Genomic DNA, 144,179 nt, shown 5'->3' with positions numbered 1-144,179 from the left:
TATATCCGCGTTCGTTACTGGCAATCGTTCAATTATTGATGAATAAAATATCTCGATAGGGTCCACTGCTGGTGCTTCCTCCACAGTAGGCAGTGGCAGGCGTGATAGCTCATCAGCGTTTCCATGCTGTTTCATGCCTTTATATTCTATTTCATATTGATTCGCCCCTAGAAACAGGGACCATCTTTGTAATCGTTGTGCAGTCATCACTGGAACGCCCTTCTCAGGATTAAAGATGGAGACAAGTGGTTGGTGGTCAGTCAGCAAGGTGAATTTCTGCCCATGCAGATAATGGTTGAATTTTTTTACTCCCCATACTAGGCTGAGGGCCTCCCTGTCAATCTGGGCGTAGTTGCGCTCGGCTGAGGTTAGTGACCGAGACGCAAAGGCTACTGGCCTCTCCAACCCGTCTGGGAATTTGTGCGACAGCACCGCTCCAATACCATAGGGTGATGCATCACATGCCAAACGAATTGGTAGTGCTGGGTTGAAATGGGCCAACACCTCTTTTGATGTGATCAATTCTTTACATTTCTGGAAAGCTCGTCTACGTTCGTCATTCCACTTCTATGGTACCCCTGTTTGCAGTAGGGTGTTCAGTGGGTGTAATACCGTGGGCAAATTTGGTAAGAACTTATGGTAGTAGTTAACCAGCCCGAGGAACGACCTCAGTTGTGACACATTTTCCGGTGCTGGAGCTTTGACTACTGCCTCAATCTTTTCACGGGACGTATGTAACCCCTCTTCATCGATGACGTGGCCACAATACGAGATCTGTTTCTGGAAAAACTCGCACTTGTGGCGATTAGCTCGTAGCCCATATTCCTTTAATCTGGTGAGCACCTCCTCCAAGTTGGCGAGGTGATCACTGTCATTTTCGCCCGTGACCAGGGTGTCGTCCAAATAACACTGGGTCCCTGGAATCCCTTGCAGGACTTGATCCATCGCCCTTTGCCAAATAGCCGGAGCCGATGCTACCCCGAACACCAGCCGGTTGTATTGATAGAGACCTTTATGAGTGTTGATCGTGAGGTATTGTTTCGAGGCTTCTTCTACCTCCATTTGCAAGTACGCCTGGGCTAGATCAATTTTGGTGAAGCATTTACCTCGAGATAGCGAGGCAAAAATATCCTCAATTCGTGGAAGCGGATATTGTACCGTGTGTGGTAAACCACTGTATTGTATATTGCCACCTCTGGGTGGCGCTGTGTATGGAGGCATGCCTCAGCTGACTCCACCCACCACTGTGTGGGTTTCGTTCAGACTTGTTCAGTCACTCACGAAGAAGCATGGTCTCTTCTTAGCTAATAAAAGCCTTATTCATCTCTTCTTTCGACTCATCATCTCTTCTTCGACTCATCACCTTTTATGAAGTAATTGATAAGCGTATCAATTTTATTAGCTAAAAGTTAAATGGCGACACCTGAGGAGCAACAACAGCAATGGATACAGCAGACATTGCTGAGAGCCCTCAGACCACCACGCCTGGACCTCGACCCTCAAGATGTGGGTGCATCAGCCAAGTTTGAACACTGGCTGAGCTGCTTTGAATCCTTCCTCGCAATCTCACAGGTTACAGAGGAGGATCACAAACTGAAAATTTTGACCGCCCAGGTGAGCCATCAAGTATATATGCTAATCCGGGACTCTAATACGTACGTGGCGGCCCTCGAGCTACTAAAAGGGCAATATACGCGCCCAGTGAACACAATTTACGCCCGACACCTCTTGGGATCCCGCAGGCAGCAACCGGGAGAATCGGTAGGGGCATTTGCACGGGCGCTACTGGCACTCTGCAGAGACTGCGATTGTAAAGCGGTAACGGCTGTGGAGCACGCGCAGGGACTCGCCTGTGATGCCTTCGTCAGGGGCCTCCAGTCAGACCACACCCGGCAGAGACTGCTAGAAAGCAAGGAACCCGACCTGAAGACGGCCATTGCCCTTGCGCTCTCGTTAGAGGAGGCCCACCGAAACCTCGAGGCATACCCCCGTAACGGCGCCGAGACATGGCAATCGAAACCGTGGGACACGGGACCGCCGCCCCCGGCACCAACCGCTGCAGCGACCCAACCGAGACAGCAGCCTCCGGTAAGAACTGCTTCGATGCCCAGTAACCAGGCCCAAAAATGCTATTTCTGTGGCCAGTTAAAACATCCCAGAGCGCACTGCCCAGCTAAGACAGCTACCTGCTCGGGCTGCGGGAAGAAAGGCCATTACGCTAACGCCTGCAAGGGGAAGCCAGCCAGCAGCGCAGCGTGCGGGCCGTGGGAGCAGCCATCTTATCCGCCATTTTGTGTACCCCCGGCCGCATGGCATCCGCCGCCATCGTATCCAACGCACTCAACCGCCATTTCGTCACCGGAACCGACCACCGTCTCGGCGGATGACTATAGTGACTCACTAAGCCACATACTGGCCTCCGTGACGCTGGATCAAGGCCACCCTCACCATCTATCCAGCTCCATGATGGATATCGCGGTAAACGGCCGCGCCACCAGTTGCCTGATCGACAGCGGGAGCACAGAGAGTTTCGTCCACCCGACACGGTACGTAGCCACTCCCTCACGATTCTGCCAACGCACCATCGCATTTCTATGGCGTCCAAGTCCCAGTCAATGGACATCAGCGGCTACTGTGTGGTGACCCTGTCAGTAGGGGGCACTGAATATCAAAAATTTAAACTGCTAGTCCTGCCCCGTCTTTGCGCTGCCGTCCTGCTAGGGTTGGATTTTCAGTGCCACCTTAAGAGTGTCACACTAGCATACGGTGGACCCCTCCCCCCACTCACAGTCTGCAACCAACAACTTTTAAATCGCCCGCTGCAAACCACCTGCAGCCTTTCCACATTAAAAGTCCCCCCCCCTCCCCTGTTCGCTAACCTCACCCGCGACTGTAAACCCATCGCTACCAAAAGCAGGCGGTACAGTGCCGGGGACAGAGCTTTTATCAGCTCTGAGGTGGAGCGGCTCTTGAAGGAGGGCATTATCGAAGGTAGCACTAGCCCCTGGCGAGCCCAGGTTGTAGTCGTTAAAACCACTGCAAAACGCCGCATGGTAATCGACTATAGCCAAACCATAAACCGGTACACCCAGCTGGACGCGTACCCCCTCCCTCGCATATCTGATATGGTCAATCAGATTGCGCAATACAAAGTATTCTCCACCACCGACCTTAAGTCAGTGTACCACCAGCTGCCCATCCGCCATGAGGACCGCCAGTATACTGCCTTCGAGGCAAACGGCCGCCTCTACCACTTCCTTAGGGTCCCCTTCGGCGTCACCAACGGGGTTTCGGTCTTCCAAAGGGAGATGGACCGAATGGTTGACCAGAACGCGCTGCGGGCAACCTTCCCCTATTTGGATAACGTCACCATCTGCGGCCACGACCAGCAGGACCACGACGTTAATCTAGCAAATTTCCTCCGTACGGCCCAACGGCTGAACCTAACGTACAATAAGGAAAAATGTATGTTTCACACCAAGCGCCTGGCCATCCTCGGCTGCGTGGTGGAGAACGGAGTCATCGGGCCCGACCCCGACAGAATGCGCCCCCTAATGGAGCTACCCCTTCCCCACTGCCAAAAAGCACTGAAGAGATGCCTGGGGTTTTTCTCCTACTACGCCCAGTGGGTGCCCCTCTATGCAGACAAAGCCAGGCCCCTCATCAAAGCCACCTCCTTCCCCCTGACACCAGAGGCGTGTGCAGCCTTCACTCTTATCAAGAACGATATCGCGAAGGCCGCAATGCACGCGGTGGATGAGTCCATCCCCTTCCAAGTGGAGAGCGATGCCTCCGACTTCGCCCTAGCCGCGACCCTTAACCAGGCGGGCAGACCCGTGGCCTTTTTCTCAAGGACCCTCCAGGGCCCCGAGACGAGACACTCCTCCGTCGAAAAGGAGGCCCAGGCTATTGTAGAAGCGGTGCGTCACTGGAGGCATTACCTGGCCGGGAAACGATTTACCCTGCTCACTGACCAGCGTTCAGTAGCTTTTATGTTTAATAATAAGCAGAGGGGTAAAATCAAGAACGACAAGATCTTGAGGTGGAGAATCGAACTCTCCACCTACAATTATGATATCTTGTATCGGCCAGGGAAACTCAATGAGCCCCCAGATGCCCTATCACGTGGTACATGCGCCAACGCGCAGAGTGATAGGCTGCAGTCCCTCCACAATGACCTCTGCCACCCGGGGGTCACCAGGTTTTTCCATTTTATCAAATCCCGTAACCTGCCCTACTCCATCGAGGAGGTCAGGACCATGACCAAGAGCTGCCAAATCTGCGCCGAGTGCAAACCGCACTTCTATAGGCCGGACAGAGCAAGCCTGATCAAGGCCACCCGCCCCTTCGAACGCCTGAGCGTCGATTTTAAAGGGCCCCTCCCCTCCGCTGACCGCAATGTGTACTTCCTCAACATAGTTGATGAGTACTCCCGTTTCCCCTTTGCCATCCCTTGCCCAGACATGACCAGTACCACGGTCATCAAGTGTCTGAATGACATCTTCGCTCTGTTCGGGTTCCCCAGCTATATACATAGCGACAGGGGCTCATCGTTCATGAGCGACGAACTTCGGCAGTACCTGCTAACAAGAGGTATCGCCACGAGCAGGACCACCAGTTACAACCCCCGGGGGAACGGCCAGGTGGAAAGGGAGAACGCGACGGTTTGGAAGGCAGTCCTCTTAGCACTAAAATCTAAGGGCCTTCCGACCTCCCGCTGGCAGGAGGTCCTCCCTGCAGCGCTTCACTCCATTCGGTCACTGCTTTGTACTGCCACTAATGCGACCCCTCATGAGAAAATGTTCGTTTTCCCCCGGAAGTCTACATCGGGAACCTCGCTACCGGCATGGTTGACTTCTCCTGGGCCCGTCCTACTGCGGAGGCACGTGAGGACGCATAAAACGGACCCCCTGGTCGAGCGGGTGCACCTCCTACACGCCAACCCCCAGTATGCCTGGGTGACATACCCAGACGGGCGGGAGGACACGGTCTCCATACGAGATCTCGCACCCTCGGGTACCCCTGAATTACCACCGTTATCCCCCTTACCACCGTTATCCCCCTTACCACTGTTATCCCCCACCACCCCTCCCAACCCAACCCCTGCAGACGGCATGCCAAAGCCCCAGGAATCTTCGCCAACCACCCAGACACCAGACCCGACGTCGGATGCTGCAACACCACCGCCGCCACCACGACGATCAGGACGTCAGACAAGGCCTCCTGATAGACTTAACTTGTAGTACCCTTCACCCCGCCGGACTTCACATTAAACAAGGGGTGAATGTGGTAAACCACTGTATTGTATATTGCCACCTCTGGGTGGCGCTGTGTATGGAGGCATGCCTCAGCTGACTCCACCCACCACTGTGTGGGTTTCGTTCAGACTTGTTCAGTCACTCACGAAGAAGCATGGTCTCTTCTTAGCTAATAAAAGCCTTATTCATCTCTTCTTTCGACTCATCATCTCTTCTTCGACTCATCACCTTTTATGAAGTAATTGATAAGCGTATCACCGTGTGAAGGACTGGGTTCACTGTCACCTTAAAATCCCCACAGATGCGGACCTTCTTTGGTTCCCCAGGCGTATTACTCAACGAGCTCTTCATTACAGGAACAATGGGTGTAGCCCACTCGCTCCAGTCTACTTTGGACAGTACTCCTGAACGTTCCAACCCTTCCAGCTCTGCTTCGATGGCTGGTCTGATCGCATAAGGCACTGGTCTGGCCTTAAGAAACTTTGGGCTTGCATTTTCCTCTATTTTAATCATTGCTGTTATGCCTTTTAGCGTTCCTAGTCCCTCCTGGAACACTTCCTTTGCGTCAGTTAGCATTTTTGACAGTCGTCCAGGTGTGACATCGTCATCCTTTTTGGCCTCAACCTTCAGTGCCTGTATGGAATGCCAATCTAATTGTATCTTCCGGATCCATTCACATCCTAGCAGTGGTGGTCCTCCATCTGGCAATACATATAAGTCCATTTTAGGTATTTCCTGGCCTTTGTATATCACTTTTGTTAAGTCTGTGGGTTGTATTATAAATAATCACAGACTCCACTGTTAACAAAATAAAACACGTCTTTACTATTCAGAGGCTCGGGCGATTCTGCCCTAGTTAACGTATCACAACCCTTATATACTGGTGTGGTCACTATCGGTATTACAGTATACATGAGCCAATAGATAGTGCCACCCTAAAGTAGTGCTCTTAAAGGCGAACGGTTACATTCTATAGTTCCCTTAAAGGTAAACGGTTACATACACAACACTCCTCCCTTCCTAGCTTATTACTTACAGAATCCCGTTAAACATACAATCTTCAACTTTATATAAACAGTTTGCAGATATACTCTCGATGGAGTCAACGTCATATAACAATTTACAGATATACTCTCAATGGAGTCAACGTCATATAACAGTTTACAAACATACTCTCAGTGGAATCAGTTTACAGGTTCAGTCTCTGTGGGAACAGTTCATAAATTCAGTCTCTGGTATTAATTCGTTCCAGACAGCATCCTCCATAGCCTTTTTTTTTTTTTTTTTAACAGCTTGTACTTTCGTCCTGTTGAACCAGCAGTGCGGACTTATACAACCCACTGGCTGTCTTGATAATGTCCCTGGATTTTTTTTTACAAATTTAGCACCTTTCGTAGTGTTCGGACTGAGGTAGTAGAAGTAATAATATTTTAAACAGTTATTATTTTCTGCTTCTTCTTTTTCTTTTCTGCCTTTTTGAAACTCTCCGAGCTCTTTTCCCGGCTGCCATCTGTAGCGCCACCAACTCTCTATGTTCCTTAGACCTTAAGTGCTTCCTCAGGATTTCAGCACTTTGGGAGTTCCCATCACAATTTGGGCAGACCACATCCTCATAACATTCGGTGTCACTCAACAGGTCAAAACCCTTCTTCAAGCAATCATATTCATCCTGCTCTTCCTCGGATGTCTGCCCTTCCTTCCCTCCTGGCCTCATTTGTGCGTTCAATCCTTTCCCTTCCTTTAGGGATTTCGTTATCAGGCTATTTAATCCTTCTACTGAAGTAGCTGTTTCCCCATTCTCCTGTTCCCCTGGACGTAATTCAGCGTACTCCTCCATTTCATCCATCATTTTCTCCAATGCTTTCATCTTCTCTTCCTCTTGTACTTTGGCTTCCAGTGCTTGGAGAAGTTGCGCCTCGATGCTCTCTAGCTCATGTTCAGGGCCCATTCCCAGTTGAAACTGTTCTTCAAGTCGGTCAACCTCGGTAATTGCCGCCTCATATTTGTCTTGGGCTTCCTTCCATATTTTTATGAGTTCTGCCATGTCTTTCACCTCTACATCCTCATCTATGTATGGAACTTCTACCGATGAGTCTGTCTTGGCCCTGAGCTCCTCAAGAATTTCCTGCAGCCTTTGGACTTCTTGCTCATGTTCAACCTTTAGTTGCTCATATACTTCCAACGAAACTAGCTTTTCGGAGGTTGCTGAGTTAACCCCCTCCAGAATTGTAGTCTGGGCCTGTTCATACTGTTTTTTCAACTTCTCGCACTCTGCTTGTAAGGAGTCGTAGAGAAGAACTGGAATAAAATCCTGGCTTCCTGAAGATTCCTCTTCATTTGTTTCTTTCGCAATTTCCTGTTGGAGTTCAGCCAAGGCTGCTATGCTATCTGCCTCTCGAAGTCTCACTGCCATCAACTCTTTATTCTTGCAGTCCATCTCAGCCATTTCCCGTTTACTTTCATTTAACTGAGTGAGTAGTCCCTTATTTTGGGCTGAGAGATATTGCACCTTCTCATGTAGACCCTTGCACTCCTTCTCTGCTTGACATAGCTGATTACCGCTGATTTGGTTCTGCGTTTCAAGTTCCAACATCCTTTGCTTAGCTTCTTTCAGTTTCGCCCCTATAAGCTCCTCTTGCAACATGGCCACATTATTCTCATCAGGTAAAGAAGCGTTTCTCTTTTCCATGTCCAAGATTTGTTTCTGCCTCTCCTTAAGAGCACCCTGTGATTCAACTTCTCTTAACTTTGCCTGCACTAGCTCCGTCTCTAATTGCAGAACAAAATCCTCAGTGCAGCGTGATTTGCCCTTCTGCTGTATCTCTAGATCATGCAAATATTCTAACCCCTGAACATCATCAGGGAGATGTGATCGGTAATTGGTCACGATGGCTCTATGGTCGCTCTCTGCTTGAGCCAGTAGGTTCTGTTGTCTTTCCAGACTCTCCCATTCGGTGTCATAGAACTTTTTCATTGTTTTCATCTCTTGTACGAGGCGGTAACTTAATTGTTCTAATTGTTGTTGTACTTTGAAATAGCGTTGAGTTCGAGCCCGGTGTTCCTCCGTAATGCATATGTCTGTAGCTTGAACAGACTCAGAATTCTCTGTCTTTATGCACGCCATCGATTTTCCAACCTTAGTCTGTGAGTTAATGTTAACCTTGTTTTTCATACATAAGCTGGACTTATCGTCTTCCGGCTCAGAGTCTGAGCTGCTTGTCTGCACCGAGTCCTCACTCGTCATTGCTTGTCGGTAGTGCCATTCCATGTCTATTTTCTTGATCCACTCCCGTCCTAGAAGTGGTGGTCCTCCCTCAGGTAGTACGTACAAATTCATTCTTGGGTGTACTTTACCCCTATCTCTCACCTTGACTCTTATTTTCCCCATGGGGTATACGCGATGCCCCGTGTATGTCTGTAATACGAACTTGGTATTTCTTAAGGGTATGTGAGAGAATAGTCGGTGGTAGTCCTTTTGGTTGATGACTGATACAGCTGATCCCGTGTCCAGCTCCATTCGTACTTGGACTCCAGCTATTTTTAGTGTGACCCAGATCGTCTGTAGATCAGTTACTTTACCCACATTGTGGATTCTCAGACTATCCAACTCCTGGCTGTTTGGGTCTGAGTCTGAATTTTGTTCGTCTGAACTCTTTTCAGCCACCTGATGCACCTTGTTGTACTTTTCTTGTGGTGGTGGCTTCCTTTGTTTGTTGGTCTTCTTTCTGGACCTGCATACCTTCGCGATGTGACCCAGTTTGCCACATTTCCTGCACTCTTGATTCTTAAACCAGCACTGATTCTGGTCGTGCGTTGTCTTTCCACAACGGTAGCATTTGGAAATGCTTGCAGTCATTTGGTCCACCCCGAGTGCCGCCGCCTTTAGCTGCATTTCCGCCGTTCCTTTCACTGCGGCTTCGTGCGATGAAGCTATGAGGACAGCCCTGTCCAGTGTGAGGTCGTTTTCCTCCAGGAGTTGCTTCTGTGTTCCTTCTTTGGCCAAGCCGCATACGAACTTGTCCCGCAGCACCTCTGTCAAATTCCCTCCAAGCTGGCAGTATTTCGCTAGCTTACGCAGTTCGACTAAGTATTCCGCATTGCTTTCATCTTGCCTCTGGGTTCTGGCGTAAAATTTAAATCGTTCAGCCAGTATCAACGGTGTGGGGTTCAAGTGATCCTTCAGCACTGCTACGATCTCTTCGAAGGTCTGGTCCACTGGTTTAACTGGTGCTATTAGATGTTTCAAAAGCCCGTATGTTTTTGCTCCCATCGAATTTAACAAGTTATTGCCTTGTCGTATATGGCTACGCAATATATTCCTATGCGTTCCCCATACGTGGCCCTGTCTTCTATTTCAGCATTAAAATCATTAATATTTCCTCGCTTAGGCATCTTCTTCTCTTTTCGAGTACAGTACAAGTATTACTTTACTTATTATTAATTTTCTTCTCTCTTCTTGAGAACACCACAAGTATTGCTGTACTTATACTTATTTTCCCTCTCTTCTTGAGAACACACCAGCCTTTCTGAAAAATCTTATTACTTTCCTGAAATTCTTAATAATTTCCAAGATGGCGGTTTCCCGCTTCTTCCTTCTTCTTCAGCGGTTTCCCCGCGAAAAATGGCGGCTTTCCCGCGCTTCTCGCTCTCCCCGCCCACTTCGATGGCGGTTTTCCCGCGCTTCTCGGCGCTCTCCGCCCACTTCAATGGCGGTTATCACCCGTTCCCCGACGCTGACTTTCAGGCCGAGTGCGGGCCTTATCAGCGGATGCGATCGATGGCCCGGCTGCGCCTCGCACTTGAAAGCGGCCCCCAGCCTCTGGCTCACCCGCTCGCGCGGCTCTTGCTCGCTCCCTCCCGGGCTCTGGCTTACCCGCTCGCGCGTTTCACCGCGGCTCTTATCAGGGATTGCGATCGCCCTGTCTTTGCAGCCAACGCTGCGGCTTACCCACGAGGTTATGGAGGCTTCAGGGTCCTAATGCCTGTCGCTTCCAGCCTGTCGGTTCCAGACTGGTGAGGATTGAAACCTCTCTTCAACGTCCTGTCTTCGGACGAAGCCGCCGTGGAACAACTGCCGCAGGGTTCGAATCCTGACTCGTCGCCAATGTTAAGTCTGTGGGTTGTATTATAAATAATCACAGACTCCACTGTTAACAAAATAAAACACGTCTTTACTATTCAGAGGCTCGGGCGATTCTGCCCCAGTTAACGTATCACAACCCTTATATACTGGTGTGGTCACTATCGGTATTACAGTATACATGAGCCAATAGATAGTGCCACCCTAAAGTAGTGCTCTTAAAGGCGAACGGTTACATTCTATAGTTCCCTTAAAGGTAAACGGTTACATACACAACAACTTTCACCCTTATTTTTCCTTTGGGGTAGACTTTTTGCCCCGTGTACGTCTTCAAGACAATCTCTGTAGCTTTCAAGGGTATGTGTGAAAATAGCCGCTTGTAGTCCCTTTGGTTTATGACTGTTAGGGCTGATCCTGTGTCCAATTCCATTTTCACTTGGACTCCGTTTATCTTGAGAGTAACCCAGATAGTCTGGTGATCCTCCATTTTGGTTACCTTATGTAGTTTCAGACAACCCAGCTCCTTGCTTCCGGAGTCTGTGTCACTTTTCTGTTCGCCTGAACTACTGTCCATCACCTTGTGTACCTTTTGTTACTTCTCCTGTGGAGATTTCTTGCTGTTGGTTTTCTTCCCAGACCTGCAGACGCTTGCTATGTGTCCTGCTTTTCCACACTGTCTGCACACTTGGTCCTTGACCCAACAATCCTTCTGGTCGTGTGTTGTTCTGCCGCAGCGATAACACTTCCCTGTTCCATAGGACATTTCATTGGTGCCATATTCTTGCGGTCTCCGTTGTATCTCTGCAGCGCCCCTTGCGGCTGCTTCATGTGATATTGCCATACTGAAAGCCTTGTCCAGCGTAAGATCCTTTTCTGATAGAAGCTGTTTCTGGGTTCCTTCACTTTGAAGCCCACACACAAACTTGTCCCTTAACGTATCTGCTAGTCCCACTCCAAACTGGCAGTGTTTCAATAGCTTGCGCAGTTCCGTTAAGTACTCAGCACTGCTTTCGTCTTTGTGTTGGTTCCTTTTATGGAACTTAAATCGTTCTGCTATCAGCAGCAGTGTGGGGTTTAAGTGGTCCTGTAGGATTTCTACTATGCTTTCGAAATTCTTATTCACAGGCTTCTCTGGGGTTATTCGGTTTTGCAGTAACCCATAAGTTTTTGCACCCATGGAATTTAACAAAACCAGTGCTTTCCTAGCATCTGGCACTTCATTCGCCCTGCAATACACCTCAATACGTTCCACATATGTTGCCCAATCTTCGACTTCATTTTCGAACGTAGAGATACTGCCACTCTTCGGCATCCCTGGGTGTGATTAAACTGTCAAAAATGGCGTCTCCCATGCTTTCCCTTCTTCTCCGCTGGCACAAAATGGCATCTCCCGCGCTTTCCTTTCTTCCCGCGCTTGCCCTTCTTCTCCGCTGTGGCTTCTAAAAATGAGGTCTCCCGCGCTCTTCCTTCTTCTCCGCGGCTCAATGGCGTCTCCCGCACTCTCCCTTCTTCTCCCCGCGGACACTGTTCAGCCCTTGAGCCCTGGCTGCGCTCTGCGCGTTTTCTTTTTCTGTGCGCCTTTCCCGTTTCCGCCGCTCGGTCCTGAACCCAGCTGCTGCTTTACCCTCTCTCTCTCCGTTTTGTTTTCCCTCGACACCGCTCAGTTTTCAACCCCCGGCTGCGCCCTGTGCGCTTCACCCTCTATCTTACCCCATCGACGCTGCTCGGCTTTTTCTCTGCCGTCGGTCGGCTCCAGCCGTCGCTGTCCGGGAAGGTTCTGCGCTGTACCTGGTACCTGTCGTCAGTCTGTTGCTGATCGTCGTGGCTGGGGAACCAAGCCCGGCTCTCCACAGCCTCCCCTGCGATGTTCACTCTCTGCCGGACGACTGGGCGGTTGCTCGTGGTCGACGCCCGTGTTTCTGGCCTCGACTTTCTTCCACCGCCCTCCCGGAGCGAATCCTCAAAGGGAAATGCAGAGCTGCAGGTAGATTCGAATCGCCACTTGTCGCCACTGTTAGATCCGTGATTCTGAGAGTATGATGTTTTTCAATAACCACACGGATGCTGTAACTTAACAATCAACAGGTATTTACTGGAGTAGGGTAGTCTCAAGACTGGGGGTACAGAGGCATGCTCAAGGCTTATATACAGGTGTGGTCACTGCCGGTACTACAGTGTACAGGAACTGTAAAAGTAGTTCTCTCTTAAAGGTACATCCACTACAGTCACCACTTTCTCCTAATCATTCTTTCGCTGTGTCTCAGTACGACCTCTTCAAGTTCATTATCTAATTGTTCCCGAGTGTGTGTGTGTGTAAGTACTCTGGTGTTTGTCAATGGCGGTGTGAGTGACACAAGACACTGTGAGCTTCTTGCTTACTCGGTGGCATTGGCATAGTGTCACTCTAGGGTGGATTCTACAATCCAGGCATGAACTGCAGCTCGAGTTGGTCAGTAAATCGTGAGCCCACAATGCCCGATTTTCTGTCCGTTTAATTTCAATAAATGTATGGAAAATCAGGCATTGGGAGCAAATGATTTCCCCAACAGTGCTCCCCATGAGTGCTCCGTTGCTCCTGGAGCACACAACCATGGAATGAGCCTTGATGTTCTTCCATGGCCTGTAAAAATGGAAGAGGAATATATGTCAAAACACTGCCTCAAAGAAGCACCTTCAAGCAATACTGCTCTGCACTACGCTGATATTATTGAAGTTGAGAACATGCCTGCACATCAAAGACTGAATCGGTGAGTATGACATTAAAAAAAGACATGTGATGATGATACTAGCCTATGCTTGGGCAAGGCTATTCCCTCATCCCACAGTGCTCTCGAGATGATGTCCAGGAGGGCCTCCTCGGAAGGAGCCACGAGATTGTAGAGCTTGGAACTTCCTCCTGTTCTATTTTGCTCCTTTTTATTATGAAACAGTTGATCTGCCTTGTTATTATTTCTGTTGCTCTAAGCCCACTGTGCACGCTTCACTACTGCCAGTAAAAGCATAATTTATTACTATTACCAAAAGCAGCAATTCAGGAGTTATCCAGTGGGACTTATTCCTGTCAAGAAGGAGGCGATTTTCTGACGTTGGAGGAGGCGGGTTTGGAGGCGGGAAAGGCAGGAAAATCAGAATTGAAGAGATCATGTACGGAAACTGCCTCCAACCCGCCTCCGCAGGATTTTGCCGGTGCTGGTTTTCGAGGTCGGGGAACGCTCCTGCCTCCAGCTGGCCATTGCACTATCAAAGATCATTAAATGCACATTAAGGGCCTCTCTAAGCATATTTTGAGAGGCCCTCGTGATTTTTCCAGCTTTTCGGTGTGATCCACGCACCTCCTAAACCACGCCAGGTAAACCTGGCGGGTTGACTGGTGGGTGGCCTCCTCACTGCTGCAGGTCTAACAAGATATCATTTATTGCAGCAAGGATTACTTGCAGGTGCCAGACCTTGGCTTTAAAAGGTCTCTGAGCACTTTTAGAAGGCCTTCTGAAGTCGGGGGTGCTGCAGCTTGACTCCATCAACTGTGGGAACTCCTTGGAAGACCCTCTCCCCGCTTGCAATGAGCGCTTCCCCAAAGAAGGTATCTACAAGCAGCATGGGAACCATTTGTTTTCTTTCTGCATGGACCTCAGATGAGGATGAGGAGGAGGAGGAGGATCTGGAGGAGGAGGAGGAGGAGAAGGAGGTGAGAGTGCCGATGTATCGACCAGTGGCAGCAGCAGCACACGAGCACATGGCTGCCCGGGATGCAAGGGATGACCTTATCATGGCCAGATTTGCATAGGTTGCCCAAGTTGGCACATGTCCGTGGCTCCATCCTAGGACACCATTGACAATGGACATGACTCTCTGGCCTCCTTTCACTCAGGCCACCAACCTGACAACGCAAGTGTGGCGGTGCCCGCAATGTGGAGCTGCATGAGGCAAAAGAACAGATGCCATAACGCCAACATTTTGGCTTCAAATCATGTTAATGCTTTCCAACAGGGATGGCATTTCATCAATACACAGAAACAGTCTCCCAATCTGCACACAAATCTGGAGGTTATATCCCTTGCCTGTTGTTCCCACACAGCCTTGGTTTCTTTGGCAGGCCTCTTCCTCCGAGATGAGTGGAAGAGCACATCCATGCTAGCTGTCACCCCCTCAAACAACATTTGCAGCGCCTCATCCAAAAGCCTCGGGGAGGTTCTTGCCTTGGAATTGGACATAGTGGTTTCTCAAAAGATGTTGGAGGTGGTGCAGGAGATGCAGAAATGCTGTGGAATGAGCCAAGGGAGCAAGAAGCCATAAAATCAGACTGGAAAAGTGCTGTCAACAGAGGCGAGTTTCAGTCCCAAAACACTAATTGAGCAAGGCATCCCACACCTCTGAAATCAAGTGGCCAATCAGGGGAAAATCACAAATTTTTGAAACCTATCAATGGAGGTGAGTTTCAAACTCACCCAAACTGAAACCCGCCTCCATCTCGCCTCCAGTGGGAAAATGGCCCCCGAAGTTTTAGTAACCTCTAGTGCAGCAACAGCAATTTCCAGGTCAATATTTGGACAGAACAGGGTCTGCTCACTAGGCAAATCTGCCTTATTCATTTGGAAAATGTTGGGGAAAGAATGTAAATTTGAGCATTGGTTTCTCTGATTGTCTAGTCTTCTAGGATGGAGGAAATTATTGTACCCAAGTCCTTGGCAAAATAAGGGAAAATGGAGATGTAAATAAAAAAGGGTAAAGAAAAAGGTAAATAAAATTGAATTTTTTTTGTGAGTGAAAAATCGTTTAAATTCTAGGTACCAAAATCTGGATTTTCCAACTAGGGGCCATCTCCAGCCTTGGAGTAATTTGACTGCAGGAGGCGGAATTCCCAGCCTCCACCAGAGAGTTGCATCAGTTTGGGGAGATGGGTTGCAGCAGGCCAAAGAGTGGAGGAAGCAGGGAGCCTGAAAAAAAAAACATTTTAATTAAATTTTAATCGTTTTGCTGCTGCGGGGTGGGCCTGTGCACAGCTGGACTTTGAGGGGACTAGCACAGGCCTTTTTGATAATTATTCCTCTGAAGCCCCATCCACCGATAAGCAGCCATCGTGTGCAACAGTCAATCGGCACAAGTGGTGGGAATGGCAGAGCAGGACGTAGTTCTCTTATTTAACATCATTTCCACACACACATGGACAAGCACATCTGAGGCCACCTGAAGGCCTGTCAGGAAATTGGGGGGAGGGCTGGGAGAGCAGCCAGAGAAAGTTTCTTCCAAGATTTGCTTCAGATTCACCAAAATGAATGAGTTGTAAGCAGGTGGACAGAAAATCTACCCCTGCTTTAGGGTTGCCAACTCAGGGTGGAGGCATTCCTGGAGGTTACACGTGATGTTCTCACCATGTGACATCTGGCCATGTGACATTAGATCATGTGATGTCGGATTACATGTCATCTGATCACATGGCTTTTATAAATATTATTGGATTTATCTTATAATGGTTGGTTCCCCTGTAGTTGAGAATCTTTACACATGGTTTAATGCCAGCAGCTGTTGTGTCAAAAGTTCCAAGAACCAGGAAGCCACCCATGAACAGCCAAAGAAGGGAAACGGAGGGCAGAGAAGAGGGGCATGATTTCTCTCCATCTCTTCCTCCAAACCACATTCCTCAGTCTCCATCTCTCTTCCTCAGCCCACATTCCCCAGTCTCCAACTCACCCCTCAGCCCCATTCCCCATCTATCCTCAGTCCCCATTCCCCAGTCTCCATCTCTTCCCCCAAGCCCCCATTCCCCAGTTTCCATCTCTTCCCCCAAGCCCCAATTCCCCAGTCTCCATCTCTCTCCCTCAGCCCACATTCCCCAGTCTCCTACTCACCCCTCAACTCCATTCCCCATCTATCCCCAGCCCCCATTCCCCAGTCTCCATCTCTCTCCCTCAGCCCTCATTCCCCAGTCTCCAACTCACCCCTCAGCCCCATTCCCCATCTATCCCCAGCCCCGATATCCCAGTCTCCATCTCTTCCCCAAGCCCCCATTCCCCAGTCTCCATCTCTCTCCCTCAGCCCTCATTCCCCAGTCTCCATCTCTCTCCCTCAGCCCTCATTCCCCAGTCTCCATCTCTCTCCCTCAGCCCTCATTCCCCAGTCTCCATCTCGCCTCGCCCAGCCCCCATTCCCCAGTCTCCATCTCTCTCCCTCAGCCCTCATTACCCAGCCTCCATCTCTCTCCCTCAGCCCTCATTCCCCAGTCTCCATCTCTCTCCCTCAGCCCTCATTCCCCAGTCTCCAACTTACCCCTCAGCCCCATTCCACCATCTATCCCCAGCCTCCATTCCCAAGTCTCCATCTCATCCCCCAAGCCGCCATTCCCCAGTCTCCAACTCACCCCACAGCTCCCATTCCCCATCTCTCCTATAGTCCCCCTCCAGCCCCCATTCCCCAATTTTGTTCTCTCCCCACAGCCTTTATTCATTAGTTCCCATCTTTCCCCATTTCCCCCCTGAGCCACCAGTCACCCTCTCCCCCAACTCGCGAGCTTCCCCCTGATTTCAGAGGCCTCCCTTCACCACCACCACCCTGCCACCGGCCGATGGCAGCTCTCTGCGAATGACATCACTCACCGGTGGCTCCACTGAGCAGCAGCCAGTGAAGAGCTCCGTGAAAAAGACTGGGAAATTATTCTATTAAAATGAATGCAGTTTAACCTCGTTCTGACTCCTGATGCCAAGCTAACAGTTAGAGCTGGATTTTGCTGGCGCTCAGAGGGCGGGTTCAGAGGCGGGTCAGCTGTCAAAATAGCAAAGATTGACAGCGGGTAGGGAACCCTCCTCCACGCGTGTCTCCCAGGTGTCGGGTCTGTCTGCACGGAACTGATCCGACACCAAGCGGTGGGGGAGACAATTTAGATCATTAAATGGCTTGTTAACAGCAAATTTAATGCTATTTTGAGCCTATCTTTTATTTTTACGTGATTCCCCCATGGGTTACTCACTGCTCGGGGAACACGCCAGCTCACCCTGTCATGAGTTGAGTCTGCTTGGATTTATCTGATAACCTGAAAGCTGCAGAAGTGGTGCAAAGGATACCATGTTGCAGCTGTTCAGTTTCAGAGCTCAGAAACTGTTGGTTACTGCATTTGTAAGACATAGAGATTTCTTTAGCTTGCAAGTGTTTTGGAGCCAACTGTATATCCAGTAGCACCTCATTGAGAGATTCTCTTTCACCATTGACAGATCACTTCTGTCATCCCACCTGCAGCTGCCATCTATTCCAGCAACATCGGTGCCCTTGACAAACTCAGGCCTTGTTCCTCTGAATCCTTCCACGATCAGTCCCAACAGCAACATCACCAGGCACACCAACATCACCAACAACATCACCAGCAACATCACCAGGCACACCAACATCACCAACAACATCACCAGCAACATCACCAACAACATCACCAACAACATCATCAGGCACACCAACATCACCAGCAACATCACCAACAACATCACCAGCAACATCACCAACAACATCGCCAACAACATCACCAGCAACATCACCAACAACATCACCAGCAACATCACCAACAACAACACCAACAACAACACCAACCTTCTCCATGATCACCTGATGCAGGGCATCAGCACCTGACAACATTGCTGCCCGGGACGCCAGGGATGGCCTCACCATGGCCAGATGGCCAGATTTACTGCACTTAACATTGTAAACCCTGGCTGCCACATGATGCACCAGGTTGACACCATCCCACACCAGCACCATAAAGCATCCCTATAATGTCCAAGCCATTCCTTTCACACCCATCACAATAGTGGGTGGGGGGTGGAGTTATGTCTCAACATTCACTGGAACTCACTAAGACACTTCTCAAGGTGCGCACACAACTCTCCAATAAGGTGAAGTGTTGAAAATATAGATTTCAATGGATGACAACACATTAACAGGAACTTCACATGAACATTGGCTAAACCTCTCAAGTGCCTACCCTTGTGTGTTGTTAGTTGGTATGCTTGCAGTAGGATGAGGGTGAGTGTGAGGGATGGTTAGTGAGATGGGGAAGTGATAATGTAGTTAGAGCGGGATGGGTGGAGGTGCAAGGTAAGTTGGTGTGAGTAAGGTTGTGCAGAAGTAGGGTAGGGAAGGCAAAGTGATGGGGATGTGATGAGTGGCACAGCAGTGTGAGTTTGACTGTGGCTTTGCAGTAACGTTTCGTGATCTACTGAGATCATTAAAAGGTTGGTGCCACTGCAGCCTGGTCCACCTGATGACATTCCTGCTTCTGCCCTCCTGTGCAATGCGCAACCAGGCTGCGTTGATCTCCTGGGGAGGTCTATTCCGCCCATGGGAAGGGATGAGAATCTCCCTGCGTGCTGTGGCTCCCTCCATAAGCATATGGAGGGAGTCAAATGTGAGTCTGGGTGTAGACGTGCACCTTTGTGCAGTGCTTGTCAGTGTTTGCATCACCTCAATGCTGCAGAACACTGACAGCACAACTATCAAAATCAATGTGGCCGTGGTCCCTTTAAGGAAAGCGGCTGATGATGCATCATCAAATGATATCATCAGACCCGCTTCCTGTTAATTGGCCAGGAACTCCGCAGGGTGGGCTTAATAAGGCCAATCTACGGAAAATCTTTTTCAGAGAGCGGCTGCAGACAGGAGTGGGACCGGATACCACCAACCAGCTCTCCCGCTGCCATCCCGCCTCCGCAGGGAAAATCCAGCCCTTAGTAATTATTTACAGTACCTCACATAAGTGAATGTTGTTCATGTGGGCACGCTTGGGGTAGGAATCTCCAATTCCGGGAAACTCCAGGTCATCCTGGTAGGATAGGGAACCATAGAATCATAGAATTGTACAGCACAGCAGGAGGCTATTCAGCCCATCGAGTCTGCGCCAGCTCTTTCAAACAGTAATCCAGTTAGTCCCACTCCCCTGCTCTTTCTCCATATCCCTGCAATTTTTTCTCCTTCAAGTATTTATCCAATTCCCTTTTGAAGGCTACTATTGAATCTCTATCCACCACCCTAACAAGCAGTGCATTCCAAATCCTAACCATAACCCTACCCCGTGTCTAAAGTCACTGGGGGAGAAATTCATTGTAGTCCCGTTGGGGGCGCTAACTTTTAAAAGTTGATAAAATTAGCGCCAGGTGTTAATGTTGCTAAATTTTTAAAAAATTCGGTTTTGCGCTCCAGGAAGGAAGTGGAGCATTAAATCAAGCATTCCACTTCCCTCTTGGAGTGCAATCGGCAACAGGTGGGGCGGAGACTTCAGCAGTGCTGCACACTGGGCCGTGCAGCACTGCCGCGTTCAAAGGCTCCTTCCCTCCCTTAAATGGAAGGGCCATCGCTGCAGGCTCTGCAATATAAAAAATACCTACCTGGACCACCAAGGCCACCCTGATCCCATGCGATCAGCCCGACACTCAAGCAGAGTGCCGGGCTGATCGATCGCGGGCAGGAAGCCGTGTAAAAAACTGCAACAGGAAAGGTAAGTTTTTTTTTTACTTACCTTGGCCACCTCGCCTTTAATCATCGCCCCTGAAGTGGCCGGCCGCCCGATGCACGCCTCCTGCAGCTGTCGGTGTTTTCAACTGGCACTGCTGCAGGGGTCAGAAGTCAATTTCGGGTCTTGGGAGCTACCGGGGCAATGCACACAGCGACATCACGATCTCCGGGTGAAGGAGATCGGGACATAACACCGCAGCGCCGCCGCAAAACTCCTGCCGGATATGGCAAGAGTTGATGTCAGCGCCACGCCCGGGGGCACTAACGGGAGGTGCAAAGGCATCCAATTTCGCCCCCAATGATGTAAGTGGGTAGTACAATGAGCCCAGATACTGTCCTTTATAGCTAAATCCTGAGGTGTAATCCAACCCAGCCTGAGAGGATGAAAATCTCTCTACTACTATAGATATCCTAAGGATGCATTCACATTGCATTTGTAGCATTGGTACAAAATTGGTACAAAAATAAGTGAGACTCTCTGGAGGATTGAGGTTCTGATTAGCTTTGGAGTCAGTTCAGGCCTTCACAGCCAATTTAAATTCCATGTTTAACTTTGGTCCAATCTGTTTTGGCTTTACAACTATACTATCAGTTTGGGTTCGGCTAAGATCACTCGGCTTCAGGCCTCATTACAGTCTTGGTCCAAACATGAACACCAGAGCTGAATTCCAAAGCTGAGTTGAGTGTGGCATTAAACCGAGTGTGGCATCAAGTAGCTCTAGTAAAACTGAAATCAACGGCGATCAGGGAGAAACTCTCCAATGTCGGGAGTCATACCTGGCAAAAACAAAACTGGTTGTGGTTGTTAGTAGCCAATCACCTCAACCCCATGACATAGCTGCAGGAGTTCCTCAGGGCAGCGTTCTCAGCCAACTATCTTCAGCAGCTTCATCAATTACTTCTCTTCCATCATAATGTCAGAAGTGGGGATGTTTGTTGATGATTACACACTGTTCAGCTCTATTTGCAATACCTCAGATAATGAAGCAGCTCATACCCACATGCAGCAAGACCTGGACAACATCTAGGCTTGGGCAGATAAGTTACAAGTGACATTTGTGCCACACAAGTGCCAGATAATGCCCATCTTCAACAGTAGAGAGCCTAACCATCTCCCTTTGACATTCAATGGCATTACCATCGCCATGTCCCCCACCACCAACATCTTGGTCATTGACCAGAAATGCAACTGAACCAGCCACATAAAAGCCATTGCAACAGAACAGGTCAGAGGCTGGGTATTCTGTGGCAAGTGGCTCACCTCCTAACTCATCAAAGCCTCTCCAACAACAACTAAAACTTCCGAGCCACAAAAGGAGGTATCAGGTCAGATGACCAATAGCTTGTTCAAAGTGGTAGGTTTTAAGGAGTGTCTTAAAGGAGGTGAGAGAAGTAGAGTGGCAAAGAAGTTTAGGGAGGGAATTCTGGAGCTTAGGTTTAGGCAGCTGCAAGCATGGCAACCAATGGTGGTGCAATTAAAATCGGGGGTCCACAAGATGCTAACATTGGAGGAGTGCAGAGATCTCGCAGGCTTGTAAGGCTGGAGGAGGTTAGAGAGATAGGAAGGGGTGAGGCCAGGAAGGGATTTGAAAACAAGGATGAGAATTTTATAATTGTGGCATTGCTGGACCGGGAGCCAATGTAGGTCAGCCCCTGATCTGCTCTGGTAGTGTGTGAGTGGGAGTTAGTGCAAGTTAAGATACGGGCAGCAGAATTTAGAATGAGCACAAGTTTATGTAGGGTGGAAGATGGGAGGCCGGCCAGGAGAGCGTTGGAATAGTCAAGTCTCGAGGTAACAAAGGCATGAATGAGGGTTTCAGCAGCAGATGAGCTGACCACCTACAAGGACCAAATCAGGAATATGATGAAATATTCTCCACTTGTCTGGATGGGTGCAGCTGCAACAATACTCAAGAAACTCCACATCATCCAAGAAAAAACAATCCACTGGATCCACACTTCATCCACTAGTCTGTACATCCACCTTTTCCACCATCAATGTTCTGTGGCTGCAGTGTGTACTATCTACAGGATGCACTGCAGCAACTCACCAAAGCTTCTTCAGCAGCACCTTCCAAACCTAAAACCTCCACGATCTATAAGGACAAGGGCAGCAGGTGCATATGGACACCATCATCTCGATGTCCCGGTCCAATTCACACACCATCCCAACTTGGACATAAATTGGTATTCCTTCATCATCGCTGAGTCAAAATCCTGTAACTTCCTACCTAACAGCATTGTGGGAGCACCTTCACCTCGCAGACTACATTATTTATTGCACATCCTAGAGGGCATTTAAAGCCAGCCACACACTGTGGGACTGGAGTCACATGTAGGCCAGACTGCTTAGGAGTAGCAGGTCTCTTCCTTGAAGGATATTATTGAACCCATTTGCTTTTTACAACAAGCTTTCAGGGCCATTTTTGCTGGTGCCAACCCAAAAGTTATCAGCTTTATTGATGCAGGGCTAGATTTTCTATCCACCAACATGACATGGTGGGATTTGAATTCACAATCTCTAGCTTACCATAAGCACTAGATTATCCAGGTTGTTATAAGTCTCCTATCTCTCTACTAGCTATAGCTACCCTAAGGGTGCTTTTACATTACATTGATAGTATTGGTGCAAAGTCAAGTAAGACACTCTGGTGAATTTTCGTACATCACCATGATCTGTATTGACTCACAAGTTGCAGCTGCTAAACATACAAAACATGCATGATCCCATTTAGAAGGCTTGGAATCTATTGGTTTACTATAGCAGCAGTACAGAAACCAGTGGTGCTATGTAAATTCACTCTAGATAGTGTGAAGCTAGTTAACATTAGGGCATTCAAATTGAGCAGTGGAAATATTAGGGTATGAAAGCTGTGCGAATATTCATGTAGCTGGGATAATAACGCCGATAAAATAGCAAAGAAATAACTGGGCACCAGTATTCATTCACTTGAGTACATTAATTTTATTTTGCACTCAGGTCAATTAATTACTCTGTTGTGCAGTAAATATAAAATCCACTTCCACAGAATAAATAAGTGCTGTGAGTCACAATTTATTATGCTGCAGTTAATAATTTTTATCATCAAGGGTGTAACTCCACCTAAGGTTTCTCTCTGGCAATATTTGTAGGGCAGCACTTCTTTATTAATTATTGCCTAAGTTGAAAGATAAATAGCTTTATTCAGCCCTTTTGGGAAAGTTCTGCTGACTTTGTTGTCTTAATTATTTTTCTTCCTCCCCCTCTCAAATTTGCCTGACTTCTATCTTTTTTTTATATTAAGTACATAAGAAATAGGAGCTGGAATAGACCATATGGATTTTATTTTCTGGATAAATCTGAACTTAAAGGGTTTCATTCCACTTAAATTTTGGAGGGCATTGCTTTTCTTTTCTTTTCTAACTTAAGCTTACACCACAGATGCAAAATTAGGTTGAAAATCACATTAAATATGATTGCCCACAGTTAGGCTTGAATGGAGTGGCTCTGAAACTGCCCGTGGCCATGATCCCAGCAGTAATGTTGGGATTATGTCTGCCAGTGCCCACCAGCACTGACCCCTCCAGAGTAAGAGGGGTCAAGGGAAGGGTACCTAATTAATGTGGGCCCAGCAGACACCTGTGTCATTACGAGCACATCTCAGATGCTCGCCAGCCTACAAAGTTGGAAACTTTAGCATCTGCCGTTGTCCAGGGAGGGCTAACCCAGTTTCCCACTCCCCCAGAGAAATGATTTACAATGCCAACTGTTACTCAAAAAAAAAAATGAATACGTACTTATTCTTTCATTGCTTGTCTAGCCTCGGACCCACTTGTGCCATTCAGGGTGCCTGTATACTTCATCTCACTGGCCATACAAGCCTCCACCCTTATACCAGCTCCCACTGAAGCCAGAGAAGTGGGAACTCCCAGAGCAGGGAGTCCTCATATCTGACCCAACCCCTCTGATGGAAGGGACCATGTTTGAGGTGGATGGATGCTCCCAGAAACTGCCAATGAAGGGCAGGACCCTGGTGCATCCAAGTCCCAGTCTATTTCCCAGGCTTTCCACTAGATTCTTGCTAGAGTTACGTTGGGAGTGCCCCAGAAGACCAATGCATTTTCAGGGCAAATCCACTTTCTCATTACTAACATTAAATATCTATCTAAAACTGACATAATTCTGTTGTGGTTGCCGAAAACACTTGCATTTTTTTTAGTTTGCATTTAAACTTTTTTGCATGTTCTTTTATGCTAAATAATCTCTTCCCCGACAGCATTCATTAAAAAACAAGACCCTGAAATCTCATGCTATAATAAAATGTACTATAGATAATAATGAAAGCAATGCTTATTGGCTCCTTGTATAGGCATACTTTTTTCCCACTAAATATCATCCCTGTGCCACAGCCTGCAAGCAACAATTGGTAAATATAAGGTAGGCAGGCAAATGAGCTCTCAATTCTCATCAAACGGTAGTTTGTAATTAAACTATGATAGCTTTCTGGTCAGGAAGCATCTGTGGAGAGAAAGAGAGTTAACGTTTCAGGTCGATCATCTTTCATCAGAAAGTTCTGACACAAGTTCATCGGTCTGAAACGTTAACTCTCCTCTCCACAGATGCTGCCTGACCTGCTGAGTATTTCTGCATTTTCTGTTTTTATTTCAGATTTCCAGCATCCGCAGTAATTTGCTTTTGGGGTATGATAGTTTTCTGTTGGCCGTAAAGTCACAGGGGGAGAAATTCGGTATCGCCCCATTTGGGGCGCAATTATCGGCCGGGCGCAAAGTTTAGCGCCTGGTGCTAATTATTGCCTCCGACTGCAAAATTGGCTTTTATCGCCCCTGGAGGTGATTGGAGCACTAAATCAGGCGCTACACACCTCTCTTAAGGCGCTAAGGTCGAGGAGCGAGGCGTTACCTCACAGCGCTGGCGAAGCTCATGTGATGTCAGTCAGCAATGGAACACAGACACATTGACACCGTCCAATTCTTAAAGGGGAGTTCTGATGAATGGTCATCGACCTGAAACATTAACTCTGTTTCTCTCTTCACAGATGCTGCTTGCTCTGCTGAGTTTTTCCTGCATTTTCTGTTTTTCTCTTAAAGGGGAGGGTTGATCTTGCTCTCCACATGCTGCTCATTGCAGCCTTGAATCTCGGCCTGACTCTCAGCCTGGAGAGACCTGTACATCAAATTTGCTGGAAAGAACAATGGAGAGAACCAGGAAAAGAGCTCAGAGTGCAGACCCCATAGTCTCTTCTAAATCGATACAAGGAAGGGCAAATCAAAAACAACCTGCAAAGTGCTGCTCAGTACCCAATACTCCTTCACACAGCGTTGAATCTCCCCAGAAGTCTCTCTCTCTCAGAATGCGTGGTGCAAAAATGTCACCGACAAAAAATGGCAGGAAGAGGTCGCCTTTAAATAGCGCTCCCCTTGTCGCTTTCTGACAGCATAACGCTCCCCTCAACCTGTTGCTGCCAGCGGCAGGCGGTAAGGCTGGGGGCGCCACTCAATTTCCGGTCTGGGGCGTTGCACACTCAACTGACGTCATGATCTGCCGGCGCAGGAGATTGTGGCGGTAGTGTTTAGCGCTGCCACAAAATGTCTAGTTAATTTTGCGAGCGGCGCAAACATCGCTGCGCCCGGGCGCGAGTTGCTTTGCACCCCACCTGGCACCCTCTTAAGGCGCTAACGGGAGGTGCAAACAACTGAATTTTTCCCCCACAATCTCTTTTGGGCTTTTAAATCTAACAGGGACTCTAGACTGGAAATTTCAGTTACGGGTTGGAGGAACACAGGCCTAGAATTTCAGTATAGCCAGTTTTGGGGCGCTAACGTTAGTGCCCGCCCGGAGTTAGCGCCTGCCCCAAAGTTGCGCCCCGTTGCCGGAAATTCAGTGGCTTCGCCCTAAGAGGTTGGTGGAGCGCTAAAAGAGGCGTTCCACTACTATCTTTAGGCGCTAAGCTGGCGGTGCAGAGGGATAGCGCCGAGGCGGGGCGCAGCGCGGGTGCGGTCATTTTTTGACTGACAGCAGACCCCGTGGCGCCGACCAGCTCTTAAAGGGGGAAGGGACGATTTGGTCTGCTGCCACGCCCTGCACACTGCAGCTTGGAAAATAGGCCTCAACACTGCTGCTCAGCCCCAGGGAGTCATGGCAACGCCAGAGAAGGCCCGTGAGCGTGCCCTGCGCTTCTCAGAGGGTGATCTGGAAATAATGGTCACAGCTCTGGAGCAGAGGCGCAGGATCTTGTTCCCAGAGAGTGGGAGGAATCCGAACCACCACGATTACACCAGAGCCTGGAAGCAGATCGCCCACAGGGTGACGTTCACCGGCGATGCCCCCAGGACCCACAAACAATGTCGTAAAAAATACAACGACCTGACCAGGATTGTCAGGGTGAGTACCCTTTCCAGTCTCCTCCTCACTCTTGCATGTACACCTGACATGATGGGCAAAGGGAGCTGAAAGTCCTAATGGCCAGCCCTCAGCCAGCAGCATTGGGACAGTCATGAGCATCAATTGCCCATTCTGCACTCTACACTCTGGCCAAGCTATTCCACCATGGGAGGCAGTGCACACTACATCAGGGCTACACTCTGGCCAAGCTATTCCACCATGGGAGGCAGTGCACACTACATCAGGGCTACACTCTGGCCAAGCTATTCCACCATGGGAGGCAGTGCACAGTACATCAGGGCTACACTGCGCACTTACAGCCCGCCCTTTCTCTTGCAGGCTAAAGTTGCCTATAATCGCCAGGCCCGTGCCAGGATCAGGGGAGGCCGCGCCAAGCTGCAGAAGCTCACTTGCCTGGAGGAGCGCGTGTGTGTGCTCATGGGAGCCCGGCTGATCGTGCACACAGCGTGCGGAGTAGCCGACCCTCCACTGCCCGGCAATGGTAAGGACCTCGCCTTTTGGCCCTCTAGCGTCGCACTTGCGCATCCGAGCTACCTCCTTTGCCACTGTCCCACCAATGCACTGAATGCCACCAGTCCTAACTCCCTCGCTGACGCCGTCTCCTCACTCTGAAGCTACTCTTGTGCATTCCTGCTTTCAGCTGGTGACGCCCAGGACCCTGAAGCTGCCAGTGACAGCCCCTCCGAGCAGGAGGAGGAGGAGGAGGAGGAGGAAGAGCAAGCCAGACCATCGGGGGAACACTCAGGTCCCGCAGGAGAGGACGAAATGCTTGACACGTCCTCACTGGACGAGTGCCTGGACGAACTGTCGCAGGGGAATGCAGCAACGTGGCAAGGTTCCCCTCGTTCGGTCCCCTCCTCCCCAGCGGGAGAGTCGCGACTCCAGTCCGGACACCTTCACGTCGGAGGAGGCGCGGAAGCTCGATAAGATGGCCGAGGATTCGGACCGGCGCCACACGGAGCTCATGAGCGTGGTGGGGCGCATGCCTGAGGCCATCGAGTCGCTGGCGACCAGTGTGCGCGAGTTCGGGGCATCAACTGCCGCGAGTGGCCGCATGCTGACTGATGCCGTCAAGACGCTGGCGGGTGTGATGCGGGCGCACACCAGGACAACAGGGGCACTCACTGCTGCCACACGCGCTGTCTCAGGCAGGCATCGCCAGGGCAGACGCTGCGCTGGAGCATCCCAGCGAGCCGCCCCTCGGCTGATTGTTGCGGATCCTGCAGTGCGGGCCCGGCCGAGTGCCAGCGTGCCACAGCACCAGCCAGCGCATCCCAGACGCCAGCTGGCCCACATTGCGCCATCCGTCGCCGCCATTCCCCCACTGGGGCGTCAAGGGCAAGCAGCTGGAGCTGATGTTGGCCAGGCTCAGGTGCGCCACTCAGCAGACGGCCCCTCGAGGCCCAAAGGCCGTGTAGGCCGCCCCCCAGCGGCATCTGGCGGAAGGACATCTGAGCCTCAGGCGCCTTCCCCCAGCCTCGCAGCAGCCACTGGGCAGAGCTTGCGAAGGAGCAGCAGGCCGGGCAGGGGAGGCAAAAGGATGGGCAAGGTCTCGCCCTCATGGGCCACTCAGTAGAGGGTGTGGCCAGCTTTCGTTTTATATGGCGGTGGCCATCTTTCTTTTGCCCATGGTTGTTTGGTTCGAGGGCTTTTTTTTTGCGTTAGGCCGAGGTTGAGGCCCGGTTTGAACAAATGTGGAGTGACTCCTCCCCAGTTTGTGGGAGTGAGTCGTTTGTTGGCCTTTTTGTGGGGCCCGTTTATTGTTTTTGGGGATTCATGTGGGAAGGGGTTTTCATTTTTGTGTAATAAAAATTATCTTTATTCATGCAGTCTCCATGGTTGTTCTTCTTAGTGTTTGTTGGCTTCGCCGGCTGAGGGCTTGCGGAGCGGCTGCATTCATCTTCCCTCATGGCCCCAAGGCATTCCCTGACAGGGGGCTTAGAAGTACCGTGTAATAAGGTGGCGTCGCGCGGCCCTTGGCCCTGGTCGCTCCCTCCTGGGAACGTACTCCTGCTTCTCCTCCTCCTCCTCATGCTCCTCCTGCTCCTCCTCCTGAGGTGCTGGTCCAACGTCAGGTGGCAGTGCCTGAGTCCTGCGGATAGCCAGGTTGTGTAGCATGCAGCAAACTACCACAAATTGGGAGACCCGGTCCGGCGAATACTGCAGAGCTCCTCCGGAGCGATCAAGGCAGCGGAACCGCTGCTTGAGGACCCCAATAGTTTGCTCGATGATGTTGCGGGTGGTTTGATGGCTCTCGTTGTAGGCCTCTTCAGCAGCGGTCCTGGGCGCGCGGAGCGGGGTCATGAGCCTGGTACACAAAGGATAGCCTTTGTCCCCGAGTAGCCATCCTCTTGGGGGAGTCTGTGCCTCGCACATGTCATGCACAGTACTCTGCCGCAGGATAAAGGCATCGTGGCTGCTGCCTGGGAAGCTGGCATTGACAGCCATGATGCGATGCTTGTGGTCACACACCAGCTGCACATTCAGAGAATGGTAGCCCTTCCTGTTGCGATACTGCTCGCCATGCTCCAGAGGGGCCCGCAAAGCCACATGCGTACAGTCAATGGCGCCCTGCACCAAGGGGAAGTCCCCGAGTCTGGCAAATCCCAATGCGCGCTGATGCTGGCTCTCCAGGGCCATGGGGAAGAAGATGAATTGGCTTCTCCTTCTGAACAGTGCTTCGGTCACCTGGCGGATGCAGCGATGCGCGCCGTACTGGGAGATGTTTGCTATGTCCCCAGCAGCGGATTGGAAGGAGCCGGTGGCATAGAAGTTCAATGCCACCGTCACCTTCACTTCCACCGACAGAGACGTCCTGCACCTGAGCTTTGGCTGCAGATCTCTGCGAGGCAGGTAGCAGATCTCTGCAATCACCTCCTTTCGGAATCGGAGCCTTCTAACACATCGCAAGGCACTCATGTTTAGGTAGGAGCGCTGCTGACGGTATAGCCTGACTGGGTAAGGCCTACGTGGCCGACGCCTGTAGCCCCCTCTGCCTCTAGCCAGGGCTGCCCCTCTCACAATGCGTCTGCGAGCCCTACGGACATGGCGCTGCAGCTCCGCGTTGGCACCCCATGCAACCCCCATCAAATCCTGGCAAACACTCAAATTTGCAAAAGGCCACTTGCAGCGCTCTGGCCTGAGTCCAAAAATACCTGAGCTGTTGCTGCTTGAAACCAGTTAGCTATCCTCCTTGTTGTGTGTCCAGAAATGCATTGCACAAGAGTGTTTGCTGCAAAATGGCTGGGCTTTATACTGGAGGGTACGTCCCCTTTAATTTGCGCCCCCCGGGGCCCGCGCTAGTTGTGTTGCGTTCCTTTTTTCAAACGCTCCGGCCGCCAGCCGCACAATGGGGCGGACCGACTGAAGTTTGGAATCGGGGCGGCCAAAGGGCGTTGCACGAGGATGTGACGTCATTTTCAGCGCGCGCATCCGGGCGGGCGCTAAAGTTTGCGCCGGCGCTAACGGCCAACTTAATTTGGGGCGAGGCGCAACCTGCTGGCGCAAAAATCACTTCTCTTAAGGCGCTAACTGCTGGCGCAAGCAACTGAAATTCTAGGCCACAGAGTTCCTGTTAGGTTTTAGGGCTGGAGGAGGTTACAGAGATGGGGAGAGGCGAAGCCTGAGAATTTAAAAATGAGGACTGGAAGCCAATGTAGGTCAGCAAGCACGGGTGATGGGTGAGCGTGCTTTGATGCTGGTTAGAATATGGCAGCAGAGTTTTGGATAAGCTCAATTTTATGAAGGGTGGAAGCTGGGAGACCGGCCAGGGCAGCATTGGAATAGTCAAGTCTTGTGGTAACAAAAGCTAAGACTTTCAGGTCCCTGTAACTTTTATATTATTATTAGGAAGACCTTTACTTTTCCAATGGACCCTGAAATTGTTTAATGTATTTGAATGGAATTCTTCTTTCCCTATTTTAATGAAGGCATTAAGTCATTTATATGAACAGCCATAACAGCAGGTACTGGAAACTATAAGATATTAAATTTGGCCCAGAAATTCGGGTCTCCACGGGTGAGTACGCACGGGGTACTCACCCGTAAGCCCAATGGAAGTGCCGGTTTCCTGCATGCACTGCGCATGTGCGGGAAACCGGCACTTCCATTTCCCTGAAAGCAGGGGTTCAGAGGTCAAACGCGTGCGTGGGAGAGGCTGCGCGTGAGCATTGAACTTCGTTTTTTTTTGCAGGTTTTCCCGGAAGCGTAAGTCTCCAGAAGTTAGACATGTAAAAAGCAGGTGTAAGGCCCGCTTTTTACAAGGTAAGTGGTGAATTAATTAAAATTAAAACATTTTTTCCACAGGTTTATTACTTTTAAATACTTTAAAGAAAGGTAAGTTTATTTTTAGCCCCGTTAGAAAATAAAATTATATTTTTCAAAAATTAAAATTATTGTTTAAAAGTTATTTCATGTAATTTATAGTTTATTTTAAAAATGTGATTTTTAAAAAATTTATTTGAAGATTTAGTGATGTTATAGGGAACGTAGTATTTCTAAGTTTTGACAGGTCTTCCTGTCAGACTTATGAATGGAGCATTCCCTGCTCCAATTGGCTCCCCATGGCCCACATGATCCCAGGGGAGGCATCGAACTAACTGGGCCCCTGGGATACACAAGCACTGCGCGCCGGCAGCTGGAGCAGGCCCCGGATCAGAATTCCACGGGGGCCCACAGCTCAACGGCCGGCACGCAAGGTAAGTGCAGGTTGGGGGCTTGCACCCGCGGGAAGCCCCCGACCCGAATTTCTGGGCCATTATTGTTGTGGACACTTCACTACTGCAATATTTAGCATCACCCAATCACTACTTTCAAAATGACCCAGCCTCTTTTAATTTTGTACTACTCGACTCTTGGTGTGGAGTCCCGTTAGATGGGAGCACAGATCAGACTCTGCCCTGTAGTGTTACAGCTCTATTTCCAAACCAGAATCACCTTTTGTAGTGGGAGAACAATAAAAATTAGTGGTATATCTGTAAAATCAGCTGAGCTTTACATTTTTGATTCATTCAAGTCCAGATTTTTTTATGAAATAAGGAAAAATACCAATTTAAGTCAAATAATCCTTTTGGTTTAAATGCCTCACTCAGCAATGTCAATATTAGAAAAAAACCTCTAAAACATGATCTGGAAAGGCTGTAATAATATATAATTGTCAGGGCATGACTATTTAACCTATAAAGTATAACTGTAATGAATCCCGCATCCTTAAATGACCTTTATCATGGTGATTAAAGAAAATGCTATTACTTTTCACTTTAACTTAATTTAGGATTCACCAGTTTCCAAACATGGATTTTAATTACTGGGGCATTTATTATACATAAGTTAATCCTCAACTAAATCTCTCCCAAATCTTTAATATTTTCTTTAATCAAAAGAATAAGAATGAACAGAGTTAGAGCAAAAACAGTAACACTTTTTTGTCAACTATAGTTACACATGATGAAAAAACAATATAATCAATAATAAGTAATATATTCCTGTATTTGTTCATTTTAGCAAAATAATTAAACATAATTATGTGGAGAATACCTCGGGGACAGAATTATTCTGGTCTCTAGGTGTGGCCATACTATAAGCACATTATTTTTAAACATCTACAAGAGAAATGTATTCTCATTGTCCACTTTTAACCTTATCAATATAAGTTTGGCAGGAAATGCAGACTTATATGCAGGAGCTTCCTGTCAAATAACACTTAATTACTTCCTCCTGTTACACTATTCCCATTGTGCTTGTGTGTCACAATGAAACTTTACTGGTTTTATTTCTCTCAAGCTTAATCTCTAAGGTAGGTGGTGCAGTTGCATGCTTACATTTGAGACATCCCAGCTGTGTCTCTAAGATAGGCAATGCTGAAGTGCTGGTCTCTTTAAGAGCTGCTCCCTTGCTGGATTTTCTCATATCCAGCCAAGTGTGCTACAGGACGGGGTCAATTTTAACTCAGGTGCGGGGAATTGGCGGGTTCCCCGAATTTAGTGATTCCCACACGATTCTAAATGGGTCTGTGAGATTGATGCAATTTTAACTCAATTGGCCAATTGATTTCCAGCGTGTGGGAACCCTTGGCAATTGAATATTTCCAGTCAGAAAGTCATAGAATATGATGTCATCATTGCTGCTGCTTTTAAGGTCCACAGCAAGCCTTGCTTCCTCTGCAGGCTCCCAAACTTCACCATTAAGATGGCACAGGAGCCTACAGGAGCAACGGCCAGCGGGAAGACCAGATCTGCCCCCAAATTTGATGAGGCTTCACTCCAGGCATTACTGGATGGTGTTAGGGCCCACAGGGAGGTCCTGTTCCCTTCTTCAGGGAGGAAGAGGCCTCCCAGCCAGACCAAGGCTGTGTGGCTACAGGTGGCAGGTCAAGTCAACTCCTTGGGGCTCACACGAAGAACATGGTTGCAGTGCAGGAAAAGATTCTATGACCTTCTTCGCAGATGGAATATAATATTGGAAAGTGTGAGGTTATGCACTTTGGCAGAAAAAATCAAAGAGCAAGTTATTATCTAAATGGAGAGAAACTGCAAAGTGCTACAGTACAAAGGGATCTGGGGGTCCTGGTGCATGAAACACAAAGGCCTAGAAATTCAGTTGTTTGCGCCAGCCGCTAGCGCCTTAGGAGGAGGAGATGTGGGGCGCTAGGCGGCTAGCGGCCGGGCGCAGCGCGATCTGCGCCTCTCCCCAACTTCAGTAAAGATTTAGCGGCGGCGCAAAGCCTTTGCGCGCGCTCAGCTGCGCGCGCAGATCCGGACGTCATTTCATCGTGCAATGCCCTTTGTGCGCCCCGAACCGGAAATTCAGTGGCGCCGCCCTTCTTTGCGCCTGGCGCCCCCAGCGACTGGTAGAGGGGAACGGTTCCCAGTCGCTGCGGGGCGCGGGGGGCGCTATTTAAAGGGGACTCCTCCTGCAGTATAAGTGGCAGCCATTTTGTGCCAATCCCTCTGTGTGAGAGACGGATATTTGGAGAGAGACAAAGGCAGAGAGCTTTCTGCTTTGACTCAGCGCTTGCACAGGTACTTGTGGCTCCAGGCCAGAGCTTTGCACTTGGATTTCACTTTCAGTGCCATAGCCTTGAGTCGCCACATATAATGGGGGCTGCAATGGGTGGAAACATTGGCTTTCTGCATTGCATTCAAAGGGATCAGAGACGCCGTGAGAGAGTGCCAGTCATGGCCAGATGGAGATTGGCCAACAGGCGTCGGCAAAGGAGGCCTTACCCACCCAGGGTATACCGCCAGCAGTTCTCATATCTGAACATGTCTGAGGAGCAGTGTGTTCGGAGGATGCGATTCAGAAGGGAGGTGGTCACTGATATCTGCCACCTGCTTCGCAGAGATCTGCAGCCACAGCTGAGGAGCAGGACGTCTCTGTCAGTGGCAGTGAAGGTGACGGTGGCTCTCAACTTCGATGCCACTGGCTCCTTCCAATCCGCTACTGGGGACATTGCCAACATCTCCCAGTTCGCGGTACATTGCTGCATCCGCCAGGTGAACAATGCCCTTTTCAGAAGGAGACGTCAGTACACCTCCTTCCCCATGACCCTGGACAAGCAGCAAGAGCGTGCAATCGGCTTTGGAAGAATAGCGGGCTTCCCCATGGTTGAGGGCGTAGAACTGATGAACCAGCAATGGCCAGGCCTTGCTTCAGGGCTGCAGTGTGCAGGGCATGGCAGCCAAACAAGTCGACCCTTCCCCTTTAAGAGCTGACCGGCGCCAGCATGTCTGCCTTCATTGAGCAACTCGCCGCACCTGCGCTGCGCCCATCCTCGGTGTTAGCGCCCCGGATCGCTGGCTTAGCGCCTAATGATAGTCGTGCATCGCCTGCTTTAGCGCAGCAGCAACCTCTTGGGATGATGCCACTGAATATCGGCGAAGGCGGCGCGAAGTTGCGCTGGGCGCATACTTTAGTGGCCGCCCGGCTGTAGCGCCCCAAACGTGGCTATACTGAATTTCTAGGCCAAAAAGTTAGTATGCAGGTGCAGCAGGTGATCAGGAAGGCCAATGGAATCTTGGCTTTTATTGCAAGGGGGATGGAGTATAAAAACAGGGAAGTCTTGCTGCAGTTATACAGGGTATTGGTGAGGCCACACCTGGAATACTGCGTGCAGTTTTGGTTTTCATATTTAAGAAAAGATATACTTGCTCTCGAGGCGGTTCAGAGAAGGTTCACTCGGTTGATTCCGGAGATGAGGGGGTTGACGTATGACGAAAGGTTGAGTAGGTTGGGCCTCTACTCATTGGAGTTCAGAAGAATGAGAGGCGATCTTATCGAAACATATAAGATTGTGAAGGGGCTTGATCGGGTAGATGCGGGGAGGATGTTTCCACTGATGGGTGAGACTAGAACTAAGGGGCATAATCTTAGAATAAGGGGCTGCCGTTTCAAAACTGAGATGAGGAGAAACTTCTTCACTCAGAGTGTAGTAAATCTATGGAATTTGCTACCCCAGAGAGCTGTGGAAGCTGCAACATTAAATAAATTTATAAGGGAGATAGACAGTTTCCTAGCAGATAAGGGAATTAGGGGTTATGGGGAGAGGGCAGGGAAGTGGACGTGAGTCTAGATTCGGATCAGCCATGATCCTATTGAATGGCGGAGCAGGCCCGAGGGGCCGTATGGCCTACTCCTGCTCCTACTTCTTATGTTCTTATGTACGTGTACTGTTGCCCTTTAAACGTAAAGGCAAACTTGTACTGATCCTCCCTCCTTAAAGGGATGGACCAAACCCCATTGGAAATATCCAGCACCGTGAAAGTGGTCGCGGATGCTGGAATACTTCCTATCAGGTCGGCAACTGCTGCTACTGTGGGTGCACAGGCTGGGATGTTACTATTGAGCACTCGGTAGTCCACCGTGGCCCTCCAGGAATTGTCCGGCTTTCTGACCGACCATAATGGAGAATTCACATGGGTGGCTATCAGTCTCAGAACTCCCTGCTGTACTAAGGAGGACATGGCTGCTTTTATGTCTGGCTCTGCTCCCTGGGGAAGTTATACTGTTTCTGTGGCTGGGCCATGGGGTCCCCATCTACGCTGACCTCAAACCCGTTGACCCTTCCGTAGTCGTGTTTGTGAGTGGCAAATGTGGCCAGGTGGGCCTGCACAAATGCCTGGAGCTCCTGTGGGGTGTTACTGGCCATAAGCGCGAGGTTATAATGCTCTTTGGGCTTCATGGTGCATAGGGTCCCCTTCCCTTCCTTTCCTGGGATTACTATGATCTCACCGTTCTTTACTTTCCCTGCCCCCCATAAGCAATGATTCATCAAATCCACTAGGATCCTGTGGCCTACAATAAAGTCGGCCCCCAGGACCCCTCTTCCACCCTCCACTTCCCATTTCATCAGGACACAGGTCCACTTGGAGCGGAGCGGTCCTAACCGAATGGCAAGTGGGATGGAAAACGTGCCAGCCTGTTCTTTACCTGTGAACCCTGACAGACTGTATGGGGCTCCGTTAGAGAGAGGCGAGGTGGTGGGGTTAGCTGAGTAGACCACGGTGCATGATGCCCCCGTGTCTAACAGATAGGTCCCCGTCACCTTTTCTACCTCCATCTCCAAAAGGGGTCTCTTCCATTCATCATACCGGAGAGAACACAGGTAAACAGGCTGTGCTGGCTCTAGTCACGGCTGTGGGTTGGATGAGGCTGATGGGGTCAGAGCACCGGAGGTGGCTGCTACTCTCCCGTGGCCAGTCAATAAGGGCCCCATGGTGTCCAAAAGTGACTTGACCTCTGCGGAAGGGATCCCTGCCCCTGCCTTTTGGGCTGGGGCTGTGGGATGATTTCCCTTGTTATCTTTCCAAGGATTTTTGCACTCATTCTGCCAGTGAACATCCTTTCTACACCCGTAACAATTCGTCTTGGTGTTGGGGGGGTTATTCCTTTCCTGGTGCCATTCTTTCCTTACCGGTCCGGTTTTACCTCATGCACCTTTCCCTTGGGTGGGTGTGCATCTGCTCCCCTACCGTTTTTGTAGGCCAGAGTTAGCTGCCTAATCACCGTAAGCTCGGTGGTCTGGGGATTTTTGGGGTCGAACCAGACTTCTGCCTTGGCCCGGACCTGCAGAAAGCTGTTCGCCACCAGGCAACGGAGCCAATGTGCCAGGAGATCCCCGTTCAGGAACCCCCGGCCTGGCGTCCCCGGACAGGCCCTCCGGTACATTGGCCACAGCCAGTCCGCAAAAGCCTGCGGGGTTTCCCCTGGGAGCTGGACCATCTTCTCCACACGGGAGAAAGGACTTCCCTCATTCATCCCCATGGCCTCCGGAACTGCATCTCTGCCCCCTCTTACACTCGTCAGAGAGGGATTGGAGGAGACTACTCTCTAGGGAGAATAGCAGCATCTTGGCCTGCTCAGCGTCATCACAATCGTTGATGCTGGCTGCCTGCTCTACTTCCCTGAATTGGATCGAGGGGTCTCCCTGTTGCGTCCGTGTATAATAAGACACAGACTGCGGAGAACGGTACAACAGGTGTTTACTCAGCGTGGCTCACACTGCAACTGATCTGTACAGATTACGACTCAGGGCTATATACAGGTGTGGTCACTGACGGTACTGCAGTATACATGAGCTGTAAAAGATAGTTCCCCACTTAAAGGTATATACATTACAATTCCTCCCCTTATAGATTAACAGTACCATAACACTCATTTAACATTTAAATATCAAACTAATTACAATTAACACTTTTAACATGCAACATTTGCTGAAAATAGTCTATTTATATATTCAGTCTTTGGGGGGGCTTCCTGATCCTTTCTGGATAGCGCCTTTCCCGAGTGTCTTGCTCTTGGTGCGGAGGCGATTCTGGCCCCCTGTCGTCGGTTGGTTCATCAGCTTCCGATGCTACTGTTTCTGGGGTAGATGCGACCTATACGTCGGGTTCATCACCAGGTACGTATGGGCGAGGCATGGGGTTGACTTGTTGTTGTGACTCTAGGATCTGGTCAGCATGGCGTCTCACGATGCTCTCCCCAACGTCCACTGTGTACATTAGTAGGCCCTGCCGTGTGCATATCGTTCCTGGCTGCCATTATTCTGTTCGGTAGTCGCGGGCCAAGACTGGTTGCCCTACATTGAAGCTCCTTGTTGGCTTCTCATGGATGTGCTGGAATTGCTTACTCTCAACATCTCTTCGTACGTTTGGTCTGAGCAAATCCAGGTGAGATCTTAACCTTCGGTTAAAGAACATCATGGCTGGGGCCTGGTTGGTGACTGCATGTGTCGCATTCTGGTAGGCGAACAGGAAATTGTCCACCTTGTGCTGCAGCGGAATGTTGTCATTGTACATAGCCTTTATTGCCTTCTTAAAGGTTTGTACGAACCTCTCAGCCAATCCATTTGTGGCTGGATGATACGGGGCGGATGTGTAATGCCTTACCCCATTCTTTTTCAAGAACCTCCGGAATTCTTTGGACACAAACTGTGGTCTGTTGTCGGAGCAAATCTGTTCTGGCAAGCCATTCCTGGCAAAAATGGTCCGTAGGACTGCAATAGTTTTATCCGTGGTGGTGGAGGACATTTTGATGACCTCAGGCCATTTCGAGTGCACATCCACAGCTATTAAATACATTGAGTCCATGAATGGACCAGCAAAATCAATATGCACCCGTTGCCATGGAGATGAGGGCCACTCCCATGTGTGTAGAGGGGCCTGTGGTGGTGCATTTTGGACTTTCTGGCATCCTGAGCAGCTCTTGGTCAGGTCCTCGAGTTGTTTATCGATTCCCGGCCACCACACATAAGCCCTGGCTAGGCTTTTCATTTTTACCCCTCCCAGATGACCCTCATGAAGCTCATTGATCCACACATCAAGGTCCCCCGGCACACTGACAGCTGTTCTCTCTTTGTTGAGAATGCTGGCAACAGTGAGTCGCCATGTGCTGGCCATCCCTTCACCGTCAAATCATATACCCGAGGCAGTGTCGGGTCATTTCGGGTTTCCTTTTCGATACAAGCGTTAATTACCGGTAGGTATTCAACTATAGTCGAATGGAATATTTCGACAGGATCCACTGCTGGTGCTTCCTCCGCAGTAGGCAGTGGCAGGCGTGATAGCCCATCAGCATTTCCATGCTGTTTCGTGCCCTTATATTCAATCTCATAGTGGTGCGCCCCTAGAAAAAGTGACCATCTTTGTAGTCGTTGCGCAGTCATCACCAGAACGCCCTTCTTTGGATTAAAAATGGAGACAAGAGGCTGGTGATCATTCAGCAAGGTGAATTTCTGCCCGTGCAGATAGTGATTGAACTTTTTCACTCCCCACACTAGGCTGAGGGCCTCCCTGTCAATCTGGGCGTAGTTACGATCGGCTGAGGTTAGTGATCGTGATGCAAAGGCTATTGGCCTCTCTGAGCCGTCTGAGAATTTGTGCGACAGCACCGCTCCAATGCCGTAGGGTGACGCATCACATGCCAACCGAATTGGTAATGCTGGGTTGTAATGGGCCAGTACCTCTTTCGATGTGATTAGTGTTTTGCTCTTCTGGAAAGCTCGTCTACATTCATCACTCCACTTCCATGGCACCCCAGTTTGCAGTAGGGTGTTCAGTGGGTGTAGTATTGTAGACAAATTTGGCAAGAACTTATGGTAGTAGTTTACCAGCCCGAGGAACGACCTCAGTTGTGACACATTTTCCGGTGCTGGAGCCTTGACTACTGCCTCAATCTTCTCTGGGGACTTATGTAACCCCTCTTTATCAGTAACGTGGCCACAATACGAGATCTGTTTTCTAAAAAACTCGCATTTGTGGCGGTTAGCTTGGAGCCCATATTCCTGCAATCTAGTGAGCACCTGCTCCAGGTTGGCAAGTTGATCACTGTCTTTTTCGCCCGTGACCAGGATGTCGTCCAAATAACACTGGGTCCCTGGGATCCCTTGCAGGACTTGTTCCATTGCCGTCTGCCAAATAGCCGGAGCTGATGCTACCCCGAATACCAGCCGGTTGTATTGGTAGAGACCTTTACTGGTGTTGATTGTGAGGTATTTTTTTGATGCTTCTTCTACCTCCATTTGCAGATACGCCTGGGCCAGATCAATCTTAGTGAAGCGTTTCCCTCCAGATAGCGAGGCGAAAATATCTTCAATCCGCGGAAGTGGATATTGTACTGTGTGAAGGAGTGGGTTCACTGTTACCTTAAAGTCCCCACAGATGCGAACCTTCCTTGGTTCCCCAGGCGTGCTGCTCAACAACTTTTTCATCACAGGGACGATGGGTGTAGCTCACTCGCTCCAGTCTACCTTGGACAGTACACCTGAACGTTCCAGACTCTCCAGCTCTGCTTCGACGGCTGGGCGGATCGCAAAAGGTACCGGTGTGGCCTTAAATAATTTTGGGCTTGCATTTTCTTCAATTTTAATCATCGCTGTCATGCCTTTTAGTGTTCCGAGTCCTTGCTGGAACACTTCTTTCACATCAGTTAGGATCTTTGACAGTCGCCCAGGTGTGACGTCGTCATCCTTTTTGTCAGCCACAGTCAGTGTCTGTATGGAATGCCAATCCATTCGTATTTTCCGGATCCATTCACGTCCCAGTAATGGTGGTCCTCCATCTTGCAATACATACAGGTCTAGCTTTGGTGTTTCCTTACCGTTATATATAACGGTCACCCTTATTTTTCCTTTGGGGTAGACTTTTTGGCCCGTGTACATCTTCAAAATAATTTTTGTGTCTCTCAAGGGTATGTGTGAGAATAGCCACTCGTAGTCCCGTCGGTTTATGACTGTTAGGGCTGATCCTGTGTCCAATTCCATCTTTACCTGGACTCCTGCTATTTTGAGAGTGACCCAAATGGTTCGGTGATCCTCCATTGTGATCACATTATGTAGTTTCAGACAACTCAGTTCCCTGCTTTCGGAGTCGTTATCACTCTTTTGTTCATCTGAACTATTCTCTGTCACCTTATGTACCTTCTTGTACTTTTCTTTGATAGGTTTCTTATTTCTGGTTTTCTTTCCCGACCTGCAGACTCGTGCTATGTGTCCTACTTTTCCACACTGTCTGCACACTTTGTCTTTGAACCAGCAATCATTCTGGTCGTGTGTTGTTCTGCCGCAGCGATAGCACTTCTCTGTTCCATATGACATTTCGTTTGTGCCATATTCTTGCGGTCTCTGTTGTATCTGCAGCGCCCCGTGCTGCTGCTTCATATGATACCGCAATGCTGAAAGCCTTTTCCAGCGTAAGGTCCTTTTCAGATAAAAGCCGTTTCTGGGTTCCTTCACTTTGATGCCCACACACAAACTTGTCCCTTAAGGTATCTGCCAGTCCCGCTCCAAACTGGCAGTGTTTCGATAGATTGCGCAGTTCTGTTAAATAATCAGCATTGCTTTCATCCTTATGCTGGTTCCATAAGAACATAAGAACATAAGAAATAGGAGCAGGAGTAGGCCAATCGGCCCCTCGAGCCTGCTCCGCCATTCAATAAGCTCATGGCTGATCTGATCCTAACCGCCAATCTACTATCACAGAACCATCTCCTGAATCTAACAGAATTAGACACACGAAATAGGAGCAGGATCAGGCTACATGGCCCCTGGGCCAGCTCCGCTACAAACAGGGCCATGTCCAATCCGAACCTAGACTCATGTCCAAATTCCTGCCCGCTCCCCGTTACCCGTAATTCCCTTTACTTCCAGGAAACTGTCTATTTCTGTTTTAAAGTTATGTAATGATGTAGCTTCTACAGCTTTTTGGGGCAGCATATTCCATGGACCTACCACCCTCTGAGTGAAGTAGTTCCTCCTCATCTCAGTTTTGAAAGAGCAGCCCCTTATTCTAAGACTATGCCCCCTAGTTCTAGTTTCACCCATCATCGGGAACATCCTCCTCACATCCACCCGATCCAACCCCTTCACAATCTTATATGTTTCAATATGATCGCCTCTCATTCTTCTGAACTCCAATGAGTAGAGTCCCAATCTACTCAACCTCTCCTCATATGTCCATCCCCTCATCCCCGGGATTAACCGAGTGAACCTTCTTTGTACTGACTCGAGAGCAAGTATGTCTTTTCTTAAGTATGGACACCAAAACTGTATGCAGTATTCCAGGTGCGGTCTCACCAATACCTTGTACAACTGAAGCAATACCTCCCTATTTTTATATTCTATCCCCCTAGCAATGAAAGCCAACATTCCATTGGACTTCTTAATCACTTGCTGCACCTGCATACTAACCTTTTGAGTTTCGTGCACCAGGACCCCCCGATCCCTTTGTACTTCAGTACTTTAAGTTTCTTGCCATTAAGATAATAACTTGCTCTACGATTTTTCCTGCCAAAGTGCACAACCTCACACTTTCCAGTATTGTATTCCATCTGCCAAATCTCTGCCCACTTACTTAACCTGTCTATGTCCCCTTGCAGGTTTTTTTATGTCCTCCTCACTCACTACTTTCCCTCCCATCTTAGTATCATCTGCAAACTTTGATATGTTACACTCGGTCCCCTCCTCCAAATCATTAATGTAGATTGTAAAGAGTTGGGGTCCCAGCACTGACACCTGCAGAACACCACTAGTTACTGATTGCCAGTCTGAGAATGAACCATTTATCCCAACTCTCTGCCTTCTGTTAGATAGCCAATCCTCTATCCATGCCAGAATATTACCCCTAATCCCGTGATTTTTTATCTTAAGCAATAATCTTTTCTGTGGCACCTTGTCAAATGCCTTTTGGAAGTCTAAATATACTATGTCCACTGGTTCCCCTTTATCCACCCTATATGTTACTTCCTCAAAGAACTCCAGCAAATTTGTCAAACATGACTTACCCTTCATAAAACCATGCTGACTTTGTCCTATTAAATTATGATTATCCAAATGTCCTGTTACTGTCTCCTTAATAATGGACTCCAAAATTTTACCTACCACAGATGTTAGGCTAACTGGTCTATAGTTTCCAGCCTTCTGTCTACTGCCCTTTTTAAATAAGGGTGTTACATTAGCAGTTTTCTAGTCAGCCGGGACCTTTGCTGAGTCCAGGGAGTTTTGGAAAATTATTACTAATGCATCCACAAGCCCTACCGCCACTTCCCTCAAGACCCTAGGATGTAAGCCATCAGGTCCAGGTGATTTATCCACCTTCAGTCCCATTATTTTACCGAGTACCACTTCCTTAGTGGTTTTGATCGTGTTTAGCTCCTCCCCCCCTATAGCCCCCTGTTTGTCCAGTGTTGGGATATTCATGGTGTCCTCTACTGTAAAGACTGATACAAAATATTCATTCAGTGTTTTTGCCATCTCCATATTTCCCACCATTAATTTCCCGGTCTCATCCTCTAAGGGACCAACATTTACTTTAGCCACCCTTTTTCTTTTTATATAACTATAAAAACTCTTACTATCTGTTTTTATATTTTGTGCTAATTTACTTTCATAATCTATCTTCCCTTTCTTAATCAATCTTTTTGTTATTTTTTCTGTCTTTTAAAGTTTTCCCAATCCTCTATCCTCCCACTAGATTTGGCTACCTTATACCCTTGTTTTTAGTCGAATACTATCCTTAATTTCTTTACTTAGCCACGGATGGCTGTCTTTTCTTTTACACCCTTTTCTTCTCAGTGGAATATATATTTTTTGGAAGTTGTAAAATAACTCCTTAAATGTACACCACTGATCATGTATCGTCTTACCCTTTAATCTATTTTCCCAATCCACTCTACTCAATTCCGCTCTCATACCTTCATAGTCTCCTTTATTCAAGCTTAGCACGCTTGTTTGAGATCCAACCTTCTCAGCCTCTAATTGAATATGGAATTCAACCATGTTATGGTCACTCATTCCAAGGGGATCCTTTACTAGGACATTTTTAATTAATCCTTTCTCGTTACACAGGACCAGTCCTAAGGTTGCTTGCCCCCTGGTCGGTTGAGTTACATACTGCTCAAGAAACCCATCCCTAATACACTCAATGAACTTATCCTCAAGGCAGCCCTGCCCAATTTGATTTGTCCAATTAATATGATATTTAAAATCCCCCATAATTATAGATGTTCCCTTATTACAAGCCTCAACTATTTCCTGATTGATACTCCATCCAACAGAGTTGCAACTGTTCGGAGGCCTATAGACTATGCCCACTAGTGTTTTTTTCCCCTTATTATTCCTTATCTCCACCCAAACATTTTCATTATCCTGATCTTTTGACCCAATATCATTTCTCTGTATTACACTGATTTCTTCCTTTATTAAAATAGCCACCCCACCTCCCCTTCCTTCCTCCCTGTCCTTCCTGATCGTTAAATAACCTGGTATATTTAATTTCCAGGCATTGTCACCCTGCAGCCATGTTTCTGTAATGGCCACAAGATCATACCCATATGTAGTTATTTGTGCCATTAACTCGTCTATTTTGTTACGAATGCTACATGCATTCAGATGGAGAACTTTCAAATATGTTTTGTGACACTTAGTTCCTGCTTTTGCCCTTTTTATTACTTTACCTTTTACTCCATACCTTCTGCCCCTTCCTGACACGCTCTGGTTTTTAATTTCCCCACTGCTACCTAAGTCTATAACTGTAGTGTATGTGCTTTAAGTTAGAACCACTTTTTACAGCTCCTGTATACTGTAGTACCAGCAGTAACCACACCGGTATATAAGCTGTGCGCATGCATCTGTACCCCAGTCTAGAGATTACCCTCCTCCAGTAAAGACCTGTTATTTGTTTATGTACAGCATCCGTGTAATTATTTATCCACTGAACCATGGATCTAACAGTGGTGACGAGTGTTGATGCGAATCTACATGCAACATTAAAAAATAAAAAAATAGTCGAATCCAGGAACACGGGCGTCGACCGCGAGCAACCGCCCAGCAGTCAGGCAGAGATCCAACTTCGCTGGGGAGGCTGTGGAGAGCCAGGCTTGGTTCCCCAGCCACAATGAGCAGTAAGAGACCGACGACAGGTCGAGAGCAGACCCTTCCCGAGCAGCGGCGGCTGGAGCTGACCGACGGCAGAGAGAGAGATCCGAGCAGCGTTGAGGAAAAATACTGCAAACCGGAGTGCGAGAGGGTAAGAAACAGCCAGGTTCTAGACTGAGCGGCGTCGACAAATATCAAGAGAAGAACGCGCAGACACAGCCAGGGATCACGGGCTGATCAGGGTCCGCAGGGTGAAGCAAGGGGAGACGCCATTGAGCCGCGGAGAAGCAGGGAGAGCGCAGGAGATGCCATTCAGCCGCGGAGAAGCAGGGAGAGCGTAGGAGGCGCCATTGAGCCACGGAGAAGAAGGAAGAGCGCGGGAGACGCCATTTTTGCGAAGCCACAGCGGAGAAGACGGGCGAGCGCGAGAAGGAAGGAAAGCGCGGGAGACGCCATTTTGTGCCAGCGGAGAAGAAGGGGAAGCGTGGGAGGCGCCATTGGTGACAGTTAACGCACAACCAAGGATGCCGAAGAGTGGCAGTATCTCTACGTTCGACAATGAAGTCGAAGATTGGGCGACATATGTGGAACATATTGAGGTGTACTGTGGGGCGAATGAAGTGCCAGAGGCTAATAAAGCACTGGTTCTGTTTAATTCCATGGGTGCAAAAACTTATGGTTTACTGTGAAATCTAATAACCCCAGAGAAGCCGGTAAACAAGAATTTTGAAAGCATAGTAGAAATCCTACAGGACCACTTAAACCCCATACCGCTGCTGATAGCAGAACGATTTAAGTTCCATAAAAGGAACCAACACAAAGGCGAAAGCAATGCTGAGTACCTAACGGAACTGCGCAAGTTATCGAAATACTACCAGTTTGGAGCGGGACTAGCAGACATGTTAAGGGACAATTTGTGTGTGGGCTACAAAGTGAAGGAACCCAGAAACGTCTTCTATCAGAAAAGGACCTTACGCTGGACAAAGCTTTCAGTATGGCAGTATCACACGAAGCAGCCGCAAGGGGCGCTGCAGAGATACAACGGAGACCGCAAAAGTATGGCACCAACGAAATGACCTATGGAACAGGGAAGTGCTATCGCTGCGGCAGAACAACACATGACCAGAAAGATTGTTGGTTCAAGGACCAAGTGTGCAGACAGTGTGGGAAAGCAGGACACATAGCAAGAGTCTGCAGGTCTGGGAAGAAAACCAACAGTAAGAAATCTCCACAGGAGAAGTACAAAAAGGCACACCAGGTGATGGACAGTGGTTCAGACGAACAGAAAAGTGACACAGACTCCGGAAGCAAGGAGCTGGGTTGTCTGAAACTACATAATGTAACCGAAATGGAGGATCACCAGACTATCTGGGTTACACGCAAGATAGACGGAGTCCAAGTGGAAATGGAATTGGACACAGGGTCAGCTCTAACAGTCATAAATCAAAGAGACTACAAACGGCTATTTTCACACATACCCTTGAAAGCTACAGAGATTGTCTTGAAGACGTATACGGGGCAAAAGGTCAACCACAAAGGAAAAATAAGGGTGAGAGTGACATATAAAGGTCAGGAAATACCTAAAATGGATATATATGTATTGCCAAATGGAGGACCACCACTGCTAGGACGTAAATGGATCCGGAAGATACATTTAGATTGGCATTCCATACAGGCCCTGAAGGTGGAGGCCAAAAAAGATGATGACGTCACACCTGGTCGACTGTCAAAAATGCTAACTGACGCATAAGAAGTGTTCCAGGAGGGACTAGGAACACTAAAAGGAAAAACAGCAACAATTAAAATAGAGGATAATGCAAGCCCAATGTTTCTGAAGGCCAGACCAGTGCCTTATGCGATCAGACCAGCGGTTGAAGCAGAGCTGGAAGGGTTGGAACGTTCAGGAGTACTGTCCAAAGTGGACTGGAGCGAGTGGGCTACATAAATCTTTCCTGTAATGAAGAAGTCGTTGAGTAATACGCCTGGGGAACCAAAGAAGGTCCGCATCGGTGGGGATTTTAAGGTGACAGTGAACCCAGTCCTTCACACGGTGCAATATCCGCTTCCACGAATTGAGGATATTTTTGCCTCGCTATCTGGTGGTAAACGCTTCACCAAAAATGATCTAGCCCAGGCGTACTTGCAAATGGAGGTAGAAGAAGCTCCAAAACATTACCTTACGATCAATACCCATAAAGGTCTCTATCAATACAACCGGCTGGTGTTTTGAGTAGCCTCGGCTCCGGCTATCTGGCAAAGAGCGATGGATCAGGTCCTGCAAGGGATTCCAGGGACCCAGTGTTATTTGGATGACATCTTGGTCACGTGCGATAATGACGGTGATCACCTCGCTAACTTGGAGAAGGTGCTCGCCAGATGAAAGGAATATGGGCTACGAGCTAATCGCCACAAGTGCGAGTTTTTCCAGAAACAGATCTCGTATTGCGGACACATCATCGATGAAGAGCGGTTACATAAGTCCCCTGACAAGATTGAGGCAGTAGTCAAGGCTCCAGCACCGGAAAATGTGTCGCAACTGAGGTCGTTCCTCGGGCTGGTAAACTATTACCACAAGTTCTTACCAAATTTGTCTACGGTATTACACCCGCTGAACACCCTACTGCAAACAGGGGTACCATGGAAGTGGGATGACGAACGTAGACGAGCTTTCCAGAAGTGTAAAGAATTGATCACATCGAAAGAGGTGTTGCCCCATTTCAACCCAGCACTACCAATTCGTTTGGCATGTGATGCATCACCCTACGGCATTGGAATGGTGCTGTCGCACAAATTCCCAGATGGTTTAGAGAGGCCAGTAGCCTTTGCGTCTCGGTCACTAACCTCAGCCGAGCGCAACTACGCCCAGATTGACAGGGAGGCCCTCAGCCTAGTATGGGGAGTAAAAAAATTCAACCACTATCTGCATGGACAGAAGTTCACCTTGCTGACTGACCACCAACAACTTGTCTCCATCTTTAATCCTAAAAAGGGCGTGCCAGTAATGACTGCACAACGGTTACAAAGATGGTCCCTGTTTCTAGGGGCGAATCAATATGAAATAGAATATAAAGGCACGAGACAGCATGGGAACGTTGATGGGCTATCGCGCCTGCCAATGCCTACTGTGGAGGAAGCACCAGCAGTGGACCCTATCGAGATATTTTATTCGTCGATAATTGAACGATTGCCAGTAACAAACGCGGATATAGAGAAGGAGACCCGCAATGATCCGACGCTGTCACGGGTATATGAATTGACGATGAGGGGGTGGCCAACACATGGCGACTCACTGTTGCCAGCATTCTCATCCAGAAGAGAACAGCTGTCAGTATGCCAGGGGACAGTGATGTGTGGATCCATAGTGGTGATTCCACCCATGTTAAGGGAGAGAGTGCTAAATGAGCTACATGAAGGTCATCTGGGAGGAGTGAAAATGAAAAGCCTAGCTAGGGCTTATGTGTGGTGGCCGGGAATCGATCAACAAATCGAAGACCTAACTAAGCTGCTTAGGATGCCAGAAGGTCCAAAATGCACCACCACATGCGCCTCTACACCCATGGGAGTGGCCCTCCTCTCCATGGCAACAGGTGCACATTGATTTCGCTGGTCCATTCATGGACTCAATGTTTTTAATAGCAGTGGATGCTCATTCAAAGTGGCCTGAGGTGATAAAGATGTCTTCAACCATTACAGAGAAAACGATTGCAGTCCTACGGACCATATTCGCCAGACACGGTTTGCCAGAGCAGATCTGCTCTGATGATAGACCACAGTTTGTGTCCGACGAGTTCCAAAAATTCATGAAAAGGAATGGGGTAAGGCATTACACATCTGCCCCGTATCATCCAGCCACCAATGGATTGGCTGAGAGGTTCGTACAAACCTTTAAGAAGGCGATAAAGGCCATGTGCGACGAGGAAATTCCACTACAGCATAAGATGGACAATTTCTTATTAGCCTACCGAAACGCGACACATGCAGTTACCAACCAGACCCCGGCCATGATGTTCTTTAACCGAAGGTTGAGATCTCGTCTGGACTTGCTCAGACCAAATGTGCGAAGAAATGTTGAGGACAAACAATTCCAGCACATCAACGAGAAGCCGACAAGGAGCTTCAATGTATGGCAACCAGTCTTGGCCCGGGACTATTGAACAGAGAAGTGGCAACCCGGAACAATATGTACAAGGCAGGGACCATTAATGTACACAGTAGATGTCGGGGAGAACATTGTGAGACGCCACATCGATCAGATCTTAGCATCACAGGAATGCGTCAACCCCATGTCTCGAGTACCTGGGGATGAACCCAACATACCAATAGCATCTACTTCAGACCCAGTAGCAGTGGAACCCGATGAACTACCCGATGAAAGGGGGTCAGAATCGCCTCTGCACCAAGAACAAGAACCTCCGGAAAGGCGCTATCCCGAAAGGGTCAGGAAGCCGCCCCAAAGACTGAATCTATAAATGGACTTTTGTTATTGAATGTACATGTAAAAATGTAATTGTTATTTGAATATTAAGGGGGTATTATTAATCTGAAAAGGGAGGAATTGTAGTGTATGTGCTTTAAGTCAGAACTACTTTTTACAGCTCCTGTATACTGTAGTACCGGCAGTAACCACACCGGTATATAAGCTGTGCACATGCCTCTGTACCCCAGTCTAGAGATTACCCTCCTCCAGTAAAGACCTGTTATTTGTTTATGTACAGCATCCGTGTAATTATTTATCCACTGAACTACGGATCTAACAATGACCTTCTCTGTTGTCATTTTTATTATTTGCTCTCTAGGAACCTCCCCCCAACTAGTTAGTTTAAAGCCCTCTCTACAGCCCCAGTTATATGATCCACCAGGACTCTAGTCCCAGCACTGGCCAAGTGAAGCCCGTCCCAACGGAACAGCTCCCTCCTGCCCCAGTACTGGTGCCAGTGTCCCAGGAAGCAAAACCCATTTCTCCCACACCAGTCTTTGAGCCACGCATTTAACTCTCTAATTTTATTTGTCCTAGCCAAATTCGCTCGTGGCTCAGGTAATGGATTATTACCCCTGAGGTTCTGTTTTTTAATTTGACCCCTAGCTGCTCATACTCCTTTAACAGAACCGGCTTCCTAGTCCTATCTACGTCGTTTGTACCAACATGGACCACGACAACTGGGTCCACCCCCTCCCACTGCAAGTTTCTTTCCAGCCCAGAGGAGATGTCCTTAACCCTGGCACCGGTTAGGCAACACAGCCTTCGGGACTCTCACTCTCGGCTGCAGAGAACTCTATCTATTCCCCTAATAATACTATCCCCTACCACTACAACATTTCTATTTACTCCCCCCTCTTGAATGGCCCCCCGTTCCACGGTGCTGTGGCCAGGTTGCTCATCCTCCCTGCAGTCCCTGCTCCTGTCCCCACAGGGAGTAAGAACCTCGAACCTGTTGGACAAGAGCAAGGGCTGCGGCTCCTCCAGTTCTACCTCCTGCATCCCCGTACTTGCCTCACTCGTAGTCACACCATCCTGTCCCTGACCATGGGCTACATCTGAATTAATTAATTTCATAGGTGTGACCACCTCCTGATACAGAGTCCAGGTACTTCTCCCCCTCCCTGATGTGTCACAGTGTCTGAAGCTCAGACTCCAGCTCATCAACACGGAGCTGGAGTTCCTGTAGCAGCAGACACTTGTCACAGACGTAATCACCGTGCGCCTCAATGGGGTCCTCCGGCTCCCACATCTCGCAACAGTAACACATCACCTGCTCCATTCTATGTAATTAATTAAATTTTTTATTGTTAGCTATGGACACCCTCTGCCCGATTTTAGATGCTAGTATCCCCTTTAATTAATTAGATTTAAATTAAATTAATCCCTCTAATTACACCAGTTAAATGGTTTACCAACAGTCACTCTGCACCAGAATGGACTAATTAACTACAACCCACAGAGTTAAAGTTTGAAAAGAGCACCTAACACCCCACTTACCCAAACTCACACTTACCCAAACTCACAGCACTCTCTGCTGACTCGCACTCAGTGCTTGCTCGCACTAGGACTGGTCTTTTTATACTGTTTGTTTGTTTACAGCCAAATGAGTCACCCCTGCTGATTGGTTGGAAAACTGGTTTCCACTGCCTGCTGTGCCAATTTACTCCTACTGCAGTGTAACCTTGTTTTACTCTTCTTAAACCAACAGAATCCCAACTGTGAAACTTGAAACTTCCTGCTATCAGCAACGGTGTGGGGTTTAAATGTTCCTTTAGTATCATTACTATGTCTTCAAAACTCTTTTCCATTGGCTTCGTTGGGGTTACTAGGTTTCGTAATAAACCATACGTCTTTGCACCCATTAAATTTAACAATACCGACGCTTTCTTGTCATCTGACACCTCATTTGCCTTGCAGTACACCTCTATTCGTTCGACATATGTAGTCCAATCTTCGACTTCATTGTCAAATGCGGTGATACTGCCACTCTTTGGCATTTTGGGTGTGGTTTAAAATGGCATCTCCCAATGGCTTAAAATGGCATCTCCCGTGCTTTCCTTCCTCCCCTGCTGCTGTCAACGCCGCTCTCGGCAGTCCTCGTGGCAATGGCGGTGCCTCGCGGGTTTCTGCGCGTCTCTCTCTCCCTCTCTCCGACGCTGCTCGGCCCCTGAACACCGGCTGCACCCTGTGTGCTCTGCCCTCTCTCTCTCTCCCTCGTCGACGCTGCTCGGCCCTTTGCTGTGCCGCTCGGTCGGGCTCTAGTCCGCCGCTGTCTGGGAAGGGTCTGCGCACTACCTGTTGCCAGCCCGTTTCGCTGGACCACCTCGACTGGAAAGCCAAGCCTGGCTCTCGACAGCCTCCCCCGCAATTCTCGAGTCTCTGCTGGATGACTGGGCAGTTGCCCGTGGTCGACGCCCGAGTCTCTGGCCTTGACCTCCAATCCACTGATCTCCAGGAATGAATCCCCGGGAGGTGATGCAGAGTTGCAGGTATGTTCAAACTTGCCTCGTCGTCAATGTTGCATCCGTGTATAATCAGACACAGACTGTGGAGAACGGTACAACAGGTGTTTACTCAACGTGGCTCACACTGCAACTGATCTGTACAGATTACTACTCAGGGCTATATACAGGTGTGGTCACTGCTGGTACTGCAGTATACATGAGCTGTAAAAGATAGTTCCCCACTTTAAGGTATATACATTACACTCCCTTCTCGGAGAGCTTCAGGATATGGTTGACCATAGCCCTAAACTGTTAGGTGTTAAAGGGTAGTACGAACTGGTTTTGGAGGGGTCCCTCATCGTCACCATCGACGGGTGGGCCGAGCCTCCGATGCCGTGCTGGGCACATTGGTCCCGGCTTCAACTTCACGGGCGGGGGTTGCTCTACCTCTGCCTCCCCCTGTGGCTCCATCCCTGTTTCCACCCCCCCTTGCTGCCAAACCTCGCTGAAATTTGGCAGTACGGGTGGTGGTAGTGAGGTCTCCTCTCTCTCAACCGGGTCGTCCCTAGGCACTACCGGTGATGTTGGAACTGCCCTCCCCTCGTTCCCCATAAAATCTGCCTGACCTGCCTTTGGGGTTAATGAGGCATACCATACCTTTTGCCTTCCGGAGGGCCCGGCTCAGATTTTCTATCCTCTCTTTACAGGGGCTGTGGTCTGCCTCCTCAAACCCCTGTTCGCTCGCTAGCTTGTAAGCGGCCTTTACCTCCTGTACTTTCTCTTCCTGCTCCCTAATCTGCCTTGCCAAGCGGGCGTTCTTCTCCCACAATTTTATCTCATTTCCCTTGGCCTCGGTGACTTGGCACCGCAGGTATTCCAACTGGGCCTTGTGTTCTCCCATTAAATGCACTCTCTCCTGATTCAGGGCCTGCAAAGCTACTAATAACTTTTCCCCTGGCAGAGCCTTATCCTGGATCTCCAGGGCTGACTCCCTTAACTCGACTGCCTGTGCTGCAATGAGCCTGTCCAAAAGCTGGACCTGCTTTTTGAAACACATCAGCCAGGCTGCCTTCTCTAAGGAATTCTTGTGTTCCTTTCCCTCTGTCCACTTAGCTGCTGCATCTACCGGATGTCCAGCCCTTAACAGAGTGGTGATCCACTTCTTAGTGATATTCACCTTGCTAAACACATAATCAGAAGTCCTTCCCTCCATCATGGTTTGCTCATCCAAACCACTGTCTACTGTATCGCAACCCTGTTGCCGGTGTCCTGCCGTGGTCGCCATTCTGTAGGGGGGTGGCGGGTGTGGCACGTGCACCTAGTCAGTTATGCCCCTGACTGTTTGTGAGCAGTTCAAATCGCTCCCACGCCCCTGGGTTCTAGACACTGGACTTAGGTACAGGCGGCGATACAGAAAACTCGAGTAGACAGGTGGTTTGGATGTAAGAAAACCAAGATTTTATTAAAACAGAAATTAACACAGTCTTGCGAGAAGTTACTAGTATAAAATTACAGGCAAATACAAAATAACTATACTTATACAGGGAATGGGGAACACACGGCACATCGAGGGAAAACAAACTATATTAACAATCCCCTTATCCTTATCCCACCCCCTATACCTAACTAGATTAAGCTATGAGGGGCCAGAATTCATGCTCACCAATCCAAAGCAAAGCCAACTGTTAACGAGTGCAGGTTTTGAGGTTTGGCTCTCTGTCCTCTTAGGTACCCCGTCGCCACGTGGTCTTGAGGGGCGCAGTGCTGGAGATGCTGTTGCGACACACCTTCTTCCCCTCCGCTGCCGTCGTCATCTCGTCACGATGGGTTCTCCTCTTCTCCCTCGGGCGGTCATCATCGGCAACGTTGTGCCTATAGGGCAGCTGGCAGTTTTAACTGCCTAGATTTTCCTACCCAAGCGTAAGAATGCCAGTATACTCGTCCTGGCGTGGACACCTGCGTTTTCGCAGTACTCACCAGGAATGTTCGTCTCACAAAGCGCCAGCTTATAACTAGATGCTTGGCCTCATCAATACGACTTTTGCTGCCCTGCTCTGCTCTTATCGAGTTGTTACCGTCTTCTTCGTCTCTTTTCGTCTTGTCTTGTTCAGTTACTATACAAGTCCTGAACTGCCTACTCACTTTCGTCTCGCCCCTTTTGCAGCCTGGGCATCCTGGATGGTAATGGACTTGGGTCTCGTTCCCCTCCCCTGCTGTTGGTATGGTGTCCTTAGTTACTAAAACTCTGCTACGGGGAGCGAGGAGAGAACCCGCCACGAGGCCAGGGCATGAGTATGCACGGCAGCCCAAGAGACCGGAGCCATGAGAGCAGGGGCAAGGGCAAGAGCGAGATAGCAAGCGAGAGATTGCTACCCGGGGCCTGCAGTTATACTCCTTACGAAGCCCCTTATCTGCGCGCCAAATCAGGTTATTTCATTGTTCCAATTTTGGCGGGCTGGTTTAAATGATTGTAGCAATCTAAACTAACTGTTTTTAGATGGCCGTTTATCACACCTGATGGCCTGATGTCCGAGCTGTATTGTTATTAATGCATTTTAATCAGCCTGTCCAGCCTCAATGGCTTCCTAAAGTTGTTTCCGATTATTTATGCAGACAACTTGATGTCCTCAAGTATAGGCCTAACTAGTTCTGATCTGTCTACGATCTGGCTTAATGCATATTCAATGTTCTGCTGTCTGCTTTCCAAAATACAAAGTCCTTTTGCACAGAAACTGCATTTTAGGTTTTGATTTCCCCAAAAGCTGCTTGTGCTGCCACAGAGTCCAAGCTTTTAAAATCTTGCAGGCTTTTGGTCACGAGGTGCGGACGCCATCTTTGGGTACCTTTTTAAAATGTCCATGCAGGGTCCCTTTTATTAATGACATTGGGGAAAATGTGGGAATTTTGCGCATCTTACAGATGCTTTGAACACAACTGACTACACACAGGGAGGGCTGTTCGTCTTGCAACCTCACTCCATCTTTGTCTCCTTCTAAGTATCTATGCTATGCAACCTCTGCCCTCACTCCTTCATTCTCACTCAACCTCCACTTGTCTCCCTCATTGCAGGAAAAGAGAGCTCACAACAGGAGAGAGCGAGCCAGGACAGGAGGAGGGCCGCCCTCAGTAGCCCAGCTCACCCCCTGGGAGGAAGGCGTCCTGGAGATTGTCGGGGCTGACCGAGATGTGGAAGTTGGGGAAGGACAGACAGGAGCATCCCCGCAAGCTGATGACAAAATAGTTTTCCATCTCTCTCATTGGCATTGCATGAGTCGCTGATAATGATTCTGAAGTGTAGGGGGTGGTGTGCGCCCAGTCAGCTTCACCTCTGACTGTCTTTGGAGCGGCTCGAATCACTCCCACACCCCTGGGTTCTAGACACCGGACTTAGGTACAGGCGGCGATACAGAAAATTGAGTAGACAAGGGGTTTGGTGTAAGAAAATCAAAATTTTATTAAAAGCAGGATACAACAATCATATGAAAATTACTGGTATGAAAATACAGGCATAAACAATTACACCTACATTGGAATGGGGAACAAACGGCACATCGACTGAAAACAACTACATTAACAATCCCCTTATCCTTATCCCACCCCCTATACCTAACTAGATTAAGCTATGAGGGGCCAGGAATTCATGCTCACCAATCTAAACCCTGTTGCTTTAAATGGTGGGGTTTTTAGGTCCGCTCTTGCTGTCCTTTGGGGTATCCCGTCGCAACGTGGTCTCAGGGCGCGGTGCTGAAGTTGTTGATGCGAAGCACCCTCCTTTTCCTCAGCTACCGTCATCGTCTCGTCACGATGGGTTTTCTTCTTCTTCTCCCTCGGGCGGGCGGTCGGCGGCGGCAACGTTACGGTCGGGGGTCGATTGGCGGTCTTTACCGTCTGAATGATTTCACTATCCAAGCTTCGAACGCCAGTTTATTCTTTAACCGGGCTATTATTGTCCATGTGACAAACGCCAGCTTATAACTAGGCTGCAAGTCTCGATTCTTCTACCCATCCTTCGAATGCCAGCATATTCTTAAATTGGGGTTACACTATACGTCAATCTTATTCACCAAACACCAGCTCATAACTGGGCGTTGGTCCCCAAATGCGTCTTTCTGCTGCCCTTCTCTGCCTTTACCGGTTCACCTTCTTCTTCATCTCATCTCGTCTCGTCCGCCCGTTTGTGGCCTGTGTCCTGTGTGGTTTTGAACTCGGGTCTCGTTCTCCTCCCGCGTTTGGTCCTGGTGTAATGGGCATCCTTGGTTGTTGAGCGGCGCGGGGAGCGAGAAGAGAGCCCGCCACGAGGCCAGGGCGCGAGTACGAGAGGCAGCAGGCCAAGGTCAAAGATGAGGGCAGGAGCAAGAGTCAAGAGAGCGATTGCTACTGATGGGCCTACAATTATACCCGTTCTTCAATTCCTTATCTGCACGCCAAATCAGGTCAGTCCATTGTTTAACTTTTGACGGGCTTGTTTAAATGATTACAGCCATTTACTTTAATGACTTTTGGAGTGGTTGTCTCCGGGTCTAATGGCCCCGATGTCCTGGTTGTTTGTCATGGATAAGACTTAATTGTCCCCATCCTGACTTGATGGCTACTGTGAGCTGTTACCGATTAAATATGCAGAAACCTAATGGCCTCGATTCTAGGCTCATTCCAGCTTGATCTATTTCAAGTCGAATGAATGCGTATTCTGTGTTTACTATGGCGGTCTGGCTCCAGAGAGTCCTTTTCACAGATTCCTGCATTTTAAGTTTCGACTCCGGGCCTGCCTGTCTGCAGAGCCCTGTTTTAAAATCCGGTCGGTTTTGGTCACGAGGTTACAGAAGCCATTTTGGGCACCCTGTTTTTAATAACTTGTCCAAACAGGGTCCCTTGATCCATAATTTGGGGAGTGCGGGAATTTTGAGAACCCTGCACTTACAGAAGCTACGTCATATGGACTTATGGTCATCTGCAAAATGCAATGTGCATGTAACCTTGGCATCACATCTCTAACATTTTCCTTGACTCCCCCACAGGACCATCGAGAGCCCCCATCCCCAGTGTGCAGGAGGAAGAGCCTGAGATGCCAGACTCCTCAGAGGAATCTGCAACCTCTGAGGGCGCAGCGTCAGCAGAACTAAGCGCACCCAGCACCAGCGCAGACACTCACACCTTGGTGAGACCTTCAGGACATAGAGTAGAGTTGTCACCTGGTGTATCACAGCTCACAAGTGAGCATCAGCAGATTGTGGAGACAGGGACAGCAGTGGAGAGTCCTCGTCGGAGGGCGCAGGACTCTGCCAGCTCGGCTCAGCTGCATGTCGACCCTCTGCCTCTGGGTCCATCCGTAAGATCAGAGGTGATGGAACTCCATGCACAGATGCAGGAGTCTCTGGCAGGTTTTGTCTCCAGGGTCGCTGCGAGTGTGGAGCGAATGGAGGAGTCCATAGCGAACATGAGCAGAGCCTTTGTGGAGTCAGTGGTGCATGAACGCATCAACACGGAAAGGATGGCTACCTCTGTGGAAAGGATGGCTACGGTAGAGGAGAGGAGGGCTACGGCCATGGAGGAGAGTAGTCGCCAGGGTATGGAAAACATGGTGAGTGTTCAGAATAGAATGACATCTCTTGAGGAGTGATGGGCATCTATTGAACAGAGAAACCAGACCTTCATGGAAGTCCTTCTGAGTAGGACTGCCATTGTAGATACGGGTCCCCATGGCCCCCCTGATGTGCAGCAAGCTGCTCTCAAGCCACTTGCAGTCACTGAGGGGGCCAGACCCATGAGAGGGAGGTTGGTGGCAGACCTCAAGGAAGTGGGGGTTCCTCTCCAAGTGCTCACACGTCCATGCCACTGCAGAGCCCTCAGTCAGAGCCCCGCCGGAGTCCACACCCAATGGAGATAGAGGTCTCAACCCCTGCACAGCCGCAGGAGCAGCAGACTGCTGGCGAGCACTCACAGGCTCGCCACCCCAGAGGACGCCCGCCAAAGGTGTCGAGACAGGAGCAGCAGGAAAGTGAGCAAGGGGCCTCCACATCTGCTGAAGCCACAGGGGAACCATTATGTAGGAGCACGCGTAAGAGGAAAATAAAGCACAAGTAGTCACAAGGGTAGTCACTTGGTTGAAATGCTGTGTATTTTGTAAAATGCCATCAGTTGTTTGTTTTTCATAAAAATTCTGATGGCAAGTTCTGCAGTTGTGGCATGTGTCATTTCGCGAATGGGGCTGGAGGTCCTCTAATGCCAAGAGGGGAAGGAAAAACAGTCCTCCCATGCTTCTGGTAGATGCTTCAGTTGAGGAAGCGTTGAATGAGGGTGACGAGAGGGGTCTTGCAGGAGGTCACACTGGAGAAGTGTATGAGGCTCCAACCTTCCACAAGTGTGGTTAGGCCTGGTAAAAGTTGCCCCAGACCTGAGACAACAAAATCCTGCCACCTGCAAATGATGGCTGATCAAATATCCTCTTTAATGTTGGGCCTGCAGCTGATAGTCAGCAAGCCAATAGTGTTCACGCCAGGTTTCACAGGCGTGATCCCCACCAGGCGTGTTTTACGTGGGAAAAGGTTTAAACAGGCAAGGACCTGTTAAAAGGGGATTATAAAGGCCAATTAGTGCTGTTTAAGAACATAAGAATATAAGAACATAAGAAGTAGGAGCAGGAGTAGGCCATACAGCCCCTCGGGCCTGCTCCGCCATTCAAAAGGATCATGGCTGATCCGAACCTAGACTCACCTCCACTTCCCTGCCCGCTCCCCTTAATCCCTAATTCCCTTATCAGCTAGGAAACTGTCTATCTCCGTTTTAAATTTATTTAATGTCGCAGCTTCCACAGCTCTCTGAGGTAGCAAATTCCACAGATTTACTACCCTCTGAGTGAAGAAGTTTCTCCTCATCTCAGTTTTGAAAGGGCAGCCCCTTATTCTAAGATTATGCCCCTTAGTTCTAGTCTCACCCATCAGTGGAAACATCCTCACTGCATCCACCCGATCAAGCCCCCTCACAATCTTATATGTTTCAATAAGATCACCTCTCATTCTTCTGAATTCCAATGAGTACAGGCCCAACCTACTCAAGCTTTCCTCATAAGTCAACCCCCTCATCTCCGGAATCAACCGAGTGAACCTTCTCTGAACTGCCTCGAGAGCAAGTATATCTTTTCTTAAATATGGAAACCCAAACTGTACGCAGTATTCCAGGTGTGGCCTCACCAGTACCCTGTATAACTGAAGCAAGACTTCCCTGCTTTTATACTCCATCCCCCTTGCAATAAAGCCAAGATTCCATTGGCCTTCCTGATCACCTGCTGTACCTGCATACTAACCTTCTGTGTTTCATGCACCAGGACCCCCAGATCCCTTTGTACTGTAGCACTTTGCAGTTTCTCTCCATTTAGATAGTAACTTGCTCTTTGATTTTTTCTGCCAAAGTGCATAACCTCATACTTTCCAACATTACATTCCATCTGCCAAATTTTTGCCCACTCACTTAGCCTGTCTATGTCCTTTTGCAGGTTTTTTATGTCCTCCTCACTCACTGCTTTCCCTCCCATCTTTGTATCATCGACAAACTTGGATACGTTGCACTTGGTCCCTTCCTCCAAATCGTTAATATAGATTGTAAAGAGTTGGGGTCCCAGCACTGACCCCTGCGGAACACTACTAGTCACTGATTGCCAACCCGAGAATGAACCATTTATCCCAACTCTCTGTTTTCTGTTAGATAGCCAATCTTCCACCCATGCCAGTATATTACCCCCAATCCCGTGATTTTTTATCTTGTGCAGTAATCTTTTGTGTGGCACCTTGTGAAATGCCTTTTGGAAGTCCGAATACACCACATCCACTGGTTCCCCTTTATTCACCCTGTTTGTTACATCCTCAAAGAATTTGAACAAATTTGTCAAACATGACTTCCCCTTCATAAAACCATGCTGACTCTGTCCGATTAAATTATGCTTATCCAAATGTCCTGTTACTGCTTCCTTAATAATGGACTCCAACATTTTACCAACCACAGATGTTAGGTTAACTGGTCTATAGTTTCCAGCCTTTTGTCTACTTCCCTTTTTAAATAAGGGCATTACATTAGCAGTTTTCCAATCCGCTGGGACTTTTCCTGAATCCAGGGACTTTTGGAAAATTACCACTAATGCATCCACAATCCCTACCGCTACTTCTCTCAAGACCCTAGGATGTAAGCCATCAGGTCCAGGGGATTAATCCGCCTTTAGTCCCATTATCTTACCGAGTACCAGCTCCTTAGTGATTTTAATCATGTTTAGCTCCTCCCCCCCTATAGCCCCCTGTTTGTCCAGTGTTGGGATGTTATTAGTGTCCTCTACTGTTAAGAATGATACAACATATTTGTTCAGCATTTTTGCCATCTCCATGTTCCCCACCACTAATTTCCCGGTCTCGTCCTCTAAGGGACCAACATTCACTTTGGCCACCCTTTTTCTTTTTATATAATTGTAGAAACTCTTGCTATCTGTGTTTATATTTTTTGCTAGTTTACTTTCATAATCTTTCTTCCCTTTCTTAAGTAATCTTTTAGTTATTCTTTGCTGGCTTTTAAATGCTTCCCAATCTTCTATCCTCCCAGTAGATTTGGCTACTTTATATGCCCTTGTTTTCAGTCGGATACTATCCTTTATTACTTTACTTAGCCACGGATGGCTGTCTTTTCTTTTATGCCCCTTTTTCCTCAGTGGAATATATTTTTCTTGAAAGTTGTGAAAGATCTCCTTGAATGTACACCACTGTTCATGTACCATCTTACACTTTAATCTATTTTCCCAGTCCACTTTAGTCAACTCTGCTCTCATACCTTCATAGTCTCCTTTATTTAAGCTTAGTATGCTGGTTTGAGATCCAACTCTCTCACCCTCCAACTGAATTTGGAATTCAACCATGTTATGGTCACTCATTCCAAGGGGATCCTTTACTAGGACATTTTTTATTAATCCTGTCTCATTACACAGGACCAGATCTAAGATTTGCCTGCCCCCGGTTGGTTCAGTAACATACTGCTCAAGGAAGCCGTCCCTAATGCACTCAATGAACTCTTCCTAAAGGCTGCCCTGCCCAATTTGATTTGTCCAGTCAATATGAAAGTTAAAACCCCCCATGATTATAGCTGTTCCCTTATTACAAGCCCCAACTATTTCCTGATTTATACTCCGACCAACAGAGTTGCAACTGTTAGGCGGCCTATAGACTATGCCCACTAGTGACTTTTTCCCCTTATTATTCCTTATCTCCATCCAAACTGTTTCACTATCCTGATCCTTTGACCCAATATCATTTCTCACTATTGCAGTGATTCCATCCTTTATTAACATAGCCACCCCACCTCCCTTTCCTTCCTGTCTGTCCTTCCTAATTGTCAAATACCCCTGGATGTTTAGTTCCCAGTCATGGTCACCTTGCAGCCATGTTTCTGTAATGGCCACCAGATCATACCCATGTGTAGTTATTTGTACTGTCAACTCGTCTATTTTGTTACGAATGCTGCGTGCATTCAAATAAAGAATGGCCCTAAAGACCAGGCGGGACTGATTCGGGTCAGTCAGACACAACTAGATTAAAATGGCGTGGAGGTGGGAACCAGGCGGGGGGTGGTTCCCGACCCCCAGGTTTTGCGATTTTAACCCCCCACACGCCTAAAATCCCGCCTGTCGGCTGCGTTAAAATCGAGCCCGACAATCTCTGTGCGTAAGCTTTTCCCACACCTGGAGCCTATTAAATTAGGGATAGGTGTAGTGTATGTACCCGTCTACCTTTAAGGGAACTATTGAATGTAACCGTTCACCTTTAAGAGAACTACTTTAGGTGTGGCACTATTTGTTTGGCTTCTGTATACTGTAATACCGATAGTGACCACACCAGTATATAAGTGTTGTGGCAGGATTGCTGGGGCAGATTCGCCCGGACCTTCGAATAGTAAAGACCTGTTTTGTTTGTTACTTCTGAAGTCTGTGTATTTATTAACTGCACAACCCACAGACTTTACAGTGGCGACGAGTCCGATCGTACCCTGCGGCAAGATTACCAAAGCAAGAAGAGCGTCGAAGAGAGGCAACCGCCCTCGTCGTGCTGCTGGAAGAAAACACGAGGCTGCAGCAGGAGAAAGGTGGAAGACTTTAGCAACAAAAGCTTCCATTAGTAACAGGCACTGACTACCCTTCTACCACGGTGCAGAGTGAGCCGATCAGCAGGGAACAAGGCGGCCGAAGAGACTGTGAGTAGGGGAAGGTGTAGAAGTATCCGGAGGATAAGGGCAGAGCACTCGACCTCGGTCGAGGGGGAGCTGTGCCGGCCAAAAGTCGGGTCCAACGGCGTCGGGTGACAGCCGGACCGCGATCGGCGGGAAAAATCCGGGCAGCGACCGCAGCCACGAAGCGCTGAGACTGGGAGTAGGCGCAGGAAGAGAAACCCAGCCGCAGCCGGGGAGGGAAACACCAGTCTGCGAGAGGGCTGGGAGGCGAACAGGAACCGTGCGGGTGGGAGAGAGAGGCAGAGCCGACCAAGGGGAGAGAGACTGCGCGAGAGCCAGCCCAGCGGCTGAGCTGTCCTCCACCAACGGGGTAACCAGAGCCGGTAGAACCGAACGTGCGGGAGAGAGAGCGACAGAGCCGGGTACGGAGAGAGAGACTGCGCGAGAGCCAGTCCAGCGGCTGAACTGTCCTCCGTTAACGGGGTGTACCCAGCGCCGGTAGAGCCGTGCGGGCGGGAGGAAAAGACAGAGCCGAGTAAGGGGAGCTGTGCGAGAGCCAGCCCAGCGGCTGAACCTGTCCGCTGTGGGGGAAAGCGTACCCTTTCCACCAGGAAGAAACGCGGGAAGCCGCCATTAGGCGGAGGAGACGACAGAAGCGGGAAACCGCCATTGAAGGGGGCGGGGAGAGAAGGAAAGAGCGGGAAACCACCATATTCGCGGGAAAACCGCCATCTTAGAAATAAACAAATAAATAAGAATACTTAAAGAAATACTGCTGCTGCTCCCAAGGGAAGAAAGATGCCTAAGCGAGGGAATATTAATGATTTTAATTCTGACATAGAAGACTGGGCCACGTACGTGGAATGCATCGAGATCTATTGTGAAGCCAACAAAATAGAGGAAGACGACAAGGCGATAACATTGTTAAACTCGATGGGCGCAAAGACATACGGGCTCTTGAAGGATTTACTAGCACCAGCTAAACCGGCGGATCAGTCTTTCGAAGAGATTGTGGTTGTTCTGAAGGACCACTTGAACCCCACACCGTTGATGTTGGCTGAACGATTCAAATTCTATGCAAGAACGCAACGGAAAGACGAAAACAACGCAGAATACTTGGTCGAACTGCGTAGGCTAGCGAAATACTGCCAGTTCGGAGGGAATCTGACAGAGGCACTGCGAGACAAGTTCATAGGCGGATTGTCCAAGGAAGGGACGCAAAAGCGCCTACTAGAAGAGAACGACCTTACACTTGACAGGGCTGTCCTTATAGCAGCATCACACGAAGCCGCAGCGAAAGGAACGGCGGAAATGCAACTAAAGGCGGCGGCGCTCGGGGTGGACCAAATTACCTCGAGTACAACAAAATGCTATCGTTGTGGGAAGACAACACACGACCAGAATCAATGCTGGTTTAAGAACCAAGGATGTAGGAAATGTGGCAAACTGGGTCACTTCGCTAAGGTATGCCGGTCAGGGAAGAAGACCAACAACCAAAGGAAGCCATCACAAGAAAAGTACAACAAGGTATACAAGGGGGCTGAGAAGAGTTCAGATGAATAGAATCCAGACTCAGATCCAAACGGCCAGGAGCTGGGTAGTCTGAGTATCCACCATGTGAGTAAGGAAGCTGACCTACAAACTATCTGGGTCATGCTAAAAATAGCTGGAGTCCAAGTGAAAATGGAGTTGGACACTGGATCAGCTGTATCAGTCATAAATCGAGGGGATTACCACCGGCTATTCTCACACATACCCTTAAGAGATACCAAGTTCGTATTGCAGACATACACGGGGCATAAAGTATACCCCATGGGAAAAATAAGAGTCAAGGTGAGAGATAGGGGTAAAGAACACCCAAGAATGAACTTGTATGTACTACATGAGGGAGGACCACCACTTCTAGGATGGGAGTGGATCAAGAAAATAGACATGGAATGGCACTACCTACAAGCAATGACGAGTGAGGACTCGGTGCAGACAAGCAGCTCAGACTCTGAGCCGGAAGACGATAAGTCCAGCCCACATATGAAAAACAAGGTTAACATGAACTCACTGACTAAGGTTGGAAAAACGATGGCGTGCATAAAGACAGAGAATTCTGAGTCTGTTCAAGTCACAGACATATGCATTACGGAGGAACACCGAGCTCGAACTCAACGTTATTTCAAAGTACGACAACAATTCGAACAATTAAGTTACCGTCTCGTACAAGAGATGAAAACAATGAAAAAGTTCTATGACACCGAATGGGAGAGTCTGGAAAGACAACGGAACCTGCTGGCTCAAGCAGAGAGCGACCATAGAGCCATCGTGACCAATTACCGATCACACCTCCCTTATGATGTTCAGGAGTTAGAATATTTGCATGATCTAGAGATACAGCATAAAGGCAAACCACGCTACACTGAGGATTTTGTTCTGCAATTGGAGACGGAGCTAGTGCAGGCAAGGTTAAGAGAAGCTGAATCGCAGTGTGCACTTAAAGAGATGCAGAAAAAAATCTTGGACATGGAAAAGAGAAACGCTTCTTTACCTGATGTGAATAATGTGGCCATGTTGCAAGAGGAGCTTATCACTCAGTTAAATGAAAATAAAGGAAAAATGACGGAGATAGACTGCAAGAATAAAGAAGATTTGATGGCAGTGAGACTTCAAGAGGCAGATAGCATAGCAGCCTTGGCTGAACTCCAACAGGAAATTGCGAAAGAAGCAAATGAAGAGGAATCTTCAGGAAGCCGGGATTTTATTCCAGTTCTTCTCTACGACTCCTTACAAGCAGAGTGTGAGAAGTGGAAAGAACAGTATGAACAGGCCCAGGCTACAATTCTGGAGGGGATTAACTCGGCAACCTCCGAAAAGCTAGTTTCAGTAGAAGCATATGAACAACTAAAGGTTGAACATGAGCAAGAAGTCCAAAGGCTGCAGGAAATTCTTGATGAGCTCAAGGCCAAGACAGACTCATCGGTAGAAGTTCCATCCATAGATGAGAATTTAGCGGTGAAAGACATGGCAGAACATGAAAGACAAGATGTCCAAGAACTCATAAAAATATTGGAGGAAACCCAAGACAAATATGAGGCGGCAATGACCGAGGTTCAACGACTTGAAGAGCAGAGTCAACTGGGAATCCTTTCAGTGGAAGGGAAGGAAACTGTAAGAAACACAGAGACTGTAAGAATGGGCTCTGAACATGAGCTTGGGAGCATCAAGGCGCAACTTCTTCGAGCGCTTGAAACCAAAGTACAAGAGGAAAGGAAGGTGAAAGCATTGGAGGGAAAGGTGGATGAAATGGTGAAGACTCTGATCCACAGAGTCCCCGCGGAAGAGTTAACGGTCAGCCAACTCCTTCACATGCTGAGAGACAAGACTCCACAATGGGAACACGAGCTTCAATCTGCAAAGGGAAGGAATTCGGAGCTCCCAAAAGTTACAGAAATAACTGAGGTGGCAACACAGATTTTGTGTTACAGTTTACTCTATGAAGAGTTCGTTGAATCACGTCAATGTGAACAGAAGAATGTTGAAACAGCTGCTTCAGTAGAAGGATTAAATAGCCTGATACCGCAATCCCCGGTGGAAGGGAAGGTATTGAACTCACAAATGAGGTCAGTAGTGAAGGAATGGCAGACAACCCAGGAAGAGCGGGATGAATATGAATGCATGAAGAAGGCTTTTCAAGAAAGATGTCTAGGGAAGGAACCACCATCAGCTAACGTCCAGACGGGTGAGGAGGAAGAAGAAGGCTCTCTCGCTGGCCTAACTCAGGATGAACCCGAATATTACCATGACCTGTTGAGTGACACTGAATATTACGAGGATGTGGTCTGCCCAGCTTGTGATGAAAACTCCCAAAGTGCTGAAATCCGGAGGAAGCACTTAAGGTCTAAGGAACATAGAGAGTTGGTGGCGCTACAGCTGGCAGCCGAGAAAGGAGCTCCGAGAGTTTCAAAAAGGCAGAAAAGAAAAAGAAGAAGCAGAAGATAATAACTGTCTAAAATATTAGCACTTCTACCATCTCAGGCGGAACACTACGAAAGGAGCTAAATTAGTTGAAAAACTGGAAAATGTCAAGACAGCCAGTTGGTTGTAAAAGTCCGCACTGCTGGTTCAACAGGACGAAAGTCCAAGCTGTTACGTCAAGAAAAAGGCTATGGAGGAGTCACGCTAGCCAGGTGAACCGGCTACACCAAAGAAATGTTGTTCGGAACGAGTCAAGATCAGAGACTGAATCTATGAACTGTTTCCGCAGAGACTGAACCTGTGAACTGTTCCCACCAAGATTATATCTGTAAATTGTTTTATATGACATTGACTCCACCGAGATTATATCTGTAATTTGTTTATAGGAAGTTGAAGATATGTATGTTTAACGGAGACTCTGTAAGTAATAAGCTAAAAAGGGAGGATTGTAGTGTATGTACCCGTCTACCTTTAAGGGAACTATTGAATGTAACCGTTCACCTTTAAGAGAACTGCTTTAGGTGTGGCACTATTTGTTTGGCTTCTGTATACTGTAATACCGATAGTGACCACACCAGTATATAAGTGTTGTGGCAGGATTGCTGGGGCAGATTCGCCCGGACCTTCGAATAGTAAAGACCTGTTTTGTTTGTTACTTCTGAAGTCTGTGTATTTATTAACTGCACAACCCACAGACTTTACAATAGGGACTTCATGCTGAATCTTTCTTTAGCACAGGCTGGTGCCTGTTTAAAGTTAAGCACGTGCCCCCTTTTTAAAGGGACACACCAATAAAGACTGTAAATCAACATAAATTTGAAAGGAACCTTAACAAATCAAATTAAAATGTTGTTCCCGGGGGTGATGATGCACTCCAGTCCCTCCAGTGCCCACCGGTCGTGGAAGGCCTCGAGCATGCCGGCGGACACCGCGTGCTCCATCTCCAGGGCCACCCGGGCGCGAACGTAGCCGCGGAAGAGAGGCAGGCAATTGGGCCGAACGACCCCCTCGACCGCCCGCTGCTTGGACCTGATAATGGCTACATTGGCCAGGCCGGGACTTCATGCTGACTCTTTCTTCACGGGACTTCATGTTGAGGTAGAGTTCGATGGGCATCAATCAATCTTCATTACTTTACCCAAATGGTCAATTACTCATATGTGTGTCTTAAAAATTGGCAGGCCTAACCCAGTGGTGTTGAGACCAATAGTAGCACTCCTGAGATCAGCTAATTTAGTACAGATGGGGATGCAACCTGGGACCTTCATGGACTGTACAGTGCAGCCACTTAGTGAATAAACTTCCTGACCCATGAAGTGTGTTGAGAATTACTGACCTCATTCAAATGGTCTGTTCACATGCAAAAACACATTAATTTTATGTGCCCCTATAAATTTTAAATTTGGTTGGGTTGATAATCCTCCTGGCAATTATTTTCAAGCTTGCCTAATGCCATGCAGATGATGCCTGCCTTGGCATAGTGTTGGGTGGTAATTATAAGAATTCATGTGGGATTAACAGGATGTTAATATTTTAATGCCAGTGGCTAAGTAACAATAATCAAGCTAATTATTCTAATTGTTGGGTGCTGGGGGGAGAGAAACTCCAGAGCCTTTTATGTGGTGTACTTGCCTGGTTTTTTTAGTCACACTAAGCCCAGCTCTTAATTTAACAACTGATACCTGTGATGAGAATCAATTTTAACTATCAAGTCAATCACAGCAATGAAAACAGTTAGCATTGCAGTACTGATGGATGGGGTAGTCATTAATCATCGATATGGATGTTTGCTGAACAAGTGTTTGAATGGCACTTTATGCGTCTCAAAATCACTTTGCATTGCATTACACTAATGCATTATCCTGAATGCACATTTACTGCGTGGGTACATGTGCAAGTTAGAGACACACACAACCTAATTACGCTTTTATAACTGGCACCCGACAGGGCACCTTACACATGAATGATATAATGTCATCAGGACCCCAGAGGAAATGTGCGACAAATCAGTCTGAACATTCCACAGATAATTATAATTCCATGCAGCCGGGTGAGTAGAGATTATCAGGGCCCGACTCTATTTTTACTAGTACAAAAGCAAAATACTGCGGATGCTGGAAATCTGAAATAAAAACAGAAAATGCTGGAAATACTCAGCAGGTCAGGCAGCATCTGTGGAGAGCGAAACAGAGTTAACGTTTCAGGTTGAAGACCCTTCGTCAGAACTGGAAAAAGCTGGAGATCGAACAGGTTTTTAAGCAAGTGCAGGGACAGGGAAAGGGGGGAGGGGAGGAAAGAACAAAAGGGAAGGTCTGTGATAGGATGGAAGGCAAGAGAGATTAAGAGACAAAAGGGATGATGGTGCAAGGCAAAAGGAGATGGCAATGGGACAAGTTAAGAAACAAAAGATGGCTCTAGATGGAAGGCAGGAGAGATTAAGAGACATTAAGAGATGGTGCAAGACAAAAGGAGATGGTAATGGGACAAGTTAAGACACAAAAGCTGGCTCTAGATGAAGTGTAAATAGCACTGGCAGAATGAAAGACAGCTGACCTGAAACGTTAACTCTGTTTCTCTCTCCACAGATGCTACCTGACCTGCTGAGTATTTCCAGCATTTTCTGTTTTTATTTCTATTTTTACTAGTATGCCTAAGCGGGCAATGGCAGCGAGATTCCTGCCAATAATAACTCCTGGGCCTCATTTAGATTTGGTTGGACCTTCTAGGAGGGAAGTCAGCGGAAAGCAGCAGAAAATTGCACGGTGCTCAGGCCATCTGCCGAGATCAGCTAAGTAACAGGATCAGCTGCCAAAGCTGCCCCACAGGAGTCTTGCAACAGGGAAAGGGGGGCAAATGCTTGGCATGGGAGCCTAAGCTTCCCTTGTAGCCCTGGAGGAGCACGCCATCTCCTCCTGGCCGCACAAGGTAAGTTAAAACAAAGTTTAAAAAGAACATTCCGGGTCTATTCTGGCTCGGTTCCTCTTCCCCGCTGGGTTGGCCTGTGGCTTCCTGCTCATGACATCATCAGAACCCAACATGCATATGTGCGAAAGGATCGGTACGGTAGCATCGTGGCTATGATACTGGACTAATAATCCAGAGGCTTGGACTAATGATCTGGAGACATGAGTTCAAATCCCACCATGGCAGCTGTGGAATTTAAATTCAGTTAATAAATAAATCTGGAATAAAAAGCTAGTATCAGTAATGTTAACCATGAAACTACCGGATTGCTGTAAAAACCATCAGGTTCACTAATGTCCTTTAGGGAAGGAAATCTGCTGTCCTTATCTGGTCTGGCCTATACGTGACTCCAGACCCACAGCAATGTGGTTGACTCTTAACTGCCACTCTGAAATGGCAAGTTGTATAAGGTGGCTCACCACCTCCTTCTCTAGGGAAATTAGGAATGGGCAATAAATGCTGGTCTTGCTGGCGACGCCCACATCCCGTGAGCCAATTTAAAAAGAAAATCCTGTTGGCTTTGGGTGGGTGTCCCTGCCGCCTGCTCACTTGAGCAGATACAAATCACAGAAAGTCATCTCCTGGCGGCTCCAAGGCGGGCATGTGATCTGGGCAATTTTAACTGTCTATCCATCTGGTTTCCAGCACGTGGGTAGTGTTAAAATTGCTCCCCCTCCCCTCCCGAAAATAGCTTAGCGGAATGGATAGACAAGCGGGAAATGCAATTTATTGTGGAGAGGTGTGAAGTCACACATTTTGGGAGGGAAAAAAAAAGCACACGGGGTTCGATTTTCACTTTTGGGTGGCCAACCAGCAGAGCGAGCTGGCCAACCTCCCATTCCGGTGGCAAAGAGGCCCCTGCGAGTTTGCGGCCTCGGCCTCAATGAAATTTTGGCAGGCAAGCTGCAGAGCCAAACTGGTATCCTGATGCAGCTCGCTGCTCTTCAAAGAAATTTTAGGTTAGGTAAGGAGTTCCAGTATTTTGGACCAGCAACGATGAAGGTTACAAGTTATCTTTTTTTCTTTCGCAGGCCTTATTGATAATCAAGCTCAAAGATTGGAATATTTGTAACAATCATAATGTTAACAAAGCGAAGGATTACAAAACGTTAACACTGCCGGAACTCTGTAGGGTCTGTCTGTGAAAATGGGGAGGGACAGAGTGAGCCACAGCACAGCATCTACACACAGAGATCTGAAGAGTTTTCAATCTCTGATGTTTGAACTCCTTCTGTTGCACACGCCTCCCATCTGTAAAACCTCATTTAGGTGTTGGAGAGGCTACTTTGCATGCTTGGATTGGCCCACCTGATTTGCAACCTTAGTTACTAGCTCAGGGGAAGTGAGTTTGTGCCCCTAAGCAGTTTGTATCGCATTTTTCCTCGTGCCCCAGAGCACTCGGTGAGTGACAGATGCAGTTGGTGGTCGGAGAGCACATGACCCCACGATGTTATCAATGTCATTGGTCCATTGGTCAGAGTCCGGGCCTTCACTCAAGCCTGGAGTGGTGAAGATCCACATTACAGCCTTGTGGGCTTTTCATTTCTCGCCCTTCTCCCTAATTCTTTTGCAAACCGTGACTAACTGACAATGAAATTGACCTTTTCCCCACAATTTTTGAAGGGTCTCAGTCTCTTTCTGCCAGCAGAGCGGTTTGATCGGAATTTCAAGCCAGTGAATCAAATCTCACATTCCACTCCCTTAGGCCAAACCTCAAGATTTGTTAAACGCCAGGCCCTGCCTCCAAAATGATGCCAGACCCAAGGATCCCCTCATGCTGCCAACCGCCTCCTCCCACAGCCTTACTCCAGTGCTGCCAAACTACAGGGCCCCCATCCCAGTTCTGCTAAAGACCACTGGGGCCATTCTCCAATGCTACCAAAGTATAAGATGGCTCGCGGTGTTGCCAAGGTGTAGGACTTTCCCCAGTGCAGTCAAACCCCAATACCCCAACACTAGGCCTAGATTTTCAGTGTGCCATGAGGCAGGCTTTTAGGCATGCTGGGGGCTATAATCCCGAATTCGGGGGTCCCGACACCACCCCGCCCAAAACCCGCCTCCACGTAAGTTTCAAAAGAGACAGGTACCCGCCCCGCACTGGGACCCGCCGACCCGAGGCGGGAAGGGATTAGTGCCAATTAACTGCCTGTTAACAGGTTGTTAACAGGCAGTTTTTAGCCTAATCCCTATTTTGAGGGGTGTCGTGTGGGATTCCCGATGGCTCCAAACCACGCCAGGTTAGAGCAGGCGGGCGTCGGGTTGAAGGACATGGAGGGGTCGAGATGTCAGTGTTCAGGTGAGTGATGTGTGCATGAGTGCAAAGGTAAGTGTGTTTGGTGTGTCTAAAGTGTGTAAAGAAGTTTAAATTACCTGTACTTACCTTTACAGCCTTTCTTCCTGTAGGCTTCGGGAGTCCGTCATTTAGCCGGCACTGAACGCAGAATGGCTGCGATCTGTCAAAAGTGACAGCCTTCAGCTTTCAGTGCTGGTGAGAGTTCTAACTGAGTCTGCGTAGAAGGACTCAGGTTAGAAGTAAGACTGTCAATGTTTGACAGCTTCAAACAGCTGTGAAACACTGATATTTCATCTGTCAAAACATCTTGACAGATGAAATTTCAGTCTGTGACGTCACCTGTTGCCGGGTGGCCCTTTATTGGCCTGCTGAGCCCGCTGGGCGGGCTCAACAAGGTCAATCAAGGGAAAATCGCGTGGATTGGCCGGATGTCAATGGAGGCGGGACTAAAACCCGAAAGTTGTAGTCCCGCCTCCTTCCCGACTTCTGAATGAAAATCCAGCCCATATTTCTAAATTTTATCTGCATACCATCTTTCTGTATGTTCTCAGCTTTAAAACTGCTATGGGATAAATACATCGGTATATTTCATATACATTTCTATATAAATTCCATGTTTGCAATCTTGGTGGTCGGGCGGAGAGACATAGGCCGTGATTTCGCATACCTCAGTGGGTCCGGTGCGGCCGGGGTCGGTGGCGGGTTGCGACCCTGCGGCTGGCTCCAGCCCGCTCTGTGAAATAATTTTATGCTGATTGGGCTTGCTAAGCCCGCCCAGTAGGTTTCCCGGCCAAATGAAGGAAGCGGGTCTGATGATGTCACTTGATGACGCGTCATTAGCCGGTTTCCTTAAAGGGACCATGCGCAAATTGGTTTTGACAGTTGTGCTGTCAGTATTCTACAGCATTGAGGTGCTGCAAACACTGACAAGCACTGCACAGAGGTGCACAGCTGCACCCAGGCTCTCCCAGGACTCCCTCCATATGCTTATGGAGGGAGTCACAGCACGCAGGGAGGTCCTCTTCCCTTCCCATGGGCAGAAGAGACCTCCCCAGGACACCAACGCAGCCTAGTTGCACATTGCACAGGAGGACACAAGCAGGGATGTGGTCAGGAGGACCAGGCTGCAGTGGCACAAACATTTCAATGATCTCAGTAGATCACGAAACAATGACTAATCTACTGGAATTTTTTGAGGATGTAACTGGTAGAATAGATAAGGAAGAACCAGTGGGTGTGGTGTATTTGGACTTTCAGAAGGCTTTCATTAAGGTCCCGCATAAGAGATTAGCGTGTAAAGTTAAAGCACATGGGAGTGGGGGTAAGGTACTGACTTGGATAGAGAACTGGTTGGCAGACAGGAAGCAAAGATTTGGAATAAACGGGTCTTTTTCCGAGTGGCAGGCAGTGACTAGTGGGGTACTGCAGGGATCGGTGCTAGGACCCCAGCTATTCACAATATATATTAATGATCTAGACGAGGGGACTAGATGTAATATCTCCAAGTTTGCAGACGACACAAAGCTGGGTGGGCGTGTGTGCTGTGAGGAGGATGCCGAGAAACTCCAGTATGATTTGGACAGGTTGGGTGATTGGGCAGATGCGTGGCAGATGCAATATAATATGGATAAATGCGAGGTTATCTACTTTGGTGGCAAAAACAGGATGTCAGATTATTATCTGAATGGCAATAGATTGGGAGAAGGGGAAGTGCAATGAGACCTAGGTGTCCTTGTGCAACAGTCGCTGAACGTAAGCATGCAGGTGCAGCAGGTGGTTAGGAAGGCAAATGGTATGTTGGCCTTCATAGCGAGAGGATTCGAGTACAGGAGCAAGGATGTCTTGCTGCAATTGTACAGGGCCTTGGTGAGACCACACCTTGAGTATTGTGTGCAGTTTTGGTCGCCTTATCTGAGGAAGGATGTTCTTGCCATTGGGGGAGTGCCGCGAAAATTCACCAGACTGATACCTGGGAAGGCAGGAATGACGTATGAGAAGAGATTGGGTCGATTGGGCTTATATTTGCTGGAGTTTAGAAGAATGAGAGGGGATCTCATTGAAACTTATAAAATTCTAACAGGACTAGACAGACTAGATGCAGGAAGGGTGTTCCCGATGGCAGGGGAGTCCAGAACTAGGGTTCACAGTCTAAAGATAAGGGGTAAGCCATTTAGGACAGAGATGAGGAGGAATTTCTTCACCCAGAGAGTGGTGAACCTGTGGAATTATCTACCACAGAAGGCAGTTGAGGCCAATTCATTAAATATATTCAAGAAGGAGTTAGATATATTTCTTAAGGCTAAAGGGATCAAGGGATATGTGGAGAAAGCAGGGACAGGTTACTGGATTTGGATGATCAGCCATGATCTCATTAAATGGCGGAGCAGACTCGAGGGGCCGAATGGCCTACTCCTGCTCCTATCTTCTATGTTTCTATGTTTCTATGTTACTGCAAAAGTGCACTCAACCTCGTCCTGCTGTGTCACTCATCACATCCCCATCCCTCTGCCTTCCCTACCCTACTCCTGCACCTCCTTACTCACAGCAACTTACCTTGCACCTCCACCTATCCCTCTCTACATTATCTCTTCCCCATCTGACTAGCCATCCCTCACACTCACCCTCATCCTAGTCCAGTCATATCAAGTAACAACACACAAGGGTAGGCACTTGGATGTTTTAGCCAATGTTCATGTGAAGTTTCTGTTACTGTGCTGTCAAACATTGAAATCTTTATTTTCAACACTTTGCGTTCTTGGACAGATTTGTGTGCACCTTTGGAAGTGGCTTAATGAGTTCCAGTGAATGGTGAGACTTAATGGCACCTCGCGCAATGGCGATGGCTGTGAAAGGAATGGCTTGGACATTATAGGGGTGCTTTATGGTGCTGGTGTGGGGCGGTGCCAACCTGGCGCATCATGTGGCAGCCAGGGTGTACAGCATCAAGTGAAGTAAATCTGGCCATGGTGAGGCCATCCCTGACCTCCCGGGCAGCATTGTGGTCGGATGCTGATGCCCTCTGTCCTGTGCAGCATCAGGTGATTGCGGAGAAGGTTGGTGTTGTTGTTGGTGCCGCTGGTGTGCCTGGTGCTGCTGGTGTTGGGGCTGATCGTGGTGGGATTCTGAGGACCAAGGTGAGAGAGTTTCAAGGGCACCCATGCTGATGGAATAGATGGCAGATGAAGTTGAGATGACAGAAGCGATCTGTCAATGGTGAGAAAGGTTATTCCATTGATGTGACACTGGATAGAGAGTTTGCTCCCAACACTTGCACGCTGCATAAAGCTCAATCTGACTTCCAAATGCAGTAAGCAACAGCTTCTGAGCTTGGAAAGTGAACAGCTATGAAAGGAGCTTTTATAGAACATTTGCAGCTGTCAAGTTAAGAAATCATCCCATCCCGACACAACCTCCAACCTCCTTACCTGAACCTGAGATTGAGGTTGACACTTGCTGCCATGTCCTGGATGAGTTATTTAATTTCTTCCCTGTGGTGTACTAAAGATATTAGGTGATCCCTGAGCAGCCGGGAAGTCGTGGGCGAGCTCTTAAAATCTAAAGGCGAGCTTAAAATAGTTTTTAAGTGCCTGTTAACAAGCTCTTACTAATCTAAATTGTCTCTCCCGCCACTTGGTGTTCGGTCTGTTCAGCGATGACAGACCCGACATCTGGGAGACTAGTGTGGAGGTGGGTTGACAGCGGGTTCCCTACCCGCGGTCATAAGAAAACATTTCCCACCTGACCTGCCACCAAACATTCCCCCCAAAGACACTGTCTGAAAGACATAGAGAAGAGACACAGAGAGACTTACATAAAGGGAGAGTGCAAAAGAGATTCAGAGAAAGAAGATAAAGAGATGTCATTGATTATGTGCGAGATGCATACAGAGAGAAAGAAAGAATGGAAGAGAAATGTAGAGACAGAAAGAATTAGAGGGGGAGTCAAGCAAAGAGACAGTTGCAGGAAAGCGAAACATTTTATTTTTGTAATTTATGTCTGTGAGCCATGCAGTTGGAGATCTACTATTATTATATAATAATTATGAGGTTGACACTTGCTGCCATGTCCTGGATGAGTTATTTAATTTATTCCTGTGGTGTACTAAAGATATTTTTGGTTTTATGTACAACTTAGATTATTTAGGTAACGTAAACAATAGGTACTCGATGTGAAAGCACAAAGGATATTTTGGAACTTTATTTTGTAATTAGATTAAGACAAAGCAATAATCAATAAGCGGGAAACGGGGAATTTTCAAACTCACAAGAACACAAGGATAGTTATTATAGTTCAGAAGCAATCAATATTTATCTGTGTTCAAGGACATAAAGCTCCTGCCTATGATCTGATAAATATTTGACAAGTTGGATTCTACAGAGTGAATCTCAGGAATACCTTCATTGTTTACAATTGAATTATATACAAACTGTTATGGACATTGAAGCATCATCAATACTAGAGCATAGCAATCAAGGATGCTTTAATTATTCATGGTCACACTTTATCCATTTCACGGTCTGCTTGAATTAAAGAAACCATTAAGTAGCATCAGAAGGAGTCATCTCTAATGTGAATTAGAAGTATTAAAAGAATTACAGATCCCTCATTTCATTAAAAATGTACCATCTTTGGCTGTGTGAAAGCCAGATATGCTGTATTAGAGTAAATTGAAGCTATCATAAATCTAAGCAATTTATTTAGAAGTAATATGAATTCTGATTCAAAGTCTGCTTCACTATTCAGCTGTGCCTGCAAGGAACATTTGGAACTGCATTAGGGTTCACTGTAAATTAGTTTTTAACCATGTCTAAATGTGAAATTTGGTGTGGTGAAGCAATACATTATACAGCAAGAATATTTTGCCCATCAGGCATTTTAGCTATATTCATGCTTGAATTAAATAATTATGCTGTAATCATTATTAGCTGGATAGGAAATGACTGACTTGACTCCATTCATAACAGGGTCAGACACAAAGATGGTAAGTCACTGCTTTCAGTAGAACATTCTAAACAGGATATATTATAAAAGAAATGTCCCCAACTTGGGTCAATCAGATTCAACCCGATTTTCACAAGTGCAGAATGCATGATCAAGATCGTGTAGCTCCCAAAGTGGAGAAGAGTTTAATAGGAAGAGCGGCCAGGCCTATGTTGCACAGTGCCATTTCTAAAGAGAAGTTGCAAATACCTCGTGGGTGTTTGCCTAAATTGAAAACTGACTCAAAAAAGCCAATTCTAATCTACAGATGTCTGCAGAATTTAAAGATAGCTTGAACCAGCTTATGGACTTTGACATTGACATTTCTATTTCTGAGGATGCGATTCTGAAATGCAGTGGACTGATTTAAACAAAAAAAAACAGTGTCTGACAGGCCCAAACCTGTCCCATAGAAACGTCCTCTCCATTGGCTATTCGGAGTAGCACTCGTGACATTTATAATACAATCTATATTTCAACCGCTTCTTCCAGGTTCTGAAGTGGAAAACTCATAACAGTTACATAATTGAATTTTATTATTATTGAATTTGAATTTTAGGTTAAAGAAAAACAATAATTCCAGTAAATATTGCTATATTTAGATGATGACAGGGTCCTGCCGCGCATGCACATTACCTTGTGTATCTCACCATCGTAGTCGATGGGTAAGCAGCTACAGTTTGTTGATGGAAGCAGAGTTACATGATAGACACCTTTCATAACATTTGTTTTGAATTCTTGACACTAGCATGGCGGTGTTGACAGGCTATTAAGTCTGAATTGTCTTGCACCTGATCCCCAACACGATGGTGATGTGCCCGGTCCCACCAGTGTGGAAGTGAATGTGTGTCTAGAATTCTTAATAATATAGTGGGGGAATGCATCAATGTTTTTTGGTAGCCCAACAAAGATTATATATTGTTAATTGGATCAGACCTTAGGCTTGGATTTAATATTCACCTGTATATTGTGAGCAATGGAGCAGAAGATGAAAACCACCACATTTATCTTTATATTTCAGCCTACCGAGAGACTGAGAAGGATGAACCATGACCGTGTTTTAAACAATATCAAGAATTGCTCTGGGGTCAATTTTAACCCCCAAAAACTGGTGGGTCAGGGTCGGGTGAAATATTAAACATTTTTAAATCTCAAACCCAAACCCAACTCGCCGACTTACGAGTTTAACGGAGACGGGACAAGGGGCAGGCAGCCAACCCGCTCCCCGGAGGCGGGTTGGCAATTTAAATATTTTAACGAGGCTTTGCAGGTTTAACCCTGGCTGGCTGGGTTCCCAGAACTCAGGAAACCCGGCAGCTGAAGGGAGGCGAGGACAACTTCAGGGAGAAGGTCAGTGCCTTCACATCACTGCTGTAAAATTTATTTTATTATTTTTGTTGTTGTTGTTGTTGTTGCTTGTGGGCCAGGACGAGCAGGAGTACATCGCCCCAGCCCCCCAAGCTTACCCTATTGCCTTGGATCGGAAACCCCTCCAAATCAGACATCCCCATACAAAGACAAGACCCCCTCCGGGTCGAGGATTGGACCACCCCCCGGGGTCAGGGGTCAGATGTTACCCCACTCTCGCAGTTGCAGCTGCAGGCTCCCTACCTGGGGCTGCATCCTACTCTGGATTGCTCCCCACCCGACTGGAAGCCAAGCTTGCGTATCAGGCTGACTCCCAGGTGGGGATCATTGCAAAGAAGAAATACGCATGCTGTGGAGTTAAAATTACACAGCACGCAGGGAAACCCGGGCTTCCGGGTTTACTGTCTGAAACTATGCATCCCACCCCACATTCCCACCTACGCAACCCACCCCAGTCAAGATTGGTGCCTCTGTTTCTAAATTGCATACCAAACATTTTATTTAAGCTGGTCTTATAGAGCACTCAGTGCACACTAGCAATTATTAATGGTAGTGGTTTTATGTGGGCGTGGAAGACTGTATAACTTAGTGAGGACTAAAGCATTGAAAGCAGGACCAAGGGAGCTGTTGAACAGGTCAACTAGTGGAGTCCCACAGGAATCGGTGTTAGGGCCCATTGCTCTTCATCAGCTTCATTAACGATTTGGATGAAGATATCAGGGGAACTGTGCACAACTTTGTAAGTAATACGAAGATATGTGCAGGTGTAAGAATCTTAGATGTGAAAAACAAATCTAGATGCAATGGGGAAAATGGGACTGTACCTGGCAAATGTCTTTTAATATAGATAAATTTAGCATTTAGGCACTTGTGTGAGGGCAATACTGTTAGATCCGTGGTTCAGTGGATAAAGAATTACACGGATGTTGTACATAAACAAACAACAGGTCTTTACTGGAGGAGGGTCATCTCTAGACTGGAGTACAGAGGCATGCGCACAGCTTATATACCGGTGTGTTTACTGCCGGTACTACAGTATACAGGAGCTGTAAAAAGTAGTTCTGACTTAAAGCACATACACTACAATTCCTCCCTTTTTAGATTAATAATACCCCCTTAATATTCAAATAACAATTACATTTTTACATGTACATTCAATAACAAAAAGTCCATTTATAGATTCAGTCTTTGGGGTGCCTTCCTGACCCTTTCGGGATAGCGCCTTTCCGGAGGTTTTTGTTCTTGGTGCAGAGGCGATTCTGACCCCTTTTCATCGGGTAGTTCATCGGGTTCCACTGCTACTGGGTCTGAAGTAGATGCTACCGGTATGTCGGGTTCATCCCCAGGTACTTGAGACATGGAGTTGATGCCTTCCTGTGACGCTAAGATCTGATCGACGTGGTGTCTCACAATGTTCTCCCCGACATCCACTGTGTACATTAATGGCCCCTGCCTTGTACATATCGTTCCGGGTTGCCACTTCTCTGTTCGATAGTCACGGGCCAAGACTAGTTGCCCTACATTGAAGCTTCTTGTCGGCTTCTCGTTGATTTGCTGGAATTGTTTGTCCTCAACATTTCTTCGCACATTTGGTCTGAGCAAATCCAGACGAGATCTCAACCTTCTGTTAAAGAACATCATGGCCGGGGTCTGGTTGGTAACTGCATGTGTCGCGTTTCGGTAGGCTAATAAGAAATTGTCCATCTTATGCTGTAGTGGAATTTCCTCATCGCACATGGCCTTTATCGCCTTCTTAAAGGTTTGTACGAACCTCTCAGCCAATCCATTGGTGGCTGGATGATACGGGGCGGACGTGTAATGAATTACCCCATTCCTTTTCATGAATTTTTGGAACTCGTCGGACACAAACTGTGGTCCATTATCAGAGCAGATCTGCTCTGGCAAACCGTTTCTGGCAAATATGGTCCATAGGACAGCAATCATTTTCTCTGTAGTGGTTGAAGACATCTTTATCACCTCAGGCCACTTTGAATGAGCATCCACTGCTATTAAGAACATTGAGCCCATGAATGGACCAGCGAAATCAATGTGCACCCGTTGCCATGGAGAGGAGGGCCACTCCCATGGGTGTAGAGGGGCATGTGGTGGTGCATTTTGGACCTTCTGGCATCCTAAGCAGCTCTTAGTTATGTCTTCGATTTGTTGATCGATTCCTGGCCACCACACATAAGCCCTAGCAAGGCTTTTCATTTTCACTCCCCCCAGATGACTTTAATGTAGCTCCTTTAGCACTCTCTCCCTTAACATGGGTGGAATCACCACTCTGGATCCACACATCACTGTCCCCTGGCATACTGACAGCTGTTCTCTTCTGGATGAGAATGCTGGCAACAGTGAGTCGCCATGTGTTGGCCATCCCCTCACCGTCAATTCATATACCCGTGACAGCGTCGGATCATTGTGGGTCTCCTTCTCTATATCCACGTTTGCTACTGGCAATCGTTCAATTATCGATGAATAAAATATCTCGAAAGGGTCCACTGCTGGTGCTTCCTCCACCGTAGGCAGTGGCAGGCGCGATAGCCCATCAGCGTTCCCATGCTGTTTCGTGCCTTTATATTCTATTTCATATTGATTCGCCCCTAGAAACAGGGACCATCTTTGTAACCGCTGTGCAGTCATTACTGGCACGCCCTTCTTAGGATTAAAGATGGAGACAAGTGGTTGGTGGTCAGTCAGCAAGGTGACCTTCTGCCCATGCAGATAATGGTTGAATTTTTTTACTTCCCATACTAGGCTGAGGGCCTCCCTGTCAATCTGGGCGTAGTTGCGCTCGGCTGAGGTTAGTGACCGAGACGCAAAGGCCACTGGCCTCTCCAACCCGTCTGGGAATTTGTGCGACAGCACCGCTCCAATGCCGTAGGCTGATGCATCACATGCCAAACGAATTGGTAGTGCTGGGTTGAAATGGGCCAACACCTCTTTTGATGTGATCAATTCTTTACACTTCTGGAAAGCTCGTCTACGTTCGTCATCCCACTTCCATGGTACCCCTGTTTGCAGTAGGGTGTTCAGCGGGTGTAGTACCGTAGACAAATTTGGTAAGAACTTGTGGTAATAGTTTACCAGCCCGAGGAACGACCTCAGTTGTGACACATTTTCCGGTGCTGGAGCCTTGACTACTGCCTCAATCTTGTCAGGGGACTTATGTAGCCCCTCTTCATCGATGACGTGGCCGCAATACGAGATTTGTTTCTGGAAAAACTCGCACTTGTGGCGATTAGCTCGTAGCCCATATTCCTTTAATCTGGCGAGCACCTTCTCCAAGTTAGCGAGGTGATCACCGTCATTTTCGCCCGTGACCAAGATGTTGTCCAAATAACACTGGGTCCCTGGAATCCCTTGCAGGACCTGATCCATCGCCCTTTGCCAGATAGCCGGAGCCGAGGCTACTCCAAACACCAGCCGGTTGTATTGATAGAGACCTTTATGGGTGTTGATCGTAAGGTAATGTTTCGAAGCTTCTCCTACCTCCATTTGCAAGTACGCCTGGGCTAGATCAATTTTGGTGAAGCGTTTACCACCAGATATTGAGGCGAAAATATCCTCAATTCATGGAAGCGGATATTGCACCGTGTGAAGGACTGGGTTCACTGTCACCTTAAAATCTCCACAGATGCGGATCTTCTTTGGTTCCCCAGGTGTATTACTCAACGACCTCTTCATTACAGGGATGATGGGTGTAGCCCACTCGCTCCAGTCCACTTTGGACAGTACTCCTGAACGTTCCAACCCTTCCAGCTCTGCTTCAACCGCTGGTCTGATCGCATAAGGCACTGGTCTGGCCTTCAGAAACTTTGGGCTTGCATTATCCTGTATTTTAATTGTTGCTGTTATTCCTTTTAGTGTTCCTGGTCCCTCCTGGAACACTTCTTTTGCGTCAGTTAGCATTTTTGACAGTCGTCCAGGTGTGACGTCGTCATCCTTTTTGGCCTCCACCTTCAGTGCCTGCATGGAATGCCAATCTAAATGTATCTTCCGGATCAACTCACGTCCTAGCAGTGGTGGTCCTCCATTTGGCAATACAGATATATACATTTTAGGTATTTCCTGACCTTTATATGTCACTCTCACCCTTATTTTTTCTTTGGGGTAGACTTTTTGCCCCGTATACGTCTTCAAGACAATCTCTGTAGCTTTCAAAGGTATGTGTGAAAATAGCCGCTTGTAGTCTCTTTGATTTATGACTGTTAGAGATGACCCTGTGTCCAATTCCATTTCCACTTGGACTCCGTCTATCTTGAGTGTAACCCAGATAGTCTGGTGATCCTCTATTTCGGTTACATTATGTAGTTTCAGACAACCCAGCTCCTTGCTTCCGGAGTCTGTGTCACTTTTCTGTTCGTCTGAACCACTGTCCATCACCTGGTGTACCTTTTTGTACTTCTCCTGTGGAGATTTCTTACTGTTGGTTTTCTTCCCAGACCTGCAGACTCTTGCTATGTGTCCTGCTTTCCCACACTGTCTGCACACTTGGTCCTTGAACCAACAATCTTGCTGGTCATGTGTTGTTCTGCCGCAGCGATAGCACTTCCCTGTTCCATAGGGCATTTCGTTGGTGCCGTATTCTTGTGGTCTCCGTTGTATCTCTGCAGCGCCCCTTGCGGCTGCTTCGTGTGATACTGCCATATTGAAAGCGTAAGGTCCTTTTCTGATTCAAATCAAATCAAATCAAATCAACTTTTATTGTCATTGTTAGTGCACAAGTGCAGTACAACGAAATGTAGGCTTGCGGCTCCCGAGAGTGTACAATTTGGATTAGGACACTTAAACATTTCAACATACATTTGTACATATATATTAGCATAAATATGACCATAATAAAGTGAATAAAGTGCATCGGCAGATGTGCAGGCTTTAGTGTTTATTTGTGGAGTTCAGTAGGATGACAGCCCTGGGAAAGAAGCTGTTCCTAAATCTGGTCGTACGGGTGCGAATGCATCTGTAGCGTCTTCCAGATGGTAGGAGGGTGAACAGACTGTGGCTGGGGTGGGTAGGGTCTTTGATGATGGTCCGTGCCCTCCGTAGGCAGCGTTTCTGATATATATGTTCTATGGTCGGTAGCCGGGTGCCGGTAATGCGTTGGGCAGTTTTGACTACCCGCTGCAGGGCTTTCCGGTAATGGGAGCTACAGCCGCCGTACCATACCGTGATACAGTTTGTCAGGATGCTCTCTATAGTGCAGCGGTAGAAGTTAGAGAGGATCGGGGGTGACAGATTACATCCCTTCAGCCTCCTCAAGAAATATAGGCGCTGCTGGGCCTTCTTCACCAGAGAGGAGGTGTTGAGGGACCAGGAGAGGTCTTCCGTGATGTGGACTCCGAGGAACTTAAAGCTGGCCACCCTTTCCACCTCCGCCCCATTGATGTGGATGGGGGTGTGACTTCCGCCTTTGGACTTCCTGAAGTCCACAATTATTTCCTTTGTTTTCTTGGTGTTAAGGGCCAGGTTGTTGTCGGTGCACCACTTCACGAGATGCTTGACCTCCTCCCTGTAGGCTGACTCATCATTGTTGGTGATCTGGCCTACTACTGTGGTGTCATCTGCAAACTTGATGATGGTGTTGGAACCATTAACAGCCACACAGTCGTGGGTGAAGAGGGAGTAGAGGAGGGGGCTAAGCACACATCCTTGTGGGGCCCCCGTGTTCAGGGTTGGGGGGGGAGGTGTGGTTGCCTAATTTGACAGACTGGGGTCTGTTTGTTAGGAAGTCCAGGGTCCAGTTGCAGATGGAAGTGTTCAGGCCAAGAGTTTGGAGTTTGGTGGCCAGCTTATTGGGGACGATAGTGTTTCTGGGTTCCTTCACTTTGTAGCCCACACACAAACTTGTCCTTTAACGTGTCTGCTAGTCCCGCTCCAAACTGGCAGTATTTCGATAGCTTGCGCAGTTCTGTTAGGTACTCAGCATTGCTTTCGTCTTTGTGTTGGTTCCTTTTATGGAACTTAAATCGTTCTGCTACCAGCAGCAGTGTGGGGCTTAAGTGGTCCTGTAGGATTTCTACTATGCTTCCAAAATCCTTGTTTACCGGCTTCTCTGGGGTTATTAGATTTCGCAGTAACCCATAAGTTTTTGCACCCATGGAATTTAACAGAACCAGTGCTTTATTAGCATCTGGCACTTCATTCGCCCTGCAGTACACCTCCATACGTTCCACATATGTCGCCCAATCTTCGACTTCATTGTCGAACGTAGAGATACTGCCACTCTTCGGCATCCTTGGTTGTGCGTTAACTATCCCCAATGGCGCCTCCCGCACTTCCCCTTCTTCTCCGCTGGCACAAAATGGCGTCTCCTGCGCTTTCCTTCCTTCCCGCGCTCGCCCGTCTTCTCCGCTGCGGCTTCGCAAAATGGGGTCTCCCGCGCTCTTCCTTCTTCTCCGCGGCTCAATGGCACCTCCCGCGCTCTCCCTGCTTCTCCGTGGCTCAATGGCACCTCCCATTGCTTCGCCCCGTGGACCCTGATCAGCCCGTGATCCCTGGCTGTGCTCTGCGCATTCTTCTCTTGATATTTGTCGACGCCGCTCAGTCTAGAACCCGGCTGTTTATTACCCTCTCTCTCTCCGGTTTGCAGTATTGTTCCTCGACGCCGCTCGGTGATCAATCCCCGGCTGCGCCCTGCTCTCTTCACCCTCTTTCTTACCCCGTCGCCACTGCCCGGCTCTCTCTCTCTGCCGTCGGTCGGCTCCAGCCGCCGCTGCTTGGGAAGGGTCTGCTCAGGACCTGTCGTCGGTCTCTTACTGCTCGTTGTGGCTGGGGAACCAAGCCTGGCTCTCCACAGCCTCCCCAGCGAAGTTGGATCTCTGCCTGACTGCTGGGCGGTTGCTCTCGGTCGACGCCCGTGCTCCTGGACTCGACTATTTGTTTTGTTGTTTTTTTTTGTTTAATGTTGCAGGTAGATTCGCATCAACACTCGTTGCCACTGTTAGATCCGTGGTTCAGTGGATAAAGAATTACACGGATGCTGTACATAAACAAACAACAGGTCTTTACTGGAGGAGGGTCATCTCTAGACTGGAGTACAGAGGCATGCGCACAGCTTATATACCGGTGTGGTTACTGCCGGTACTACAGTATACAGGAGCTGTAAAAAGTAGCTCTGACTTAAAGCACATACACTACAAATACCAAGCATGTATACACCATCCAGGGTTGTGTGCTGAAAGCTGCAGAGCAGAAGAAGGGCCTGGATGTTATAGTACATGAGTCATTGAAGGCCCATCACCTGTGCTGCAAGGCTATTGCAAAAGCAAACAGAGTGTTAGGATTATATAGAATTACATGGAGTTTACAGCACAGAACTGGCCATTTAGCCCAACCAGTCCATGCCAGCATTAATGCTCCACTCGAGCCTCCTCCCATCCTTCCTCATCTAACTCTAGCAGCATAACCCTCCATTACCTTCTCCCTCATATGCTTATCTAACTTCCCCTTAAATGCATCAATACTGTTCGCCTCAACTACTCCCTGTAGTAGTGAGTTCCACATTCTCACCACTCTCCAGGTAAAGAAGTTTCTACTGAATTCCCTATTTGATTTTTGGGTGATGTATCTTATATTGATTGCCTCTAGTTTAGCTCTTCCCCACAAGTGGAAGCATTCTCTGTATCCACTCTATTAAAACTTTTCATAATTTTAAAGACCGCTGTTAGGTCACTCCTCAGCCTTCTAACTTCAAGAGAAAAGAGACCCAGCCTGTCCATCCTTTCCTGATAAGTATAACCTCACAGTTCTGGTATCATCCTTGTAAATGTGTTTTTGCATCCCCTCCGGTGCCTCTATATCCTTTTTATAATATGGCGACCAGAACTGTCCGCAGTACTCCAAGTGTGGTCTACCCAAGGTTCGATACAAATTCATCATAACTTCTCTACTTTTCAATTCTGTCCCGCTAAAAATAAACCCTAGTGCTTGGTTTGCTTTTTTTTATGGCCTTATTAACCTGCATCGCTACTTTGAGTGATTTGTTTATTTGTACTCCCAGATCCCTTTGCTGCTCTACCCCATTTTAATCACTGGTCTATAGTTCTCTGGACACGTTCTATCTCACTTCATAAATATAGGTATAACCTTAGCTATTCGCCAGTCCTCTAGCACTGCACCTTTTGCTAACAAATTATTTTCCAATAGTTGACTTCCTTATTTTTCTTACCAAAATGTAATACCTCACATTTATCTATGTTGAAATTCATTTGCCAATTATACGCCCATTCTGCAAGTTTATTATTGTCTTCTTGTAATATTTTGAAGTCTTCCACAGTATTGACTCTCCCTGACACCCCAATTTGGTGCCGTCCTCAAATTTCAAATTTTTGGGGGATTCCAAAGTCTAAATCGTTAAAAGAAGTTGTGAAAAACAATGGTCCCAGCACTGATCCTTGTCGGACCCCACTTCCTACCTTCTGCCACTCTGAATAGCTATTCTTTACCCATACTCTCTGATTTAAAAAAAAATTCATTCATGGGATGTGGGCATCGCTGGCAAGGTCAGCATTTATTGCCCATCCCTAATTTCCCTTGAGAAGGTGGTGGTGAGCCGCCATCTTAAACCGCTGCAGTCTGTGTGGTGAAGATACTCTCACAGTGCTGTTAGGGAGGGAGTTCCAGGATTTTGACCCAGTGACGATGAAGGAACGGCGATATGCTTCCAAGTCAGGATGGTGTATAACTTGATGGGGAACTTGCAGGTGATGGTGTTCCCATGCACCTGCTTCCCTTGTCATTCTAGCTGGTAGAGGTCACGGGTTTGGGAGGTGCTGCCAAAGAAGCCTTGGTGAGTTGCTGAGTTGCTGCAGTGCATCTTGTAGATGGTACACACTGCAGCCACGGTGCGCCAATGGTGGAGGGAGTGAATGTTTAAGGTGGTGGATGGTGTAGGGTTCTCAAAATTCCCACATTCCCCGAAAGTTATCGATAAGGGACCCTGTATGGACAAGTTATTAAAAGGGGTACCCAAAATGGCTTCTGAAACCTTGTGACCAAAACGTACAGGTTTTTTAAAAGCAAGGCCCTGCAAAAGGCAGGCACTTTCAAAACCTGAAACGAAACCTAACATGCATGAATCTGTGAAAGACTTTGTGAAGCCAGACAGCTAGGTAAACACAGAATATGCATTCCTCACCTTGGAACAGATCAAGTCAGAATGGGCCTAATCTTGAGGCCATTAAGTTTCTGCATACATAATCGGTAACATCTCACAGTAGCCATCAAGCCAGGATAAGGACAATTAAATTTCATAAATAACAAACAGTCAGGATATCGGAGCCATTAAACCAGGTGACAACCGCCCCAAAAGCCGTTAAAGTAGATGACCGTAATCACTTTGGACAAGCCCGTCAAAAGTTAGACAAAGGACTGACCTGATTTGGTGCACAGATAAGTGATGAAGAACCGAGTATAATTGTAGGCCCACCGGTAGCCAAGCTCTCTCTCTTGCCACTCTTGCTTCTTGACTCTCTTGCCCTGGCCTCGTCGCGGGCTCTCTTCTCGCACCCCGCGCCGCTCAACACCAAGGATGCCCATCATTACACCGAGGGCTGAACGCGGGAGGAGAACGAGACCCGATTCAAAGACACACAGGACATACGGGGCCACAAACGGGCAGACGAGACGAGACAAGATGAGAAGAAAACGGTAAACCGGTAAAGGCAGAGAAGGGCAGCGGAAAGACACGTTGGGTGACAAACGGCCTAGTTATAAGCTGGCGTTTGATGAATAAACTGGCATTCGAAGCAGGTGTAGTATAAGCATATTGACAATATAAGCCGCCAACCGAGCCCGAACCGTAATAAAATCGTCAGCGACCAATCCGCCAGAAGAAGAAGAAGACCCATCGCGACTCAATGAAGGCGTTAACGGAGGAAAAGGAGGGTGCTTCGCACAAACAACTTCATCGCTGCGCCCTGTGACCACATGGCAATGATGCACCCCAAAGAACAGCAAGAGTGAGCCCAAAAACCCACAACCAATTAAATCAACAGGTTTCGAAATTGGTGAGCATGAATCCCTGGCCCCTCATAGCTTAATCTAGTTAGGTATTGGGGGTGGGATAAGGATAAGGGGATTTTAATGTGTTTGTTCCCTCGATGTGCCGTGTGTTCCCCATTCCCAAATAAGTGTATTGTTTTTAAATGCTTGTAATTATCCTAGTAATTCTCAGTGTTGTGATGTTGTTTTGCCTTTAATAAAAAATTACGGTTTTCTTCCACCGAACCAGTTGTCTACTCGTTTTTCTGTATCGCCGCCTGTACCTAAGTCCGGTGTCTAGAACCCAGGGGTGTGGGAGCGATTTGAACCGCTCAGGGACAGTCAGGGGCAGATCTGACTGGGCACACGCCACCCCCTACAATGGGGTGCCAATCAAGTGGGCTGCTTTGTCCTGGATTGTGTCAAGATTCTTGAGTGTTGTTGGAGCTGCACTCAACCAGGCAAGGGGAGGGTATTCCATCACACTTCTGACTTATGCCTTGCAGATGATGGAAAGGCTTTGGGGAGTCAGCAGGTGAGACACTTGCCACAGAATACCCAGCCTCTGACCTGCTCTTGTTGGCACAGCATTAACGTGGTTAGTCCAGTTAAGTTTCTGGTCAATGGTGACCCCCAGGATGTTGATGGTGGGGGATTCGGCAATGGTAATGCCGTTGAATGTCAAGTGGCAATGGTTAGATTCTGCTTGTTGGAGATAGTCATTGCCTGGCACTTGTGTGGCACAAATGTTACTTGCCACTTATCAGCCCAGGCCTGTATGTTGTCCAAGTCTTGCTGCATGTGGGCATGGACTGCTTCATTATCTGAGGGGTTGTGAAAGGCAATGAACAGTGTGCAGTCATCAGCGAATTTCCCCACTTCTGACCTTATGATGGAGGGAAGGTCATTGATGAAGCAGCTGAAGATGGTTGGGCCTAGGACACTGCCCTGAGGAACACCTGCAGCGATGTCCTGGGCTGTGTTAATTGACCTCCAACAACCACAACCATCTTCCTTTGTGCTAGGTATGGCTCGAGCCAGTGAAGAGATTTCCCCCTGATTCCCATTGATTTCAGTTTTAGTAGTCCTTGATGCCACACTCAGTCAAGTGCTGCCTTGATGTCAAGGGCAGTCACTCTCACCTCACCACCGGAATTCAGCTCTTTTGTCCATGTTTGGACTATGGCTTTAATGAGGTCTGGAGCTGAGTGGTCTTGGCGGAACCTAAACTGGGCATCGGTGAGCAGGTTATTGGTGAGTAATTGCTGCTTGATAGCACTGTCGATGACACCTTCCATCACTTTACTGATGATTGAGAGTAGACTGATGGGGCGTTAATTGGCCGGATTGGATTTGCCCTGCTTTTTGTGGACAGGGCAGTTTTCCACATTAACATAAGAACATAAGAAATAGGAGCAGGAGCAGGCCAATCGGCCCCTCGAGCCTGCTCCACCATTCAATAAGATCATGGCTGATCTGATCCTAACTGCCAATCCACTAACACAGAACCATCTCCTGCATCTAACAGAATTAGACACACGAAATAGGAGCAGGATCAGGCTACACGGCCCCTGGGCCCGCTCTGCTACCCACAGGGCCATGACCGATCCCAACCTAGACTCATGTCCAAATTCCTGCCCGCTCCCCGTAACCCTTAATTCCCTTTACTTCTAAGAAACTGTCTATTTCTGTTTTAAATTTATGTAATGATGTAGCTTCTACAGCTTTTTGGGGCAGCATATTCCATAGACCTACCACCCTCTGAGTGAAGTAGTTCCTCCTCATCTCAGTTTTGAAAGAGCAACCCCTTATTCTAAGACTATGTCCCCTAGTTCTAGTTTCACCCATCATCGGGAACATCTTCCCTGCATCCACCTGATCCAACCCCTTCACAATCTTATATGTTTCAATAAGATCGCCTCTCATTCTTCTGAACTCCAATGAGTAGAGTCCCAATCTACTCAACCTCTCCTCATATGTCCATCCCCTCATCCCCGGGATTAACCGAGTGAACCTTCTTTGTACTGACTCGAGAGCAAGTATGTCCTTTCTTAAGTATGGACACCAAAACTGTACGCAGTATTCCAGGTGCGGTCTCACCAATACCTTGTACAACTGAAGCAATACCTCCCTGTTTTTATATTCTATCCCATTACCAATTAAAGCCAACATTCCATTGGCCTTCTTAATCACTTGCTGCACCTGCATACTAACCTTTTGAGTTTCGTGCACCAGGACCCCCAGATCCCTTTGTACTTCAGTACTTTCCAGTTTCTTGCCATTAAGATAATAACTTGCTCTACGATTTTTCCTGCCAAAGTGCATAACCTCACACTTTCCAGTATTGTATTCCATCTGCCAAATCTCTGCCCACTTACTTAGCCTGTCTATGTCCCCTTGAAGGTTTTTTATGTCCTCCTCACTCACTACTTTCCCCCCCATCTTAGTATCATCTGCAAACTTTGATATGTTACACTCGGTCCCCTCCTCCAAATCATTAATAGATGCATTGTCGAATAGATGCCAGTGTTGTTGCTATGCTGGAACAGCTTGGCTAGAGGCACGGCTAGTTCTGGAGCACAAGTCTTCAGCATGATAGCTGGGATGTTGTTGGGGCCCATAGCCTTTGCTGTATCCAGTGAACTCAGCCGTTTCTTGATATCACGTGGAGTGAATCAAATTGGCTGAAGACTGGCTTCTGTGATGGTGGGGACCTCAGGAGGAGGCTGAGATGGATCATCCACTCGGCACTCTGGATGAAGATGGTTGCAAATGCTTCAGCCTTGCCTTTTGCACTCATGTGCTGGGTTTCACCATCATTAAGGATGGTGATATTCATGGAGTCTCCTCCTCCCGTTAGTTGTTTAATTGTCCACCACCATTTATGACTGGATGTGGCAGGACTGCAGAGCTTTGATCTGATCCATTGATGGTGGAATCGCTTAGCTCTGTCCATAGCATGCTGCTCCCGCTGTTTAGCATGTATGTAGTCCTATGTTGCAGCTTCCCCAGGTTGGCACCTCATTTTTAGGTACGTCTGGTGCTACTCCTGGCATACTTTTCTGCACTCCTAATTGAACCAGGGTTGGTTCCCTGGCTCGATGCTAATGGTGGAGTGAGGGTTACGCCGGGCCATGAGGTTACAGATTGTGGTGAAATAGAAATCTGCTGCTACTGATGGCCCACAGCGCCTCATGGATGCCCAGTTTGAGCTGCTAGATCTGTTCTGAATCTATCCCATTCAGCACAATGATAGTGCCACATAACACGATGGAAGGTGTTCTCAGTGTGAAGACAGGACTTTGTCTCCACAATGACTGTGTGGTGGTCACTACTATCAATACTGTCATGTACAGATGCATCTGTGACAGGTAGATTGGTGAGGACGAGGTCAAGGAGGTTTTTCCCTTGTGTTGGTTCTCTCACCACCTGTCGCAGGCCCAATCTGGCAGCTATGTCCTTCAGGACTTGGCCAGTAGTGGTGCTACCAAGGCACTCTTGGTGATGGTCTTTGAAGTCCCCCACCCAGTGTATATTCTGTGCCCTTGTTACTCTCAGTGCTTTTTCCAAGTGGTGTTCAACATGGAGGAGTACTGATTCATCAGCTGAGGGAGGGTGGTAGGTGGTAATCAGCAGGAGGTTTCCTTGCCCATGCTTGACCTGAAGCCATGAGACTTCATGGTGTCCGGAATCAATGGTGAGGACTCTCAGGGCCATTCCCTCCTGACTGTATACTACTGTGCTGCCACCTCTGGTGGGTCTGTCCTGCCGGTGGGACTGGACATACCCAAGGATGGTGATGGAGGATTCTGGGACATTGGCTGAAAGCTATGATTCTGTGAGTATGACTATGTCAGGCTGTTGCTTGACTAGTCTGTGTGACAGCTCTCCCAATTTTGGCACAATTCCCCAGATGTTTGCGAGGAGGACTTTGCAGGGCTGACTGGGCTGGGTGTGCTGTTGTTGTGTCCATAGCCGGTGCCAAGGTCGATGCAGGGTGGTCCATCCCGTTTTATTCTTATTATTGCTTTTTGTTGCTGTTTATTACAGCTAAGCAGCTTGCTAGACCATTTAAGACCTAGGTAAGGATTGCCCAGCTGCCATGGTGGGATTTGAACTCACGTCTTTGGATCATTAGTCCTGGCATCTGGATTATTAGTCCAGTAACATAACCCCTGTGCTTCCATTCCCATGTGGCTAGGTAGCTATCTTGCAGTTAGCTATCTATCCATTCTGCTACTTGTCCCCTGACTCCACATGCTCTGACCTTATTCATCAGTCTATTATGTGGTGCCATATCGAAGGCCTTTTGGAAATCTAGATATATTACATTTACTCCATCACCCTTGTCTACTCTCTCTGTTACCTCTTCAAAGAATTCAATTAGGTTGGTCAAGCAAGACTTTCCCTTTTGAAATCCATGCTGACTATTCATTATTGGCCCAGAAATTAGGTTCGGGGGCTTGCCGCGCGTGCAAGTCCCCGATGTGCACTCACCCGGCGCGCTGACATCTGAAGCCTGGGCCTGCTTGGAATTCCTGTCACTGGCCCGGTTCAGATGTCAGCGCGCTGTGCTTACCTGATCCAGCGGCGTAGTTAGTTCGATGTGCCGGCTGGGATCAGGTGAGCACTGTGCAGCCAATCAGGGGAGGGGAAACTTCATTCATGAGTTTGATAGTAAGAACTGTCAAACTCATGAAAAGTACGGGCGCCCAAAAGACTAGTTTAACTTTAAATAAAATTTTAAAAAAATCCCAATAATTAAATAAACTATAAATAACTTTAAAAAAACTATTTTAAACAATTAATCAAATTTTTGAAAAAAATAATTTTTTTTAAAAATCAGGTCTAAAACTACACTTACCTTACTGTAAAGTCCTTAAAAGCAATAAAGCTGTGGAAAAAATGTTATAATTTTAAGTAATAGACCACTTACCTTAAAGAATGAAGTCCTTACATTCGTAAAAAGGAGAGGCCCTTACACACGCGCAAACCTGTGGAAAAAAAGGAATTTCAGCGCGCACGCGCAGAATCCTGTGCACATGCATTCGTCCTCTGAACCCTTTGGTTCAGAGGACAGGAAATGCCGGTTTCCCGCGCAAGCGCTGTGCATGCTGAAAACCGGCACTTCCAACGGGCCCATGCATGAGTACTCACGCGTTGGGACTGAAATTACTGGCCCATTATATTTTTGGTTTCTGGATGTTTTTCTATTTTCTCCTTAGTAGCTATTCCATTATTTTTCCTATCACCGGTGTTAAGCTAACTGATCTGTAGTTCCCTTGACATGTTCTATTTCCTTTCTTAAATATAGGTATAACATTTGCTATCCACCGAGTCCTCTGGCGCTGCACCTTTTTCGAACAAATTATTAAATATGTGTATCTCTTCCCCAGATTCTTTTAAAATGTGCAGATGCAATTCAAGGTTTTTATCCTCTCTGAGTTTGTTTAGATTATTTAATATTTCTCCTCTTTTTATGTTAAATGCAGTTATGTCATTTCTAATCTCATCTTCTGATGTCATGTCCACTTGATTCGTTCCCCTGGTAAGTACTGAAGCAAATAATTATTTAATATTTCTGCCATTTCACTATCGCTGCCTGTGATATCTTGTCTGTCCCTTAGTGGTCCTATTCATATCCTGATTTTCTTTTTTTAATTCATGTGCCAGTAGAATATTTTACTATTTTGTTTTATCTTCCTTGATAATTTAATTTCATCTCTGCTCTTTGCCTTCCTAATTGTTTATTTGACTTCTCTCCTAATCTGTTTGCATTCTTGCATGTCACGCTGTCCCCTGCTGTCCATTGCGCCAAACAAATGCCAAGCAATGACCTTCTCCAACAATAGCGAGTCTAGCTATTTCCCCTTGACATTCAACAGGATTACCATCGCTGAATCCCCCACCATTAACATCCTAGCAGTCACCATTGACCAGAAATTTAACTAGACCAGCTACATACATACTGTGGCTACGAGAGCAGGTCAAATGCTGGGTATTCTGCGATGAATAACTCACCTCCTGACTCCCCAAAGCCTTTCCACTAGCTACAAGACACAAGTCAGGAGTGTGATGGAATACTCTCCACTTACCTGGATGAGTGCAGCTCCTACAAAACTCAGGAAGCTCAACACCATCCAGGACAAAGCAACCTGCTTGATTGGCAACCCATCTACCACCTTCAACATTCACTCCCTCCACCACCAGTGCACCATGGCTGCAGTGTGTGCAATCTACAAAATGCACTGCAGCAACTCGCCAAGGCTTCTTCGACAGCACCTCCCAAACCTGCGACCTCTACCACCTAGATGGACAAGGGAACACCACCACCATCAAGCTCCCATCCAAGTCACACACAATCCTGACTTGGAAATATATCGCCGCTCCTTTATTGTCGCTGGGTCAAAATCCTAGAACTCCCTACTTAACAGCATTGTGGGAGTACCTTTACCTCACGGACTGCAGCAGTTCAAGAAGGTGGCTCACCACCATCTTCTCAAGGGCAATTAGGGATGGGCATTAAATGCTGGCCTTGCCAGCGATGCCCACATCCCATCAATGAATAAAAAGAAAAAGTTCAAGAAGGCGGCTCACCACCACCTTCTCAAGGGCAATTAGGGATGGGCAATAAATGCTGGCCTTGCCAGCGACGCCCACATCCCATGAATGAATAAAAATATATACTTAATGTACTCCTCTTTCCTTACCCTCAATTTTTCCCTTTATTCATCTATAGTGTCTCATTAGTGTTTTGGATGTATTGTCATGACAATTAAATACAAAACAAGAAATACTATTCTGTCAATGTATAAAGCCTTGGCCAGTCCTCATCTAGAATAATGGGGGCAATTTTAACCTAACTTGCCTGGTGGAATACTGACGGGATTAATTGCAATGCTCATATTACAGCCTGCTTCATTTTACTCTCCATTAAAGTCATTAAAAAAAAGAAAGGCTTATTATTGATATTGTGCTTTTCATGACCACAGGACATCCCAAAACACTTTACAGCCAAAGAAGTACTTTTGAAGTGTAGTCACTGTTGTAATGTAGGAATCAAGGTTGTTAATTTACACTCAGCAAGGTCCCACAAACAGCAATGTGATAATGACCAGATAATCTGTTTTAGTGATTTTGATTGAGGAATAGATATTGGCCAGGACTCCAGGGAGAACTCCCCAACTCTTCTTTGAAATAGCACCATGTGATATTTTACATCCACCTGAGAGGACTGACAGTGGCTCAGTTTAATATCTCATTTGAAAGGTGACACCTCCAACTGTGCAGTTTTCATTCAGCAATGCATTGGAGTGTCAGCCTAGATTTTATGCTCAAGTCTCTGGAGTGAGATTTGAAACCAAACCTTCTTGATTCAGAGGCAAGAGTACTATCAACTGAGCTGAGGCTGACATTGATAACATTGGCTGCATCCTTAATTGTAGCACTCTGATGGAAAATCAATACATTGACAACACAATGGTCCTTCTCATTAAATTATCTTAATAATACTCTATCTTTGTTTCCATTTCAAATAAGCTCAAAAAGATATTGATTCATAGCACTTCCACAAGATGGAATTTATTCTTACAACAAAATAGAGTTGACTTTGCAAATAAAATATTACATGATGCAAGCATTAAAATCGAACATACCATATAACTTTCTATTTCAGTCCTATCCAAGTATAACAGTTAGACAAATAATCCTGATCCAAGCACAAAATGGTCCCTAAAGAGTTGAGTTTTCATTGCTCAGCATAGTAAGTTGAGCAATGAAAACTCAACTCTTTGGGGACCATTTTGTCACGACAGCACATCAGTAATCTTTCACATGTTCACAACTTCTTGTAACTTATGGTGTTTTGTATGACAGCCAAAAACTCACTGTGACAGCAGGAAAGAAAAATGTAACAAGTTTGAAAGAATTATATAAATGAAATAAACTCTACCTCTACTGGCACAGAGAGTGCACTGTGCATGTGTTCATGAGATTGCCTGGATAGATTGGAAATGTTAAAATCAGTAATACTGTAAAATAGTATCGAAACCAAGGTGAGTTAAAACAAAATAACAACAGAAAATGCTGGAAAAACTCAGCAGGTCAGGCAACATCCGTGGAGAGAAATTTGAGTTGACGTTTCGGGTTGGACCCTTCTTCAAAACTGGAAAGAAAAGAAACTAGATCGGAGGCAGGGCTGCGATCGGACAAAAGAATAAAAGAAACAAAAGAAGTAAAAGAGATTGGAAGTTAAAACAATGTACTTTTATGTGGAATCCTTATGGGCCAGGAGCAGTAGCAGCACTCCCTGGGACCCACGAGGAATCCTTGGTTCTCCCCAGCTTGGGTTTGCCCCCCCAACCAGCATCAGCTCTGCAACTGACTCAGCATCTCTCAGATTCAGCATCATTGGTCTCTCCAGTAAGCATGCCTTGCATCTCTCATAATCACACATTTTCTTTTACTGCCTAAATTCTAGTCATGTGATATCAATAACCTTAACAATAATAATCCCGTTTTACATGAGTTGATAGCATAATCTCACACATGTGCACGTCTCCAATCCTCTGAAAGGTAGACTGACGAACACTTTAGTGAGACAAGGGCAATTGTGAATTTTCAGGCTGCTTTATTTTAGTCAGTAAAGGAGTGAACAAAGTAACGGTTATAGTAGATTTCACTTCACATCAACTTCATTTCAGTAAACCTCCTGTTAGAAAATAACAAAACACATCACACTATCGTAGTAGGCAAAACACTCAAGGCTGAAAATTTAGAGTTCTTTTTGGTGCAAACGTGGTGTAGTTTCGACGTAGAAGGCCAAAGGATTAGATACGCGAGGGTTAACCCCATTCTAAACTACATAGAATGACATTTGCCCGGAACTTGCAGTCAGCAGTGAAGCGAAGTACGCTTCACACAAGGATCTCGCAATCCCAGTGTCAAGAACTTCGGGTTTTCTGACCTTCAATTCAAATCAACGTAAGTTAGTGGGGATCCCCTTGTGCGAGCTGCTGTGACATCAACAGGCTGTCAAACAGCCAATCAAAACGCAGAATTCACACAGACAGTGAATAAGGAAGTGAGTAAGCTCTTAAAATTCTAACTTTTTAACAATGTTAAAGAGAGCAAAACAAAAATTGGTGCTATCATACAGGGAAAAGGCAAACCTGAAATAAAGCGGGACAAACTTTAAAAAACAAAATAAAACATTTTTTTTTGAAAAGTTCCTTAAAATGTTAATTTTTATTTAATTGGACACATTTCACACTGCAAAAAATTAAAATCAGTTTTCCAGGCCCGTAACATTGTTTAGCAGTAATAATACTGTCAAAACCCCAGTTACACCTGATCCCATTGGGTCTAACTTTTAGTGAGGAATTTAACAGCGTACTTACTGTGGAAGTTTTCATCACTTTCAATTATTTGGCTGATTACACAGATTGCTGGCACTGTGCTGTGACGTGGCGGAGGGGTGGGGGTGCCAGTGGAAGGGGGTGGGGGGGAGACACAGACTGTTTCGGAGCTGTCATTGACAGATCGCAACTTCTGGATCTCTGCATGCGCCTGCGGGTGTTTTACATGTATATTAAGGGCAAGAGGATAACCAGGGAAAGAGTAGGGTCCATTAGGGACCAAAGTGGCAATCTGTGTGTAGAGCCGGAAGATGTAGGTGAGGTTTTAAATGAATATTTTGCATCTGTGTTCACTATGGAGAAGGATGATGTAGGCATAGAAATCAGGCAGGGGGATTGTGATATACTTGAACAAATTAGTATTGAGAGGAAGGAGGTACTAGCAGTTTTAGCGGGCTTAAAAATTGATAAATCCCCAGGCCCAGACGAGATGTATCCCAGACTGCTGTGTGAGGCAAGGGAGGAGATTGCAGGGGCTCTGACATAAATTTTCAGAACCTCTCTGGCCACAGGGGAGGTGCCAGAGGACTGGAGAACAGCTAATGTAGTACCATTATTCAAGAAGGGTAGCAGGGATAAACCATGAAATTACAGGCCAGTGAGCCTAACATCAGTGGTAGGGAAATTATTGGATAAAATTCATAGGGACAGAATTAGTCTCCACTTGGAGAGGCAAGGATTAATCAAGGATAGTCAGCATGGCTTTGTCAGGGGGAGATCATGTCTAACCAATTTGATTGAATTTTTTGAGGGGGTGACTAGGTGTGTGGATGAGGGTAGTGCAGTTGATGTAGTCTACATGGACTTCAGTAAGGCTTTTGACAAAATCCCACATGGGAGACTGGTCAAGAAGGTAAGAGCCCATGGGATTCAGGGCAATTTGGCACATTGGACCCAAAATTGGCTTATTGGCAGGAGGCAGAAGGTGCTGGTCAAAGGTTGTTTTTGTGACTGGAAGCCTGTGTCCAGTGGTGTACCGCAGGGATCGCTGCTGGGTCCCTTTCTGTTTGTAGTGTACATTAATGATTTAGATATGAATGTTGGAGGTATGATCAGTAAGTTCGCAGATGACATGAAAATTGGTGGAGTGGTAAATAGCGAGGTGGGAAACCTCAGGCTACAGGACGATGATATAGATGGGTTGGTTAGATGGGCAGAACAGTGGCAAATGGAAATGGTTCATTCTCAGACTGGCAATCAGTAACTAGTGGTGTTCCGCAGGGGTCAGTACTGGGTCCCCAACTCTTTACAATCTATATTAACAATTTGGAGGAGGGGACCGAGTGTAACATATCAAAGTTTGCAGATGATACTAAGATGGGAGGGAAAGTAATGAGTGAGGAGGACATAAAAAACCTGCAAGGGGACATTGACAGGCTAAGTAAGTGGGCAGAGATTTGGCAGATGGAATACAATACTGGAAAGTGTGAGGTTATGCACTTTGGCAGGAAAAATCGTAGAGCAAGTTATTATCTTAATGGCAAGAAACTGGAAAGTACTGAAGTACAAAGGGAACTGGGGGTCCTGGTGCACGAAACTCAAAAGGTTAGTATGCAGGTGCAGCAAGTGATTAAGAAGGCCAATGGAATGTTGGCTTTAATTGGTAATGGGATAGAATATAAAAATAGGGAGGTATTGCTTCAGTTGTACAAGGTATTGGTGAGACCGCACCTGGAATACTGCATACAGTTTTGGTGTCCATACTTAAGAAAAGACATACTTTCTCTCGAGTCAGTACAAAGAAGGTTCACTCGGTTAATCCCGGGGATGAGGGGATGGACATATGAGGAGAGGTTGAGTAGATTGGGACTCTACTCATTGGAGTTCAGAAGAATGAGAGGCGATCTTATTGAAACATATAAGATTGTGAAGGGGTTGGATCGGGTGGATGCGGGGAGGATGTTCCCGATGATGGGTGAAACTAGAACTAGGGGGCATAGTCTTAGAATAAGGGGCTGCTCTTTCAAAACTGAGATGAGGAGGAACTACTTCACTCAGAGGGTGGTAGGTCCATGGAATATGCTGCCCCAAAAAGCTGTAGAAACTACATCATTACATAAATTTAAAACAGAAATAGACAGTTTCCTAGAAGTAAAGGAATTAAGGGTTACAGGGAGCGGGCAGGAATTTGGACATGAGTCTAGGTTCAGATCGGACATGGCCCTGTGGGTAGCGAAGCGGGCCCAGGGGCCGTGTAGCCTGGTCCTGCTCCTATTTCGTGTGTCTAATTCTGTTAGATTCAGGAGATGGTTCTGTGATAGTAGATTGGCGGTTAGGATCAGATCAGCCATGATCTTATTGAATGGCGGAGCAGGCTCGAGGGGCCGATTGGCCTACTCCTGCTCCTATTTCTTATGTTCTTATGTTCTTAACCCTGAAAAGTGTGAGTTGATGCATTTTGAGAGGGCTAACAAAGCAAGGGAATACACAATGAATGGTAGGACCCTAGGAAGGACAGAGGATCAGAGGGACCTTGATGTGCATGTACATAGATCCCTGAAGGCAGCAGGGCAGGTAGATAAGGTGGTTAAAAAGGCATATGGGATACTTGCCTTCATTAGCCGAGGCATAGAATATAAGAGCAGGGAGGTTATGATGGAGCTGAACAAAACGCTAATTAGGCCACAGCTGCAATACTGTGTGCAGCTCTGGTCACCACACTATAGGAAGAATGTGATTGCATTGGAGAGGGTGCAGAGGAGATTCACCAGGATGTTACCTGGGCTGGAGCACTTCAGCTATGAAGACAGACTGGACAGGCTGGGGTTGTTTACCTTAGAGCAGAGAAGGTTGAGGGGGGACCTGATTGAGGTATACAACATTATGAGGGGCATAGATAGGGTAGATAGAAAGGAACTTTTCCCTTTAGTAGAGGGGTCAATAACCAGAGGGCATAGTTTCAAGGTAAGGGGCAGGAGGTTTAAAGGGGATTTGAGGGAAAACTTTTTCACCCAGAGGGTGGTTGGAATCTGGAACTCACTGCCTGAAAGGGTGGTAGAGGCAGGAACCCTCACAACATTCAAGAAGCATTTAGATGAGCACTTGAAATGCCATAGCATATAAGGCTACGGACCAAGTGCGGGAAAATGGAATTAGAATAGACAGGGCTTGATGGCCGGCGCAGACACGATGGGCCGAAGGGCCTCTTTAACTCTATGATATAGGGAGGGGGAATATTATCTGTTCTCTCCTGAGATACTGACTGACCTGCTGTGTGTCCAGCATTTTCTGGAAGAGTATTACAGGTTTCTCCTTTGGCATAGCCCCATCTGAGCAGTATGAATTCATTTGAAATGTGCACATCATTTAGAATCCTGGTAGCGAGCTTTTTCACATTTAAACATTGAACTCAGTCAGTGTTTTTAGTTGATATTAGCAGCATTTGATTTTTCAATACTATCAATTCATACTGTACAAAAACATGAAGTAATCTGCTGTTGTAATTTACAGTCCACATTTTATGCAGATCAAGAACATTGTGCATCTTCCAACAGCTGCTTGCTGGTTCTGTAGTTATTGATGCTAAAACAAATACACAAACTGTGCAGAGACATAACTATATGAATGAAGCTTAAGTGATTTTGAAATTGGCACATTTCAATTGAGTGGAATTGACTCACAGGCTATATTGATATCAGTAGCAAACTAATTTCCCATTATTTTTTCAAAAATCGTTTCGCATATTGTGTATTTGTTTTACTTCAGATGCAGTAGTCAATAAATAGCACCACTCAAAAGCCCCAATTTTAATCCCTGGTGCTGAGGCATATAGCAAACCGCCCGGTTCTCCACAGAGTGAGGCCCAGGAAATTTTTAATTCCGGGCCTCATCTGCATAGTCGGTCTCTTGCCCGAACCAAGTGGGAAGTGCTAGCTGGCCGCTGGACAAGATAGGGATTTTGGGTCGGGGATGCGAAGGAATGGTCCCTGGCACTCAGGCAAGTGGTTGGAGGGGGGAGTGGTAGGGAATCCCAGCACAAGGGAGGTCAAAGGTTTCCTTGTAAGGCCTGGTGAAGGATGCCTGCTCCTTCTGGCCCACGATGAAAAACAAAGTTAAATGAATCTGTCTTTCTGGGCCTCTTCTGGACCCAGCTTCTCTTGCCGACTGGTTGGCCTGGTGGGGAAGTCACGCAGGCTTCCCCGCGCACACCTCTGGTTAAATTTGTGGTTGGGTCCTGATGATGTCATCAGAGGTGGATTTGCATATTTAAAGAAAACCCCACTGCCTTTCGGTGAGTGTCCCTCTCACTTGCTCAAAAGAGCAGCTTAAAATTACAAACCACGGCAAGGCAACCTCATGGGAGGGGGTAAGTTTTTGTGGCTGTTTTAACTGCCTACCTGCCTCTGGGCAGACAGGTTAAAATTGGCCCATAAGAATCAGTATATTTGTGCTTTCTAATATCAGGTAAGTTAGCAAAGCAGCATATTGCATGGCAACGACAATAACCCAGAAAGAGAAATTGAAATATGTGCCTGAGATCTGAGTCCACTTTGTTTCAACTTTCTTTTTTCTTTTGTACGTCTCAAGTATGTCCTAATTAATACTCTTTGATTATAAACATGCGATCTCTATTATTCTGGGTTCAGTTTTTGCAACTGAACATTTTTCATTTCAGTTTCCTGCGTTCTAATTACTCATGTACAGTGGACTGTGTTGAACGCAGATGCAATCATTAGTTCTGTCTTTCTCCTCCTGCACGCAGCTGTTGCTATAATGGGACTCATAAAACAGAAACCACTGATAGACTCAAGCTTTATGAAATTTTACTAGTCCGCCCTTTTCATTCTGTCCAGCTATTAATCTCTGATAAAAGGCACTCTGTGAAACATGCAGTGTGCAGAATGCATTAGTATTGTATACATATATGCCTGAAGGCATATGTCTCTCAGCTCCCTGCATGAAATTGATTTACACCGCGAGATCCAGTAGACATTTACATTAAATAATTGAACTTTAATAGATTCATCCAGAAAGGCCATTTAATTGTAGATCTCAGACTAGAGAGAATTGAAGTAAAGCTGAGTCTTGAGATTTTGCACCAAAACATTTAACTCTACTTTATCTATTACCTCAAGTGTGCATTGATTACACAGACAACAGATGGTAGTTCTTTATCTTTCATGTCTCAATTCTTTGCATACTCCTACTTTTTTTTCCCATGATTCACAAAGCAGCCTTCCCACTCTTAAATTGATTTGCAAAAAAGAATTAAAGCTTATTTCTGAAAGAGGCCTCAGATCCAAAAGCTGATCAACTTCGGTCAAATGTTTGACAATCCCGTTCCGTAGCAAACAGTTTTCCTTTGACCAGTTATGTTTTTCTTTAAGAAGTATCACTGCTGTTTGCAGAGCTTGACAAACACACTGAGCTCCTGCAAAATGTCAGTGAAGACCTTGTTCTGGGAAGCCTACTGAAAGTATAGGACACTACAACAACAGTGTGAACTTTTGTGATATCTTTACACAGAAAGAATTGTTTTCCTTCCTTCTCTTTTCCCTCTTCTTACCTGAAGACAAAAGCTTATGATGGCACTGGCTATCAAATACCTCACCCAAGTGGCCATTCTACATATTTGAGCTTTAAATAAGAAATGAGGGGAATTACAACCAAGCCTAACAATCCTTACCCAATGTTCAAGCACATACTACCAGCAGGAATTACTTGCTGGAAATTATAAAATCATAGAATCATAGAGTAGTACAGCACAGAAGGAGGCCATTCAGCCCATCGTGTCTGTGGCAGCTCCTTTGAAGAGCAATCCAGTTAGTCCCACTCCCCCTGCTCTTTCCCCATATCCCTGCAACTTTTTCTCCTCCAAGTATTTATCCAGTTCCCTTTAGAAGGCAACTGTTGAATCTGTATTCACCACCCTATCAGGCAGTGCATTCTAAATCCTAATCACTTGTTGCATGAAAAAGTTGTTCCTCATGTTGCCTCTGGTTCTTTTGCTAATCACCTTAAATCTGTGCCCTCTGGTTACCAACCCTTCAGCCATTCGAAACAATTTATCTTTATTTACTCTATCTAAGCCCTTCATGATTTTAAACACCTCTATCAAATTTCCTCTTAGCCTTCTCTGTTCTAAGGAGATCAACCTCAGCGTCTCCAGTCTATCCACGTAACTGTAATCCCTCATCCCTGGAACCATTCTGGTAAGTCTCTTCTGTACCCTCTCCAAAGCCTTCACACCCTTCCTAAAGAGTGGTGCCCAGAATTGGACACAATACTCCAGGGCCATACTACTATTTTATATAGGTTTACCATAACTTCCCGGCTTTTGTACTCTATTCCTCTATTTATAAAGCCCATGATCCCAAATGCTTTATTAACTGCTTTGTTAACCTGCCTGCCACCTTCAAAGATTTGTGCACAAACACCCCCAGGTCTCTCTGTCCTTGCACCCTCTTTAAAATTGTGCCATTTAGCTTGTATTGTCTCTCCTCATACTTCCTAACCAAATGTATCCCCTCACACTTTTTGTACTACCTCACACTTTTATTAGGAACAGAAATAACAGTCCTGACTGAATTTTTCTCAGGGATACTGACACTAATTGTACCACCTCCACTGTGATCTTGGGTGAGATTGCCTAGTTCACAACTGACCAAGCTTTGAACCTATATGGATCAATGCTACACTATATGCCTTACCCAATAACCTGGTGGAGGTATTGGGTTGGTAATTTTTCACTAAAACTTAAAGGGGGAAAAATTCAGTATCGCCCCATTTGGGGCGTGATTATCGGCCGTGCGCAAAGTTTAGCGCCTGGCACTAATTATCGCCTCCAATGGCAAACTTGGCTTTTATCGCCCCCAGAGTTGATTGGGGCGCTAAATCAGGAGCTACACACCTGTCTTAAGGCGCAAAGGCAGAGGAGCGAGGCGCTACCTCAGAGCGCTGGCGAAGCTCATGTGATGTCAGTCAGCAATGGAACACAGACACACTGGCACCATCCAATTCTTAAAGGGTAAGGTTGATTTTGCTCTCCATCCACATCCTGCTCATTGCAGCCTTGATTCTCGGCCTGGAGAGACCTGTACATCAAATCTGCTGGAAAGAACAACGTAGAGGCCCAGGGAAAGAGCTCAGGATGCAGCCCCCACAATCTCTTCTAAATCGATACAAGGAAGGGCAAATCAAAATGAACCTGCAAGGTGCTGCTCAGTATCCAAAATTCCTTCACACAGCGTCCAGAAGTCTCTCTCTCTCTCTCTCAGAATGCGTGGTGCAAAAATGTCACTGACAAAAAAAGGCAGGAAGCGGTCGCCTTCAAATTGCACTCCCCCAGTTCCTTCCTGACTGCAAAACGCTCCCCTCAACCTGTCGTTGCTAGCAGCAGGCGTTAAGGCAGGGGGCGCCGCTCAATATCTGGTCTGGGGCACTACCGGGGCGTTGCATACTCGACTGATGTCACGATCTTCCAGTGCAGAAGATCGTGGCGGTAGTGTTTAGCGCTGCCGCAAAATGTCATTTTACCAATATGTTTCTTTTTGTTTCTGTGTGCAGCAAGAATTAAGAAGGCTTTTAAAATTATTATTTCCCACCCCTGTCATTGACAGTGAGCTGCTACTGCCAAGCCCAATGCACACTAGGGGGGAGAAATTCGGTATCACCCCGTTTGGGGCACAATTGTCGGCCGTGCGCAATGTTTAGTGCCTGGTGCTAATTATCGCCTCCGACTGCAAACTTGGCTTCTATCGCCCCTGGAGATGATTGGCGCGCTAAATCAGGCGCTACACATATGTCTTAAGGCACAAAGACCGAGAAGTGAGGTGCTACCTCAGAGCGCTGGCGAAGCTCATGTGATGTCAGTCAGCAATGGAACACAGACACACTGGAGCCGGCCAGTTCTTAAAGGGAAGGGTCGATTTTGCTCTCCATCCACAACCTGCTCATTGCAGCCTTGAATCTCAGCCTGGAGAGACCTGTACATCAAATCTGCTGGAAAGAACAATGGAGAGCCCCAGGGAAAGAGCTCAGAGTGCAGCCCTCACAGTCTCTTCTAAATCGATGCAAGGAAGATCAAATAAAAATGAACCTGCAAAGTGCTGCTCAGTACCCAAAACTTCTCAACACAGCATTGAATCTCTCCAGAAGTCTCTCACTCTCACTCAGAATGCGTGGTTCAAAAATGCCACCGACAAAAAAAGGCAGGAAGCGGTTGCCTTTAAATAGCGCTTCCCCACTCCCTTCCCAACTGCAAAAACACTCCCCTCAACCTGTCATTGCTAGCGGCAGGTGGTAAGGCTGGGGGCGCCACTCAATATCTGGTCCGGGGCGCTACCGGGACGTTGCACGCTCGACTGACGTCACGATCTGCGGGCGCAGGAGATCGTGGCGGTAGTGTTTAGCGCCAACGCAAAATGTTTGGTCAATTTCACGAGCGCTGCAAACATCGCCTTGCCCAGGCGCTAGTTGCTTTGCGCCCCATTAGCGCCCTCTTAAGGCGCTAACGGGAGGTGCAAACCAACCGGATTTTTCTCCGCTAGAAGTTTACTTCACATACTTAATGAGACTGCCCTGCAAAGGCCAATGAGGTTGGCCCAGTGCATAGCTCACCCTATAATGGTCCAAAACATGGCCCTATAGGGACATTGGCAAAGGAGGAACTGACGCAAATCAATATCTCTAAGGATATGGTGTTAAGGAAGCTAAAGGGATTGAAGGTGGACAAATCCCCAGGGCCTGATAACATGCATCCTAGGGTACTGAAGGAGGTGGCCCTAGAGATAGCGGATGCACTAAGGATGATTTTTCAGAATTCATTAGACTCGGGAACAGTGCCGATGGATTGGAGGGTAGCTAACGTTACCCCACTATTCAAAAAGGGGGGTAGGGAAAAAGCAGGTAATTACAGACCTGTAAGCCTTACATCAGTTGTGGGCAAAATGCTGGAGTCCATCATTAAGGATGAAATAGCGGAGCACTTAGCAAATGGGGACAGGATAGGACAGAGTCAACATGGATTTACAAAGGGTAAATCGTGCTTGACTAATCTATTGGAATTTTTTGAGGGAGTAACTGGTAGAATAGATGGGGGAGAGCCAGTAGATGTGGTGTACCTGGACTTCCAAAAGGCCTTCGATAAGGTCCCACATAAAAGATTAGCATGGAAAATTGAGGCTCATGGGATAAAGGGGAAAGTTTTGGCGTGGATAGGGAACTGGCTGTCAGATAGAAAACAGAGAGTTGGAATAAACGGCTCATTTTCTGAATGGCAGGCAGTAACAAGTGGGGTACCACAGGGATCTGTCCTGGGCCCCCAGCTGTTCACAATTTACATTAATGACCTGGATCAGGGAGTCGGATGCAGCATTTCCAAATTTGCAGACGACACTAAACTAGGAGGTGGGGTGGGCTCAGAGGAAGAGACCAGGAAGCTCCAGAGCGATTTGGACAGACTGGGCGATTGGGCGGATAAATGGCAGATGCACTATAATGTGGACAAGTGCGAAGTTATCCACCTTGGGTGCAGGAACGGGAGGGCAAATTATTATTTAAATGGCAATAGATTGGGAGAGGGGGAAGTACAGAGAGACCTGGGTGTTCTTGTACACCAGTCACTGAAGGCGAGCATGCAGGTGCAACAGGCGGTCAAGAAGGCAAACGGTATGCTGGTCTTCATAGCAAAAGGGTTAGAATACAGGAACAGGGATACCTTGCTGCAGCTGTACAGGGCACTGGTGAGACCACACCTCGAGTACTGTGTACAGTTTTGGTCGCCTCATCTGAGGAAGGATGTTCTTGCCATGGAGGGGGTGCAGCGGCGATTCACCAGGCTGATACCAGGAATGGCGGGAATGACCTATGAGGAGAGACTATGTAGTTTAGGGATGTACACACTGGAGTTTAGAAGATTGAGAGGGGACCTCATAGAAGTGTATAAAATTCTGACAGGTCTAGACAGACTGGATGCAGAAGGAATGTTTCCCTTGGCGGGTGAGAACAGAACTAGAGGACATAATTTAAGGATAAGGGCTAAACCATTTAGGACAGAGATGAGGGGGAATTTCTTCACTCAGAGAGTGGTGAACCTGTGGAACTCATTGCCACAGAGGGCAGTGTACGCCAGCTCATTAAATATATTTAAGAGGGAATTAGATATATTTCTACGGGCAAAAGGGGTTAAGGGTTACGGAGAGAAGGCGGGGACGGGATACTGAATTAAAGGATCAGCCATGATCTCATCGAATGGCGGAGCAGGCACGAAGGGCCGAATGGCCTACTCCTGCTCCTATCTTCTATGTATCTATGTATCTATGTATAATGGTTGTGCCTTCCATCTATCTGATCATAATGGACTCCTTAGAATTCTTTTTACCGTTGAGTTTTGCGAAGGACAAATTAGGGTTTCATTTATCATAATCAAAAATGTGGCAGTGGTAGTTAGAAGTTTTAAAAGCGTTAAAGTCATTTTGCTCCTTTAGATATTTCTCCCAGGACATTATATTCTTTCACTTCACTGTGACCTCACTGTACCCTTCTTCTGCTTACTGGTGTATGCCATGATTGTGGACCTCTCCGCGGCTGCTATCAAGCTACACTGTGGTTAGCAGACAAGAGGAAAGAAAGAACTTGAAATTTATGTCGTGCCAATGTCAGGACATCCCAAAGAGCTTTACAGCCATTGAAGCACTTTTGAAATCATTGGGGGGCAATTTTCCCAGCCACATGGAGGCGGGTTTGGAGGCGGGACAGTTGGCAAAATCACAAAAAGTGAGTGCAGGTTCGGAACCCGCCTCCAACCCACTTCGGCGCAATTTTGCCCGAGGTGGGTTCTGTGGTGTATGTGCCTTTAAGAGCCCCTGTGTACTGTAATGCCGGTTCGAGTGGCCACTCGGGCTATATAAGCCTGCATAGTGTCTTGTATCTTTTAGTTCACCTCCAGAATTTGTTCAGTAAACACCTGTTAAACCAGCTCCTGCATTCCGTGTCTCCATTAATGCACAGATACAGCAGTGGCGACGAATTGGAAACGGACTTACCTGCAATTCGGCAGCACCTCGAAGAGATCGATTCCTCAGACGAAGGTCGAAAAAAAAAACAAAAAAAAAACAAAAAATAAACTCTGGTTTCACCAGCTAGCCGGGCTGGTGGCAGCTACTGCAATAATCCTTCCTGGGCGGCGGGCTGGGGCTCGATCGGCTGGCTCTGCAGCGGGGCCGAGCAGCGAAGGCGGAGGCAAACAGAGACGGAGGGTGGAGCACTCGGGAGACGGCCAGCGCTGCAAAGCAGGTCGGCGTTCAGACCAAGCAGAGGGAGGGAAAAGTCCCAGAGAGTCCGGCGGGAACGAGTCTCCAACTATTAAAAATATCTGTATAAATAAAAACCGCGGAGAACAGCATTGTCAGCAGCGGCGTGAAAGCACGGGAGGCGCCATTTTTTCTCGGCAGGGAAAAAAGGAAAGCGCGGGAGGCGCCATTTTTTTTCAGGATGCCTAAGGCTGGCAATATTACTGCTTTCGATAGTGATGTAGAGGATTGGACCACATATGTGGAAAGAGTGGAGGTATATTGCACAGCGAATGAAATAGAGGATGATAAAAAGGCATCGGTACTTCTAAATCTAATGGCGCAAGGACATACGGGCTGTTACGAAACTTAATCACTCCAGCCAAACCGATGGACAAGAATTTTAAAGAGATTGTTGATACCCTACAGGAGCACTTAAACCCAACACCGCTGCTGATAGCGGAACGATTCAAATTCTTCAGGAGGAATCAGCACAAGAATGAAAGTAACGCTGATTTCCTCACCGAATTAAGAAAGCTGTCAAAGCACTGCCAATTCGGGGCAGGACTGGCAGATTCTCTTCGAGACAAATTCGTCTGCAGTCTCCTAAGCAAAGGAACACAGAAAAGGCTACTTTCTGAGAAAGATTTAACACTGGACAAGGCTTTCAGTGTGGCTGTATCATACGAAGCAGCAGCAAGAGGAGCTGCAGAGATACAGCAAAAGCCACAGGACTTCGGCACCCATGAAATGACACGGGGTTTCGAGAGATGTTATCGCTGCGGCAGATCCACCCATGACCAGAGGGACTGCTGGTTCAAGGACAAAGCATGCAGGCAATGCGGAAAGATGGGACACATTGCACGTGTATGCCGATCTGGAAACAAAAAATCCACTGACAGAAAAAAAATCAATAAGGAAAAGTACAGAAAGGTACAAATGATGACGGACAGTAGCTCCGAAGACCAGAAGGGCGATAGCGACTCCGGAAACAAGAGACTAAGCTGTCTCAAATTACATAATGTAATTGCCAAAGAAGATTACCAGACCATTTGGGTTACCCTCACGATAGCGGGGTCCCCAGTTAAATGGAGCTAGACACAGGATCAGCTCTGACCGTCATAAGTCGATGGGATTATGAGCGGCTATTTCCGCATATACCTTTGAAAGACACATCCATTATCTTGAAAACATATACGGGGCAGAAAGTATACCCCAGAGGGAAAATAAGGGTGCCTGTTGTATACAACGGCAAGGAAATACAACAGTTGTATTTATACGTTCTGCAAGATGGTGGTCCACCGCTGTTGGGACGTGAATGGATCAGGAAGATACGTTTAGACTGGCACTCCATTCAGGCACTGACGGTGACCAGTAAGAAAAAAAATGACGATGATGTCATACCTAAACGATTAAAAGACATCTTGGCCAACGCCAAAGAAGTGTTTCAACAGGAACTAGGAACCTTGAAAGGGGTCACCGCCTCAATAAAAGTGGAAGATGCGGCAATTCCCAAGTTTTTTAAGGCAAGGCCGGTGCCATACGCAATTCGTCCAGCAGTCGAGGCAGAGCTGGAGAATTTGGAAAAGGCAGGTGTGTTATCCAAGATAGATTGGAGCGAGTGGGCAACACCCATCGTCCCGGTCATGAAGAAAACATTGAATAATGATAAAGCTGAAGAACAGAGAAAAATTCGCATCTGTGGGGACTTCAAGGTGACTGTAAACCCGGTCCTTCACACGGTACAGTATCCTCTTCCGAGGCTAGAAGATATTTTCGCCTCACTATCCGGAGAGAAACGTTTCACCAAAATTGACTTGGCACAGGCATATCTACAGATGGAGGTTGAGGAGGCCTCTAAAAAGTATCTCACGATAAACACACACAAAGGCCTGTACCAGTACAATCGACTGGTTTTCGGAGTAGCATCAGCTCCAGCTATCTGGCAAAGAGCTATGGAGCAAGTCCTGCAAGGGATTCCGAGGACTCAATGCTACCTAGACGACATCCTTGTAACAGGAGAAAACGACAACGAGCACCTTGCCAATTTGGAGCAGGTGCTCACTAGGCTGAGAGAACGGGGCCTACGAGCAAATCGCCCCAAGTGCGAATTTTTCCAGAAACAAATATCATATTGTGGCCACATAATTAACGAAGAAGGGTTGCATAAGTCACCTGAAAAAATTGAAGCGGTCATAAAAGCCCCAGCACCTGAAAATGTCTCACAATTAAGGTCGTTCCTGGGATTGATAAATTACTATCATAAATTTTTACCGAACTTGTCAACTGTTCTGCACCCTCTTAATGAACTGCTACAAACGGGAGTAAATTGGAAATGGAGTGAAGACTGTAAACGTGCCTTCCATAAATGCAAAGGCTTGATCACGTCCAAGGAAGTTTTGGCTCATTACAACCCATCACTGCCAATCAGACTGACGTGTGATGCATCCCCTTACGGCGTAGGAGCGGTATTATCGCATAGATTCCCTGATGGATCGGAGCGGCCGATAGCTTTTGCGTCACGCTCATTGAACTCAGCTGAGCGTAACTATGCTCAGATCGACAGGGAAGTACTCAGCCTGGTATGGGGAGTGAAGAAATTCAACCATTACCTACACGGACAAAAATTTACCTTGTTGACTGACCATCAACCCCTCGTCTCCATATTCAACCCTAAAAAGGGCGTTCCCATTATGACAGCGCAAAGGCTACAGAGGTGGTCCCTTTTCCCAGGGGCACACCAATACAACATAGAATACAAAGGATCAAAACAGCATGGAAATGCTGACGGTTTATCGTGTCTAGCGTTGCCAACGGTAGAAGAGGCACCTACAGTGGACCCAGTGGAGATGTTCCACTCAACCATAGTGGAATGTCTACCAGTAACAAATTCTACCATTGAAAAGGAAACGAGAAATGACCCGACTCTCTCACGAGTCTACGATTTAACGGTGAAGGGATGGCCAGCACATGGCGAACCACTGTTGCCAGCATTCTCGCAAAGAAGAGAACAGCTGTCAGTGTGCCGAGGAACCTTGATGTGTGGATCCAGAGTGGTAATTCCACCCAAACTCCAGGATAAAGTGCAAAAGGAGCTTCACGAGGGGCATCTGGGTGGAGTGAAAATGAAGGACCTAGCCAGAGCGTTTGTGTGGTGGCCAGGTATCGATGGAGACATCGAAGAAATGACCAAGGGCTGTCTAGGATGCCAGAAGGTCCAAAACACCCCACCACAAGCCCCTCTACATCCATGGGAGTGGCCCTCATCTCCATGGCAAAGGGTACACATCGACTTTGCTGGTCCATTTATGGACTCAATGTTCTTAATCGCGGTTGATGCACACTCCAAGTGGCCGGAGGTAATAAAGATGTCCTCCACCACCACGGAAAAAACCATCACAGTATTAAGGACCATATTTGCCAGGAATGGGCTGCCTGAACAGATCTGTTCTGATAATGGACCGCAATTTGTGTCCAAAGAATTCAGGAAGTTCTTAAAAAACAATGGGGTTAAGCACTACACGTCCGCCCCATACCATCCCGCCACCAATGGATTGGCTGAAAGGTTTGTCCAGACCTTCAAGAAGGCCATAAAGGCCATGGGTAATGAAGACATAAATCTACAGCATAAGGTAGATAACTTCTTGTTTGCATACAGGAATGCAACACATGTGGTTACAAACCAAACTCCCGCCATGATGTTTTTCAATAGAAGACTAAGATGCCGGCTGGATTTGATCAAGCCAAATATCAGAAGGGACGTAGAGAACCGGCAATTTCAAGGCATAAATGAAAGGCCAACTAGAACCTTCCAGATAGGTCAACAAGTTTTGGCCCGGGACTACCGTTCCGAGAAATGGCAGCCTGGAACTATTTGCACACGACTAGGACCACTGATGTATACCGTGGACATTGTAGAAAGCATAATAAGGCGCCATGCTAACCAGATCATAAAGTCATCCGAAAAGGGACAACCTACACCACAACTCTATACGCCTAATGATGAAGCAGAGATACCCATAGTATCTACCTCCGATCCGGTGATACTGGAACCAGATGAACCCGACACTGGCATTCAAGCCGAATTGACCTTGCCAAAAGAAGCTACTACACCACCGAAAACTACTACACCACCGAGGCGTTATCCAGACCGAGTCAGGAAGCCTCCAGAGAGACTGACTTATAATTGATTAACTGCAGCAAATGTGTAGATTATTGTTCTTGTAAACATGTTAATTAGTGATTACTTAAAATGTTATGTACTGGTTGTCTAAAAAGGGAGGAATTGTGGTGTATGTGCCTTTAAGAGCCCCTGTGTACTGTAATGCCGGTAGTGGCCGGTATAAGCCTGTATAGTGTCTTGTATCTTTTAGTTCACCTCCAGACTTTGTTCAGTAAACACCTGTTAAACCAGCTCCTGCATTCCGTGTCTCCATTAACACACGGATACAACAGGTTCCATGGGTACGATTCAGCCCCACCTCCATCAGTCGGGAGGAGTAGGTAAGACCCTTAAATAGTCGTTAAGGACCTCTATAATCCTATTTTGACAGGCCTTTGTTATTTTGCCACATTTTGTGCATTTTGCACGATCCTCCTAAACTACGCCAGCTAATCCTGGCAAGTTGACAAGTGGGTGGCGTCCTCACAGCTGCAGCTCCACCATTAAAATGGAGCTTTCATCAGGGAGCAGTTGCAGGTGGCAGAACTTTTGTTCCACAGGTCTTTCAGCATTTTTAGCAGGCCTACTGAAGTCGAAGGTGCTGCAGCTTCTATCTCTCAGCTGTGGGACCTCTTGGAAAACCCTCTCCCCGCTTGGACTGAGTGCTTCCCCAACGGAGGTATCTGCCAGCAGCATGGGAACCAGTTATTTCCTTTCATCATGGACCTCAGATTTGGATGAGGAGCAGCCACGGCAGCAGCAGAACCAGGCAGCTCAGCAGCTCAGCAGCAGGATGCCAACCTCCTGCTCACCCACCTGATGGTGCACAGGGCAGAAGGCGCCAGTGCATGGAAGCATGTTGCCGCAGGAGATACCCCCTCTTAGGGTTTACAGACAGAGGATGAGCTACCTCAACATGAGTGAACAGCAGTGCCAAAGGAGGCTGAGACTTTCGCGAGAGGTTGTCGGAGACATCTGCGTACTGCTGCACCAACACCTGGGGCCCAGAGGAGTGGGTAGACACCCCTTACCAGTGGCTGTCAAAGTCACCACCGCACTCAGCTTTTTTGCCTCAGGCTCCTACCAGGGATCATCAGCAGACATCAGTGGCATCTCCCAGTCAGCCGCCCACAGTTGCATCGCGCAGGTTACCGATGCCCTTTTTGTAAAGGTGTACAATTACATCCACTTCTCAAGGGATCAAGCAAGTATAACTGCGTGTTCAATTGGCTTTGCAAATATGGCTGGCTTGCCAACGGTGCAGCCTGATATAGACTGCACACATGTGGCCCTTAGAGCACCCCATCACAACCCAGCTATCTTTGTCAACCACAAGGGCTTCCACTCCCTCAACGTGTAGCTGGTGTGTAACCACAAGAAGGAGATTTTGCATGTTTGCGCAAGTTCTGTGGTAGTTGCCATGACTCATTCATCCTGCAGAACTCTAGAGTTCCTCCGCTCTTCAATCCACCAAACTTAACGGATGGCTCCTTGGTGACAAGGGCTACCCCCTGAAGAAGTGGCTAATGACGCTGATCAGGAGGCCAGCTAACGAGGCTGAGGAGCGCTACAACGCCAGCCGCATTTCGACCATGTGCATCATCGAGCAAACCATTGGCTTGCTGAAGATGCAATTCCGATGCCTTGACAGACCAGGTGGAGCCCTGCAGTATTCAGCAGCCAGGATCTCCAGAATGGTTGTGGTCTGCTGTGCATTGCACAACATGGCACAGCGTCGTGGCTTGCAGCTTCCTGGTGAGCAAATAGCTCAGTTCATAGCCTCTTCAGATGATGAGGAGGAGGAGGAAGAGGACCGAGTGGCAGGGTATCTACCAGCGGCAGCGGCAGCACGCGAGCACATGGCTGCCCGTGATGCAAGGGATGCAATCATCCTGGCCAGATTTGCATAGGTTGCCCATTGTGGCACATGTGCTTGGCTCCTTCTTAACACATGATAGAAAATGAACATGACTCTCTGGCCTCCTTTCACTCTGACCACCAACCTGAACATGCATTGTAAAGGAAATAGTCACATTCCAAGAGATACACCATCCTATGAACAGAATTTTGACTTTATTAAAACATGGTATACTGGGTTTAAAAATCTAAAAGTCTCAATGACATAGGCTGTAAACAGAATAAAGGCTTCTGAGTAAGATAAAGTGTTGACACAAAGCTGTAAACACCATACAAGCTTTTGAAATGGGAATGGTTGTCGATACTAAAACAATGGCCCTATTGAAGAAGCAAAGTGTTGCTGCCAGAAAGTCTGCAGTTTGGGAGGAACACAATACCATTACCCAGTTTAAAGTGTTATAAACTGACACTTCAAACAGAAACACAGAACATTAAAAAACCATGTGCCTTTGATGAAAGTAACATCAAATGAAAGACAGGAGACATACGTTTGTAATACAACCAACTAAGATGGCTAGGAAAACAAACAAGTACTTGGTTGAAGTGTTTTTGATTTACATATTGTAAAAGGTGCAACTGGAAGACTTTGTAAATATGACATCAATAGATGCACCAAGCAATCACATGGTTTTTGTATTGAACTTGGAATAAATGGGAGACGAGAAGTCTGGCTTATAACCAGCTGAGGTGATTTAAGAATTGAATAGAGAACTTCATAAGAATGGCATCAAATAGATACATCTGTCATAACCATTTTTTATGATAAAGTTTTGAACACCTAATGGTAGAGACAGAAGTCTGCAAGTTAACAGCTGAATTGACAGTAAGAGTAGAAAGAAGTCAACAGAAATATGACTAGAGATAATTAGTTTACATTAGCAGAAATTTTCAAAGGTTATACCTGTTCTGCCCTTGCAGCGCATTCCTATGCAGAGCTAGACAGGTAGCTAACAACTTAATATCTTCCCATAAAAATCACAAGGCTTGACTTTTCTTGTAAACTTTACTGAAAGATTCTTATTGTGAAACTGAAATACAATACAGAAATGGAAGCACATATTAGTACACAAGCACATAACTGATATGCATACACAAATTAGGTAAGCCTGAGCAACACAGTACATTTGGCATGTAACTTACCAAAACACATGGAAACACAGCTTACTGTGAATATACATTTAGCAAACTGAAAGGCATTCTCTTACATTCACTTTAAATTAGCCCTGTACATAGTGCATCAAAATACAGCTACAAGTTAACCAGCTAGACACAGAGAGCGAGCACTTCACGGCTGGCTGTGCAGGTTTGCTTACAGAGAAAGGTTACAAACTAAACATTTTCTGCAAAATATAGTGTACACTAATCATCTATAACATTCTCAAGTACTTACAGACAAATAGTGTCCAAGGCCGGAGCGTAACAAGAAAATAACTGCAAGACCATGTGTAGAGCTGCAGGTCTTGTGTTATACAGTAGTTTACTTTACTGCACTTTACTGCGCTTTACTGCACTTTACTGCGCTTGCTAGGTACAAAATATCCACTAGGTGGCGGCACACAATGGAAATCGACCCAAATTACTCAAACCCCTGAATTAACTTGAAAACTAACATAATTCCGAAAGGAAGGCAGCACAATACCACTGAGAAAGAGTATAAAATATAGAACTTTCAGATAGGAAGCCAGAAGCCGCTGAAAGGGGCAAAGCAATTCTCTCACTCTTCAGAGGCAGGTTCTGTAAGTTTTCAACTCTTTGGCCTTGATTTTCATTGGGCCGTGAGGTGGGCCTTTAGGCGTGCGGGGGGGTTAAAATTGCAAAACCTAGGGGTCGCAACCCCCCCCCGCCTGGTTCCCGCCTCCACGCCATTTTAACCTAGGTGTGTCTGATTGACCCGAATCAGTCCCGCCTGCAACAGGCGGGACTTGTCTTTAGGGCCATTAAGCAGCACTGACTGGCCTTTATAATCCCATTTTAACAGGCCCTGGTGGGGATGACGCCTGTGACACCTGGCATGAACACTATTGGCTTGCTGACTATCAGCTGCAGGTCCAACATTAAAGAGGATATTTGATCAGTCATCATTTGCAAGTGGCAGGACTTTGTTGTCTCAGGCCTGGGGCAACTTTTAGAAGGCGTAACCACAGCTGTGGAAGTTTGGAGCCTCACACACTTCTCCAGTGTGACCTCCAGCGAGATCCCTCTCACCACCCTCACTCAGCGCTTCCTCAACTGAGGCACCTACCAGAAGCATGGGAGGCCTTTTTTTCCTTCCCCTCTTGGCATTAGAGGACCTCCAGCCCCATTCACGAAATGACACATGCCACAACTGCAGAAGTTGCCATCAGAAATTTTATTTACAATAACCAACTGATGGCATTTTAAAAATAAACACAACATTTCACCCAAGTGACTACCCTTGTGACTATTAGTGCTTTATTTTCCTCTTACGCGTGCTCCTACACAGTGGTTCCCCTGTGGCTTCAGCAGATGTGGAGGCCCCTTGCTCACTTTCCTGCTGCTCTTGTCTCGACACCTTTGGCGGGCATCCTCTGGGATGGCAAGCGTGTGAGGGCTCGTCAGCAGTCTGCTGCTCCTGTGGCTGTGCAGGGGTTGAGACGTCCATCTCCGTTGGGTATGGACTCCGGCGGGGCTCTGACCGAGGGCTCTGCAGTGGCACGGAAGTGTAAGCACTTGGAGAGGAGCCCCCACTTCCTTGAGGTCTGCCACCAACCTCCCTCTCATGGGTCAGGTCCCCCTTTGTGCCTGCAAGTGGCTTGAGAGCAGCTTGCTGCACATCAGGGGGGCCATGGGGACCCGTTTCTACAATGGCAGTCCTATTCAGAAGGCCTGCCATGAAGGTTTGGTTTCTCTGTTCAATAGCTGACCATCGCTCCTCCAGAGATGTCAGTCTATTCTGAACACTCACCATGTTTTCAACACTCTGGCGACTTAGCTCCTCCATGGCCATAGCCACCCTCTCCTCTACTGTAGCCATCCTTTCCATGGAGGTTGCCATTCGTTCTGTGGTGATGCGTTCATGCGCCAATGCCTCCACAAAGGCTCTGCTCATGTTCGCTATGGACTCCTCCATTCGCTCCACACTCGCAGCGACCCTAGAGAAAAAAACTGCCAGAGACTCCTGCATCTGTGCCTGGAGTTCCATCACCTCTGATCTTATGGATGGGCCCAAAGGCAGAGGGTCGACATGCAGCTGAGCCGAGCTGACAGAGTCCTGCGCCCTCCGACGAGGACACTCCACTGCTGTCCCTGTCTCCACAATCTGCTGATGCTCACTTGTGAGCTGTGATACACCAGGTGACAACTCTACACTATGTCTTGAAGGTCCCCCCGAGGTGTGAGTGTCTGCGCTGGTGCTGGGTGCGCTTTATGCTGATGATGCTGCACCCTCGGAGGTTGCAGATTCCTCTGAGGAGTCTGGCTGCTCAGGCTCTTCCTCCTGCAGAGTGGGGATGGGGGCTCTCGATGGTCCTGTGGGGGAGTCAAGGAAAAAGTTAGAGATGTGATGCCAATGTTACATGCACATTGCATTCTGCAGATGATCATAAGTCCATATGATGTAGCTTCAGAATCATTATCCGCGACTCATGCAATGCCAATGAGAGAGATGGAAAACTATACAGTCACCAGCTTGCAAGGATGCTCCTGCCTGTCCTTCCCCAACGTCCACATCTCGGTCAGCCCCGGCAATCTCCAGGATGCCTTCCTCCCAGAGGGTGAGCTGGGCTAATGAGGGCAGCCTGTCGGGGGTTTCTCTTGCTCGTTCTGGTCTCCTGCCAGGTTTCGTGCGATAATTACCCTTGAGTGGTTCGACCCACTCCCCCTACGGTTCTAGACCTTGGACTTAGATGCAGAGAACAGTAGTGCAGAGAAAGAACTCAATAGACCAGGTTGAATAGCATGAAATGGATGCTTTTATTTTTAAACAGTTTGAAGCATTACAAAATACATGTCATAGGCACAGATTAAAGTAACTACAATCATGCACAAATTTATGAACTTGACTCTATGGAAATGGGGAACACACGGCACATCGTAAAAGGGGGAACACATTACGAATTACCCTTAACTCCCTCCCCTATACCTAAACTAAGTTTCGACCTGGGGAACCTGGGATCATGCTCACCACTCTCGAAATCGCGAAGAAGGGGGTTCGCAGCCTTTTGGCACCGCTTTCCGTCGTCACGTGGATTTGGAAGCTTCTGGCGCAGTCGATGTTTTCTTTCCCTCAAGGTGGTGGGGTAGACACAGCCTCGATGAGCGCTCGTCAAGGTTGAGATCCACTAAGTCTGTCGTGGATTTTTGTTCATGGAGTAGAACAACAACCCAATGGGATGTTGAGACACGGAAGTGTCAGGCCCGGAATGTCCTCTCGCTGGCCTGGATCGTCGGTTTTCCAGAGGGTTTCTTCTCCATCGGCCTGGGTCGTCGATGATCTCCCGACCTCAGTACCCGGGTCACCCTCGTCATCTTCTCGTCGTGGCCGAGCCTTGTTTGGCTGAACACCGACCACGGTGTCCTTTTACCGAAACCGTCCGTCTTTAAAAAAGACGAAAACGTTTTCATCGATGCCGCATCTGCCGAAGTGGAAGAGGCGCTGATCCTGGCACCGTCCGTCCTTCGTTCGTTCCTTATGGGAGAAGTCCCTGAAGAGAAAATCTGAAGTCGTCCAAGAAGAAGAAGCAGCCGTCGTTCAGTCAAGCGAAGTTGCTCAAGTAACCCGAAGTCCGAAGTAACTTAGATGGACTTTCAATCCATAGTTATACTCTTTTGGGACAGTCTTATCTCCCGCCAAATCATAGTCCTGTCTTTGTATTAATTTTGGCGGGCAGAAATCTCTGCAGGGGCGCTTTGTCTTGTAACGGAGCCGGTGATAACTTAAACTGGCCTTCCTGGCCGATAATGTCTTTCAATGTCTTTTGCAATGTCACTGTGGCTCGGTTCGCATATTGATCGGTCCGGAGATTTTCCTTGATGGCTGCTAAACGGTTTTTCCTTTGTACAATAAATGGGTATAAGTGTTTTTGCATTGTCCGCCCATATCTTGATGGGCCCCATCCTGTACTTAGAATCCATTGAATATGTATGCTGTTTCTCTGAGTTTCAGTTCCCAGATACTGGCTTTCGCGGGCTTACTGTCTTCAATCCACAAGCCTGTCTGGCTTGCAGTAACAGAAACAAAATGGTTCAGAAACTGATCACGGGGCCTGGCGGCCATTTTGCATGCCCTTTTATCAAAGGTTTTTCTGTGCAAGCTTACTTTGGTCAATAAACAGTCTTATTTTATCCAGTTTTCTTGCGTGATTTTTGCTGAAAATTGCGAATCTTACAAGCCCTCCTCCTGTGCTGGCTCGCTCTCTCCTGTTGTGAGCTCTCTTTTCCTGCAATGAGGGAGACAAGTGGAGGTTGGGTGAGAATGAAGGAGTGAGTGCAGTGATTGCATAGCATAGATACTTAGAAGGAGACAAAGATGGAGTGAGGTTGCAAGACCAAGGGCCCTCCCTGTGTGTTATCAGTTGTGTTCAAAGCATCAGAGTGAGAGGGAGTGTGAGGGCTGCATGGTGGCATAGTTCTGTGAATGTGAGCATAGAGAGAGAGGGAATGGGTAAGGGTGCATGGATGTGAGTGTCAAGTGGGATGTGCAGGAAAAGATTGCTAAAGCTGAGTGCTGGTGAGGAAAGGCAATGGGGATCAGATTGAGGGTGATGGAAACATCATACAGTACTTACTTTTCCAGTGCGAAGAATGTCATGGAATATTTTCCTGCACTGCAACCACGTTCTTCGTGTTAGCCCCAAGGAGTTGACTTGACCTGTCACCTCTAGCCACACAGCCTTGGTCTGGCTGGGAGGCCGCTTCCTCCCTGAAGAAGGGAATACTGCTCCAGAATTCTGTAACTCCTCACCAAAGAGTGTACAGAGATTGAGTTCACCTGTGGGCCCTAGCACCATCCAATAATGCCTGTAGTGAAGCCTCATCAAATTTTGGCGCAGATCTGGCCCTCCCGCTGGCCGTTCCTCCTGTGGGCTCCTGGGCCATCTTAATGTGGAAGGTTGGAAGCCTGCAGAGGAAGCAAGGCTTGCTATGAACCTTAAAAGCAGCAGCAATGATGACGTCATATTCTGCGACTTTCTGATTAGAAATATTCAATTGCCAAGGCTTCCCACATGCTGGAAATCAATTGGCCAATTGTGGTAAATTTGCATCAATCTCACAGACCCATTTACAATCGTGTCGGAATCACTAAATTCAGGGAAACTGCCAATTCCCCGCACCAGAATGAAAATCGACCCCGAAATACTCAATTGCCAAGGCTTCCCACATGCTGGATATCAATTGGCCAATTGTGTTAAATTTGCATCAATCTCACAGACCCATTTACAATCATGTCGGAATCACTAAATTCGGGGAAACCACCAATTCCCCGCACCTGAACGAAAATCAACCCCTATGAGTCTCGGGGATCAAAAGGGTACTTTTATTTGATTTTGGTGGATATTCTGGATTAGAAATAAGTAAGAAATGTAAAAATGTAACGAAGTTAAGATTTGAGAATAAGGATCTCTGAGAATAAGAATTGTAAGCTATTTGTTTTTTAGAACTGTTAAAGTTGCGATTGACTCACCAGCTGTTAACTACATGTTGGTTCTTTAATAAATCTATATATTTTTAGAATTGTCTCAGAGTACTTCTGTATCAAATTCATGAACTCAATCTCTGTACACTCTTTGGTGAGGAGTTACAGAATTCTGGAGGAGTATATATCTCATAATATCCGGAAGGTTACAGTCTAGTTAAACTTATTAAAAGTGCTATCTGGAGGATGGCAACATCTTCAAGTTGTTCCTTTCCAATAGGAAGAGAGAGTCTGGACCTTTAGACCTAATTAAGCATCTTATAGGATTCGGTTATCTCTAACTTTAGTTGAAGGTGAACTTCTGGGGAATACGCCTGATCCGGGGTAGCCTGAAAAGGGCTCGGACTAATAATAATCCCTTCACATGTGTTGCGGAGCCCGCAATGTGGAGCTGCCTAAGCCAAAATAACATATGCCATCACACCAACAATTTGTCATCACTTAACTTTAATACATTCACACAGGGATGGCATTTCAGCAATAAACAGAAACAATCACCCAATCTTCACACAGATCTGGAGGTTACATCCCTTGCCAGCTGGACCCACACAGCCTTGGTTTCTTTGGGAGGCCTCTTCCTCCCAGATGAGGGGAAGAGCACCTCTCTGCTAGCTCTCGCCCCCTCAACCAGGATACCCAGCACCTCATCCGAGAACCTTGGGGATGCTCTTGCCTTGGAGCTGGCCACTCTTCAAGGAGTTAAAAGTTTGGAGGTGGTGCAGCATCGACCAAAAACCAGTGGAATGAGCCAAGGCAGCAAGCAGCCCTTAAATGAAGCTGGATAAGTGATGTCAGCAGAGGCTAATTGGCCCACGGGAACCCACACCTCTGAAATTAACTGGCCAATTAGAGGAAAATCGCTAATTTTTCCCACCCGACAGTGGAGGCGGGTTTGGAAGCCACCCAAACCAAAATCCGCCTCCAACCTGCCTCCAATGGGAAAATCGCCCCCGTAGTCACTGTTGTAATGTAGGGAAATGCAGCAGCCAATTTGCACACAGTAAGCACCCATAAACAGCAATGATATAAATGACTGGATCATTTGTTTTGGTAAAGTCAGTAGAGGGATAATTGTTAGCCAGAACACTGGGAAAATTCCCCTGCTCATCTTCAAATAGTACCATGTGATATTTTCCACCTGACTGAGAGGGCTGACAGGGTCTTGGTTTACCCCTCATCTGAAATACAACACCTTTGGCAGAGCAGCACACCCTCAGTACTGCACTGAAGTGTCACTTTAAATTGTGTGCTCAAATCTCTGGGTTTGGCTTGAAACCATGACCTTATGGGCTGCATTTTGACAGCACTGGGGAGGTGGGTTTGGAGGCGGGACTGCCGGGAAAATGGCAGAATTTGGGGGCGGGTTAACCCGCCTCCATGCCATCTTGCCTGAAGGCGGGTAGCCGACCCGTGCCGGGTCCCGCCTCAAGGAGGCGGGAAGGGGATTAATGCCAATTAACTGCCTGTTAACAGGTAGTTAACAGGCAGTTTTTTGGCTAATCCCTATTTTGTGCCCTCAAGTGTGGGCTGTCCGACGACTCCGAACTTCGCCAGGGTCAGCGAGGTGGGCCGTCGGTCTGCGGGGGTCGGAGGGGCCGAGATGCCCGGTGTGCAGGTGAGTAATGGGTGTATGTGTGCAGAGGTAAGTGTGTGAAGTGTGTGTAAAGTGTTTTAATAAGTTTTACTTACCTTTACTTCTTCCTGCAGGCTTCCTCCCTTCAGGTCCCGGGAGTCCCTCAGCTCACCGGCACAGAAAGCAGAATGGCCACTGAACTGTCAAAAGCTGCAGCCTTCTGCTTTCTGGTCAGGAAGGCTTTCTAATTGAGTCTTGAGTAAAGACACAACTTAGAAGACAGATTGTCAGTGTTTGACAGCTTCACAGAGCTGTCCAACGATGACAGTTCATCTGTCAAAAGCTCTTGACAGATGAAACGACACTCGCTGACGTCACCTGTAACTGGCTTTCCCTTAATTGGCCTGCTGAGCCCGCTGGGCGGGCTTAACAAGGTCAATCAAGGGAAAATAGTGTGGGTTGGCCACAAGTCGATGGAGGCGGGACTACAACCCAACAAGTGGGAGTCCCGCCTCCAAAAGCTCCCCATTGACAAAATCCAGCCCTATGACTCAGAGGTGAGAGTGCTACCACTCATCTAAAGTTGAAATAGATGACAGAGATGAAGAGTGCCATCGTTTCCCTCTCCCTAAGGTAGAACTCTCTTCTACTGGAATGTGGTCCATCTATCGGCCAAGCTAAAACTGTCAAAATGTATTGCAGGTAGAGTTTTAAATAATCATCAACTTAATAAATCAAGACGGCAAAGCTTAGCTTTTCTGATCAATGTGATTTTAACATTGCTGGTAAGGATAGTGCCAACATTATAATAATGCCAATAAGAAAATCTCGGCTGAATTGTTTGAGTGTAGGAAATGTTTAATTGTTGAACTATTTATGTTGTAGTTGGCCAAAGTGTTAACACTCTTTCATTTTCTGACCTTTTGTTATTCCCACTTGATCCACTGAGAGAGAAATTCAATTCATGAGCTGTCCATTTTCCATCTGTTAAATAGGTGTTAGGCGTCTGAATTTCACGATACAATCTTTCACGGCTGAGCTGGACCATAAATGCAGCGGATGCAATATTGACTCAGGTGAGTTTTAGTTGTTCAGGGCATCTGCCTGAAATAGAATAACATAGAATTTTACAGTGCAGAAACAGGTAATTCAGCCCAGCAGGTCTGTGTCAGTGTTTATGCTGCACATGAGCCTCCTCCCACCTTACCTCATCTCACCCTATCAACATATTCTTCTATTTCTTTCTCCCTTATGTACTTATCGAGCTTTCCCTTTCATGCATCTATGCTGTTCACCACTCCATGTGGTCGTGCGTTCCACATTCTCACCACTCTCTGAGCAAAGAAGTTACTCCTGAATTCCTTATTGGGTTTATTAGTAACTATCTTATATTTATGGCCCCTGGTTTTTGTCTCCCACACAAGTAGAAACATCTTCTCTACATCAGAGTGAACATTAGGCTCCATAAATATGAAATTAGGATTTATGCAGTTTGTCGGTCCCCAAATGCGGAATTCAGATACAAATAAGCGGAGCTTGACCCGCGTGCTCCGCAGAGTTTTACCAGATCTGGAGACAAACCAGTGGTCCTTAAATGACGGTTGGCTTAGGCCTCAGGCCGGCATAGACCAGCATGCGGAACAGTCACTCCGCCGACTTTACACCCATTTTGGGTGCAAGTTAAATTTCTCATCACTGTTTCCTTACTCTTTTCTGATGTTTTGTTTGATATTTCTTACACCTTTCTTTGGATTTTGTACTGTTCTTGAGTGTTTTACAATTGATTTTAACAGAAATATAGTGGCATAGATTTTAAAATAATTATGCTGCAAACGGCATTTTGCCTCCAAATTTATTTGGAAATGCTAGTTTTGATACAGTTGCTAAAATTTTAATTTTCAATCATACATTTGCAACAGTAAGTTAAGTTTGATGTCCAACCCCCAACCTGAGAGTTCTTTAGCTACAATTTCTTGTTCAAAAGGCACACAGACCACTTTGTTCCCAGTTTGTTCCAGGCAGTGCCAGTCTAATAAGTTTCTAGGAGGTAAATGAGCGTGGGCTGGAATGATTTAACTTCTTTTTTCGTTCCCTGTGGGTAAGCACTGAGGCTTTACTCAGCCCCTTCCTCTGGGGTCAAGGTGAGTTCAAGGATTCACAATATCAGGAGTCGTTCTGTTGTGCCTTGGAGGTTTTATTCTTACAGTTTTGTTGTATCTCCTCCCAATGTACTATTTTCAGAACTTTGTATCATCATAAATCACAAATATCCATAACAATGACTGATTATATTGTCATAAATCACAAATATCCATGAAAACAGTCCATAAAAGTGACTTAAGACTATTTTTGATCTTGATAAAGGTCATAAGAACGTAGATAGGCTGGTGATGTGGGATTTAGATTTCTGTAAACACGTATTATATTGTGAAGGAATTGTTACTAAATAATATAGTGCATTTAAGAGACAATCTTTACATTTTATCGGGAAATGCATACTTTATAAAATGTCATCTACAAGAATGTACATATAGATTTTTAAATAGTTCTTCTGCTATTCCAACGTTGTGAGTGAGGTAATTGGAGCATTAAATTTCTTGAATCATAATGAAAGATCCCGGTTCTATATAGAAGATGCTGAAACTCAAAATAGAAGGTTCACATTTTAGGAGTCTGTAAAGCTTGTGATGTAAATACAGATTAGTATTTTCATCTCTCAGTTTGGTGTTTATTATTGAGAACAAGTCATCAGAAAAGGAATTCACATTCCAACTGTTTTTTTGTCAGTCTACTTTTTTCTTCTGTTCTTTTCATTCTAGATGTTTTCTTTGTTATTACTCTAAAGGGGTGGTTCTGCGATTCTGTGCTTCCAATGGGAGTCATGCCCATAGAGAGCTCTGGGCCAGAGATGGAGCTACAATGTTGCCGCCCCGATTCTCCAACACAACTCCTTGTGAATGGGACTACATGCTGGGAGTGCGGACGCACAGAATCATCCCTTATCTTTTGTTGCTTTTTTTCCAGTTTCCTTTAAAATTATCCAACCTTTTTAATCTCCATCCTTCTCCCAAAATCTTTACAGTCATACAATGGATGTTTTATCATCCGAATTACATAGGGGCCTAATAATTATCCTAATTTATTTTACTTGTCTTACACAGCCAATTTTTTTGTAACTGCTTTTGTGTATATTGTGCTTGTGGAGTGTCCTTTTGCCTTAACTGATAGCATTTTTGTCTCTAAGTCAGAAGGTTTTGGGTTGAAGTCTCACTCCAAGATTTGAGCGTATAATCTGTATTCATACTTGAGGAGAATGCTATATTTTTGGAAGTGGAATCCTTTGGATTTTAAGCTGAGCTGCTGCATGCTTTTCCCAATGGTTCAGGTAGGCACAAAAACTCTAGGGGCGTGATGTCGCCAGCCCTGGGGAGGCGGGTATGGAGGCGGGACTACCAGGAAAATGGCAGAATTTGGGGGCGGGTGCGCATCCTGCAACCAACCCGCCTCCGTGCCATCTTGCCAGGCAGCGGGTAGCCGATCCGCGCCGGGTCCTGTCTCCTTGGAGGCGGGAAGGGAGTTAGTGCCACTTATCTGCCTGTTAACAGGTAGTTAACAGGCAGATAAGAGGATTATCCCCATTTTACCCACATAAGTGCAGGCTTCCCGAAGGCTGCGAACATTGCCAGGGTCACCGATGTGAGCAGTGGGTCTGCGGGGGTCGAAGAGGTGCAAAAGTGCAATGTGAAGGTAAGTGATGGGTGCAAGTGTGGAAAGGTGACTATGTGAGCTAAGTGGAAACAGTTAGAAAAAGTTTACTTACCTTTGTTTTTTCCTGCAGGCTTCAAGAGTTGGGTATGTGGAGAGTCTTGCACCCCCGTGGCAGAGATGACAGATGGCTGTTGCATTCTCCAATGCAACAACCATCTAATTTCTGCTAAATAAAGAGATTTTATGAGTCTTGAATTCAAGAACTCATCAAACTACATAGAATGTCAGTGTTTGACAGCTTCACAGAGCTGTCAAATGATGACAATTCATCTGTCAAAAACAGATGAAATATCATATGCTGACGTTCTCTGTAACCAGCTTTCCCTTAATTGGCCTGCTAAGCCCGCTGGGCGGGCTTAACAAGGTCAATCAAGGGAAAATAGCGTGGGCTGGCCAGAAGTTGATGGAGGCGGGACTAAAACCCAACAAGTGGGAGTCCTGCCTCCAAAAGCTCCCCATTGGCAAAATCTAGCCCTATGGTGCTATTTCACAAATAGTAGGGAGATGTCCTGACTAACCTCCCTGAACCATCACTACAAAAACTAAGCTCTAATTGAATTTAATAATTCATTGCATTTATTTATCTAACAACAATGACTACACTTTGAAAGAGATTATTTGGCTGCAAAGTGCGTTGAGATGTTCAGAGTTCTGATCTCTGAACATTTGGTTGACAGTTTGTGGGATACTTGTGTCCGATGGGAATGACAACCCTCCATTGCATCTAACCAGTCCTCCTAGTAGGGGTGTAAGATCCAGATCACAGGCCACACACAGATTACCCAAAGTGTTTTAGGAGTTGCAAGGCTTTTATTAAAGAGCGAGTTTTAAAGCATATTTGGATATTACATATGGTTTAAACATAGTATAATAGACATATAACCCATGACAGTAGAAAGCGATCTACGACTCCCGAAGCGGAATGCCATGACCGGACAGACGGTTGGTTAGATGTCTGATGAGACAGCATGGAGGTCTCGGGTCAGCAGGTTTCTGAGGTCAGTAACAGCAGTCAGTCCTGTTGATTTGTCCCCCGGGCTGTTGGAGGTGTTAGGCGTGAGCCAGCATTGATCCACCTCAGAGGCTAAACTTAGTCAAGGTGTTAGGCCTGAGCCAGCCTTGATTTCCACCCCGAAAAAGCCTTCGCCCCTCGCTGCCTGACTTCTTCTCTCAGCCCTCTATATTTATAGTTGTTTCGGTGAGCTGTGATCTATCTAGTGTCAATCACCGATAATCATCTATAACCCAAGTGTGGTGCGGGAAAACATCCCTCACTGCTCCTTTCTGTATGGCTGACGGGGCCTTTCTCTTATCTTTTTGAGGAATGTTTTGTTATGTTTCTTTAAGGACATTTTATGGCTTTGTGGCTCCTTATTGTCTAGCTATGACTATCCTCCTGTGATTTCTTGCATTTTACGATCTTCTTATCATTTTGGTGTTTGTTAATTGACCTTGCTGACACTTCACCCATTTGTTCCTGACTGCATTTTAATTTCTGTTCTATGAGTCAGACTTCATCTATGAATCTAATAGCTATTTCTTACAGGGGGTTGTGAGTCAGGCTAACAAGTAGCCCACATAAAAGAAGACCTTCATTACAGAAACAGCCCAGAGCTCAATCTCAAGCAGTGGAGGAAATGGGATGCCTCATGTGCTGCTAGGCATAAAGAAAAAGAAGACTTGCATTTATATAGCACCTTTCATGACCTCAGGATGTCCCAAAGCACTTTACAGCCAATTACAAACTTTTGGAGTGTAGACACTGTTGTAATGTAGGAAAAATGGCAACCAATTTGTGCACAGCAAGCTCCCAGAAACAACATTGTAATAATGACCAAATAATTTGTTATAGTGATGTTGATTGAGGGATAAATATTGGCCAGGACATCTGGGACAACTCGCCTGCTTTTCTTCAAAAATATTGCCATGGAATCTTTTACGCCCAGCTGAGAGAGCAGATTGGGCCACAGTTTAATGTCTCATTCAAAAGATGCCACCTCTGACAGTGCGGCACACCCTCAGTACTGCACTGGAGTATCGGTCTAGATTTTTGTGCTCATGTCTCTGGAGTGGGACTTGAACCCACCGCCTTCTGACTCAGGCGAGAGTGCTGCCAACTGAGCTGACAGAGAGAAGTAATTACTTGTTTTGATAAAAATAGATATTTTATTTTGCAATAGAATCAAGTACGGAAGTGCAATGCAGTACATTTGCATACAGGTGTAACTTTCCCAATGAAATAGCTCAAAGTAGGATTATAAGTATCATAAAAGTAACATTATAATGTATTGTAAAACTAGTTTTTAGTTTTCAAGGAGAATGCCGACAAATGCTTCCTATAATTAGTGGTCCAAGGCATTCTAGCCTAGTTACGTGTATTACAAAATCATCCCCTAATGCATCCCCTCAGGAATAATTCCTAAACAATTCCTTGCATATAATGTTTATGTACTATCACCAGATAGTGTGAAAGCTGTTAGGGAGTGGGTGTAAGGATAGAGGCCCATTAACAAGGATGGAAACACTGCTTCCATCTGCAAGGAGATTTCCATATTTTAAAGGATTTCTGTTTCATTTGTACTCCTGTTTTTGTACACCTAAATTCAAAAACTGACATTCTCATTATTCAAGATAGTTCCTTTCTAATCCTTCACTGCAAGATATATTTGAGGCAGAAATTCCGGTCCCTACAGTGTGTACGCGCTGTGTACTCACCTGTAGGGCCAACGGAAATGCCGGTTTTAGGCATGCACTGCGCATGCGCTGGAAACCGGCATTTCCGATCTGTCAAGAAAGCTCTTGACAGATCCTCCGGCTGCCCTGGAGAAGGGCCTCTGCGGGTGGAGAATTCCATTTTTTGGAGACCCTCCGCCCGCAGAAAACACTTACAATTCTTGCGCCTGGTAAAAGCAGGTGTAAGGCCTGATTTTACCAGGATAAGAGTTGAAAAAAGTAAAAAAAAAAATTCCACTGATTTATCATTTAAATATACTTTAAAGAAAGGTAAGTTTATTTTTAGCCCCATTAAAAACTTTAATTTTTTTTTCAAAAAGTAAAATTTTTGTTTAAAATACTTAATTTATATAATTTAAAGTCATTTTAAAAATGTGATTTTTTAAAAATGTATTTAAAGTTTCACTATGTTTTTGGGGGTGATCTTCATTCATATATTTGACAGGTCTTCCTGTCAAATGTATCAATGGAGATTCCCTTCTTTGATTGGCTCCCCATGGCCCACGTGATCCCAGGGACGTTGTGAACCGCCTGCGCCTCTGGGATACGTGGCAATTTGGAGAGGCCCAGCAACGGAACTCTGCATCTCCCAGGAACCAGGCGCAGATTTTTCCAGATCGCAGCCCTCCGCCCGCTAGAGGCCTGCAAACGGAATTTCTGGGCCATTATAGAAAAGATATATTTTCAAAAATATGGTTACGGTTTGCATCCTGACTTTTTGGTGAGCCACAGTCAGCACATTGTTTGCAATAATCTTCCATTCATGAAATCTGTCCAAACAACATACAAAATATTTGTGATCGGTTCCACAAAATACACATTTGCTATTATTGATTAAATGACAAGTTAAATATGTAAGACATTGTCAGCTGTGCCCTCCAGTATGTGTAAATGCAGCTTCTTTGCTGCAACAACATGGTTATTGGCAGATGTTGTATATTCTGGCTTCTATAATGTGGAGCATGAAACACTGCTGACTCTGTTAAATTCTAGCAGATTAGTTCATGCTGATTGTCTGCTCAGCCTATTCATATTGCACAACCAGTCTTTGCTTCAGATACCACATGGGTTACTTAGCATGACTCTTAGAAATCACTAGTAGAAACAACTTGCATTTATATTACACTTTTTACATCCTCAGGATGTCCCAAAGTGCTTCACAGCCAATAAATTACTTTTGAATTGTAGTCACTGTTGTAACGTAGGGAAACGCAACAGGCAATTTGTATACAGCAAGGTCCCACAAACAGCAATGAGATAAATAGCCAGTTAATCTGTTTTTTTTTTAGTGGTGTTGGTTAAGGGATAAATGTTGGCAAGACAAGCTGAAGAACTCCCCTGCTCTTGTTAAACTAATGGCATGGGATCTTTCATATGCACCTGAGAGGCAAGATGGGGCTTTTGGTTTTATTCATTCGAAAGATAGCACCTCCAAAAGTGCCGCGCTCCGTCGGTACTAGACTGATAGGTCGGTATAGATTATGAGCTTAAGTCTCTTGAGTAGGACATGAAATTACAACCTTCTGACTCAGAGGCAATGATGGTACTATTCGGCCAAAGCTGACTTCAGGGTCAGTAAAGCCAAACATACGGATAACTTTGGGGTATGATCCAGTTTTACTATGAGGGAGCAGGATTACTCAACTATAACCAATATGATGAGCATTAGATTTTCAACAAGTAGTCTACCACCAAACAATTTAGGACAATAAAATATGTTTAGAGCTTGGGACTTATAGCCAGAAGTCTATGAAATACTTATCATGCTGCAGTATTCTGAGTTACTAAGAATGTTCTTAACTAGCTTTTGAATCAAGCTGAACAAGCTGGGCATGATAGATAATGTCCTTGAGGGTCTATTTGATGTTTACAGCTTGGAACAACAAATAACAACTATGTTGGGGTCTGCAAGGAGTGAGGTTTTCCTGCTAATGCCACTGATGTAGTTGCAAAGCAAGATTAAATTTATCCTTTAAAATTGGATTGCATCCCAAAGCTATCCACTTGTCTGGTATTGATAACACTGAATTCAGCTGAATTGTAACTCATAACCTTTTCCATTTCCTTGCAACTCTTTCCCATCCCAACCTCAATTCACATGTGTGTGCTCACAGATAAGCTTCTTTTTAATCTCCTCCGTTCAGCAGGAGGCAGAATCCTGGCCACAGGAAGACCAGGTAAGTTTTTGTTTTGCTTTTTATAGGTTATGTGGGTCAGCAAGAATGCTTGTGGGCAAGATGAGGCAGGAGTGCCTCTCCTGACTCCGAAAGGGTATCTTCGGCATCCCCTGCCCTGGGCTTCAGTTCCCCCCTCTGCCATCAGAAACAATATTGATATCCCCCTTCCTCACTTAGCTGACATGGGCTATTTCCACATAGACCTGGGCCAAACATTAGTTTTAGGCATAAAAACAGAAAATGCTGGAAATACTCAGCAGGTCAGGCAGCATCTGTGGAGAGAAAAACAGAGTTAACGTTTCAGGTCAATGACCCTTCGTCAGAACTGTTATGTTCATTAATAAATAAACATTCTTATTATGAATACAGCTAGCTTTTGCTAGTTGCTTTATTGAGCACATGTGGACTTGTACAGCATCTTGTAGAGGCTTCCATCTTGACTGCTGCCTTGTGGGTAGCCTAGCCTCATGGGTAATGTAGTCTTAATATAATATGTAGCTGGGTAGTGTAGTCTTATACATACAGCTATATACAGCTCTACGGCTCCACCTAGTGTCCACTATAGAATAACATGTTATTGATCATTACATCCCCCTTTCTTTGAGGTATAACAAAATCAATATCAATCAACTTTCAAGAAAACAATAAAGATAATATCAGTAACACTTTTGTTAGTGCTCTATAAACATAAACATTTTCAAAACAGTCAACACATTTTCAAAGCTTTACATTGTACTCAAAGATTAAGTCTATCAGGCTCTTTTACTTCACGTGTGGATCTTCTCAACACGGGTAAGTCTGATGTGTCTTCATGAGATTGTTCTGGCGGTGAATGACAAGATGCAGTTGCGGCATTGTCATCAATCTGGTCTTGAATAGTCTCTTGTGTTTTTAGGAGGGAACGGCGGTTCCTCCTGAGAATCTGTCCTTCCTCAGTTCTAACAGTGTATGGACCTTGGTCCTACTTCCTCAAGAACTGTAGCTTTCCTGTTCCATGCATCTGGATCCTCAATCCTGACAACATCATCCTTTGTCAATGGTTTTAGAGTTTTGGATGACTTGTCATAGTATGATTTCTGTTTCAGCTTTAACAGTTGAAGTCTCTGTCTCAGTTCCTCACTTTGCTGTTCTTTTGCACAGCAGGGTAGCATGGTGCACAACTTGCGACCCATTAGTAGTTCAGCAGGTGAAGAACCACAGTCTAAAGGTGAGGCTCGGTAGCTCAGCAGGGCGAGATAAGGATCAGACTTGCTTTCTGTCGCTTTGGTACCGAATCCGATGGCTGCAATGTAGAGTTCGAATTGCTGTTTAAAAGTCTGCCAATTGTAGTCGATTTTTTCTGTGAGTTTCAAATGCTCTGGTGTCTTCAAATTCTCCATGTCGCTTTTCACAATTTTCAGCAGATCTTCACCACCCTGGTACCATGTTATGTTCATTAATAAATAGACATTCTTATTGTGAATACAGCTAGCTTTTGCTAGTTGCTTTATTGAGCACATGTGGAATTGTACAGCATCTTGTAGAGGCTTCCATCTTGACTGCTGCCTTGTGGGTAGCCTAGCCTCATGGGTAATGTAGTCTTAATATAATATATAGCTGGGTAGTGTAGTCTTATACATACAGCTATATACAGCTCTACGGCTCCACCTCGTGTCCACTATAGAATGACATGCTATTGATCACTACAAGAACTGGAAAAAGTTGGAGATGGAACAGATTTTTAAGCAAGTGTAGGAGCAGGGAAAGGGGGGAGGGGAGGTCTGTGATAGGATGGCAGGCAGGAGAGATTAAGAGACAAAAGGGATGATGGTGCAAGGCAAAATGAGATGGTAATGGGACAAGTTAAGAAACAAAAGATGACTCTAGATGCATTTTGGATGACATCAGGGCGCCCTAACCAATTTTGCATGCACATTTGCCACTCTAAAAATGTCCTAAAGGAGTTTCTAGGTCAAGATACATTAATTTGCATGGGGCTAGAAATTCGGTATCGCCCCAATTGAGGTGCAAAATTTTAAAAAGTTGGAGGATTAGCGGCAGGCGTTAATCCTTCTGACCGCCCGCTAAATTGATTGTTAGACTTCAAAGAGAGAACTGGAGCACTGAATCAAGCGCTAATCACCTAACTTAGGGCGCTACACACAGAGAGCGGGGCGCTACCCGCAGAGCGATAACCAATTTCAGGTGCACTCCAGTCAGGGCTCATCATTCACACTGGCTCCTTCCAGTTCTTAAAGGGGAGGTTGAAGATTCACCACAACCTCATTCTCAACATTGTTGGCTCTGAAGGCGACCTCCAAGCAACTCAACAGCTACTCCTCTTATGCTCGCCCCAGTGAGCTCGCTCGCCTTTTCAGCACCCAGGCATTGGAGGCATTGGTCTCGGCAGTCGAAAGAAGGAGAGCAGTGTTGTTCCCGGCTACTGGCAGAAGGCCATTGCCCCAGGTCTTCAGGGCAATGTGGAGGGAAGTGGCCCAGGACATCTCGGCCAGCAGTGTGGTCCTGAGGACCCTCACACAGTGCCGTAAAAAAATCAATGACCTCACTCGGGTGGTCAGGGTGAGTATATGCTTCAACAAATCCTGCATACCAGCATCTGAACTTCAGTCTGTACACACTGCACAAACCATCACACCCCCACCACTCACCCACCAAGAATCTCCACCTTCTAAATCTCACATCCACATCTCACGCCTTGCCTACAATCACAGCTATTCAACCATGGCAGGCACATCCTTCAAACACATAGCTGCAAACTCACTCACACACTTGCCTTTCTCTTGCAGGCCAAGCTGGCCCACAATAGGAGGGAGCAGCAATGGACAGGCAGGGGGTGAAGCGGACATCCAACAGCTTACAGACCTGGAAGAGTGAACGTTGAGAGTCATTGGGTGCCAGGTGGTGGGCGCCGTGGCCATCGGCGACGTCGACCCCCTTGGGGGGCAACAACGGTATGTTCACCCCCTCTCCTTCTCTCATCCCACTTCCCCCTCACACCACAAGCCTTTCACACTTTCCAGCTCATTATACTGTCTGCATTCCTTGCTCCCTTCCTGCCCCCCTGCTCTCACCTTAATGTGAGTCTTGTGCCTTTATGCTTTCAGGTAATCAGCAACCAGATGATCAGCTTGTCCCTGAGCCTCCCAGTGAGAGTGAGGCGGGAGAAGAGGAGGAGGAAGAAAGCACAGCGTCACAGCATATCTCACCTGCAGGCATCACCTCAGATACTGGGACTATGTGATCTTTAGAGGCAAGTTTAGTAGAGGGGGCTGTACTAGGTGATGCACCGGGGATGAGCGGGTTGCAGCAAGGCCAGGGGGAAAGGGCAGTTCTGGAGCCAGCTCCCCGGAAGGTGAGTTCGCTCACGAGTTCTGCTGCACAGGACTCAGGTGAGAACCTCTATAGGGAGGTATTCATAAGAAGGGTGATGGGCATGCACACGGAGATCATAGGTGCAATGGGAAGGGTACCCGAGAGCCTGTCGGCAATGGTAAGGAGCGTGGAGGAGTCCACCTCCAACATTGCACAGAGCTCTGCGCACACCATGGAGCCCATCCTTGGCAGTCTGCAAAGGATGGTGGACTCCCTGAGAGACCGCGGGGACCCAGACCTCATGCCGCGTGTCATGGGCGATGAGGCAGCATCCATTGCAGCACAGGCGGAATCCATGCAACGTCTTAGTGCTGTAATGCAGTCAATGGTTGCTGCCATCGAGTCTCAGACTGCTCTCAGCCAGTCTCAGCTTGATGCCACGCAAGCTCTGACTGCTGCCATCATCGCTGGGTCGACCACCATCCACCGGGGATCTCACGGTGTCGCAGCAGGCCAGCAATCTGTGTGCCAACAGATAGGGTTGCTGAGGTGCTACTCCAGAGGAGTGGCAGTGGGTCAGTGGAGCAGGAACCTGCTGTCCTCTCTCAGGAGGACACCATTCCTGCTCCCCTCACTGCCGCTCCGCTATTGCCCTTGTCGCTGCCTGTCATCCAGCCAGCCCAGGCTGCCGCCGCCCATGCTGAGGTGGCGCAGTGTTCAGCCGGGCCTTCCAGGCCCAGAGCTGGACGAGGGCATCCTACAAGGCCATCTGTAGTCTCTGGCACCGACACTCAGCAGCCTTCCACCAGCCCTGCTGCAGCCACTGGGGACAGACTATGTAGGAGCAGTAGATTAGGAAAAGGCACTGTAAAGATGGGAAGTAAGGGTTTACATAAGGGTGATTAGATAACACTGTTGTTGTATATATGTGTTTATTGAATGTTGATAAATTTATTAATGGAATGTTGCTGATTTTGTGGTGTCTCTCATTTCAGCTTTGAACTGTGATATGGTAAATGAAATGGATGGAATGATGGGAATGTGGTGAGCAACCGGGATGTGGTGTAGAATTTATTGTAACCGCAGTCTGATGAGGTGGTCACGGACCGCACTTCCAGAAGGCCGATTGAGTGGCTGCCTCCTCCCTCGCTCCTGTTCCTCCTCCTCCTCCTCGTCCTCCTCTCCCTCTTCTTCCTCCTGAGGTGGTGCCGCTATGCCTGGTGGCAAGGACTGGGCCCTCAAGATGGCCAAGTTGTGCAGCATGCAGCACTCCACGACGAAAAGGAACACCTACTCAGCCGAGTATTGGAGGGCTTCTCCCGAGTGGTCAAGGCAGCAAAACCGTTGCTTGAGCACTCCGATGGTCTGTTCGATGATGTTCCTGATGGCAGCATGGTTCTCATTGTATGAGTGCTGGGCAGGAGTGTTAGGGTTGTGGAGGGGAGTCATGAGCCAGGTTGAGAAGAGGTAGCCCTTGACTCCGACCAGCCAACCATGAGCTTGATGTTGTGGCTGGAAGTGCTGGAACACTGGTCTGGCGCAGGATGAAGGCTTCGTGGCTGCTGCTAGGATAGCGGGCATTGACGGTGAAGATGCGCTGTGTGTGGTCGCACACCAACTGCACATTAAGTGAGTGGTAGCCTTTGCGGTTACGGAATACCTCAGGATTGTTAAGCGGTGCCCGCAAAGCCACATGGGTGCAGTCAATGATGCCCTGCACCATGGGGAAGCCCGCTATCCTGGCAAAGCCACATGCACACTCATCCTGCTTCTCTTTGGTCATAGGTGTAGTGTATGTACCTTTAAGAGAGAACTACTTTTACAGCTCCTGTATAATGTAGTACCGGCAGTGACCACACCTGTATATAAGCCTTGAACATGCCTCTGTACCCCAGTCTGAGATTACCCTACTCCAGTAAATATCTGTTGATTGTTCAGTTACAGCATCCATGTGGTTATTATAAAAACATCACACTCTCAGAATCACGGATCTAACAGTGGCGACGAGTGTCGATTCAAATCTACCTGCAACTCTGCATTTCCCTTCGAGGATTCGCTCCGGGAGGACGGTGGAAGAAAGTTGAGGCCAGAAGCACGGGCGTCGACCACGAGCAACCGCCCAGTCGTCCGGCAGAGAGTGAACATCGCAGGGGAGGCTGTGGAGAGCCGGGCTTGGTTCCCCAGCCACGACGATCAGCAATAGACTGACGACAGGTACAGCGCAGACCTTCCCGGACAGCGGCGGCTGGAGCCGACCGACGGCAGAGAGAAAGCCGAGCAGCGTCGACGGGGTAAGACAGAGGGTGAAGTGCACAAGGCACAGCCGGGGGTTGAAAACCGAGCGGCGTCGAGAAAAACAAAACGGAGAGAGAGAGGGTAAAGCAACAGCCGGGTTGAGGACCGAGCGGCGGAAACGGGAAAGGCGCACAAAAAAAAAACGCGCAGAGCACAGCCAGGGCTCAAGGGCTGAACAGTGTCTGCGGGGAGAAGAAGGGAGAGCGCGGGAGACGCCAATTTTAGAAGCCGCAGCGGAGAAGAAGGGCGAGCGCAGGAAGAAAGGAAAGCGTGGGAGATGCCATTTTGTGCCAGCGGAGAAGAAGGGGAAGTGCGGGAGACGCCATTTTTGACAGTTAAATCACACCCAGGGATGCCGAAGAGTGGCAGTATCTCTACGTTCGACAATGAAGTCGAAGATTGGGCGACATATGTGGAACGTATTGAGGTGTACTGCAGAGCGAATGAAGTGCCAGATGCTAGGAAAGCACTGTCCAAAGTAAACTGGAGCGAGTGGGCTACAGCCATCGTTCCTGTAATGAAGAGGTCGTTGAGTAATACGCCTGGGGAACCAAAGAAGGTCCGCATCTGTGGGGATTTTAAGGTGACAGTGAACCTAGTCCTTCACACGGTACAATATCCGCTTCCACGAATAGAGGATATTTTCGCCTCGTTATCTGGAGGTAAACGCTTCACCAATATTGATCTAGCCCAGGCGTACTTGCAAATGGAGATAGATGGATGAAGCCTCGAAAGAACACCTTACGATTCACATTCATAAAGGACTTTATCAATACAACCGGCTGGTGTTCGGGGTAGCATCGGCTCCGGCTATTTGGCAAAGGGCGATGGATCAAGTCCTGCAAGTGATTCCAGGGACCCAGTGTTATTTGGACGACATCCTGGTCACGGGCGAAAATGACAGTGATCACCTCGCCAACTTGGAGAAGGTGCTCACCAGATTAAAGGAATATGGGCTATGAGCTAATCGCCACAAGTGCGAGTTTTTCCAGAAGCAGACCTCGTATTGTGGCCACGTCATCGATGAAGAGGGGTTACATAAGTCCCCTGAAAAGAGTGAGGCAGTAGTCAAGGCTCCAGCACCGGAAAATGTGTCACAACTGAGGTCGTTCCTCAGGCTGGTAAACTACTACCATAAGTTCTTACCAAATTTGTCCACGGTATTACACCCACTGAACACCCTACTGCAAACAGGGGTACCATGGAAGTGGAATGACGAACGTAGACGAGCTTTCCAGAAGTGTAAAGAATTGATCACATCGAAAGAGGTGTTGGCCCATTTCAACCCAGCACTACCAATTCGTTTGGCATGTGATGCATCACCCTATGGTATTGGAGCGGTGCTGTCGCACAAATTCCCAGACGGGTTGGAGAGGCCAGTAGCCTTTGCGTCTCGGTCACTAACCTCAGCCGAGCACAACTGCACCCAGATTGACAGAGAGGCCCTCAGCCTAGTATGGGGAGTAAAAAAATTCAACCACTATCTGCATGGGCAGAAGTTCACATTGCTGACTGACCACCAACCACTTGTCTCCATCTTTAATCCTAAGAAGGGCGTTCCAGTGATGACTGCACAACGGTTACAAAGATGGTCCCTGTTTCTAGGGGCGAATCAATATGAAATAGAATATAAAGGCACGAAACAGCATGGAAACGCTGATGGGCTATCGCGCCTGCCACTGCCTACTGTGGAGGAAGCACCAGCAGTGGACCCTATCGAGATATTTTATTCGTCAATAATTGAACGATTGCCAGTAACGAACGCGGATATAGAGAAGGAGGCCCGCAATGATCCGACACTGTCTCGGGTATATGATTTGACGGTGAGGGGATGGCCAACACATGGCGACTCGCTATTGCCAGGATTCTCATCCAGAAGAGAACAGCTGTCAGTATGCCAGTGGACAGTGATGTGTGGATCCAGAGTGGTGATTCCACCCAAGTTAAGGGAGAGAGTGCTAAATGAGCTACATGAAGGTCATCTGGGGGGAGTGAAAATGAAAAGCCTTGCTAGGGCTTATGTGTGGTGGCCGGGAATCGATCAACAAATCAAAGACCTAACCAAGAGCTGCTCAGGATGCCAGAAGGTCCAAAATGCACCACCACATGCCCCTCTACACCCATGGGAGTGGCCCTCCTCTCCATGGCAACGGGTGCATATTGATTTTGCTGGTCCATTCATGGACTCAATGTTCTTAATAGCAGTGGATGCTCATTCGAAGTGGCCTGAGGTGATAAAAATGTCCTCAACCACTACAGAGAAAACAATTGCAGTCCTACGGACCATATTTGCCAGAAATGGCTTGCCAGAGCAGATTTGCTCTGATAATGGACCACAGTTTGTGTTCGAAGAGTTTTGAAAATTTATGAGAAGGAATGGGGTAAGGCATTACACATCCGCCCCATATCATCCAGCCACAAATGGATTGGCTGAGAGGTTCGTACAAACCTTTAAGAAGGCGATAAAGGCCATGTGCGACGATGAAATTCCACTACAGCATAAGGTGGACAATTTCTTATTAGCCTACCAAAACGCGACACATGCAGTTACCAACCAGACCCCGGCCATGATGTTCTTTAACCGAAGGTTGCGATCTCGTCTGGACTTGCTTAGACCAAATGTGCGAAGAAATGTTGATGATAAACAATTCCAGCACATCAATGAGAAGCCGACAAGGAGCTTTAATGTAGGACAACCAGTCTTGGCCCATGACTACCGAACAGAGAAATGGCAACCCGGAACGATATGCACACGGCAGGGGCCATTAATGTACACAGTGGATGTCGGGGAAAACATTGTGAGACGGCACGTTGATCAGATCTTAGCGTCACAGGAACGAGTCAACCCCATGTCTTGCGTACCTGGGGATGAACCCGACATGCCGGTAGCATCTACCTCCGAACCAGTAGCAGTGGAACCCGATGAACTAACCGATGAAAAGGGGCCAGAATCGCCTCCGCACCAAGAACAAGAACCTCAGGAAAGGTGCTATCCCGAAAGGATCAGGAAGCCGCCCCAAAGACTGAATCTATAAATGGACTATTGTTGTTTAATGTACATGTTAAAGTGTCAATTGTTATTTGAATATTATGGGTACTACTAATCTATAAGGGGAGGAATTGTAGTGTATGTACCTTTAAGAGAGAACTGCTTTTACAGCTCCTGTATACTGTAGTACCGGCAGTGACCACACCTGTATATAAGCCTTGAGCATGCCTCTGTACCCCAGTCTTGAGATCACCCTACTCCAGTAAATATCTGTTGATTGTTCAGTTACAGCATCCGTGTGGTTATTAAAAAAACATGATACCCTCAGAATCACGGATCTAACAATAGGGAAGGAAATGTAGGCCCTTCTCCTTCTGTAGAGAGCCTCTGTGACCTCCTGGATGCAACAATGGATGGCGAACTGCGAGATGTTAGCTATGTCTCCTGCTGCAGACTGGAAGGATCCGCTGGCGTAGAAATTGAGGGCGACCATGACCTTGTCTGCCACTGAGAGAGCCGTGGTGGTCCTGATCTGAGGCTCGAGGTCTGGCTGCAGGAGATGGCAGAGCTCTGTAACCACCTCCTTGCTGAAGTGGAGCCTTCTAAGACACTGTTCCTCAGTTAAATTTATGTAGGAGTAATGCTCCCGGAATACCCTCGGAAGGTAAGGCCTCCTGTTGAGAGCCCTGTTGGCCCTCCGCCCTCTGGCCACATTTTCCAATCTCTGTCTCTGCCTCCGCTGCCGCTGACATGACATGGAGGGTGAGGTTGAGTGCCAGTACAGCCCCTATTAACGTATACAAGTGTCAGAGATCGAAATCTCAGCACAATGAAACTGACAAATTTTTAGCACTCCTGAAAGACATAGGCCTAGAAATTCAGTTTGGACACTTTTGGGGCGCTAAAGTCGGGCGCTCGCTAAAGTTAGCGCCCGCCGGAAAGTGTAGGCCACATCGCCGAAATTCAGTAGAGTTGGCCCTAAGTTTGGCCGAGCGCTGAAACTGGCGTTGAAATGCTGTGTTCCGGCGCTAAGCCGGCGATCGGCCTAATAACGCCGAAGCCGGGCGCAGCGCAGGTGCGGTCATGTTTTGATTGACAGCAGACACCCTGACGCCGGCCAGCTCTTAAAGGGGGAAGGGTCAACTTTGACTGCTGCCACGCCCTGCATACTGGAGCCCTGCAGCTAGGCCTCAGCACTACTGGTGTGTCAAAATAGCGCCTGGAGCAATGGAGAGGGCCCGTGAGCGAGCGCAGCGCTTTTCAGAGCATGCTCTGAGTGTGCTCATTCATGGTGTGGAGAAGAGAAGAGAGATCCTGTGCCCGGACAGTGGCAGGAAGGCTCCCAGGAGCCAGTACAGGAGAGCCTGGGGCAAAATCGCCCGCAGGGTGTCATCCACCTGTGATGTCCCCAGGAGTGCGGACCAATGCCGCAAGAAGTACAACGACCTCACTCGGATGGTGAAGGTGAGTACCCTTTCCAGTGTCCCCCTCATCCTTGCATGTGCACCTCACATTATGGGCAAAGGGACCTCAAAGGCCTAATGGGCAGCCCTCCTCCCACAGCAATGGCACTTGCATGTTCATCAATAGCACTTTCTGCACTTAACACACTGGCCAAGCTATTCGACCATGGGAGGCAGTGCACCCAGCAACAGGGCACCACACTGGCCAAGCTATTCGACCATGGGAGGCAGTGCACACAGCGGCAGGGCACCACACTGTACTTAGAGGCCGTCCTTTCTCTTGCAGGCCAAGCTGGCGAGCAATGTAAGGAGCCAGGCTGTCACTGGTGGAGGCCGTCCCGAGTACCAGGCGCTCACTGATCTGGAGGAGAGCGTGGCACGACTCATGCGTGGCCGGGTGACTGGCCCTGTCGCGATCGGCGAGGCGGACCCTGTACTGGTACCCACTGGTAAGGACATGACCGGTTGCACCTCTCTTGTTGCCCTCGCGCTTCAGATCTACATCCTTTCCCACTGACCGACAAATGCGCATAATGCACCACTCAGGCCGCCCTCGCTGACGGCCTGTCCTCACTCTAAAGCTACTCTTGTGCCTTCCTGCTTTCAGCTGGTGAGGAGGAGGTGGTCCCTGAAGCGCAGAGAGCCAGGCCCTTGGAGGAGGAGGACGCCGAGGACCAGGAGGAAGGCGGCACATCGGGGGAACCCTCCTCCGCGCCAGGGGATGGCAATGGAGGGGAGACGTCTGGCCTGCAGGAGAGCCAGGGGGAGGTGCTGGAGGGGAGGGCCGAAGCTGGTCCCAGTAGGGTGGACGCACGCGGGAAGGCTCCGGCAGCACGCCAGCCTTCTGCCCAGAGGGGGGAGGTGTTGGTGGGGAGGGCAGAACCTGGCCCAAGTGGGGTCGACGCACGCGGGAAGGGTCGGCAAGCTCGGCGGCCTTCTCCCCGGAGGGAGAGTCCGCCCTCCAGTCCGGACACGGTCCTCGCCCAGGAGGTGCGCGTCCTCGATGAGATGTCGGCGGCGTCTGAGCGGCGCCACCAGGAGTTCATGGGGGTGGTCGAACAGATGCCTCACGCCATTGAGTCCCTGGATCAGAGTGTGGTGGCTTTCGGGGAATCACAGGCCAGGGGGTTCGAACAACTCACGGCAGCGCACGACAGGGGTGTCCAGCAACTGGCCGCAGCGCACGACAGGGGTGTGCAGCAACTCGCGGCAGCGCAGGACGCGGGTGTGCAGCAACTGGCGGCAGCGCAGGACGCAACTCGTGAGATGAGTGGTGCCGTCCAGACACTGGCACAGCTGATGCGGGCACATATCAGGGCAGTTCGGGCACTCACTTCTGCCACACTCGCTGTGGCATGGAGGCATCGCCATGGCACCCGCCGCCCTGCTGCAGCACAGCGGTCTGGCCTCCCCCAGATTGCTGCGCTTGCTACACTGCCAGCCCGGCCGAGTGCCAGTGTCTCTGGCGAGCAGCGCGCACCTGCCATCAGCCAGCTTGCCCCCAATGGTGCTGCCGACACTGCCACTCCCCCAGCCAAGGTGCGACGAGCTGCTGCTAAGACTGATGCTGCCCAGCCACAGCAGTCAGCAGCCGGCCCCTCCCGGGCCAGGTCTCGTCTAGGCCGACCCCCAAGGGCATCTGCCGACACGCTTTGTGGCCCTCATGAGCCTTCCCCCAGCCTCGCCACACCCGCAGGGCCCAGGTTGAGGCGGAGCAGCAGGTCGGCCAGGGGCCGGAGAAGCCTGTCTAAGGACTCGCCCTCTCGGCACACCCATTAGAGTGTTGTGAGAGCGGTTTCTTTTATATTGGGGGGCTTGTGTTGTGGGGGCCATTATTTTGTTAAGGCCGAGGATCAAGGCATTTTTTGTTTTCATGGGGGTGTCTCTGTTGTGGGGGGGGCTTATTTTTATAAGGCCGCTGTTGAAGGCCTTTTGGATGGGCAAGTTTTGTTAGTCCTCCCCAGGTTTTGGGAGTGACAGATGTTTTTGACTGTTTTTTGGGGGTCTTGTCTGTTTTTCTGTTTCATGTGGGAAGGGCCCTGAGTTTGTGAAATAAAGCTTTTGATTTATTCAGCATGTCCAGGTGTCATGTTTGAAGTGGTTGTTGTGTTAACCGGCTGAGGGCTTGCGGAGCGGCTGCCTCAGGTGCGTTCATTGCCACAGGCCATTCCCTGACAGGGGGCCTAGAAGTGTCGATCAATAAGCCCCCGGCGGACGGCCCTTGGCCCTTGTCGCTCCCTCCTGGGCTGGTCCTCCTCCTCCTCCTCCTCCTCCTCCTCCTGCTCGTCCTCCTGAGGTGGTGGTGCAATGCCAGGTGGCAGTGCCTGAGTCCTGCGGATAGCCAGGTTGTGCAGCATGCAGCACACGACGACGAACTGGGAGACTCTATCCGGCGAATACTGAAGAGATCCTCCGGAACGATCCAGGCAGCGGAACCGTTGCTTGAGGACGCCTATCGTTTGCTCGATGATGTTCCTTGTGGCTTGATGGCTTTCGTTGAATGCCTCCTCTGCTGGGGTCCTGGGCGCGCGGAGCGGGGTCATGAGCCATGTACACAAAGGGTAGCCCTTTTCCCCGATAAGCCATCCCCTTGGTGGAGGCTGTGCCTCGAACATGTCAGCCACAGTAGTCTGGCACAGGATAAATGCATCGTGGCTGCTTCCTGGGAAGCGGGCATTGACAGCTAGGATGCGCTGCCTGTGGTCACACACCAGCTGTACATTTAGGGAATGGTAGCCCTTCCGGTTGCGGTAATCCTCGGCATTGTGGATAGGTGCCCGCATAGCCACATGCGCGCAGTCAATGGCGCCCTGCACCATGGGGAAGCCCGCGATCCTGCCAAATCCGACTGCATGCTGCTCCTGCCTCTGTCGGGTCATGGGGAAGGAGATGAATTGGTGTCTCCTCGCATAAAGTGCATCGGTGACCTGCCGGATGCAGCGATGCGCGGCGAACTGGGAGATGTTCGCTATGTCCGCAGCAGCGGCTTGGAAGGAGCCGCTTGCATAAAAGTTCAGAGCCACCGTGACCTTCACTTCCACCGAGAGAGACGTCCTGCACATCAGCTGTGGACGCAGATCTGTGTGAAGCAGCTGGCAGATCTCTGCATCCACCTTCCTTCTGAAGCGCAGCCTCTTCACACAATGCGCCGCAGTCATGGTGAGATAGGACACCTGCTGCCGGTATTGCCTGAGTGGGTAAGGCCTACGTTGCCGACGCCTGATGGCCCCTCTGCGCCTAGGCATGGCTGGCCCTCTCTCACAGCGTCTCCGAGCCCTTCGCACATAATGCTGCAACTGAGGGTTGGCCCCCCATACAGCCCCCATTATAAAGTTGAGAACAGATAAATCACAATGTATCAAATGTCAAAGCACTGGCCAGAAGCCAAAAATACCTTTCCTATGTTGTCCCAAATCAGTAAGCTCTGTTCCTTGGTCTCTGTCCAGAAATCCAAAGCAGTAAAGTCATTGCAGCAAAATGGCTGGGCTTTATAGGTCAGTGTAAGTGCCCTTTAATTAGCGCTCCCCGAGGCCCACAGGGCCTCTGTTGCGTTCCACTTCACAGTTCTTAACAGCGCCACGCCCACATTGGGCGGGCGCCACTGAATTTCCGGTTTGGGGCGCACAAACAGCGTTGCACGACGAAATGACGTCATAAGCTGCGCGCGCAGCTGAGCGGGCGCAAACACTTTGCGCCGGCGCTAAATGTCAACTGAATTTTGGCGT

The sequence above is a fragment of the Somniosus microcephalus genome, chromosome 15 (genome assembly GCF_052327205.1).
Source record: "Somniosus microcephalus isolate GS21.2 chromosome 15, FLI_Smic_1.0, whole genome shotgun sequence".
Classification (NCBI taxonomy): domain Eukaryota; kingdom Metazoa; phylum Chordata; class Chondrichthyes; order Squaliformes; family Somniosidae; genus Somniosus; species Somniosus microcephalus.
This window is presented reverse-complemented; position numbering follows the sequence as displayed.